General features: G+C 47.0%; 1 protein-coding gene across 1 annotated transcript; it reads left to right on the top strand.

The window, feature by feature from the left end:
- Nucleotides 1-66,005: 66,005 nt before the first annotated feature.
- On the top strand, nucleotides 66,006-120,691 carry CRHBP (corticotropin releasing hormone binding protein). The gene is made up of 7 exons (XM_075342327.1): nucleotides 66,006-66,143; nucleotides 66,288-66,378; nucleotides 66,868-67,025; nucleotides 89,062-89,272; nucleotides 112,005-112,153; nucleotides 114,060-114,180; nucleotides 119,659-120,691. The coding sequence occupies exons 1-7, from the start codon at nucleotides 66,063-66,065 to the stop codon at nucleotides 119,811-119,813; spliced, it is 966 nt and encodes a 321-aa protein (XP_075198442.1). The 5' UTR covers nucleotides 66,006-66,062; the 3' UTR covers nucleotides 119,814-120,691.
- The last annotated feature ends 23,488 nt before the right edge of the window (nucleotides 120,692-144,179 follow it).

Below are 144,179 nucleotides of genomic sequence, written 5' to 3'. Positions count from 1 at the left end.
CTATTTGCAACAAAATGTTTAATAGATCTATGATCACACCCCAAAATTTTAGAAAATTCAAGACTGTTGCATCTCTTTGTAAGACTTTTAACAATTTTTGACATTTCAGTTAAATTTCTTTTTTGGCACATTTTGCTGAGGAAAATAAGCTACCTGATAATTCTGCACACATTGATAAAGGGAGTTGTATCCTTAGGCCGCATCCTCCTCATTACACAAATATAAATCACCTGATCTGCTTCATACAATCAATATTTAGGTTTATACAGCTCGGAGTTGGAAAATTTACATAAAAATGATCATATGGTGAAAATACGTATTTGACTAATAATTGTGCTCACAGTGTAGAGGCTTTTTTCATGTTTGATATTGAATTTTGAGCTGAAGATTAAAAGACGGCTATGCTTTTGGCCTCTGCCACACTCACGTGAAAATCACGCACGTGCCGAGAGACACGTATTTCCCCTGCGTGTTGCGTGCAGGTAAGTACGTGTCTCTGGTACGTGCGAGCCACGTGTGTTCTACGTGTGCTATCCGCGATAGCACACGTAGGACCGGTAATTTACATACTCACGTGGTCCTTCCTGCTGTCCGCGCTGCTGTCCGTGGTGCTGATCTTCACTCTCCAGCCCTCCCATCTCCCCACTGCTGCCAGGCAGTGAAGTGAATATTAAATGAGAATAATGAGCGGCGGTCGGCAGCAAGAGGCAGCAGCGGCAGAGACAGGAGGGCTGGAGAAGGTGAGTAAATGTTTTGGTTTTTTTCACTGACACTGTTTTCTCCGGCACGTGTCACACGGGACCGCATCCACACTACACCCGTATGGTACGGGTGCGGGCCGTGTGACACCCGTGCTGCCGGAGAAAAAACTGACATGTCAGCGCTTTGAAAAACGCACACACGTACAAACGCACACGGACACACATTCCGTGTGGTTTTACGTGTGTGTGCCTGCTACAATAGGGTAGCATTGCTGAACGTGTCTCCGTGCCGCCGGTACGTGCAAAAAATGGCAAACACGTACCGGCGGCACGGATGTGTGTCGCAGGCCTTAAGCTCGTCTTACACTAAAGATTTGACATGGTCAAAGAGGCCAATGTAGACTATTTTCTACTGAGCATCAGAATAATTTCATGACATGAACGAGCATGATAATTGTTGACTTAAAGCAGATGTTTGTAGAAAAATTGATTTGGTGTTTTGGATTTAATTCAGATGTTGAGGGGTGCTATAGTCGAAAAGTAAGTCATATCGAATAACAGATCTGCATCCAATCAATGGAAGCCCAGACCAGTATTAATGGGTTTTTCTCACCCCAACTTTTAATGCCGGAGATGGGAATAACCTGATCATTTGATGTAGAGTTGCAGAAACAGACGGGAGCAGCTGAGCTACACAAATTCTCTATCTCCCTTATCAAAGTATTTCAGCTACAGAAACAGCAAAGCATAGCAAGAGCACACTATACCTTTTCCATTTCTGTAGTATGGAGCTCATAAATTGTTATTATTATTTTTTATTATAGAGCCATTTATTACATGGCTTTTTTCATGTGAAAAGGGTATACATAATAAAACAAGTACAATAATGATGAACAATAGAAAGTACAGACTGGTACCCGCGAGGACTCACAGTCTATAGGTTAGCGCTATCGCCTTGCTTCAATGGACTTCTGAGTTTTAATATCTTTGTGTAGGAAGTGTTCATCTTTTCCAAGTATTTGTCAGTTTCCTTCAGGTACTAGGGTGTTCTCCCATATTCCAAAAATATACTGAATTATAATAGGTTTCCTATAAAATTGGTGGCAATATATGTCAGAGTTGTAAAATGACATTGGGAACCAAAATGAAGACACAGACTAAAGGGGGCTTTACACGCTACGATATCGTTAATGTTTTATCGTCGGGGTCACGTTGTTAGTGACGCACATCCGGTGTCATTAACGATATCGCAGCGTGTGACACTGACCAGCGACCTTAAGCGACCTCAAAAATGGTGAAAATCGTTCACCATGGAGAGGTCGTCCCAAAACCAAAAATCGGTAATGGTTGATTATCGATGTTGTTCGTCGCTCCTGCGGCAGCACACATCGCTGTGTGTAACACCGCAGGAGCGAGGAACGTCTCCTTACCTGCCGCCGGCAGCAAGAAGGAAGGAGGTGGGCGAGATGTTACATCCCGCTCATGTCTGCCCCTCCACTTTGATTGGCCGGCCGCTTAGTGACGTTGCGGTGACGTCGCTGTGATGCCGAACGTCCCTCCCCCTTAAGGGAGGGATTGTTCGGCAGTCACAGCGACGACGACAACCAGGTAAGTGCGTGTGACGCTGCTGTAGCGATAATGTTTGCTGCGGCTGCGATCACACAAAATCGCATGCACGACGGGGGCGGGTGCTTTTGCATACGATATCGTTAGCAATTGCTAGCAATATCGTTGCGTGTAAAGCCTGCTTTATGTCAGTAATGATAATCCTTGTACAATGCATTATATATAAGTAGCAGAAAAATAATAAAGAAATAAGTAATAAGGAAAGAAAGATAGAAAGAAAGATAGAAAGAAAGAAAGAAAGAAAGAAAGAAAGAATTAGAAACAAAGAACAAATGAATGTATAATTGGTGGAGGAAGGTTGAACTAGATGGACCTAGGTCTTTTTTCAACCTATGTACTAGGACAGAATAAGAGAGAGAAAAAAGGAAGAAAGAAAAAGAGTAAGGAGAGAGAGAAAGAAATAGAAAGAGAAAGAACGAAAGAAAAGAAAGGGAGAAACAAAAAAAGACAGAAATAAAGAGAGAGTAGAATGTAAAAGAGAAATAAAGAAAGAAAAAGTTGGAAAAATAAATAAAGAAAAATAAATCATAAGAGTAAACTAATGAGGAGAGTCTTGGTCTGCATCCAAATGTTGTTCCCATTTAATATATACAGTACGTGTATAATCCTGAGTTTAGGACTCAATTATAAAATACCTTCATTGCTGATTTACAAGGACAACTGAGCGCAGTTAGTTCTGACCTTCCTGTTGGAAGACATTGAATGACATTGATATGTGATTCACCATTTCCTATGCTCCCTCACCATAAATCTAATTGCTCAATAATAACCATGCTGCAGGGGACATAACTCAAATTATTGATCTGACTTGAATATTAATCAACGGGCAATCTTCATCTTGTTTATGGCAGATCAAGGTTTTGTTATTTGCGCTCTGTTATGATAATTGCAGGCACAAAGTTTCCGCTTTATAACAATGGGGCGCTCATTATGTGTAGTGTAAATTAAATGTAAATAGATGCTAAGCGTTGCGGGCGAACAATCAGTGTAATTGTAAAAGCTGATTCATACGTCAGGGGATGCCAACATTTTATTACATTTGAATAAAAGTGTGAAATATATAAAAACGTTCTCTATTTATATGTTTTATTACAATTCTTATAGCGTCCGTTATAATTTGTTAGTTTCCTCTAACGCCATCAAACATTCAATTAAATCTTGAGTTAATTATTATATTGCATAGTAAAAGTGGACCCTTACTCCCTCATTATCAGAAAGTGAAGCTTATTTTGTAATCTGTGATTGCTTGTTTGTTTTCACAAATATTTATTTCTATGGTAATTTAATTGGATAAAATCAAGAATTAATTTATTCATTTAGTGAAACATTGTTTTGTAACTTCATAGAACTTTGTTTGGATGGGTATATCGTATCCATGGGTATCTGCCATATTCCAAAACCACCACTTTTCTATTGACCCAGACTTATAGCACCATGGAGTCTAGATTTACATCTGGAATAAGAACAGCTAAATACAATATACATGTCTGAATAAGCTCTTAAACTAGCATTAAAGTGAGATTAAAGTTAACCTGTCACCAGTCACCAGATTTGGCTACCATCAGTGAACTGTGTATTGAAAAAAGAAAGCGTACCTCATGAAGCGGGATCACCACATATCATATAAAAAAAGGGTCCTGGTATCATAAACCATGCAACTGGCCGCAACTGTCAGACTAATAGCCAAAAGAAATAGAAAGCCAGGAAACCAAATAGAAACCTGGAATATTACTTATAGAAAGAGAATCCCAGCCTGAAGGCAAGCCCTACAATCCTCCATGGAAAAGGCAAACCTGTAAAGATCCAGGGCAGGACAGGTGAAGGTAGTGGACCAGGAGTGGGATAAAGCCCCACGCATATCATCACTGTTTGGTGGCTTTCTCAAGGACAAGGCCCTGTGATCCTCTGGCTATAAGTAATCTTCCAGGTTTCTATTTGGTTTCCTGGCTTTCTGTTTCTTTTGGCTATTAGTCTGCCAGTTGCGGCCAGCTGCATGGTTTATGATACCAGGACCCTTAATTAGCTGGGCCCCATGCGTGTGTTATTACTAGACTGGCTAGCTATACATTTTTTTTTTCCCAGAGTCACTGCAGATCCTTATGTTTTTATTTACTTTGGGTTGTACTGTATGGCATAACCACAGGACTATTTAGGACCCATGTACAGGATTACCATGTGTGGACATAACGTTTTTCCATCATCTGTGGGTTATATGATTTTGTATCCAGTGTTCGGTTTTTAAATGGTTTTAGATGTGTCTAATTGTGTCATTTTTGTACGTTTGTATTTCATGTCATGTGTGGTTTTTGCATTATTAAATAAAAATTGCCTTTTTATATATATATATATATATATATATATATATATATATATATATATATATATATATACAGTGCCTACAAGTAGTATTCAACCCCCTGCAGATTTAGCAGGTTTGATAAGATGCAAATAAGTTAGAGCCTGCAAACTTCAAACAAGAGCAGGATTTATTAACAGATGCATAAATCTTACAAACCAACAAGTTATGTTGCTCAGTTAAATTTTAATAAATTTTCAACATAAAAGTGTGGGTCAATTATTATTCAACCCCTAGGTTTAATATTTTGTGGAATAACCCTTGTTTGCATTTACAGCTAATAATCGTCTTTTATAAGACCTGATCAGGCCGGCACAGGTCTCTGGAGTTATCTTGGCCCCCTCCTCCATGCAGATCTTCTCCAAGTTATCTAGGTTCTTTGGGTGTCTCATGTGGACTTTAATCTTGAGCTCCTTCCACAAGTTTTCAATTGGGTTAAGGTCAGGAGACTGACTAGGCCACTGCAACACCTTGATTTTTTCCCTCTTGAACCAGGCCTTGGTTTTCTTGGCTGTGTGCTTTGGGTCGTTGTCTTGTTGGAAGATGAAATGACGACCCATCTTAAGATCCTTGATGGAGGAGCGGAGGTTCTTGGCCAAAATCTCCAGGTAGGCCGTGCTATCCATCTTCCCATGGATGCGGACCAGATGGCCAGGCCCCTTGGCTGAGAAACAGCCCCACAGCATGATGCTGCCACCACCATGCTTGACTGTAGGGATGGTATTCTTGGGGTCGTATGCAGTGCCATCCAGTCTCCAAACGTCACGTGTGTGGTTGGCACCAAAGATCTCGATCTTGGTCTCATCAGACCAGAGAACCTTGAACTAGTCTGTCTCAAAGTCCTCCAAGTGATCATGAGCAAACTGTAGACGAGCCTTGACATGACGCTTTGAAAGTAAAGGTACCTTACGGGCTCATCTGGAACGGAGACCATTGCGGTGGAGTACGTTACTTATGGTATTGACTGAAACTAATGTCCCCACTGCCATGAGATCTTCCCGGAGCTCCTTCCTTGTTGTCCTTGGGTTAGCCTTGACTCTTCGGACAAGCCTGGCCTCGGCACAGGTGGAAACTTTCAAAGGCTGTCCAGGCCGTGGAAGGCTAACAGTAGTTCCATAAGCCTTCCACTTCCGGATGATGCTCCCAACAGTGGAGACAGGTAGGCCCAACTCCTTGGAAAGGGTTTTGTACCCCTTGCCAGCCTTGTGACCCTCCACGATCTTTGTCTCTGATGGCCTTGGAATGCTCCTTTGTCTTTCCCATGTTGCCCAAGTATGAGTGCTGTTCACAAGTTTGGGGAGGGTCTTAATTAGTTAAAAAAGGCTGGAAAAAGGGATAATTAATCCAAACATGTGAAGCTCATTGTTCTTTGTGCCTGAAATACTTCTTAATACTTTAGGGGAACCAAACAAAATTCTTGTGGTTTGAGGGGTTGAATAATAAATGACCCTCTGAATAAACTTCACAATTTAAAAAACAAAAAACAAAAAAGAAATAACATTCTTTTTTGCTGCAGTGCATTTCACACTTCCAGGCTGATCTACAGTCCAAATGTCACAATGCCAAGTTAATTCCGAATGTGTAAACCTGCTAAATTTGCAGGGGGTTGAATACTACTTGTAGGCACTGTATATACTGTATATATATATATATATATATATATATATATATGATATGTGGTGATCCCGCTTCATTAGGTGCACTTTCTATTTTCAATATATTGTGCTTATGGTACCTAGGAGATCCCCCTTCCGGGTGGTGCTGTCCCTTCTTTCTCCATTTATACCATCAGTGAACTCTTATATACAGCGTTCTAGAATACTATAAAAAGTTCCCAGGCCGATCTGTATAACATAAAAAAGGCCTTTTATTATATTCACCTGCAGGGGCAGTCCTGTCCAATGGCCGTCGCTGGACTCAGTCCGGTGCCTCCTTTCTTCCTTCTATCACTGTCCTCTTTCCCAGCTCTGTGTATATGATGCGTCCTACATCATCCACACAGAGGCCTCCATTACACTTCTGCGCATGTGCACTTCTCTCTGCCTTGCTAAGGGCCGATCAAAGTAATTCATTGTGCATACATGGGCGTTCTTTGACCTTTCCCTGTACCATACTTTGAGAAAAGTGCCACACTCTGTGTGGATGATGTAGGATGCATCATCCATATGGATTTGGGAAGGATTATGGCGATGGAAAGAAGAGAGAAGATAGGAGACACTGGACCGAGACTATTGATGCCTATTGGACCAGAGGTGAATATAATAAAACATGTTTTTTATGTTATACAGAGTGGCCTGGGCTTTTATATACAATATTCTAGAATGCTGAATGTCATGAACAGCCGGGGGAGTCACTCAGAAATCCGCAGCTGTTCACTGATTTGTCACAGGACTACTCTCTAGCGCCCCCCTTGTCTTCAGGCCACTTTTGGTACTGCAGGACAATGCATAAAAGGAGGCTGCTGAGCTGATAATGCCAAATATTGGAGGTCTCACAGCAAGGGTAAATGTATACAGTCATATGAAAAAGTTTGGACACCCCTATTGATGTTAACCTTTTTTCTTTATAACAATTTGGGTTTTTGCTACAGCTATTTCAGTTTCATATATCTAATAACTGATGGACTGAGTAATATTTCTGGATTAAAATGAGGTTTATTGTACTAACAGAAAATGTGCAATCCGCATTTAAACAAAATTTGACCGGTGCAAAAGTATGGGCACCCTTATCAATTTCTTGATTTGAACACTCCTAACTACTTTTTACTGACTTACTAAAGCACTAAATTGGTTTTGTAACCTCATTGAGCTTTGAACTTCATAGGCAGGTGTATCCAATCATGAGAAAAGGTATTTAAGGTGGCCACTTGCAAGTTGTTCTCCTATTTGAATCTCCTATAAAGAGTGGCATCATGGGCTCCTCAAAACAACTCTCAAATGATCTGAAAACAAAGATTATTCAACATAGTTGTTCAGGGGAAGGATAGAAAAAGTTATCTCAGAGATTTAAACTGTCAGTTTCCACTGTGAGGAACATAGTAAGGAAATGGAAGAACACAGGTACACCTGCTTCTTTGACTTGGGGGTAGGCCAGGAGGTGATAGCATCAACCTTCCCTGGCTCTGGTTTCAGGGTCCCGCCACCCACTCGGTGTCCAAGGTACTGTACCTCCGTCATGCCAATCTGACACTTCCCTGGCTTTATAGTCAGACCAGCGCTTTAGATCTGCCTGAGCACCTGCTCCAGGTGCCCCAGGTGTTCCTCCCAAGTGGGACTAAAGATGGCAATGTCATCCAGGTAAGCGACTGCAAACCCTCCTAGTCCCTCAAGCAGCTGGTCGACCAATCGCTGGAAAGTGGCAGGAGCATTTCTCATGCCAAAGGGCATGACGAGGGATTCGTACAGCCCGAATGGAGTGATGAAGGCGGACCTTTCTTGTGCTTCCTTGGACATAGGAATCTGACAGTACCCTCAACTCAGCTCCATGATTGTCAGGTACCGGGCCCCAGCTAAGCAATCCAGTAGCTCATTGATGCGTGGCATTGGGTACGCATCAGGTGCTGTGATTGCATTTAGCCTTCTGTAGTCCACACAAAACCAGGTTGTCCGGTCCTTTTTTGGAACCAGAACTACAGGCGAGGCCCATGCACTTTTGGACCTCTGGATCACTCCTAGGACTAGCATTTCATCGATCTCCCTTTTTATGTCCTTTTGTACCTCTAGGGAGACACGGTATGGGGGTTGACGGACTGGGGAATGACTCCCTGTGTCCACCTGGTGGGTGGCTAGGGATGTCTTCCCTGGGACATTCATGAAGGTCCTCAAGTAGGGCTACTGCAGCCGGGACCTTTGGTCCATGGATAGCTGTGGGTTGAATGCCGCCTCCTCGATAGACCCTTCATCCCGGGCCGAGGCGAGCAAGTCCACCAAGACTTCACTTTTGCCTTCCTCGGGAAGACTACACACGGGAAGGGCAAAGGCTTCCCTGTCATGATGAGCTTTCATCATGTTGACATGGAAGACCTTTTGCCTCTTCTTGGCATGGTCGATGGTAACCACGTAGTTTACGTCATTGAGGCGCTGATGCACAAGGTATGGACCCTCCCAGGCCGCCTGAAGCTTGTTCTGAGTCATTGGGACTAGGACCCACACCTTCTGACCCACTTCGTACACCCGCTCTCGAGCGTGTTGGTCGTACCAACGTTTCTGGCTGGCCTGGGCTTGCACCATATTCTCATGCACCATCTGCGTCATTAACCGCATTTTGTCACGGAGCCGAATGACATACTCCACAATGGACACTTCTGGGGAGTTCAGTTCTTCTTCCCAGGATTCCCTTACCAGACCAAGAGGAACCCAGACTCGTCTGCTATACAGGAGCTCGAAGGGGGAAAACCCCGTTGAGGCCTGTGATACCTCCCTGTAAGCAAACAACAGGTGTGAGAGATACCGCTCCCAGTCGCGTCCATGTGACTCAACCAGCATCTTAAGCATGTGCTTAAGGGTACCATTAAATCGCTCACACAAATCATTGGTCTGTGGGTGATAAGCACTTGATATCAGATGTCGCACCTGCATTTTCTTACAGAGAGCCTCCATTAGACGAGACATGAACTGAGTCCCCTGGTCGGTAAGCATCTACCTGGGAAATCCTACTCGGGAGAATATGGCCAGGAGGGCATCTGCCACCTTATCGGCCCTAACTGAGGACAGAGCCACTGCCTCCGGATACCGTGTAGCAAAGTCTACCACAGTAAGGATGAAACGTTTTCCAGAGCTGCTGGGAACGGCCAGAGGCCCGACGATGTCCACAGCGACCCTCTGGAAAGGCTCTGCTATCACTGGCAAAGAGATCAGGGGAGCTTTGGGAGCAGGCCCTGACTTTCCCACTCTTTGGCATGTGATACAGGAGCGGCAGTAATTGGCAACATCTGTCCCCATTTTGGGCCAATAGAAGTGGTGAGACAGCTGGGCCTTGGTTTTGCTGACCCCCAAGTGTCCGGCGAGTGGGATCTCATGGGCAATCCGCAGCAACTCACTCCTAAAGCGGTGAGGCACCACCAGCTGTCTTTCCTTCAGCCACTGTTGTTGGGGGTTACAGGGAACAGTTTCCCGGTACAACCTCCCCTCGTCCCAGAATACCCTCTCCTTATCGGTCTTGGAGGAGGGCTTTTCTGCGAGGTCCCTTAACGTCTCTAGACTGGCATCAGTTCGTAGAGCCACCTGGAACTATTGGCTAGAGGCAGCCAAAAGTGACGTTTAGGTTCCGACCTCACCGGGACCCTCTGGGACCTGCTCTGGGTCCGTAACCTGTTCCGTTATCTCTCTGGGTGAAGAGGTGTCAGAAGGCAAGGTTTCATTTGCGTTCTGGGCACTATGACTGCGGGTGACAGCACCGATGAAGGCTGTCTCCCCGGGGAATAACCACTCTTTCCCATCAGCCTGACAGGTACTACTGTCCGCTGTGACACTGCTCAGCTGCATTTGACCACTGTCCTCGTGGTTCTCATGTCTGCCTCCATCTCTGTCAGCACAGACACTTGCTACCTTGGGGTCGTCCTCAGCCACGTCACCCTGGAGCGTGGCATGGCTGAGTTCCCCTGTACAAACCTCCACTTTATTACCATGCACAACATTTGTAATTACGTTCTGGATATCCGCATTCGGGTCGCATGACTTATCAACAACATTTGCATCACATGATTTAACAACATTTGCATCACATGACTTATCAACAACATTTGTATCACATGACTTATTGGATTCGGGAGGATCATCAGGGAGAAATTGTGCAACTAATCGCCCCAGATCAGTCCCCAATAAAACATTGGTTGGTAGATGTTCGTCCACCCCCACTTCCCTCCACCCTCTCCCAGCACCCCAGTCGAGGGGAGCAAGGGCCATTCGGAAGGATTGGTGAACACCCCCAGCCACAGTGACAGTCAGGAGTTTTCCCGGGATAAAGTTTTCAGGGGGTACCAGTTCGGGGCGGACCAGTGTTCTGTCGGCCCCAGTGTCCTTGAGCCCCACAGTGAGGATTCCGCCCACGGTGACGGGGTGTAGGTTTTCGCAGGCCCTACCACCAGCCTCCCTTGCCAAAAGGACAGTTTCCCCAGGCCCTTGGGCCTTGGATGTGGGGTTCCTCTTCTGCCTCTCTGGACAAGCGGAGCTGAGGTGTCCAGGCTGGTTGCAGGAAAAACACCTGCGAGTGTCAGAGGTGGACTGGGCACTGGTAGATGACACAGGACCTACGGGACGGGAGGTCCGCTGGTAGGGGCAGGGGTGGTCGTAGTTGTCATCTTACCCCCTTTCCAGCTGGCGGTGGACGGCTTCCGCACCCCCGATGGACGGTTGGCCTCATAGGTGTCGGCAATCTGTGCTGCTGTATTCGCATCTTTTGGTTCCCGGTCCATCACGAACTGTCGCATGTCTGCAGAACACGCGTGTAGGAATTGGTCCTTTACCATCAAGTCTGTTATCTGCTCACCAGTGGTGGCAGACAGTCCTTGGGGCCATTGGTTAAAGTTGGTCCGGAGCCCATCCACAAAGTCTCTGTTGCTGTCGTGAGGTCCACGCTGGAGGGTTCGGAACTTTTTGCGGTACATCTCTGGAGTCAGCTGATACTTCCGTATTAGGGCCTGCTTTATGGCCTCATAGTCTCCACTCTGCTGTTGAGGGAGACTGGCAAACACGTCCAGGGCTTTGCCTCGCAGCCCTGGGGTTAAGTATCGTGCCCATTGTGCTGAGGGCAACTGGTACTGCAAGCAAGTCTTTTCAAATCCCCTCAAAAAGGTGTCCAAATCCCCGTCCTTTTCCATCACAGAAAAGTGCTCTGGTCGGGGCTTAAAGCTGCTGGCATTATTGGACTCACCGTTTAGTGAGGAAGATGTCTGCTGCCGGGCTTTGAGGATACTCAATTCATGGTCTCTCTGGGCTTGGCGCTCTCTCAGCCTCTCGCTCGGCTCTCTCAGCCTGGGCCTGGCACTCGGCTCTCTCCTGATATTGCTGAATGAGGTTCAGCCGTCCCTGCCGGTCATCTGCAGTGCATTGTTATAGGGCGATCTGCAGGAAGGAGTCCATGTTGCCATGTTGTCACTGCTCTGGCTTGCAGTTGATGGTGGGGACTCTGCAGCAGCACCATCCTGGGCTTGGCTTGCCTCCTCTTCTTCAGCACTGGGGAAACGGACATGCTCTGCGTCCCATTGTAAAAAATCTTTAATGAGGTCTTGTCTTATTTTGCCATGGCCATCAATCAACTTGGATCTGCAGAGTGCAGCAAGAACCTCCTTCTTCTGCTGATTGTACCAGGCTTCTGTCACAGCATCCATTATTGCCAAATAAAAGGATAGAAAAACAAGAGAGAGGGGAAGGGGTAACTACTACATGTACAGTATTGTTCCAGGTATATTTAAACACTGAGTTCGATCCTCAAAACTTTTGCAAGTTTTTAGTGAAAGGGATGATTGCTCAAACCAGATCACTAATGCTCTATATCCCACCGCTTGCCACCAATTTGTCATGAACAGCCGGGGGAGTCACTCAGAAATCCGCAGCTTTTCACTGATTTGTCACACGACTACTCTCTAGCGCCCCCCTTGTCTGCAGGCCACTTTTGGTACTGCAGGACAATGCATAAAAGGAGGCTGCTGAGCTGATAATGCCAAATATTGGAGGTCTCACAGCAAGGGTAAATATATATATCACCGATTCCCGCTAATGGAATATATAAATATACACCTCGGTACCCTTAATGATAGCACTCCAATAATTCTATGCAATAACAAATTATGCTGCCACCACCCAGACTTTCTACAGGTAGCTGGGGACCCGTTTCAGATAGCATAAGGCCCTTCGGGTTTATTGGATTTGTATATAGAGCATGAGGGAAGAAACTATTAAATTTTTATATATTTAATCCGAAAATAGGCAGTGTTTAAAGAATATACAAGAATTTACAAAAGGGAACAATACAAATACAGTAGACAGTTACATTAAAATAAAAAGTATAAACATGAAACTTACTAAGCTTGTGCCATAGAAGTGGCGTCTACTTAGGGAGTGGAGGGAACTCCAAGATGGTAGAAGAACGGCCAGCATCACCCTTCATGATGCCCTCCAAGTACTGACTCACCCCCCAGAAAGGAGCTAGTTCCTATTATGCCTTAGCTAACCCCCCTTTCTCTGTGACATCATTTTATAATCTCTTGTGGGCTGTGCTCTGATGTTCACAAAGTTCCATAATTCTAGGATTTTTCATATCTTTGCCCCTGGGCCACTCAGGTGCAAGAGTTTAGCCTCATATTTAATATCTCGATTTTTCATTTACATTGATACCAAACATAACGCTTCTAATACAATTTTACTGGCCAATACTAATTTGTCGTGATTCCGGCAATCTCCCAGTGGAACTAGACAGTGCGTTGGGTTCAGCACTCCACAGGGATTCTGGAAATATGTTTTTCATTTTTCTAGCATTAACACAGTACTTAAAACCTGCTTTGTAAGTTTTCCCGCCAATATAACAAAGAATTGTCTTTCTCTCTGCATCTTTTGGCTTTAGTTCTCCCATCACCCATGTTGTAAATACCTTAAGCTTCTAGGCCAATCAGATAATCGTCATGACGATCTGTAGCTGATGGTGGAAACGAGGGGGCTGAAGAACCTTCAAAAGTTTTACATGACACTGAATATAAGGGCTCACTGGTGGTGGCCGCAGCTTCTAGGAGACAAATTTAGTGACAAGTTGCCTTTAAAGGGATTGTCTTGTCTAAAACGACATGACAATTATGTGTCATTCTATGTGACTGCAGACTTGTGAATCCTCACAATGCAAGAACTGTGCAATATGCCTACTTTCAGTCAGAATCTGACTAGACTGTTTCCGACGCACTCAATGCAAGTGTATAATCACAGGAAAATCCTCACAGCACGTGGTTAGGATTCAAAAGTCTGCAGTCACATAGAGTGATTGCAGCCATCTCGTTTTAGACTGACAACTCTTTATTAAAGTACCCAACCCTACACAGCCGGTAGCTGTGAGAGAGCAGCAGAGAATAACTTCAAAAGAGACGACTTTAATGCAGCACTCCAGCTTCGCCAGTCAATGGATTTGTACCACCACTAATCAGAAATTAGTGGTGGTACAAATCCATCCGATGAAGCATACCAAGGCAAAACACGTGTTGGGACGCTGGTCCCCACGTGTTTACCCCGGTGTTTACGGTGATTTGGCTTGGTGAGTAGTGCTGCCTTTATTATGCTACACTGGAAGTGTTTTCACTCCATATGAGCCTTTGATTCACTTTGATGCAGCTCTTCTTACTGCCTTTGGCAAATGCCTATATTCTTTTCTATGATCACTTTGGAGTGAAAAACCTTTTTCTCCATTCTCCGGGACATGTGGGGTTCTTTCCCCTTCAGCACCTTCCCCTCCGGTTCTACCTAATATTGTATGTATTTATTGTTATACCCTGCAGCACCTTATTGTAATAAATATTCAATACTTTTTTTTCAATCCTGCTTGTTTGGGTATTTCATCTATCATTAAGCAAATTTAAAGACTCTATTCGCTCTTGTATATATGATCTATGAGTTGTTGCTTCTATAGTTATGCGATCCTTGTGTGCTTCTAACTAATCAGAAATAGGTAGCTTATTTTAGCAAATGTTTGTTTTGTTTCAATGTTTTGTCAAAAGAAACCGTACTCCAACCTCCGTGCCTGGCAGTTTAGTGTCTCAGTGCCATCTTTACAGTCAAAATACCAACATATTGGTCAGAGAGGAACCCTCAGACCCTAAAACGCACATGGGCTCAACGCCATAGCTACTCCATGTCATCAGCAGTCAAAGGCTAAAGAATAAAATACAAGACTACCGCAGCTGCTACTCACATGTACCCTGGAGTTAGGGAATCTGCCTGTATAAGTGCACAAAACGTCAACTAATCAAATTTTGTCACACATCTATTTCGAATATGCTCTCTAAAGACTACTGTACACTTTGTAAATGTTGCCAATTTGGACATAAGTATGGATGGTCAGCACAGTGGTTCAGTGGTTGGAGTTGGCTCAGTGGCTGGAGTCTTGGGGTCAAATGCCACCAAGGACAACATCTACAGGGAGTTTGTATGTTCTCCCCGAGTTTGTGTGAGTTTCCCCCCGGTTCTCCGATTTCCTCCCACACTCCAAAGACATACTGATAGGGAACTTATATTGTGAGCCCCAATGGGGACAATGATGATCACATCTATAAAGCACTATAGCATTAATAGCGCTATATAAATTATTAAAATAATTTCCTGAAATGTTGATTGTTTGATTTTTTTTTGTTTGTGTTCTTTGTACACATAGAGGTACATACACAAGATGCAGTTAGTGAATCTATGCATGGTGAATATTAGAAACAAAATGTTCATATAACACAAGGTATAACTAGGCCAGAATCTAGAATTTAAATAATCAGTTTCCCCAGTACGTATGTAAGAAAAAAATAATGGTGTACTCCTATAGCATATGAGACTATGAAAACAACGCCAATAGAATAATCATTACCAGTAATACAGTTGAAGTTAAAAGGCTATCAGTTTTTATTAGGACATATTAAAAATAGTATTGAATAATCACATCCAAATAGTGATAAGATAGATAAGTAGGAAATATATGACAGGAGGGTAACCCAATAACACAGGCTGACTTTGAGAAAAAGCTGGAGTCACACTTGCATGTGACTGACGAGAGGATCGCATCACCCTGACTCGTGGTGGCTCTCCTGACAGGAGCACGGAGTTCAGTATAAAGTTCACAGTGGATGGAAAGCGTCTAAACGCATATAGAAATGCAGTGTTAACCACTTATTGATTATTCCTAGGTATAAATTGTACAGGTCAAGAATGCCATGATAAAGTACATAGTACAATGATTACTCATAGCCAGACAAAATAAGGGTGTCCTCCACATGGTCCCAACACATGTTTTGCCTCAATGATTTCTCAAGTGGAAGTGAGACTTGTTGACCTACCAGGGTTTTATGTGCCATGAAATTGGGCCAATTGAGCGGCGAATGACTGCAGTAGTCTGCACCATTCATATTACACCAGCCAACGCCATAGTGGAGACACGGGGGTCAGTGGGTGCTCTCATCCAGTGGCCCGGCCGCCTTTAGAAAGATAGCATGGCCCAGGGCTCATCCCAACTGAACGCCCGACCTCCCTAACCATGGGCGGAACACTACTCAGACAACACAGGGTGAGGGAATCACAATATTAAGACCTTATTGGATCCCCAAACAATTAACGGCATATGGCACATAACCAGCTAAACCACAGAATACAACCGGCAACAGTTTCTCACCCTTCTGCTGGCTCACCAGGGATTTAGAATGTCCATGCCTCAGAGCTTCCAGGGCTACTTACTCCAAACCAGCAGCACCCCGCTTTCAGCGGGCACCCACCAAGAATAGGATAACGCCAAATTTAGGAAGCTGTCTGAGGTCCGCAAAGTCTGTAGTCCGGTAACTGCATTGTCCCAAGCTGGATTCCTTCCTTAGGTAGTCCTTGATATCTCAGCCGAAACCTTACATTCGATGCTGAAGTCCATGTAGTGTTATAATCCAGGTTCAGCTATGGCTTGCCAATCGGATCCGCAGGTCCTAGATTAGTATCATGTAGCAAGAGTCTACCCGGGCAATGGACAGTCCTCCATCTTATACCCCTGAGCTCTCCATTCAGACCATTTGGGTCTTCACGATTGGTGGATAAGACTGGGCTCTTATTGGCTAGATCTCAAGCCACATATAAAATATCTTTATTAGTAATGGTCTCTGACAGTAACAAGGGAGACAGCCCAGCCACATCGCATCCAACAATACAATGGAGGTTCACACAACTGATTTGTCTGGGTATCTGATCCTCTCTGGTCAAGGTAATTACACGAGTCAACAAGAACTTTAACACTAGACTCAATGAAATGAAAAAATGAGGGCTTATCCCCAGTTTATAAGCAAAATATCTTCATGTCGGATTGTCATTTTAAATAAACACTTGTACCTTACCCCTCCCCCCATCTCATTGTAGATTGTAAGCTCTCACGAGCAGGGTTGCCATTTTTCCTTTTAAATATTGTATCCTCTATAATTGTTACTTGTTTGTATATGTTTATGTATATGATATGTATATGTTCCTCCTGAATTGTAAAGCGCTGCGGAATATGTTGGCGCTATAGAAATAAAGATTATTATTATTATGTCCGGCTGAATGTTAAGAAGTTTTAACCCTTGCTAGGCACTGACAATGTCCATGTCTTCACAGCCATCATGGCATCTTGCGCATGTGGGGTGAACTAGGACCCAATGCGCATGACGCTTCATTGATGGACGACAGGAGGGACACAGCGCACAGACTCACTGTGCATGCATGCATTGACAGACATTTTTTCAGAGCACATAGGTGTATGGCCATGATGGAGGATGCAGACAAAAAGGAACAGAGGAGGGCAGGACGATGGAACAGGGCAGGGAGAGGAAGTGAAGAAGATGAAAGAGGAAAGAAAAAGAAGGAATATAAAAAGATGTCTAGAAATAAGATTCTACTGATGTAACATTAAAAGGTTAAGTGTAGAAAGAAAAAAAAATGTGCACAGTGCCAAAAATGTATATAATTGTTATAAGCGAAGTATGTAAAATGTAAAAGATGAATAAAAGAAAAGGAGAAAGCATATAAATGAGACTTTTGTATACTATTATTAATATTTCCTAATAAAAACTGATAGCCTTTTAACTTCTAATCTATTAATGGTTCATGGTTACTCTATTTGTGTTGTTTTTATGGTGAATATTGTACAGTAGATGGATAATATGCCTGGACCATAGCAATTATTGATTTTGAAGTGTGATTTTTGGGTGTCTGTGATCTCCATCAATTTTGAGAATAAGGCCCCTTTCACACTGCATTTTTACTTAGGTTCAGTGGTCCTGTCGGGGCATCTGTCCGAACTGCCCCTCCCCACCCCACAAAATGTGTTTCAGACGCATGCACCGACGGGGCCATTGACTGTAATGGAGCAGATTCCGTTAGCGTGTGCTCTGTCTTGCACCATTTTTGCACATATACGTTTTCTGCAGGCGGACACCCGAACGTAGTCGCCTACGTCTGCTCCATTATAGTCAATAGCCCTGTCGGCACATGCGTCTGAAAAACTTTTTGCGGGATGGGGGAGGGGCGGTTTGGACGGATGCCCCGACAGGACCACTGAACGGAGGAAGTAAAAGCGCAATGTGAAAGTAGCCTAAGGGGCTCCCAAATCTAGTATCTAGTGGAGTTCTGTCCATACAGGATCTCCTCATCCTAGATTACGGTAAATGAGTGGGTGATATACTGTAACAGTACCTAAAATAATATTTTGGCTATGTTTTTCATTTTCAATATGAATCTAATCAGCAAGAAAAAAAATCATGGCGCCTTCAGCCATTACGGTAAATTTACAGAGATGACACAAACCCTCTCCATTCCCCTGACCTGTAATGAACTTTGTGGTTATTTTCTAACATATGGGCATGCAGAGTCAAGGGCGCATGTCATAAAGAATAATATAATAAAAATATAGCCTCCGTCTTCCCAATAAATAGTCTCTCATCTGTAATTATACTGTTCATAGGCATCATTAGTATGTCTCCAACTAAGCAAAGCCTCCCACTAATGCCATTATGCCCCCCACAGTTATTATTGCTCACCACAAGATAGAAGTGCGTCAATTGTACAATGAAAAACATGGCTAATGACATCAGTGGCATCTCCATGGTAGCATAAGTTCAAGAAAAGTAAGAGAGAAAAGATGTGATGGGTTTACAATAATCAGAGAGAGATCTAGAGATTGCAGAACATTTGGGAGCATTGTGTACCATTAGTAGCAATGTGAGGGGGGAGCACTGGGGCCATGATTTCATTTCAACAAGTCTCTAGATCTGTCTAAATATTATATGCGGAAATCTTGATTGATGCAGGTTATTGCCATGCACTTGTCCACAGTTCGTAATTAGGGGATGATCGAATACCTCAAATATTTAGCAACGCCGATATTCGCCGAATAGGTCGCCGCTATTCGACTATTTACAAATATTCGATGTGCAATGTAAGTCTATGGGAAACCCGAATAGTTGCCGAATAGCAACTATTCGGGCTTCTCATAGACTTACATTGCACATCGAATATTCGCATAGTGGCGACCTATTCGTCGGATATTCGCGAAGCCGAATATTGCCGAATATTTGTGATATTCAATCATCCCTATTCGGAAAAGTTGTTCAAATTAGAATACCCTAAAAAGCAGTCTGTCAGCTCCAAAATACATATAAAAGTAAGTACAGGTCCTTGTAGGTGATCTTGTGCTAAGAGGAGCCATATTTTTAGTTTACAAACAATAAATGGAGAAGAATGAAGTGATTCTTACTAGGCACTTTAACTTTCTTTATTGCTTCTCACACGACATGGAAAACCATCCTCGCTTTTGGTGCCGAATGCTGCATCTAGTTTTTTTTCTCTCTTTATGAATGCTTTTAGTTTAAAAATCTGCTGTGTAGTTTAGGGGAAAACATTCTTTAGGTTCATATGCAAATAGGGTGCCAGAAAGACCATTGTGCACCAATATACATTAGTGTGAAATAGTGTTTGCCCCTTCCTGATTTCTTATTATTTTGCATGTTTGTCACACTTTAATTTGTCAGATCACCTATCAAATTTCAATATTAGACAAAGATAACAAAAGTAAACACAAAATGCAGTTTATTAATGAAGGTCTTTATTATTACGAGAAAAAGAAATCCAAACCTATAGGTCCGTGTCTGAAAAAGTGATTGACCCTACTTAAAACATAAATTAACTGTGGTTTATCACATCTTTGTGAAGCTGAGTTCTAATTCTCTAGCCACACCCAGGCCTGATTACTGCCACACCTGTTTTCAATCAAGAAATCACTTAAATAGGACCTGCCTGACAAAGTGAAGCAGACAAAAGGATCCTCAAAAGCTATACATCATGCCGCGATCCAAAGAAATTCAGGAACATATTTGAAACAAAGTCATTGAGATCTATCAGTCTGGAAAAGGTTATAAATTGATTTCTAAAGCTTTGGGACTCCAGTGAACCACAATGAGAGCAATTATCCACAAATGGCAAAAACATGAGCCTTCCCAGGAGTGGCATGCCAATCAAACTTACCCCAAGAGCGCAGCGACGACTCATCAAAGAGGTAAAAAAAGACTCCACAACAACATCAAAAGAACTGCAGGCCTCACTAGTAGAGATGAGCGATGTTCGATTCGAACTGTTCGCCAATTTCAAATTCGAGTGATTTTGGGCAGTGTTCGAGTCATTCGATGAACTCGTACGATTTGCTTCAAGTTCGGCAGTTCGAGTTAACGTTCAATAACGGTTCGATCACCAAAAGCGTGGCTTTTCACAGTAAGGCTATGTGCGCACGTTGCGTATCTGCATGCGTCCTGCGTCCCCAGCACAATCCCTCTCTCTTTCCTACTCACCGGTCACGGGCGCGGCGCTGCATGGCTGTCACAAAGCTACGGCCGTTTTCCTCTTTTCAAAATGGCTGCCGCTCATTATTCAATCTGGTATTCCCTGCTTTCCCCGCCCACCGGCACCCATGATTGGTTGCAGTCAGACACGCCCCTACGCTGAGTGACAGCTGTCTCACTGCAACCAATCACAGCCACTGGCGGGCGGGTCTATATCGTGCAGTAAAATAAATAAATAAATAATAACAAAGAAAAAACTACGTTTCCCCCCAATTTTGATACCAGCCAAGATAAAGCCACATGGCTGGAGGCTGGTATTGCCATGATGAGGAGCGCCACGTTATGTGGAGCCCACCACCCTAACAATATCAGCCAGCAGCTGCCCAGAATTGCCGTATCCATTAGATGTGACAGTCCCGGGACTCTACCCGGCTCATCCCGAATTGCCCTGGTGCAGTGGCAATTGGGGTAATAAGGGGTTAATCATGACAGGCGTCTCCCCGAGATACCTTCCATGATTAATGTGTAAGTGAAAGTAAATAAACACACACAACGAAAAATCCTTTATTTGGAATAAAAGACAAAAAAACCCCTCATTTACCTCTTTATTAATCCCCAAACAACAATCCAGGTCCAAAGTAATCCACACGACGCTTTCAGCTCTGCTACATGAAGCTGACAGGGAGCGCCGTAGCACACGAGCGCTCTGTGTCAGATCCACGTAGCAACTGACGTGAGACGTGCTGTCACCGAAGACTTCACTCAGGTAGTGACTGCGTGTGTGCGAGGATGATGATGGGAGCGGTAGTGCCTGCGTGTGATCTCTCTCTCTCTCTCTCTCTCTCTGCAATACAGAGGTCAAGATTACCAAATTGTTTGCTTTTCATTAAAGGCAGTGGCTCAATGGGCAGAGCTGCCGCCTAAGGAGAATTACTTCACCTGTTCGAGTCCCGGCCGTCCCAGTAAAAAATTTAATATAATTATTATTTATTTATAATTATAATTTAATTTAATTATGCACTGAGGGGAGAAGCCAGACATCAGCTGTGAGCCGCAGGACACACCTCTAAAATCAGAGCAGTTCACGGAATGAGGCTGCATTGCTCTCTCTTCTCTCTTCTCCTCTCTCCTCTCTCTCCTCTCTCTTTTCTCTCTTCGACCTGGCAATGATCAGCTGATGCGGTCACCTGACGGAATCAGCTGACACTATAAGTCGAGCGGTGAGGCCGGCTTTTTACCGCCCGGCCGGATAAACTATCAGCTGCTGCTGTCAAACAAGAGTCTGCACAGAAGTGTGTAGTTTGTTTTTGTTTTTTTTTGCACTGATGCATCAGCTGATTGTATAAAAACCGTTTATACAATCAGCTGCTGTGTCATGTGATTCAGGCCCTTGAACCTGACACATCATCTGATCGCTTTGCCTTCCAGCAAACCGATCAGATGATATTGGATCTGAATTGGACGGCGCGGGACCCTTGACCCATGATCACTGCGGAGGGGGGTTCTTTATTTCAGTAAAGATGGAGTAACTAATTGTGTTGTGTTTTATTTCTAATAGAAATGTTTTTCTGTGTGTTGTGTTTTTTTTATCTGTACTAGAAATTCATGGTGGCCATGTCTAATATTGGCGTGACACCATGAATTTCGGGCTTAGGGCCAGTTGATAATATACAACTAGCCCTAACCCCATTATTACCCAGCGAGCCACCCGTCACCAGGGCAGTTGGAAGAGTTGGATTCAGCGCCAGAAGATGGCGCTTCTATGAAAGCACCATTTTCTGGGGCGGCTACGGACTGTAATTCTCAGCAGGGGTGCCCAGAAAGCTTGGGCACCCTGTGCTGCGGATTCCAATCCCCAGCTGCCTAGTTGTACCTGGCTGGACACAAAAATTGGGCGAAGCCCACGTCATTTTTTTTTTTATATTATTTCATGAAATAATTAAAAAAAAGGGGCTTCCCTATATTTTTGGTTCCCAGCCGGGTACAAATAGGCAGCTGGGGGTTGAGGGCAGCCCGTAGCTGCCTGCTGTACCTGGCTAGGTGAGTGAATCTCTAAGTGCAATCACGGGCCACGGAGAACGGAGCCCGGATTGCACTTAGACAACCCACGTGTGCCGTGATTTTCGGCACACGCAGGGACATGTGCGTGTTTTACACGCCAGTGAAAAACGTCTGTGTTTTTCACTGACATGTGAAACTGGCCTAAAATGTAGTGGTGTTAGTATGATTGTCTGGGGCTGTTTTGGTGCTTCAGGAGTCAGGACCCAGAAGACTTGATGTGGGAATTGGAACCATGAATTATGTTCTCTACCAAAAACTCCGGAAGGAGAATGTCAAACCATCTGTTTGTGACCTCAAGCTGAACTGCACTTGGGTTATGGAGCAGGACAATGACCCAAAACACACCAACAAGTCCATCTCTGAACGGTTTAAGAAAAAACAAAATTAAAGGCCGCTTTACACGCTGCGATATCATTACCGATATCGCTAGCCTGCATACCCGCCCCCATCGGTTGTGCGACATGGGAAAATCGCTGCCCATGGCGCACAACTTCGCTCAGACCCGTCACACTACTTACCTGCATAGCGACGTCGCTGTGACCGGCGAACCACCTCCTTTCTAGGGGGGGCGGTTCATTCGGCGTCACAGCGACGTCACTAAGCGGCCGCCCAATCAAAGCGGAGGGGTGGAGATGAGTGGGACGTAACATCCCACCCACCTCCTTCCTTCTGCATTGCTGGTGGGACGCAGGTAAGGAGATGTTCCTCATTCCTGCGGTGTCACACATAGCGATGTGTGCTGCCACAGGAATGACGAACAACATCGCTGCTGCAGCAGCAACGATAATTGAGATTGGGGGGGATGTCACCGATTAGCGATTTTGAATGTTTCTGCAACAATTCAAAATCGCTAATAGGTGTCACACACAATGACATCGCTATCGCGGCCAGATGTGCGTCACAAAATCTGTGACCCCAACGACATCTCTTTAGCGATGTCATAGCGTGTAAAGCGGCCTTTAGGCTTTGGAGTGGCCTAGTCAATGGTATAACCTAATCCGATTGAAATGCTGTGGTATGACCGTAAAAAGGCGGTTCATGCTCGGAAACCCTCCATGTGGCTGAATTACAATTTGGCAAAGATGAGTGGGTCAAAATCCATCAAGAGTTTTTTAAAAGACTCATTGCCAGTTCTTGCTGCTAAGGGTGGCCCAACCAGTTATTAGGTTTAGGGGGCACTAATAATAAAGAACTAAATTTATAAACTGCATTCTGTGTTTACTTGTGTTATCTTTGTCTAATATTTACATTTTTGTGGTGATCTAAAACATTTAAGTGTGTCAAACACGCAGAAGAATAAAAAATCAGGAAGGGGGCAAACACTTTTTCACACCACTGTATCTCTTCCATAGTATCACCAGATAGCTTAGAACTGAGGAAGAAAAAGTGTTCTGGATGACATGTTACCTCCCTCAGCGCTCCAAGCACTTCATTGGCATATCAACATAAAGAATGTTTGTGCCAAAACGATCTAGCGCTGCAGATTTACGGTATACTACAGTATGGTCGATTTTGGCGCAAGTTCCCCTATGAGAACCTGTGCTTACTTAGGGGATGTGCAAAAAAAGATGCTTTAACAAAATGCCGGCAGTGTTGTCCCTAAAGCTTCTTTTCTGACATCCTTTTGGCCATCTTCTGCAGCGACGTTTATTTTTACCATAATGGCAGGTTCCAATCTGAAGCAACCAGAAGATTGGGCTGTCAACTTCTTTAGCCGCTTCACGGCATAGAAAACTTTGAAAGGGTAAAGAAAAGTTAATTCTTTTTGGCATTATTCATATACCCTTACATGGATATTGTAAATAGAGAAGTTAGTTTTTAACCAGCTCACTCAATCCAGAGGAGAACCACAAGATACAGGACGGTGCACGGACCAATTCGCCAGCCGGCCAGGCTGTAGCCAAATGGATAATTTTTAAAAAGACTAGTTGGGGTGGATGCTGGATTGTTCTCTGCTCTTTACCTTACAGGATTTCGATTTCTATACCACAGTATTAATATCATAGCAATAACATAATGAAATTCTAGTTACCTGTATTGGGAATGATATCTGTTGCTGTGCAGCACTATTATCTTTGGTTCAACTCTGACCATTGCAAAATCTACATGGTATTTGCAAAAACATAGACTTAGAACATTGGATTATAAGCCTTCTAAGGAGAAGAAACTGACGTGAGTTTTACAACACCGAGGAATTTGATGGCACTAAATAACGAATGGATAATAGGAGTGTTGTGTTACAACGTCTTCCCATGTGCCCTATTATAACACATGGATGTAATAGAAAAGGAATGGAGATCACTCTGGGAGACTTAGCCTGCTCATATTATACACATTTTGCATATGGATCTCCGTTCCTATACCTTTAACCCAGATAAACATAACAATGGGTTAATGCTACAATGTCTTTCTGCTATTTCATCCTTCTTCTATGCGCAATTCCTAAAGCATAACATGGACAAAACTGAATTCATTATCTTTCCTACTTCTCTCTCAACTCCTCCAACTAGCCTATCCATCAAAGTTGATGGCTGCTCACTTTCCCCAGTCTGAAAGCTCATTGCCTCTGAGTAACCCTTGACTCTGCTCTATCCTTGAAGCCACACATCCAAGCACTCTTCACCTCTTGTCAACTACAAATCAAAAATATCTCCTGGATTTGTGCATTCATTAACCAAGAATCAGAAAAAACACTAATGCATGCCCTCATCATCTCACGCCTCGACTACTGAAACCTCCTGCTCTGTGGCTTCCCTTCCAACACTCTTGCACCCCACCAAACTATCCTAAACTGTTGCCTGATTAATCCACCTCTACCCTCACTATTCCTCAGACTCTCTACTTTGCCAATCCCTTCATTGGCTTCCCATTGCCCAAAGACTCCAGTTCAAAACACTAACCATGCAATACAAAGCCATCCACAATCTGTCTCCTCCTTACATCTGTGACCTAGTCTCCCGTTACCTACCTGCACACAACCTCAGACCCTCACAAGATCTCCTTCTCTACTCCCCTCTTATCTCCTCTTCCCACAAACGCATACACAATTTCTCCTGTGCCTCCCTCATACTCTGGAATGCTCAGCATATCAGACTCTCACCTACCGTGGAAACCTTCAAAAGGAACCTGAAGACCCACCTCTTCTGACAAGCCTAGTTTTCTTTACTCGTCAGCGGGCCAGTGATGGAGGGTCTTGGGATTGTCACGGCGGCCTGACCTTGCTTCATGGCCCATGAGGTGTCCAGAAAGGAAGGGAAGAAGGAAGGGGGGTTGATGGAGGAGAACATGTTAGGAGTAGTTGTCCTGTGACGCCACCTGTGGTATGCGGCTATCAGGAAAGCCGCCGCTCCGGGATGTCTGTCTCTTCCAGGGCGGATTGTAATGCAGCTCTGGTGTTTCAGCTCTCCACAGGTAGGGCTAGGCCCTAGGGAGGATGATGGGGGTGGTAGTGACTGATGGCACCGAAGCGCGGAATGACGGTGCCGGCAATGACAGGGATGATACAGGGGCTGTGGTTCAAAGTTCTCTTTACTCACTGCAACTGTTGTCACCCTTGGAGTGCTGGTTTCCACTATGATGGGCTCCAGCCGATCCCAAATAGTTCAGATGTCACCACCGGTGTTCCCACTGTGTGTCCTTCCTGGTAAGGGGTCCCTCCACTCCAGTATCTGGTATATGGAATGGGCCGCGGGTGCTTCCTGCACGCTCCACGGACCCTGAGATTCCCCTGCGCTATAGAGAGCCTGGGCTGAGCTTCATGCTCAAAACCTCAGGCCCCGCTGAGCTGCCAGAAGTGTAAAAGGTAGCTTTGGACAAAGTTCCCGACTTGTCTCCCAACCCCGAGCTGTGCCCGGGGTTGACTGACTATGTGAAAAGCTACTCCTTCCTTTCTCCCCAATAGTGCCCGCCCCCTAGGTGGTTGTCCTAGTGACCAGAAAGTCCCATGCCGCGTGATGGCCACCCCCCGTCTACCCTAGGCCAAGCCCAGTAGGAAAGCACATAAATGTATGTTGTGTGTGAATGTAGTAAACACCAGCAGTTAACCCCTTCCTTACCCAGGATGAGTACTGCACCTAAAGTGAGATACAATATCCTGTGGCGACTGAAGCCTCAGGGGTGCCACACCTACAACCTACAATAATCCTCAGTCTAGTACACCACTGCACAACCAGCTCTGTCCTCACTATTCCTTCACCCATCCCCTGTGGACTGTGAGCCCTCGTAGGCAGGGTCCTCTCTCCTCCTGTACCAGTCTGTTTTGTAATGTTCATGATTGTTGTACTTGTATTTATGTATACCGGTTTCACTTGTAATGCGCCATGGAATAAATGACGCTATAATAATAAATAATAATAATAATAATAATAAAGCTACATTTAGAAAGTGAATCGTAAAGCAGATTGTACAATATACGATGGGTTGGAAATATAAGTAGAAGAGCACAGAGCTATATATATAATTCATTAGTGAAAAGGTTACATAAGAAGTTCTACAACAATGTTAGGAAATATCAAATCCATGGAAAGCATCCAGATACCTGACAGCAATATTCAGGAACAGAAGATCATACACAAACATTGAAATCCTTTGAGGCTTTCACAGTAGATTTTCTAGAATGCATTACATCCTTCCACTCTAATAAACACCAGTCAATGCTCGTGATTACAGGGACGGATATTTACTATGCAATTGGTGATGTAATGACATAGTACAATGTAATTTAGTGTAATGGGTAAATCATAATTAGTATAAGTCAGTGATTTACAACTTGCAATTTCCTTGCATTTTCCTGCATCACATAAATATTAACACAATAAATGGTTTTGTTTTCTACCATGCAGAGAACATACAGTACATTGCCACATATGGGGCCACCTAAAAAAGCTAATGTGCCATAAAGACAAAGCAATAATACCAGCATCTGATACATCGAAGCATAATACAAAAATGATCTCAGGGGCCTCGCAATGAGCAAGTCACAAGAAATGTATTTCACTACCCCACCAGTTTATCTTTGTCACTAACAGGTCACAGATAGCTTTTTTAAAGGCTTTTACAAGTGCTTAAGGTTCCTTTCAGGCTTAAGTCTTCCACAACTTGACTCAGCAACCATTCTATTCCCTCGCACTGACAATTCCTCTCAATATGCACAATCTTAAGAGTTGACTTCATAAGGGGCTGGAGCTATAACACAGGCAATGTTGTATTGTATTGGCTACAACCATTACTGAAATGTCCCAGATTCCTCTTATATTTCTCAGAACTGACCTATCCCAGGAGAACCAACCTCAACCAACTACTGCCATGTAACAAAAAGTTGCAGATCTTAAGTTTCTACTGAACTCCAGGTAAATCCAATGATCAGGATTTCATGAAGACCTTGTGACTCATTCAGACCTCCAGCCCAAAACACAAACTCAAACATCACATACATATGCCAAACATAACAGGTTCTCAAGGCCAATGAAAGCCTTAAGGCTGCTTTACACGGTATGACCGATTGTGCAATTTCACAATCGATCGTACCCGCCCCCGTCCTTTTTGTGTCACGGGCAAATCGCTGCCCGTGGCGCACAAAGTCGGTAACCCCCCGTCACACGTACTTACCTCCCGTCTGACCTCGCTGTGGGCGGCGAACGTCCACTTCCTGGAGTGTGAGGGACGTTCGGCGTCAAAGCGACGTCACACGGCCGCCAGCCAATAGAAGCGGAGGGGCGGAGATGAGCGGGATGTAAACATCCCGCCCACCTCCTTCCTTCCACATAGCCGGCGAGAGCCGCGGGTCGCAGGTAAAGGCTGCTTTACACCAGACAATCTATCGTGCGATAGATCGTCGGGGTCACGGTTTTTGTGACGCACATCCGGCATCACTGGCGATGCCGGCCTGTGTGACACCTCCTAGCGACGCAGTATCGCTCACAAATCGTGAGTCATGTACTGCTCGCTAGGTTCCATAATATCGTTTAATTTAGTTGCTCATCGTTTCCGTGGTAGCACACGCCGCTCCGTGTGACACCCCGGGAAAGATGAACAGCAGCTCACCTGCGTCACGCGGCCGCCGCTGGCTATGTGAAGGAAGGAGGTAGGCGGGATGTTTACGTCCCGCTCATCTCCGCCCCTCCGCTTCCATTGGCCGGCGGCCATGTGACATCGCTGTGACGCCGAACGTCCCTCCCACTCTAGGAAGTGGACGTTCGCCGCCCACAGCGAGGTCGCACGAGAGGTAAGTACGTGTGACGGGGGTTACCGACTTTGTGCGACACAGCAGCGATTTGCCCGTGGTGCAAAAAGGACGGGGGCGGGTACGATCGATTGTGAATTGCACAATCGGTCGTACCGTGTAAAGCAGCCTTAAGGGATGTTCATCGTTCCCGGGGTGTCACACGGAGCGGCGTGTGCTACCCCGGGAATGATGAACAATTAAATTAAACGATATTATGAAACCTAGCGAGCAGTACACGACTCACGATTTGTGAGCGATACTGCGTCGCTAGGAGGTGTCACACAGGCGTGAAAATGCACTAATGATGGTCTCTAAAACAGCATCAAATCACTATACCAAGGTATTTTAAGGTGTTATGGAAGTGTCCTGCTTGGCCAATCAACCTAGTGTGGCACTTGACATGAAGATTGTACATTTTAGGGAACCTGTCAACTTGCTGTTCTTAGGAATTCAGTTACATTCCCCAAGTCATGTATTCTCAAGCCATAAAGTGCGCCCCATTGGTATGATGGTCCGCTCAGTATTCAAATGTCAGTTAGGCAGATGGTTACCTTGAAGTTACATTTATCAGAACTCAATTTATTGTGCAAAGCCTTTCTAAGGTGGCATCAATTTCTGGATTATCCAAATATTTTTTTTTATATTTTTTGTTTTGTTTTTTTTTTAAGGGAACTTTTAATGCTTCCTGAATCAGCATAAAGTCCAGACTGGCTCATTCATTACAGAAAGCTATTTTTTAGTCTGTGTCGGGGTGTTGCCCCTACGAACGGATAAGCATGCTGTGACTTTAAGAGACGGTGCTCCTCCATGTTCTGTGTTTCGTGGACTAGCTGGAAGAGTCAGTGCTCCCCACTGAACTATGTAGTTGGACTATCCCTGCCCAAAAAATGCAGAAAAAGGAGAAAGAGCAGGAGAAGAGTTTAAGACAGGAAAAGGCAATGTCGAGTAGCCTGAGAGAGTGAGAAAGGAGACGTCGCCTGATAAGTGTTTGAGAACAGCTGTTGGGAGAGAAACAGTGCCAGGCTGCGGGAGAGAGACTGCGAGGCAGACCGCTGCAGTCCAAACTGTGAAGCTCCTGAGGTTGGTGATCTATGTCAAAGAAGTTCCGACGGGCCATCTGAGCATTGTGGCATCGAGCTCCTGGAAGTGGACTTGTTCCCCCTCAATAATACTGTGAGTCCTACTGTGTGCACACCTAATAAGGTTTAGCGTAGGCCTCAGTAGTCAGAGAATGGTAGGCTCACGGTCTGTATAGCAGAAGCCAGTTGGGTTCATACTGCAGTGTAGTAATAAGGGAAGTCCTCTTGCAAAGTTTATCATTGTATTGACACTTGTAATAGTTTGGACGACATAGTGTTGGTGTGGCCCACCTAGAGTCTACAGTGTTTGTTAACTATACTGTTATCAAACTACAGTATACATCACCATTGACTTATGCATACACTTCCTGTCTACTAATAAAGCAGTTTCCTTGTAATTGAACTCTGCCTAGCGGTGGTACATTTGCCTCTGCTTCATCTGCATTACAGCAGTGTTTCAAAGAAATCTTAGGTTGAAAAACAAACCAGACTCGGGGAGAATCAATTGAGCAGATCTTTCAGGCTTCTTCCAGAAGAACTCACCTGCCTTGGCTAACAGGTTTTTATCATATTTGTGTATAGGAAAAATCCTGACAAGGTGAGTCAGCTGGAGAAAAGCTGACGTGAGCTGTCCACTGGGACTTCTCATACAATGAACGGATCATTCTGCAAGCTATGATTTTTTACAGATTTCTATAATGAGAGAGTAGGTCTCTATCTTCATGCTGCCAATTTAAAAAAATAATCCACCCTTAAAATGTTTTGAAAAACAACCCACAAAAAAACAGTAACATTTTCTTTCCTAATATACTGTATCCTGCTCTGCTCCTTCCCCAAAGATGAGGGGTCCTCCTCTTGTCTCTGAACTTCCTCCATCAGTCGTTCAGGTATATCATTTAGTGTATATTATAAAAGTTTTGTTTTATCTACACAAAGATTTTTCTGCAAGAAAAAAAGAGAATGTTAATACATGTTTACAAATTATCAGCTGTATTAAAAAATCATTGTCGCAGACGGGGAGGGGACGCTGCGCTCACCCACTGCTCAGGTCCGGCTGCTGCTGCTGTTCGCTCGGTCGGTGGCTCGAGCGGTGGGCCAGATCCCGGGGACTCGAGCGGCACTCCTCGCCTGTGAGTGAAAGGGGTGGTTTGGTTTAGGGATATTGTTCGTGACACCACCCACGGTTGTGGTGAGGTTGTGACACCACCGCTGCTCTGGACGGGGATCCCGGGAGCGGTGACAGGGAGCAGCTTGGATGTTGTTTCTCCCCTCTGTGGGTAGGGGGGTTGGTTGTCCCGGGGCCCGGTGAGGGAGGGTTACGGGGCCTGGGGAGGTGCAGGGTCGCGGGGGCAGCGCGGTGCCGCACGGCACGGTGGTACTCACTCAGCCAATGATGAATGCAAAGTCTCCGGTAAAACAAACGGCTGGATGGACGGGTCCCACAGATGGCTGCGGTAGTTCTCCCGGTAGGTTGGCGGTGACTGCCTTTCCCTGCACCTGTGTTATGTTCACGGTTCCAATGGCTTCCCACCGGTAACCCGCTCCCCAGCTTGGATGGATGCTGAGGGAGCCCCTTTTGCCCGCAGGCTCTGGCCCTGGGAACTGTAGCCTTGGCGGTGACTGTATTTTCCTTCACAGTTTGAGCGGTTGCCTCCAATCGGGTCTTGACTGCTTGGAAACCCCGGAGGTTCCCTTCGCTAACGGATTTGACCGGTTTTACAGCGACTCCTAGCCTGGTCGGGGTCTGTAGGCCCTGCCGAATGGTGCTGGCTTCTCTTCGCTCCCTGATCCGGTACTGGCGGGCCACCGCCCGTCCCCGGTCCTTACGGTTTACGTCAATCAGCCTCTCCTGCAGACGGTTACCACCGTCTGCCAACCTTGCTGTATGTGCCCGGGCCACGCACCCGGACACGGTCAGTCTCCTCCACTACCACTTCACTCTTCTCCTCCAACTCAAAACTGATCTCTTCTGACTTCCTTTTCCCGCCTCCAGGACTGTGAACTCCTCGGTGGGTGGGGCCAACCACTTGGCTCCACCCCCTGGTGTGGACATCAGCCCCTGGAGGGAGGCAACAAGGATTTGTGTTTGACTTCGGTGTGCCTAGCCGGGGTGTGGGGTGTGTTGTAGTAGTACCTGTGACGTCCTGGCTTGTCCAGGGCGCCACATCATTATATCCACTTTTCTTGAGGGCAGAAAGATTGCTCAATGTACAATGTAGATATTGAACAATATTTGGGAATTATTATATTGGAAAGTAGGAAAGATTGTTACTGATATCTGAAAGTGTCGAACTGGCCCACTGGAAGACTGGAGGAACCTTTGGTGGGCTCCATCCACTGGCTCTGCTATACCTTCTGACTGGAACACGAGCCTGAGGATTTCCTTGCTTAAACATAGTATCATAGTATCATAGTATCATAGTTTTTAAGGTTGAAGGGAGACTCTAAGTCCATCTAGTTCAACCCGTAGCCTAACATGTTGATCCAGAGGAAGGCAAAAAAAACCCCAATGTGGCAAACAAGTTCCAATGGGGAAAAAATTTCCTTCCTGACTCCACATCCGGCAATCAGACTAGTTCCCTGGATCAATACCCTGTCATAAAATCTAATATACATAACTGGTAATATTACATTTTTCAAGAAAGGCGTCCAGGCTCTGCTTAAATGTTAGTAGTGAATCACTCATTACAACATCATGCGGCAGAGAGTTCCATAGTCTCACTGCTCGTACAGTAAAGAATCCTCGTCTGTGATTATGATTAAACCTTCTTTCCTCAAGACGTAGCGGATGCCCCCGTGTTCCAGTCGCAGGCCTAGGTGTAAAAAGATCTTTGGAAAGGTCTCTGTATTGTCCCCTCATATATTTATACATTGTGATTAGCTCCCCCCTAAGCCTTCGTTTTTCCAAACTAAATAACCCCAAGTTTAATAACCTGTCTTGGTATTGCAGCCCACCCATTCCTCTAATAATCTTGGTCGCTCTTCTCTGCACCCTCTCCAGTTCAGCTATGTCCTTCTTATGTGGCAAACACATATGTGAAAAAATGGTACCGGTGTTATCACTATTTTTAACAATAAATAAAGAAATGACAAAGCTTCTCCTATCCTTTCCAATGTTAAACATGTACAGCACAGGGATGGCACATAGATGTCATCTGTGTGCTCTAGGTAGAAAAACTGTAGGGGAAAAAGTGCAGAAGACCATTGGTTAATACCCTTTTGGGTATAAGGAAGATAAAAGGAGGTGCTCCCCTGAGCATTTGTGAGCAGACACGACTCCTATGAATGCCTCAAGATATCAGCTGCTGCTGCCTCGTGGCCGGGGGGTGATCTCCTCCACGATACTTGATCAGTTTGGATGATGTCATAATTTTATGCTGCACTGCTCTAATTAAGAATCATTACACCTAAATGAGTGACACTTTTTATTTCTAAAGCGCGATTCAACACTCGATGAGAGTCTTTTTGAAGAGAAAAAAAAATTGCATCAAGATTTGTGAAAGACAGCAGCCTAGCTTTGAAATGCGTTGTGGAAGAAAATATTTGACTCATTTTGATCCATAGAATCATAGAATGGTAGAGTTGGAAGGGACCTCCATGGCCATTGGGTCCAGACCCTTGCAAGTGCAAGCTTTTCTAAATCATCCGAGCTATGTTCATCCAGCTTCCGCTCGAAGATTTCCATTGATGGAGAGCTCACTACCTCCCATGGTCGCCTGTCCCACTCTCTGACTGCCCACACTGTCAGAAAGTTTTTCCTAATGTCTAATCTGGATCTCCCTCCTTTGAGTTTCATCCCATTGCATCTTGTACTTCCTTGTACTGATAAGAATAGGGTAGATCCCTCTGCACTGTGACTATCTTTCAGCTATTTGTAGACCGCTATTAAGTCTCTTCTCAGGCTTCTCTTTTGTAAACTAAACATCCCTCGTTCTTATAGCCGCTCTTCACAGGACCTGGTATGCAGACCTTCTACCATCTTGGTTGCTCAAATATATTGATGTCTTTCTTGAATTGGGGCGCCCAGAACAGTACACAGAATTCCAGGTGGGATCTAACCAGTGCAGAGTATAGGGGAATAATTACCTCTCTTGATCTAGATTTGATCATTTTCTTGATACATCCCAGAATTTTGTTGGCCTTTTTAGCTACAACACTGCATTGTTGGCTCATGTTGAAATTGGGTTCTACTATTATGCTCCAGTGCTATCACCTAGTTCTATTCCTCCCATACTATATATGCTTTTTCCATTTTTTTTACCCAAATGTAGCACTTTGTATTTGTCCCTGTTAAGCACCATTCTGTTTGCCTCGGCCCATTGTTCGAGTGTATCTAGATCCTTTTGAATACTACTATTGTTATTTATTGTCCACATAATGACAAGTGTCATACCCACAAAGTGATGATATAAGGTGAGGGTGGTAATGCCGCAATGGTGATGTCGTCGGCTGGCCTCAGAACGCTAGGACCTCCAACAAGCCCAACATATGTTTCGATTGGAACGTTTTCAGATCTTCATCAGGGGAGAGGTGCTGTACAGCTGTAAACTCTGACTATGCATGATCTTATAGCACACTACATGAAAAAGATAGTTTTTGTCTGACTTGGTCTTTGTTTTTAATGTTGTACAAATTTTAAAACAAAATTATGTGTCACTGTATTCAATAAGTTTGTAATGAATTTTTCACTTTAAAAACTCTTTTTTTCTTTTGCTCTTCAAACTATGCTATTGAGTTTGTGTAACATGTGGGGTTTGGACCCACAGTAATATTTTTTGTATGGCGATACGGAGCCTTTTCCTAATATATCTTTTAACCAAGGCAGTCCGTGGCAGGGCAACCGCACCACCCCCAAACCAAGGTGGTGACTCCTAGGGACGGAAGGTGGTAAGACATGCGTTACAAAAGATTACCTTGAGGGAAGATGTTGAGGCATTTTTAACTGTCTTCAAAAAGGTCGTAGAGCTGGAGAAGCTGCCACAGGAGAAGTTGGCAGAGGTGCTGATGCCATATTTAACCAGGGAGCCACAAAAGGCTTATTATGAGTTAGCCTTACAGGATACAAAGGAGTATGCCAAACTAAAAACTGAGATATTGGCATGCTTGGGAGTGACCTTGTCTGTCAGGCACAACATGTGCATCACTGGGCTTATCACTGCGACAAACTTCCTCGCTACCAAAAGTTTAATCTTCTGCATCTGGTTAAGAACAGAGACTTCCACCCAGTCCAGATGGTCGAGCACCTTGTTACAGACAGATTTATTCACTCCCTCCCAAGACCAGACCAGACCTGGGTTTCTCAAGGAGATCCCCTGAATGTGGACAGCCTTTTTGGCCTATTGGAAAGGTACCAGGTGGTCAAGAAGTCCTTAGGAAAACCGCCTGTCATTGCATCCACTTACAGGGGTACTCAAAAGAAGGCTGACTCCCAAAAGAAATGTACTACAACCACAAATGGGAGGTATCTAAGATCCCAAGGGGTGGGTGAGAGTTTGCTGAAGTACCCAGCTAGGGACATAAGTTGATGGTGGTGTCATTACCCAGGTAACAAAGCTGCCCGTTGTTCCCTTATCACTGAGCCAATAGACTGCATGATGAGTTGGCGCTCCTCGTATTACACCTATCCGGCCTGCAGTGTTGACTGTTAACCTGGCGAGGGTCCGCGGGGGTGTTTGGGGATGATAAATGGCATACTAGTGACTCGACTCTTAGACTCAGGGAGTTTGGTGACCCTGGTAAGAGCCTCACTCCCACACCAGTTGATACTTGGGAAAATGGTGGGCGTCCACTTTATGCATGGGGGACTAATCCGTTACCAGCGTGACAATCAAGATGAACTGTGGCATTAAGTAGTAAAGAACCTCTAACCTCCAGTGATATTAGGACAAGACTTTTCATTATCCTAGGACTTGTGGTAAAAAGTAGAGTTATTCAGGTACCTGGGTAAGAGCAGGTGTGCCCTAAAAGAAACCTCTTCGCAGTCGGAGGTGGATACATTTTCCTTGCGTGTGCTGGTTGACAACAAAGATGAGGCAGTAACCAATGAGGTAAACATGCTGGATGTGGTGGATTAGGATGTGGTGCAGCAGGTAAAAGTAAGGCCTCTGGACTCACTTTTTTTTCTGTATATGGAGGTATCAGACCGTCAGTGCTGTGCTCTCTTTGAAAAGAGCTGATCTCTATTCTGTGCATGCAGATCCCGCAGCTATACGGACTGTTTACATACTGCCATGAATGTATCACAGCCTGATGTGATGTTGAGGGGATCTGGAATCAGAACCTCACAGCATAGTGTTGATTGCAGATCCGCTTTAGTACCCGCTTGTAATTTATCTTGAATTAGAAAGTATTCAATTCCATTTGGTACTGAAGGGGTTAAGGTTCATTTCTATCCTACAGTGAGCTAACAGGTAACCTCATTCTGCAGGTATTCCTTTCTGCTCTAAATATCTGCTACTCACTCTTCCCTATGCCAGCTATAGCTCATACCTAAGCTGTCCACATTGAAGGAGCCCAAACACACCACCAAGATGACCACTGTCTTGCTAAAGATAATAACTTAAGAAATCAACTTCAAAGACATTAGGCTGGAGGCACTCAGTGGGTGAATTTTCTTTTGCTTTATTCGGTGGTTAACAAACAGGCATGTGGGGGAGGGAAAAGGGCCTATGGCCGTTTCGCACCACTAGGGCGCTTCTATGGGTCCACCTAGAGTATATAACATAAGAAGTCAGGCACATTAATAGGAGGTGGTAGAATAACACAAAGCCTATAAAAAAACCCTCCAAATTCATCTTTATTAAATACATATACAAAAACAGAATTTAAAAAAAAACTTAAAAGGTTCCTGCAGAGAATGAACACTCCACTCCAATGGTAACGATAAAACTACATATCAGTGTGCCTCAAAATGATAACTCTACTCCATGAGGCAAAAATTGCCAAAATAAATATATTCACTAAAGTATGTCGAATGATGAGATTTAATGAAGTTCACCCAGAGAAAGAAGCAGAAAAGAAGACATTAGCTACATTGCAAGCACTACTGTACATTGTATCAAAGTGTCAGATCTTCACTGCTGTCCCATGAAAAGATATAATAAAATATTTACAAAACAGTGAGGTTTATTCACTTTTTGTGATATTGTAATAGGTGGGAAGTGCCCCATGATGTAACAGTGCTAGGTCTTATGTATTTTCTGTTGAATAATTTAAATTCATGTTTTGATATTTATGTTTTGAGAGAACAATAGGTTCCGGATGTAGTTAGGACTGTCTATCAGGTTACCATATGCTACCATCTAGCAGTTGAGTTAGCCAGCGGTCAAGTGCGCTTTAGAAGAGATGTTAGATAAGATAGGGTTAAAGTAGTGAAAGGGAGGAGTGACAGATGGCAGGCCATATGTTAAGGCAAGGGAGTTCCAGAGGAAGCTAGTTGAAAAGTGGGTTCAAAGTGGGAGGACGTGTTTCGGTGCTAGGGCCAGTCAGGGAGACCCACAGGGAGACCCAAGGTAACCTCTAGATGTCCGGAGCCTTCGGCTCATCTTGGTGGGTTTAGTGAGTCATCTGGTTAGAGAAGCCATCGGTGCCCAGAAGCGGACAAAGTTGTGCAGTACTAGAGGAAGAAGGTGCAGAGGTAGCAGGGGACAGAATTAATAGTAATACCCCACAAAGAAAGGAAATAAGGCTACGTCTGCCATATCGGTGTGAAGAATTATAGTAACCAAAAACTTGTTGGCCAAGTGAACTCTGGTGTTGTGTGTCTCACTACTCAATGGCATCGACAACTGATAGCAGGGGTGAAGAGTACAGGACTGAAGCTATAAGTAAGTGTCATGTACCCCGTCCAAAGCCGTGTCCAAATGCTGAGTCTGCTCTAGTGAAGGTGAGCTGTGCCTGTGTGGCCCGGGGCTGGCCCATTCCTTTAAAGGGAACCAATCACCAGGATTTTCATACATAACCTAAAGCCAATGCTATACTGGCACTATCAGGCTGTTTCTATACATACCTTTAGTGGTTAGAACTAATGTTTAGGTTTTGAGATCCAAGAAAGTAAAGTTTATAAAATTATCAGCTTCTTGAGTGACAGCAGCTGAGGATCAGATAATAGCTCTGGGGGTATTCATAGTTATCCCCTTCCCCTGTTAGAATTAGCATACGTATTATACAAACAACATAACTTTTCGCTTCTAGAACCTGTGGTGAGGTCATACTCATGTGACCAGAAGTGGCGGGGCCTCAGCCAACAAAGCTGATATTATGAAGCAACATTTTCCTATTGGCTGAGGGCCCGCCCCTTCTAGTCACATGGGTTTTCTGGAAGTGTTCCTGGAAAAATGCTCGAGTTCGCCATTGACTTCTATTATATTCGGATACTCCAATCACGCCCATCCAAGCATCCAACTGTTCATTATGAGCACCCGAGCATTGTAGTGCTCGCTCATCACTATAGTTCTAACTTTTTATTATACAAAGAAAGCCATTATTAGGTGAAACTAAGATTTTGCCATCAGCTTCTTGAGTGACAGCAGCTGAGGATCAGATAATAGCTCATGGGGTATTCCTAGTTATCCCCTCCCTCTGTTAGAATCAGCATAAGTATTATACAATCGATTTAAATTTTGACTTGCAGGATACCCATTGTTACGAATCGGCAACTCCATAGCCGCAAGCAGCCTGCTGCGGTTCCAATTATGCCCAGGTGCCGGCCGCCGTTTTTGGCCGTACCTCGGGTCGTCCAGCTGGCTGCTTCCACCTCCACGTCTAAGTGTGGAGAGGCGGCTAGTGTGCCAATTTACCCCAGCCAGCGCTTAAGTCCAGTGTTTCACCTAGTGAGCATGCTCAGCCTGATTGTGCCATTCCTGAGGCTGTCTTCGGTTCAGGCTACTGAGCATGCTCCTACACTTAGTGCGAAAAGCCTCTTTGCACAGGTACTTTAGACGTCGTGCCGTGTCTACTGTAAATCCTGTGTCCTGATTTCTGAGACTATTGTTCAGGCTACTGAGCATGTGTTGCGGGCGGAGGGGACGCGCTCGCCACGCTTGGGTCCGGGGCATCTGCTGCTGCTGCTTGTTGGCTCGAGCGGTGGGTCGGACCTGGGGACTCGGGACTCGAGCAGCGCTCCTCACCCGTGAGTGAAAGGGGATGGTTGGTTTAGGGAGAAAGTTCGTGACGCTACCCACGGGACGTGGTGATGATGGCACCACCGCTGCTGGTGACGGGGATCCCGGGAGAGATGGTATAGGGAGCAGCTAGGATGTTGTCCCCTCCGTGGGTAGGGGGTTGGTGATCCTGGGGCCCGGTGGTGTAACGGGGAGGCTGGATGGCTGGGGTGCAGGGTTGCAGGGACAGCGCAGCGCGGTGCCGGACGGCACTGGTGTACTCACTCAGACAATCAATGACAGAGTCTCTGGTAAACCAAAACGGCTGGATGGACGGGTCCCGCAGCCGGCTGCAGTGTTGTTGTGCTCTCCCCGGATGGCTGATGGTGGCTATCTTTCCCTGCACCTTTTAGAATGTTCTGACTCCTGTGGTTGCCCACCGGTAGTCCGCTCCCCGGCGTATAGGTGCTGTAGGAGCCCATTTTGCCCGCAGGCGCTGGCCCTTGGATCTCTAGCCTATGGCGGTGGCTGTATATCCTCACGGTGTGGACTGTTGCCTTTTGTCGGGTCTTGGTTGTTGGGAAACCCCTGGGGTTCCTGTCACACTCGGATTTGACTATTGTCGGCAGCTCCAAGCCTGGTTGGGGTCCGATGGCCCTGCCTGTGTGCTTAGCTTCACTCCGCTCCCCGGTTCAGTACTGGTGGGCCACCGCCCAGCCCCAGTCCTACGGCTCCGCAGAGTTTCACTAACTCCTGCAGACGGCCACCACCATCTGCCAACCTTGCTGTCAGTGCCTGGGCTCCGACCCAGCCACTTGCAGTTTGTGTCCTTCTACTTTCACCTCCAAACTCATCTACTGCTTTTCCCGCCTCCAGGCCTGTGAACTCCTCCGTGGGTGGGGCCAACTGCCTGGCTCCGCCCCACCTGGTGTGGACATCAGACCCTGGAGGGAGGCAACAAGGGCTTTTAGTTGACTGTTGTAACTGTCTAGGGAGGGGAGTGTGTATGTTGGTATGTATGTGACTACCTGGCTAGTCCAGGGCATCACACATGCTCAGGCACTTAGTGCATCAGAGGCTAGGTCTGTTAAGGACCTCACTGGGCATGTCCGTGAGGTGGCAGGCCCTGATAGGCCGTCATGCATCAGGTGTCCTGATGATGTGGCCACTCCGGACTGGCTCACAGAGGCCTGCCCCTATGACACAGCACCTCACCATTGGTCATCAGATGATGACTGGTGAGGTGGTTGGGGGAGTGGCTGCCATGAGGTCATCAGTGATGTGGCAGTTCCGGATAGGCCGCTGATGATGTCACTGATGACATAAAAGGGTCTGGAGACAACATGGAGGTGTGCAGTCTTCTCATATGCTTGTTGTGTGCACACCTCCATGTATAGAGCCCATTGCAGCTACAGCCTGTTAGATTGGAAGCAGTAAGGTAGGGATAGGCGTCCAATGCCAACCACGTCAAGACACCCGTAGCTGGCATGATAGGGTCAGGTGCCGCCCTTCCCTCCTACTGTCCAGTGCATCCCAGTTGAGTTAACTGGGCTGCAGCTGCTGCACTACCTGTCCTTTTCGAATCGGCTTCCTAGTCAATGCTACCGGTGTGACCACCTGGCCTGACGTGTCCTGTACACACGTGGCCAGTTGAGAGCCTCGGTGTCCAGAAACGCTAATCGGGGGACCGGTCGGCCTGACATCTGCTACACACGCGGCCGACAGGGCGCTTCGCGGCGGTCTTTCCTGTCAACGCTACCTGGTCACCACCCGGCCTGACGTGCTCCCTGCGCACGTGGTCGGTGTAGCGCCACAGGTACACCGAAACGCTAGCTGGCTTGTCTTAATCCTGGCTTGTATTAATCCTGGGTAAGGAAGAGGTCATTGCCGGTAACCACCACAATCCACAACACACAGTTAGATGCCCTCTCACTGGGATTGGGCTGGGGTAAGGACTTGGGGGGTGGCCATCACTAAAGGTGTGGACCTCCTGCACACTTGTTCAGCAACCTGGAAGGGAGGAGCTAGAGACAGGGGAGTAAGGAAACAGACACACACAAACAGTCAAGCACAGACAAAGAACAAGTGAGACATGGAGAGAACACGGTCGCTGAGAGGAGAGCTGCGCCATAGCTTCATCAGGACCGAGTACACAGAAAGCAGGGTGCGGAACCCTAGGCTGGTGGGCACTTCATGTCTCACCAGCAGAATCCGCCGGGCAGAGGATTTCAAGTCTTCTGGCCCACACAAATTGCTCGGGGCACAGCAGCATGCTAGAGCAGGAGTCGTGACAAAAGAGCTGCACCAGTATCGGACTCGCGCTACCTGCCATTGGCTGCACTGGTGTTAATCCAAGGACTTGGGTCCCAGCGTAGCTTCAAGCCACAGGGACTCACACAACACAGTACAAGTAGAAAGGACTCACAGAAAGAAACATCAGCTCTGACCTCCGAGCTATCCGGGATCGGCTGGTGCCCATGACAGTGTGTGGCGCCCTGGACAAGCCAGGACGTCACAGGTACTGTAACAACACACCCCACACCCCGGTTAGGAACACCAAAGTTAGACACAAATCCTTGTTGCCTCCCTCCATGGGCTGATGTCCACACCAGGTGGGGTGGAGCCAGGCGGTTGGCTCCTCCCACTGAGGAGTTCACAGCCCTGGAGGCGGGAAGAGCAAGTTAGTTGAAGTTCCGTGAGGGAAAGTGAAGGGTGGAAATAGTAGTTGAGGAGCTGGAGCAGACTGACCGTGTCCGGGTACGTGGCCCGGGCACCTGAGAGCAAGGTTGTCAGACGGTGGTGACCGTCTGCAGGAGAGGCCGATTGACGCACAACCGTAAGGACCGGGGACGGGCGGTGGCCCGCCGGTACCAGATCGGGGAGCGAAGAGAAGCCAGCACCATCCGGCAGGGCCTACGGACCCCGACCAGGCTTGGAGTTGCCGTTAAACCGGTCAAATCCGTCAGCGACGGGAACCTCCGGGATTTCCCAGCAGTAAAGACCCGACTGAAGGCAACCACTCAACCGTGAAGGGAAATACAGCTACCGCCACAGCTAGGGTTCCCAGGGCCAGCGCCTGCGGGCAAAAGAGGCTCCTCTGGCAAACACACCGCTGGGGAGCGGGCTACCGGTGGGAAGCCATCGGGGCCGAAAACACAACAAAAGTGCAGGGAGAGACAGTCACCGTCAACCTACCGGGAGTGATCACCGCAGCCGCCTGTGGGACCCGTCCATCCAGCCGTCTTTTTTACCAGAGACTCCGTGTACGTTACTGGCTGAGTGAGTACCACCGTGCCGTCTGGCACCGCGCTGCCCCCGTGACCCTGCACCGCGCCAAACCCCGCCATCTACCTGGCAGTCAATATCACCAGGCCCCGGGACCACCAAAATTCCCCCTACCCACGGAGGGGAGAGAACCATCCCAGCTGCTCCCTGTCAACGCTCCGGGGATCCCCGTACAGAGCAGCGGTGGTGTCACAACCTCACCACATACCGTGGGTGGCGTCACAAACCGACATCCCAAACCCCACCAAACCATCCCTTTCACTCACGGGCGAGGAGCGCCGCTTGAGTCCCCGGATCCTGCCCACCGCTCGAGCCACCGAGCAGCAGAAGCAGCGCCGGACCCGAGCGTGGTGATCGCAGCGTCCCCTCCCCGCCCGCGACAAGTGGAGTCTGGCAGTCCAAATGCGGTAACATCTCAGTGAGTAAAGAACTTTGATTGCAACCCGTGTCGCTCCCTTACTTCACCGCCTCCAACCCTGCGCTTCGCTGAGAAATTACTACTACTCCCAACCTCCCTGGATCCTGAGCTCTGCCTGTGGAGAGCTAAACCAACCTAGCTGCGCTACCATCTGCCCCAGAGGACACCTCCTGCAATGGCGGCACCTATTGTAGCTTCAAACCACAAGTGTTGTTACAAATAACTACTATTCACATCATCATCCCTCATTTTCTTTTCATCCCCCATAGATAAATAAATATATATATATATATATATATATACGGTATATACAAATTGCATATATTTCATGATAGTACAATATAATTGCATCATTCCAGTAAATAACATGGAGTGAGGCATTCTGCAGGTTGAAGATGCAAGGTCAGAGATCTTTATAGGAAATGGTTCAGTGAACAGGAACATTCCCATTATTTAATCAATACTATTAAATGTACAGAAATTAATACCTAGTAGTTATATATAGATATTACAGAATCCAACTCAAATGTACATCTACTTCATTGTTTTATATAATTTTACTACTTGCACTTTGATTTTATCAGATCTTAGGTATGTGGAGTTTATGAACATTACATTTTAGATTAAGGCTATGTGCCCAAGTGGCATTTTTATGTGCAGGAAATCTGTATGTTCTGCCTTCGTCCACGTGTGAGCTGTGTGGACTCCGGCATACAGCTAACCTTCATCCACTGTTTCAATAAACAGACTGTGTTGCCTTTAAGTCTATATTTATTAAATGATGATGGATAGGTGGATGATCATAAGAAATGGATGATTGATTGGTAAAAACTATAACAAAAGATACAAATCCAAATCAGTACAGGCATATCACAAATAACAGAATGACATACATAGTAGTACTGGTATTTACAGAATCTGCATAACATAGAGAGCAATGCATATGACTGAATACAACATTTACACTGTTGAAGCTGCCCTACACCTGCTCTGCATGTATCACAGCCTATTTAATCTGAGTAGAGCCACTGTTACTTCACAGTGCCTTCATAACAACTGTACACATATTCTAACATAAATATGTAGTTTAGTACAATGATTCCTACCGGGATCCACTAGTCAGGAGGAACGATTGAAGAAAAGGAACTGGAGCCAGCTATAGCACCTCTGAATCCTATGGAGGCTCTAAGACATCTGCATCTTTAACTCAGGAAGGGAAGGGAAAATGGGCAGTCCAAGGAAGTATCTTTTCCTTAAAGCAACAGGCTCCAACCCACAGAAATACTGTGGAGATGTATGAGGAAAACACTTAAAACATAAGAAAGCCAACAGTGACCTCTTGTGGGCAACAAACGATATTACCCTTATCCTATTTAATGAATAGAAGACAGAACACTTCCCGCTTGGCGTTAACCAATGCCACTATTGGACTCCTGAGGGGATAACAACAACACAAGTTCAGTGACTGGTCTGGTGAACAGTTTGTTCTCTCCGAGCTTGCTCACTCTGACCTCTACCTTGCGTACTCTCCCGTCCTTGCTGGGAAAGGGTTTGGTGACCAGGCCGAGTGGCCACTCATTTCGGTGTGATTGACTGTCCTTTACAAGTAACACATCGCCAAGTCTGATGTTTGGATGGTCTTTCTGCCATTTTGTTCTGGTTTGCAGAGTGGAGAGATATTGTTTCCTCCATCTGTCCCAAAAGGCATTGGACACGTTTTGTACTTGCCTCCATTGTCTTCTGTAGAGGTCTTTCTCGGTGAATTCTCCAGGTGGAGCTCCTGGGACACAGGTTTTCTGTGTAAGTAACATGGCAGGAGTAAGAACTGTTGAGTCTCCAGAATCTCCAGAAAGAGCTGTCAATGGCCTAGCATTCATGATAGCTGTAACTTCGGCCAAGAACGTAGTCAAGCTTTCGTGGGTAAGTCTGGTGTTTGCTTGCAAGAGGATAGAATCTAGAATCTTGCGTGCAATTCCTATCATTCTTTCCCAGGTGCCTCCCATGTGCGAAGAGTGTGGCGGGTTGAAGGTCCAGGTGCATCCTTGCTCACCTAGGTACCTCTCTACATTTGTAATGTCTAGATTGGAAGGGATTTGGAGTTATCTTGCTGTTCCAATAAAGTTCGTGCCTCTATCAGAACGAATGTGCTTCACAGGGCCTCTGATAGCGATGAAGCGTCGAAGTGCATTTATGAAACTTGAAGTGTCCATAGATTCTATTTCTTCGATATGAACAGCTCTGACAGACAAACAGGTGAATAGAACTGCCCAACACTTTGCTTCGGCATGGACCTTCCTAGTGCGTCTTGTAGCTACGGACCAGGGGCCGAACACATCCAGTCCAACGTTGGTGAAGGGGGGTTCAGTACTGAGCCTGTCAGGTGGAAGATTGGCCATCTTCTGGTTTTGAAACACGCCACGAAGTTTGCGACACGTAACGCAGTTGAAGATGAGTTTGCTCGCGCTTCTCTTCGCTCCGACTATCCATAGTCCAGCCGCTCGTAGACTCCCTTCGGTAAACAAACGACCTTGATGTCTCACCAAGATGTGATGATGTTGAATGAGCAAGGTTGTGACGTGATGACGTCCGGGAATTATTACCGGGTGTTTCTCTGAGACTTCTACCTTAGCTTCTTGAATGCGGCCACCTATTTTCAGCAGCCCATCTTTGTCAATGAACGGGTCGAGTTTCCTCAACGCACTGTCTCTAGGAATGGGTAGTCCTTTGTCGAGATTGCCTATTTCCTTGTTGTAGGCTTCATTTTGTACAACATGGAGTATTGTAATCTTGGCTTTCTCTAGGTTGGGAGCAGTAAACGCATGCTTGCAGTGATGCCAACCTTTACTGCATCTCTGATTTGTTGGTAGTTCGGACTTGTAAAACTGAGTCACGTGCAGTAGAAAGGCGATGGCCCTAACAAGTGAGTTCCAGGTTGAGAATCTACTGAACCGATGAGATCCGAGGTGACGTCCTGAAACTACTGTATGAAGAGCTGACACTTGAGGTCGAAGGTCATCGTCGACATCTGGATCCACCAGTTCGAATGTATCGGGCCTGCTGATGTAGGATGTTGTCCGGTACAGGAAGGCAGGGCCTGTGAACCATGTAGTGTCCTTAAGGTGACTTGGTGCAACGGATCTAGTCGCATGGTCGGCGGGATTGTGATGAGTAGATACGTAATGCCACTGATCAGGGCAAGTTGATCTTCTTATTCTCAACACCCGGTTGCTGACGTAGACGTAGAAGCGTCGTGTTTCGTTGCAGATGTATCCTAGTACCACCTTGCTGTCAGTGTAGAACTCTGCATCTTTGATCTCCTGATTCATTCCATCTGAGATAAGTTCAGCCAGCTCAACTGCAAGGATGGCAGCGCAGAGTTCCAGTCTAGGTATCGTGTGTTCACGGAGTGGGGCCAGTTTTGTCCGACTCATGACGAACCCAATATGGATCTGGTCATTCACATCGGTGGTTTTAAGGTATACTACTGCTGCGATTGCTTTGACTGATGCATCACAGAAGATACAAAGTCTTTGAGATTTGACTTCTGTGGATGGCACAGGAGCGTACGGTCGGTTCACATGAAGATCGGTCAAGGCCTCGAGAGACTTCCTCGATTCTGCCCACAGGTCTGCCTTTTCTGCAGGAAGTGTATCATCCCAATCAGATGTCTCTTGGGTGAACTCTCTTAGCATCATTTTACCTTGGACAGTAACTGGAACTACGAATCCCAGAGGATCGTACAAACTATTCACAAAGGAAAGGACACCTCTACGTGTGAAGGATTTTTCTTCTTTGTTGATCTGAAAGGTGAAGGCATCTGTCTTCAAGTCCCAAAGTAGTCCTAGGCTCCGTTGCATGGGAACAGAGTCGATGCTCAGGTCTATGCCCTTCAGATCACTGGAATAGTCTTGAGAGGGAAAGGCTTCCATCAGTTCTCGGCTATTGGATGCAATCTTATGCAACCTCAAGTTGGACTGAGCGAGCATTTCTTGAGCTCTTTTTAGAAGACTGATTGCTGCCTCGTTTGGGGGTGTGGATTTCAAGCAGTCGTCTACGTAGAAATCCTTTTCCACAAAGGATCTGACATCCGACCCGTACTTCTCATCACCTTCTTTGGCGGAATTCCTGAGACCGTAGATAGCCACTGCGGTGGAAGGACTGTTCCCGAAGATGTGTACCCTCATCCGGTACTCTATGATGTCTTTATCTGGGTCGTTGTCATGGTACAAGAAGAACCTCAGGTAGTTTCTGTGTTCCTTTTTGACGAGAAAGCAGTGAAACATCTGTTGGATGTCAGCCATAAATGCCACCGTATCTCTGCGAAAACAGAGTAGAACTTCCAGGAGTCTGTTGTTGAGGTCTGGGCCAGATAGTAGGACATCATTCAACGAGACGTCTTCGCACTTGGCACTTGAGTCGAACACCACTCTTATTTGGCCTGGCTTTTTAGGATGGTACACTCCGAAGATGGGTAAGTACCAGCGTTCCTCAGAGTCTCGTAGTGTAGGTGCGATCTCTGCATGGTTTTTTCGGAATATCTTCTCCATGAAGGTAAAAAAATGTTCTCTCATCTCGGGAGACTTCTTGAGCTTGTGTCTGAGGGAGATAAATCGACTGTAGACCCGTTCCCTGTTGTTGGGTAGGCGTTGTCTCCGTGGTCGGAATGGTAAGGGTGCCACCTAGCTGTTCGACTTGTCTTTGGTTATTTCTTGGTCCATGATGTCCAAGAACATCCTGTCTTCTATGGACATTGCTGTGTTGTTGTCCTCTTTGGTCCTGTGGAAGACTGTACAGCCTATGTGGTCTTGTTCGCCCTCACAAGCGTGGTCTTCGTTGGAAGGAACTGCGAAAAGACATGGCAGCGGAGTACTGCTTGGTAATTCCTTTACCAACAGACTGTTGTGACATGGTCGGAAGAAAGACGGGCGTCCATTTTCTAGTGTGTTGGTGAGCATACTGTTGACTGAGGCTGGCTTGTGTGCTCCTCCTAGACAGACATCTCCTATTACGACCCATCCTAGGTCAAGTCTCTGCGCATATGGAGCGTTCTGGAAGCCGTTAATGGACTCTCTAGCCTTATGCACGCGTAGCATGTCTCTTCCAAGGAGTAAGGCTATTGGAGCCTCTGAGTCCAGTTCTGGAATCAGGTGAGCTATACGCTTCAGATGGGGGTGATGAGCTGCTACCTCTGGTGAAGGTATCTCGGACCTGTTGTCAGGAATCTGGTTGCACTCCAGTATGGTAGGTAATGATAGGCAGGTCTGGCCATCTATGGATTCCACCTTGTATCCGCTTGCCTTCCTCCCCGCCGTCTCAACGGTACCTGAACATGTCTTCAAGGAGTAGGGAGAACCAGGGCCTGCAATGTTGAAACTGCTGAAGAAGATGGACTTGGCAAGAGACCTGTTGCTCTGATCGTCCAAGATCGCATAGATCTTAATTGCTTTGTCGCTGCGGCCTGCTGGGTAGACTCTGACAAGGCAGATTTTCGAACAGGAGTCCTTTACAGATCTCCGTACATTGAGAGGTAACCACCGTGGTGTCTTCATCAGTGTTCTTCTGTTTTCCATCGTGTTCTTCTGCTTGTGGCAACACTCGTGTAGGTGGTCCAGGGTGTAAGGCTGTATTGTGATCCGTGCTGTCACATTCTGCACATTTCACGCTAGCTTCGCAGTTCCTGGCCATGTGCGATGTTGCAGCACAGCATTTGAAGCAGATGTTGTGTTCCTTGAGGAAGCCTTTGCAATCCTCTAGAGACTTCTCCCTGAAGGCTCTGCATTTTAGTAGAGGATGTGGTTTCCGGTGTAGAGGACACTGTTTACTGATATCCTGGGGTTTGTTCTCTTCTGGAGGATGCTTACTCTTTTTGTGAGCAGGACCTGAGGAGACAATGTTAGTTTTGTGGACTGTCACGGGTGTCCTACTGGGTTTGACACCGGGGGCGGTGGTACATGACAGAGTAAAATCAAAACTAGGGTCATTTCTGATTTTAGCTTGCTGAGCTACAAAATCTACAAATACGGCAAAAGGAGGGAATGGCGCGTTATGTGTTTGCTTATACCGTGAACCGTGTGAGACCCACTTTTCTTGTAGATTGTAAGGAAGTTTTTGCACTATCGGATTGACACCCCTAGCGGTATCCAAGAATGCCAATCTGGGCAAATCTCCTTCCTCTTGGGCAACCTGTAACTCTACTAACAGATCGCTTAGCTCTGTTAGCCTTTGAAAGCCTTTGGGTCCTATCTTAGGGAAGTCATCAATTCTTTTAAACAGAGCATTTTCAATAACTTCTATGGACCCATAGCATTCATCAAGTCTCTTCCACACCAAGTGTAGACCTTTGGGTGGGTTTTTAATGTTAATGTCTCTTAGTCTTTTGGCGTGTTCTACCGATTCACTACCAAGCCATTTTACCAGGAGGTCTAACTCCTCACTACAAGAAAGGTCCAAACCTATTATGGTGTTCTGGAACGATGCTCGCCACGACCTATAATTCTTGGCACGATCATTGAACTTTACAAGTCCTTTTGTGACCAGATCTCGACGAGCAAAGAACTTTGCAAAGTCCATTGTGGCTTGGTCAGTGCTGGTGCGAGCCGGTGTATGGTCGTGTCTATTGTGTGGTGTATCACCATACCTGTAGGGTGTTTCCGCCTTCGGAAAGTCAGCATAGTACCTCCCCGGAGAGGAAGGTGTCTCTTTGTGGTAAGATGGTGGTTGTACCTTCCGCTCTGTGGAATAGTAGTTTTGGTGAACCTCCTCGTGCTGTACACTTTCTTGCTTGAAGCAGTGTAATTCGAGGTTGGATGGCTGGCCGTCTGCGTAGTCTGTTCGGTGAAGCACATCTGAGCTGTCGTCTATCCTGGAGTATTGGTAGACGTATTCTGCGACGCGCTGTGCTGGATCCTGCTGGTTTAGGTCCGGCCCAAGAACATCGCTACGTCTTTCTTCGGGTTGCTCTGCCGCTTCCAGGAACTCTGCCTTGGCTATTGCGGCCGCTGTTTCCTTTTCTACGGCAAGTCTTTCTAGAGTCAGTTGCAGACGTGCATTCTCTGCTTCTTGTTCTGATTGCAGACGTGCACTCTCTGTCTGTTTTAGTTTGAGTTGCATTTCCTGTTCAGAGAAGGAGGACCTCACTTTAGCTGCTTCGGCCTCAGCGCGGGCGACGGCAGCAAGCTCCCTAATTGAGGATTTAGTAGAGCTTGCCCGTGACCTTGTCTTCAGGGAAGACGCTCGGCTGACAGACATTGTGCACTTGGCTGCAGACTATTTTAGCGGGAAACAGAGTCTATTTGCGGACGGCCTTCCGCGTGGTGGAGAGTGAAATGGTGGTTTCTGGCGTACTGCGGTCTAGTCACTGCGGCTGTATGGTGGCTGCTGCAACATCCATATGCGGTACAGCGTGGATGTTAGCGGTCCCGTACTACAGCCTGCGACTGGCTATCTTTACTGGAGCTGGACTGCGCTCTTGTTCTATGTAGCTGTACGGCGGCTGCTGTAATACCCGTGTGCCGTGTAGCGTGGGTGTTAGCTGTCCCGTACAGTTCGTACAATCGCTGCCTGCGACCAGCAGCTCGTTTTTACTGTTCTGCCTTCGTCCACGTGTGAGCTGTGTGGACTCCGGCATACAGCTAACCTTCATCCACTGTTTCAATAAACAGACTGTGTTGCCTTTAAGTCTTTATTTATTAAATGATGATGGATAGGTGGATGATCATAAGAAATGGATGATTGATTGGTAAAAACTATAACAAAAGATACAAATCCAAATCAGTACAGGCATATCACAAATAACAGAATGACATACAGTTAGGTCCAGAAATATTTGGACAGTGACACAAGTTTTGTTATTTTAGCTGTTTACAAAAACATGTTCAGAAATACAATTATATATATAATATGGGCTGAAAGTGCACACTCCCAGCTGCAATATGAGAGTTTTCACATCCAAATCGGAGAAAGGGTTTAGGAATCATAGCTCTGTAATGCATAGCCTCCTCTTTTTAAAGGGACCAAAAGTAATTGGACAAGGGACTCTAAGGGCTGCAATTAACTCTGAAGGCGTCTCCCTCGTTAACCTGTAATCAATGAAGTAGTTAAAAGGTCTGGGGTTGATTACAGGTGTGTGGTTTTGCATTTGGAAGCTGTTGCTGTGACCAGACAACATGCGGTCTAAGGAACTCTCAATTGAGGTGAAGCAGAACATCCTGAGGCTGAAAAAAAAGAAAAAATCCATCAGAGAGATAGCAGACATGCTTGGAGTAGCAAAATCAACAGTCGGGTACATTCTGAGAAAAAAGGAATTGACTGGTGAGCTTGGGAACTCAAAAAGGCCTGGGCGTCCATGGATGACAACAGTGGTGGATGATCGCCGCATACTTTCTTTGGTGAAGAAGAACCCGTTCACAACATCAACTGAAGTCCAGAACACTCTCAGTGAAGTAGGTGTATCTGTCTCTAAGTCAACAGTAAAGAGAAGACTCCATGAAAGTAAATACAAAGGGTTCACATCTAGATGCAAACCATTCATCAATTCCAAAAATAGACAGGCCAGAGTTACATTTGCTGAAAAACACCTCATGAAGCCAGCTCAGTTCTGGAAAAGTATTCTATGGACAGATGAGACAAAGATCAACCTGCACCAGAATGATGGGAACAAAAAAGTTTGGAGAAGAAAGGGAACGGCACATGATCCAAGGCACACCACATCCTCTGTAAAACATGGTGGAGGCAACGTGATGGCATGGGCATGCATGGCTTTCAATGGCACTGGGTCACTTGTGTTTATTGATGACATAACAGCAGACAAGAGTAGCCGGATGAATTCTGAAGTGTACCGGGATATACTTTCAGCCCAGATTCAGCCAAATGCCGCAAAGTTGATCGGACGGCGCTTCATAGTACAGATGGACAATGACCCCAAGCATACAGCCAAAGCTACCCAGGAGTTCATGAGTGCAAAAAAGTGGAACATTCTGCAATGGCCAAGTCAATCACCAGATCTTAACCCAATTGAGCATGCATTTCACTTGCTCAAATCCAGACTTAAGACGGAAAGACCCACAAACAAGCAAGACCTGAAGGCTGCGGCTGTAAAGGCCTGGCAAAGCATTAAGAAGGAGGAAACCCAGCGTTTGGTGATGTCCATGGGTTCCAGACTTAAGGCAGTGATTGCCTCCAAAGGATTCGCAACAAAATATTGAAAATAAAAATATTTTGTTTGGGATTGGTTTATTTGTCCAATTACTTTTGACCTCCTAAAATGTGGAGTGTTTGTAAAGAAATGTGTACAATTCCTACAATTTCTATCAGATATTTTTGTTCAAACCTTCAAATTAAACGTTACAATCTGCACTTGAATTCTGTTGTAGAGGTTTCATTTCAAATCCAATGTGGTGGCAAGCAGAGCCCAACTCGCGAAAATTGTGTCACTGTCCAAATATTTCTGGACCTAACTGTACATAGTAGTACTGGTATTTACAGAATCTGCATAACATAGAGAGCAATGCATATGACTGAATAGAACATTTACACTATTGAAGCTGCCCTACACCTGCTCTGCATGTATCACAGCCTATGTAATCTGAGTAGAGCCACTGTTACTTCACAGTGCCTTCATAACAACTGTACACATATTCTAACATAAATATGTAGTTTAGTACAATGATTCCTACCGGGATCCACTAGTCAGGAGGAACGATTGAAGAAAAGGAACTGGAGCCAGCTATAGCACCTCTGAATCCTATGGAGGCTCCAAGACATCTGCATCTCCAACTCAGGAAGGGAAGGGAAAAGGGGCAGTCCAAGGAAGTATCTTTTCCTTAAAGCAACAGGCTCCAACCCATAGAAATACTGTGGAGATGTATGAGGAAAACACTTAAAACATAAGAAAGCCAACAGTGACCTCTTGTGGGCAACAAACGATATTACCCTTATCCTATTTAATGAATAGAAGACAGAACACTGTACATAAAAACGCATGTTTTGGAAGGAAAAAAAACAGCTGTAAAAAACATGCATTTTTTTATTGCGTTTGTGCGTCTTTTCCCAGGCTTTTTTTCACATGCTTTTTTTGTGCAGTTTTTAATCATGGCCATCGCAGGGTTCAGGCTCCTTCTGCTCGGTGCGGTGCCTGCGCCACTCCCAGCAGATTGACTCCTTAAATGCTGCAATCAATACAATTGCAGCATTCAGGAAGCAGTGAGAGGAACCGCTTAGATCTCCCTGGCGATCGTGTCCCTTTAATGCGATCACAGGGATCCGACCACTGCCATGGTAACCCTGGGTCATCACCATGATGACCATGGGTTACTGAGGTATGGATCACCTCACAGACCAGGGCACCTACCTCACCGTAGTTCTTGCAGCAAGGTCCTGCGGTAAAGACCGTGAGATGAGAAAATATCTGCTGACACTGGTTATGTGGACAAGGTGCAGGGAACGCCGGTGATCTCGCAAGGTGAACAGAGTTCTTGTCGGTGGATCTGCAGGAAACCCTGGCGATCCGTCGGAATGAACTCGATTCACCTTGTGACGTCACCAGAGTTCTCTGCAGCAAGGTCCCGTGGTATAGACCGTGAGATGAGGGAATAGCTGCAGAGAAACCCAGTGACGTCAAAAAAGCACATAAAAACACACAAAAAAAGCAACGTGTGCATTACACATGCTTTTTTCCTGGGTTTTCCACTGACTATTGAAGCAGGAAAAAATGCGGAAACAATTGACATGCTGCTTCTTTTTTCTGCAACAAAAACTGCAAGGAAAAAAAGCAGCGTGTGCACAGTAAGTCGCGATTCTCATAGACCAGAGGTCTCAAACACGCGGCCCCTGAGGCTGCTTGTTGCGGACCGAGTCCCCGCATTCCCCGTGATGATCTATGCAGGGGGCTGGTGCCAGCAGGGCTTTACTACAGTTGATGCATTTGCGGCACAGCGCTCGCTAGGAGCTCTCTCCAACAGGGGTGGAACAATCGTGGTCACAGGGGTCGGCACTGCAACCGACCGGGGCTCATGGGGCCCGAAAAACTCAGCACTTGTTTCAGCTTAATGTGCGCCCAAGTGCGCAGATCCAGTTGAAATATATTGCAGCACAGACCGTCTGGTCCCTGCACTGCACATTGCAGCGTTACAGGAGGCAGCAGCCGTTCTGGAGCTCATAAGTGATGCCCTGGCGCCGTCAGGTGGTCACAGAGGTAAATAACACCCTACATAACACCTTCCCACACAAGGGTTCCATCAGCCACAAAATCCTAGCCACCCCCCCCAGGGTAAGAAGGACACACCAGTGGGCAGGACCAGTCGGATTGGGAGCGCCCACCTAGGGGTCTTGAGGATGCAGGGGCGGGAACAAGTCAGATCAGTTTTGAGTTTGAAGTGGAGAGGAGGGACAGTGACAGACTGTCAGGAGGAAAGCTGAGCCTAGTGAGAGTAGACAGGGTAGTGGCCCTGGACTACTGGCTAGGTGGCAAGCAGTGGATCGTGTCCAAAGGCGACGGGAATACGGTCGTGGGAGATCCAGAGTGGACCGGGACAGGGTTGGAGCCCACCGGTACCGACAGCGTAGATCTGGTCCAGAAACCATGCACAGGCGGGGTACTTGGACCTTAGTTAGAAGACGGTTGCAAGCCCCTTCTCTAATTCACCAGACTGGTAGCAGGTTTCAGCCTAGCTCCAGAAGTGCAGCCCAGATAGAGCGAACCGGCAGCCCACCGCGGGGAATAGGGTATCCAAAATCACCCACTGAAATCCCAAGGGTCAGTGTTCGTGGGCAACGGCTCCTCAGGTACACAACACACCGGGTGCGGATTTCTCGCGTTCCACACGGGTTAAATCAACACAAGAAAATTGCAGAGTGGCGGAGGAAGGGACATCGGTACACCATCCCGGGTGTGGAACTTGTGTACACCTGGACGCGGCAGCCGGCCACTGACACCTTGGTTAACCAACGGACTTGTGTGCAATTATTCCACAGTGAGTACACCAACACTCCCTGGTCTGGCCCGGCGCGCCACCTCCGGCCTGCTTTACTCCCAGTATTATGTACACTGAGCCCCGGGGCAACCATCCCTACCCACGGAAGGGTTAACATCCAGCTGCCATCCCATCGCCACCGGGTGCTCCCCAACTGCAGCGGTGGTGCTACTTCTCACCACACACCGTGGGGGGCATCACGAAGCACTTGCAGCAATCCCGTACATATACGTCTCCTTTTTATTTGAGTGTCCGCGCGACCCAAGGGTCCGGAAATCCCTCGAGCCACTGCGGATCCGGATCTGAGGAGCCCGGCTGCTACTGACGTGGGGGCGGCACACATACATGTCCCAACTACTTAAGCAATTGCATATTCACTGATCTCCATACCTATATTCCCGCCCACCTCTTTCTACTGAAGCCAGTGATCACCCGGCCGCTGGCTTTGAGCATCTGCTGGGCAATGGATCCCCCACTGGGTCCCTTACAGTCTTTCCTCCAGCATACAGCACATATGCTGCATGTTCCATCCATCAGAAGAGAGGAGAAATGCTGAGCACAACCATCCCCGGAGCCTCACAGGAGTAAGCCTCGCCTACTGGGAGTAAGCCCCGCCCACCGGCACAGAGCTGCTGGGGAGTCTCAGGTCTGTACAGGGAGTGCTGCAGAAATATAGGTAAACAAACCCCTGACCAATCGCAATAATTCGGACACCAAACTGCACTCACCCAGTACCGAATTCACACCCCGCACGCCACTTGTACCACCAGACATGCCACCCACAATTTCCACTTCCGTAAAGTTAGAAAAAGCAGGTCCCGGAACAGCCGTTACAAGTTCTTGCGTCGCGCTCTAGTCTGTTCCTCATCACCTGAAACGTCTTCGTTGATGTCGTTCTCTGAAAAGGACCCAGGACAAGGGAGCCCACCATTCTGCCAGCTCAACCTGTGACCTGATCCACCCACAACTGTTGGTGACTGTGATGTTTGCGTCGCCCTCTTCTGCGGTCCTTCCTCTGCCTGTTGTGGTTCTAAACAACCACAAGAGGCATGCCGAACAGCATCCCTGCTAGATCCTCCTGCCCTCGATGATGTCCTGTCTCCGTCCGGGCCACTCCTCCGCTCCTTCCGGCATCCAGACCCCCCAGAAGCAGGTCGCTTCCGTGTCACCGCCGCCAAAGCCCTGTGACACCGCACAGGCTGCAAGTCCTGGGATGAGGCCCACTGAGCCACTTCCGGGTCCCTGAAGGATGCCCCGGGGTCCCCTGATGTCACCCCCGGGTCACCAGAGATCTGTTTGGGATTCTGCGATGTCACTTCCGGGTCACCAATGGACGCATTGGGACCCCGCAATGTCACTTTTGGGTCACTGGAGGACGCGCTTAGGCCCCGCGACGTCACTTTCAGGTCGCCGAAAGACATTTTGGGAACCCGTAGCGTCACTTCCGGGCCACCAGGGGACGCCTGGGACTCTGCGACGTCACTTCCGGGCCACCAGGGGATGCCTGCGATTCTGCAACGTCACTTCTGGGCCACCAGAGGATGCCTGGGACTCCGCGACGTTACTTCCGGGTCACCAGAGGACGCCCCGGGAGTCCGCGACATCACTTCCGGGTCAGCTTACACGGGCACTGAGTCACATGACTGCGCCACCGGGTCATGCGGCCACAACGCACGTATCATCGGCTCGTGCCTTAACCTGGAAGGGGAGAGGAGGGCGGCGTCACTCACCGCACTGCCGCCTTGATGCCTGTGGCCCGGCTTCCGGAAAAGGCCTCTGGATGCTGTTGCTCCTGGATCTCCCGCTGCAGCCAATGCCGATGGTCTTCTGCTGCTTTGGTTCCGTCGCCGACTCCTGAGTCTCAACTCCGGGCTGAGACGTTCGGGATGTCTTGACCTTCTCTGCCACTTTGGAGGCAGGGGGGTCGCAGAATCTTCTACACCGCCACCGTCCACGGACCACCACTGTAGCTGCTCCTGCAGCCATCGCTGTCCCTGTTGTTCGGCCTTCCTTTTGATCTCCTCCATGAGGCCCTGCATTCTGGCAGTCTTTGGGATCCAAACGAGTCGGGATGCTGTCCAAGTAAAAAGCAACTCATCTCCTCTCATCTGCTGAATTCTAACTCCGCTTTCTGCTTATAGCAATGAAATGGTGTATATCATTAGTTCTAACTCTGCTTGCTCTTGGATGTTGAAATCTTATCTCACTTGCTCATGAGGTTTATGATCCTGCTAGCATGCAAGCATGTTTGTTGTTATTGCAACTTATTGCCTCTATTTGTCTAAAGTTAGCTGATTGATTGATTAATGCGCTAAATTGACCCAGATCTAGGCACAAACCTTCCTATATAAGTAGACCTAGCTAAGGGGAAGCATTTGTGCAGGGGACATTTGTGTAGATTTTAAACAAGTGCTGATTTTAATAAGTGCACAGCAGTTATACATGACAGTTGTACAGGGCAGGAGACAGGTAAGGCATGCAAATGCAAAACAATCAAACAAAATGTTTCCACCCTATGTATTTGTATCATTTATATGATAGCTGCTTCAATCCCTCATTTCTACCGCTCTTTCACACACCCACTGCACTCCATCCATATCAGTCCCTCTTTCCTCCCATCTCCTCTGTACTGTTCTCACGCTCTTTTCAAAATGATAAACCATTCAGATCCATTTGCTCCCATCATGCAATGTAATAGACACTCTCATAAATCTCTTACCCATAGCTGACTCTCTATTCTCCTTCTCCTTTTAGTAGGAGATATTGCACCTAATCCAGGCCCTTCTTATAATAGTATGTTCAATTCCTTCCCTGGCATACTCAGAAAACCCCTAAATCCCATTAATATTACTTGCATGCCTTCTGTCTCTTTTAACTGTGGCCTTTGAAACTCACGCTCAGCATGTAACAAACTCTCCTTTATCCATGAGTTCTTTCTTTCCAACTCCCTTAACCTCCTGGCTCTTACCGAGACCTGGATTCAGCAGTCAGACACCACTGCTGATGCTGCTCTCTCATATGGTGGCCTACAATTTTCTCACACCCCTAGACTTGACAACAGATCAGGTGGAGGTGTTGGTCTGCTGCTTTCCCCAAACTGCACTTTTCAGGTCATCCTTCCTGTCCCCTCACTTATCTTCCCTTCATTTGAGGTCCACACTGTCAGGCTTTACAGACCCTTCTGCAAGTAGCAGTTGTGTATCGCCCTCCAGGCCCAACCAGTCAGTTCTTGGATCATTTCGTCACCTGGCTTCCACATTTCCTAGCCTGTGACTTACCCACTCTTGTCATGGGGGACTTTAACATCCCTATTGATGATCCCCTCTCCCCAGCTGCCGCTCATCTTTTATCTCTAACCTCCTCTCTTGGCCTTTCACAACTAAGTAACTACTACACATGAAACGCTGGACCTGGTCTTCTCCCGCCTCTGCTCAGTGAATGATTTCACCTCCCCCCTCCCACTCTCTGACCACAACCTTCCTTCATTCTTGGTCAAGAGCTGGCAACCCACTCAGGACACCCCCACTTACCTCCCATATAGGAACATATACGCCATTAACACCCAGAAATTTCTGAAGAAGTTGCAGTCATCATTGGCCCAAATATCCTCCCTCTCATGTCCTGACTCTGCTGTAAAACATTACAATGAAACCTTGCAGAGCGCCCTGGATGAAGCTGCTCCAGCTATATGCAGAACAGCTTGGCGCAGATGGCACCAGCCCTGGCACACGTTGCAGACACGCTTTCTCCAGCGGCGCTACAGGTGCGCTGAACTTCTGTGGAGAAAATCCAATCTAGGTAGATAAATGGGAAAGATTCAGCTCACCCCTCTTCACTCCTGGTCACACCTCCGACGCACGGAAACACCCTGACCCGGGTGGGAAATCACATAAAGAGTTAAGAAACAATATCCAGCGTCTCCAGGAGGATTAGATGTAAAATTAAGTCTTTATTCGATATTAAAAGTATTATCCATCAACACACAGCAAATACAGAGGCAGGTAGAAAAGAGGAGCTTTTTCCTACGCGTTTCGACCTATGCAGGTCTTAGTCATGGAATGGAATGTGTGTTGATGGATAATACTTTAATATCGAATAAAGACTTCATTTTACATCTAATCCTCCTGGAGACGCTGGATATTGTTTCTTAAAATCCAATCTAGCTGAATATTTGATCCAGTATATGTTTATGCTCAAAACATACAATGCTGCCCTTCACCTCTCCAAACAAGTGTACTTTAACACTCTCATCACCTCTCTAGCCAACAATCCTAAACAACTCTTTGATACTTTCCATTCCCTCCTCAGACCAAGAGTCCTGGCCCCAACCACCAACCTCAGGGCAGATGACCTGGCCAATTATTTTAAAGAAAAAATTGACCATCTACGCTAGGAAATTTCCTAACAGCCTCATAACATCACACATTGTCTGCCCTCCTACACTTCATCTAGCACACTTTCACTCTTTGATCCAGTCACAGAAGAAGAAGTTACTAGGCTCCTTGCATCCTCTCGCATACTACTGTAGCAGTGACCATATTCCCTCATATCTCCTTAAATCTGTCACCCCAGCTGTCACCACTCACCTAACTAAAATATTCACTCTCTCTCTCTCCTCTGGTGTCTTTCCCTCCTCCTTCAAACATGCCAGCATACACCCATTACTTAAAAAACCATCCCTGGATCAAAATTGTGCCGCTAACTACAGACCTGTCTCTAATCTCCCCTTCATATTCAAACTATTGGAACGCTTGGTCCACTCCCGTTTAATCCGCTATCTGTCAGATAACTCTTTCATTGACCCTCTACAATCCGGTTTCCGCTCCTTGCACTCTACTGAAACTGCTCTTACTAAAGTCTCTAATGATCTACTAACAGCTAAATCTAATGGTCACTACTCCCTGCTGATCCTCCTGGATCTCTCTGCTGCATTTGATACTGTGGAGCACCAGCAACTCCTCACTATGCTCCGCTGTATCGGGCTCAAGGACATCGTTCTTTCTTGGTTCTCCTCTTACCTCTCTGACCGCTCATTCACTGTATCTTTTGCCGGCTTCTCTTCCTCTCCTCTTCCCCTTATGGTTGGGGTTCCTCAGGGTTCAGTCCTAGGCCCCCTCCTTTTCTCTCTATACACTGCCCCTATTGGACAAATGATCAGCAGATTGAGTTTCCAGTACCATCTCTATGCTGATGACACCCAACTGTACACATCTTCTCCTGACATCACCTTTGCATTATTACAAAATACTACCAATTGTCTGTCCGCCGTCTCAAACATCATGTCATCACTCTATCTAAAACTGAACCTGTCAAAAACTGAACTCCTCATGTTTCCTTCCCTCCTTCAACCTTCCGAAATCCAATATTACCAGTTCTGTGTGTGGTTCTACCATTACGCCCCAGCAGCATGCCCGCTGTCTTGGGGATATATTTGACTCGGATCTCTCCTTCACTCCCCACATTCGTTCAATCGCTCGCTTATGTCAATTCCACCTCAAATACATCTCTAGAATTCGTCCTTTTCTTACCGTTGACTCTGCAAAAACTCTTACTGTCACTCTCATTCATTCTCACCTGGATTATTGTAATCCTTTACTAATTGGTCTCCCTGTTACTAACCTCCCCTCGCTCCAACCCATCCTGAATGCTGCAGCCAGGATCATTTTCCTCTCCAATCACTGATGCCTCTGCTCTGTGCCAGTCATTGCATTGGTTGCCTATCCACTACAGAATCCAACATTAAACTTATCACTCTCACTCACAAAGCTCTTCATGGTTCCGCACCACCTTACATCTCATCTCTGTCTATCACCCTACCCATGTCCTCCACTCTGCTAATGACCTAAGACTGACATCCTCAACAATTCGAAACTCCCACTCCCGCCTTCAAGATTTCTCACGAGCTGCGCCACTGCTCTGGAACACACTACCAAGAACAATCCAATTAATTCCCAACATCCACACCTTTAAGCGGGCCTTAAAAGCACATTTCTTTAGACTAGCCTATCACCTCTTCACCCTGATCTAACCTAGTTCCTCTCTGCCCTTCATAAAATTTACATCCAATTTTTGTCCCCTGTATCTTTTAACTCCATTCCTCTCCATGTACTTTTTTACACTCTGTACCTGTATAACTTCTGGCTGGTGACCGGTCCACGCAGCTGGTTTTGAATACCCTATTAAATCGATGGCTGGACCATTTATGACAAGCTTTTTTCCCCATCCACCTTTTGTGCCTCCCCTATTTCCTCATAGACTGTAAGCTTACGAGCAGGGCCCTCACTCCTCCTGGTATCTTAATTTTGTTACTTTGTATTGTTGTTTGTACATGTCCCCTCTAAATTGTAAAGTAATGTGGAATATGCTGGCGCTATAGAAATAAAAATTATTATTATTATTATATTATTATAAATATAAGAGACTCCTGAGGAGTTTGTAGCCCTCTCTCTTGCACTGCCATTGCTCTGTAGTAGACAGTAGCAGGATGCTCCAGAGAAACACAATGCGACCTGAAATGAGTACTGGAGCTCCCTGAACGATGACTCTAGCCCCACTGGCCTCTTCTATCCTCCTATTTGCCTCTCACAGTTGCACTCTTCTGCCCCCCTCCCCCACAGCTGCACTCTCCTGCCCCCTCCTCCACAGCTGCACTCCCCTGTCCCCCTTCCCCACAGCTGCACTCTCCTGTTCCTCTCCCCCACATGTGCACTCTCCTGCCCCCCTCACCCACAGCTGCACTATCCTGCTCCCTCCCCCACAGCTGCACTCTCTTGTCCCACTCCACCACTACCCTCTTATATCCTCCTATTTGCCTTTCACAGCTGCACTGTCCTGCCCCCCTCCCCCACAGGTACACTCTTGTCCCCTATCCCACAGATGCACTCTCCTGCCCCACTCCACCACTACCTTCTTCTATCCTACTATTTGCCTCTCACTGCTGCACTGTCCTGTCCCCCTCCCCCACAGTTGCAATCTCCTGCCCACTTCCCCACTGCCCTGTAACTGATAATATACCTCACCGCTGTCCTGTGATGGTGGCCGGGTCTCCTCATCTTCATGGTTTGCTGTCAGACATCCAATTTCTTATTTCTTTGTATATACAGTGTGAACAAAATGCTCACATGTACAGTATATGAAGAGAAATCTAGTGTATATGACTGCATTTGTGTGAATGTGTACACATGTGGAATTTTTAAAATTCAGATACTAAAGAAGCAGAATTAATACTAAAAGGGCCAAAAAACCCTCTTAAAATACCAAAACTCATGTACCATTAAAAAAAAAAAAAAAAAAAATACTATTTTTAGATGCAAATGGATAAATCTCTAATGTTATTTATAGCACAATATAATGTACAGAAAAAAAAATGGATAGGGCTATACACTGTGTGCAGAATTATTAGGCAAGTTGTATTTTTGTGGATTTTTTTTTATTATTGATCAACAACTATGTTCTCAATCAACCCAACAGACTCATAAATATCAAAGCTTAATATTTTTGGAAGTTGGAGTGGGTTTTATTTAGACTTGGCTATCTTAGAAGGATATCTGTATGTGCAGGTAACTATTACTGTGCAGAATTATTAGGCAACTTAATAAAAACCAAATATATTCCCATCTCACTTGTTTATTTTCACCAGATAAACCAATATAACTACACACAATTTAGAAATAAACATTTCTGACATAGAGAAACAAAACCGCCAAAAAATTAGTGACCAATATAGCCACCTTTCTTTATGATCACACTCAACAGCCTACAATCCATAGATTCCGTCAGTTGCTTGATCTGTTTACGATCAACATTGCGTGCAGCAGCCACCACAGCCTCCCAGACACTGTTCCGAGAGGTGTACTGTTTTCCCTACCTGTAGATCATACATTTTATGAGGGACCACAGGTTCTCCATGGGGTTCAGATCAGATGAACAAGGGGGCCATGTCATTAATTTTTCATCTTTTAGACCTTTACTGGCCAGCCACGATGTGGAGTAGTTGGATGCATGTGATGGAGCTTTGTCCTGCATGAAAATCATGTTTTTCTTGAAAGATACCGACTTCTTCCTGTACCACTGCTTGAAGAAGTTGTCTTCCAGAAACTGGCAGTAGGTCTGGGAGTTGAGCTTCACTCCATCCTCAACCCGCAAAGTTCCCACAAGTTCATCTTTGATGATACCAACCCATACCAGTACCCCACCTCCACCTTGCTGGCATCTGAGTCGGAGTGCAGCTCTCTACCCTTTACTGATACAGCCTCTGGCCCATGCATCTGGTCCATTAAGAGTCACTCTCATTTCATCAGTCCATAAAACCTCTGAAAAATCAGTCTTAAGATATTTCTTGGCCCAGTCTTGTCATTTTATCTTATGTTTCTTGTTCAAAGGTAGTCGTTTTTCAGCCTTCCTTACCTTGGCCATGTCCCTGAGTATGGCACACCTTGTGCTTTTTGATACTCCAGTAACGTTGCAGCTCTGAAATATGGCCAAACTGGTGGCAAATGGCATCTTGGCAGCTTCACGCTTGATTTTCCTCAATCCATGGGCAGTTATTTTGCGCCTTTTTTGTCCAACACGCTTCTTGCGACCCTGTTGGCTATTTGCCATAAAACGCTTAATTGTTCGGTGATCATGTTTTAAAACTTTGGCAATTTCAAGACTGCTGCATCCCTCTGCAAGACATATCACAATTTTGGACTTTTCAAAGCCCGTCAAATCTCCCTTCTGACCCATTTTGCCAAAGGAGAGGAAGTTGCCTAATAATTAAGCACCCCTTATATAGGATGTTAATGTCATTACACCACCCCCCCCCCCCTCATTACAGAGATGCACATCACCTCATTTACTTAATTGGTAGTTGGCGCTCAAGCCTATACAGCTTGGAGTAGGACAACATGTATTAAAATTATCATGTGATCAAAATACTCATTTGCCTAATAATTCTGCACACAGTGTATACCAGGATGGAGGACAAATATACAACAATGGGATGGGAAAGCTGGGTACTGGGGGAAAGGGCTCTTTCCCTCAGCACCCAGTTTCCCCATGCTCTGCTATACATTTTTCCCTAAGCACCCAGCTTTCCCATGCTCTGATATCCCTCAGAACCCAGATTTCATATATTCTGATATCTTTATTGTCCTCAACACCCAGCTGATGCCGAGTGCTGGGTCATCCCACCCACCCACCCGCTCTGCTATACATCTTTCTCTTAGCACTCAACTTTCTCATGTTTTGCTATACATCTTTCCCTCACCACCCAGCTTTCCCATGCTCTGATATCAAGGGCAAGCTGGGTGCTGAGGGAAAGTTGTATAGCAGAGCATTGGAAACCTGGGTGCTGAGGACAAGATGGATATCAGAACATGGAAAGCTGGGTACTGAGGGAAAAATGGATATCGGAGCATTGGAAAGCTGGTTGCTGAGGGAAAGAGGCAAGTGTCAGTGTAATCATCCTGTACCTTGAGGGGGGTCCCCGGTCCTAATTTTTCACCAGGGCCCATCAAACTCTAGTTACACCACTGCTCTGCACTATACTAATGTCAAGCAACATCGCTGTATGAAGTCACCTGCTTGTCTGTGAATGGTACAGAGCAGAGAGTTCCTAAGTGCGTGCTGTGCCGCAAATGAATCAACTGTAGAAAAGCCCTGCCGGCTTCCTGCATAGTAACACGATCGTCATGGGGTCTACGGGTCTGCAGGCCACAACAAACAGGTAAGAGATAACAGAGGGAACAGGGGAAAGGTGAGAAGAATCTTTTTTTTTTGTGTATGTCAAGCACGGCATAATAGGGAACTAGGATGAGGACTGGAGACATTACTACATGGGCACAATGCTACAAGGATGGGCACAATGCTACCAGGATGGGCACAATACTACAAGGATAAGCACAATGCAACAAGGATGGGCACAATGCTGCAGGATGGGCACAATACTACAAGGATAAGCACAATGCAACAAGGATGGGCACAATGCTGGAGGATGGGCACAATGCTACAAGGATGGGCACAATACCACAAAGATGAGCACAATGCTACAAGGATGGACACAATGCTACAGGGATGGGCACAATGCTACAAGGATAAGAACAATGCTACAAGGATGGGCACAAACATACAATGATGGGCACAATTCTACAAGAATGGGTACAATGCTACAAGGATGGGCACAATGCTACAAGGATGGGCACAATGCTACAGGATGGGCACAATGCTACAATGATGGGCACAATGCTACAGGATGGGCACAATGCTTCAAGGATGGGCACAATCCTGCAGGATGGGCACAATGCTACAAGGATAGACACAATGCTACAAGGATGGACACAATGCTACAGGATGGGCACAATGCTTCAAGGATGGGCACAATCCTGCAGGATGGGCACAATGCTACAAGGATGGACACAATGCTACAAGGATGGGCACAATGCTGCAGGGATGGGCACAAGGCTACAGGGATGGGCACAATGCTACAAGGATAAGAACAATACTACAAGGATGGACACAATGCTACAGGCATGGGCACAATGCTACAGGAATGGGCAAAATGCTACAGGGATGGGCACAATGCTACAAGAATAATAACAATGCTACAAGGATGGGCACAATGCTACAAGGATGGGCACAATGCTACAATGATAAGCACAATGCTACAGGGATGGCCACAATGCTACAAGGATAGGCACAATGCTACAGGGATGGGCTCAATGCTACAGGGATGGGCACAATGCTACAAGGATGGGCACACTGCTACAAGGATGGGCACAATGCTATAAGGATGGGCACAATGCTATAAGGATGGGCACAATGCTACAAGGATGGGCACAATACTACAAGGATGGGCACAATGCTACAAGGATGGACACAATGCTAGTGGGCACAAGGATGGTGGACATAACTACAGGGGACAAGAATGGGCACAATGCTACAAGGATGGGCACAATGCTACAAGGATGAGCCCAATTCTACAAGGATGGGCACAATACTACAAGGGTTGGCACAATACTACAGAATGGGCACAAAAATGGGCACATTACTATTGGGCACAAGGATGGGTACATTACTATTGGGCACAAAATATTTTTTTTTCTATGTGCGGCCCATACACCCAGCCGAGTTTGAGACCCCTGTCATAGACTTTGCTGGTATGCGTTTTCCTTGCCTTAATTGATTAAAATAAGCATGGAAAAATGCATGAAAAAAGCAGCATGGGATAAGTTTTGTTCTATTTCTACTGCAAACATAATAATAAGTAAAGGTAATAAACATAATAACTTGCTATTAGGGGTTTCAGTCGTTTCATTTCTCTTTCTTAGGTTCTGTTCCTTCTTATCAGGATAATGTCTTTGGTTTTCTGATATTTTCACGATCTGATCATTTTACTTTCTATTAATCACACTGTACTTTCCTCGCGCTGTCAGTGATAGGATCCAGCCAAGTGAAGGACAAAGTTTCTTTTTCTAACATGACTTTTCCACCAGATCAGACAAAATTAAATCTCAGACTTTTGTTGGATTTGGTGTTTTTTTGCATCTTGTCAATGATATTTTTTTTCAGTCAGGGTAACCAATGGTTACTGAGTTGCAATCAGTCAGAGAACTATGTTCCTTCCCCTTCAATTTTCTATATAAAGGGGTCTGTCAAAGAAACCCCTCAAGCTCCTCCTAGAATCAACACAGATAGAAAAGCATTGAAGCAAATACACACACAGCCAAATAGCCAGTGTCTCCAGGATGGCTCCACTCTCCAGGCTTCATTGGCAGGTGCTGCTCCTGTTCCTGGCAGCTCTTAGGGGGCACTGCAGGTACATACAGGTGAGGAGACCCCTGCACTGAGGAAACTTAAAGGAGGAATTAGCTGTTAAATTTGTAATCATAACAAATAGAATATGATTTAAGACCATCAAAGAGTCCAAACTAGGGGAAAAACTTAATAATTATGTGATTTTTTTTTCACAGGTGAGAGACGGAGAAGAAGATGCCCTAGTGTTACTGAACACGGATATTAAGAGGGAGTTATCTCAAGATCAGATGTACAGGAGGTCACTCCGTAAGTAATAATGTCACATCGCTGGAATATATTCCTATCATATAACTTTAGTTTAAATGTAATATTATTGTACTGTATGTATATATATAAAACGTATTACATTATTGAATGTTTTGTAGAATATATTTTTTAAAACATAAAAAATATATTTAGTTATATATATATATATTTTTTTTTACAATAACTTTGCAGCTCGAAAGCAAACATTATTTTCTGCAGATTTTAATGCATACATTATATTTCTTATTATACTTATATTTATACTTTATATATATATATATATATATATACATATATATATATATATATATAATTATAGTCAAGATAACTTTAGAAATTAAAACATGCATTGCACTATTAATTTCCATAAAGTATTTAATTATGTATTCAGTAATCTATGCCAATGTTTGTACACCACGGCGGAGTATGTTAGCACTATACAATCAACAGAAAATGCATTATATTATTATATTTCTCCTCTTTCATCAGGGTGCATTGATATGCTCAGTATAGATGGACAATTCACTTTCAAAGCAGAACAACCTCAGTTACATTGTGCCCTGTTCCTCATTGGAGACCCAGAGGAGTTTATTACCATTGAATATAACTTTGTGAATATAGACTGCCAGGGGGGCGACATCCTAAAGGTAGGGCTTACATCTCACCACACCTGATATTATTGAACACATTAAAGTTGTAGCAATTTTTTTTTTCAAAACTGCTTTTATGTAATATATATATATATATATATATACATTTTTTCCAGATTATTTATTTATATTAATATAGAGTATAATGGTATGAGGTTTTTCTATTATAGAAGCTATTATTATTTATATTATTCATATTACAATGCTAATAAATCAAAACGTTAGTTATGTTGAATTAATAGCTTTTTCTCATGGGATGTAATCTTTAACTATTTTGTGCAGCACATTTCCAGTTCGGCCACACCACTGCAGTGTCTATAAGGCGTAAAGTGAACCAGTCAGGTGCAATATGCACCCAGAAGCACGAGCAGTTCTGGGTGCATACTACTAATCCCTGCCTAACCGTCCCTGTATATAGTAGCATAGATAAAGAGATCTTTAGATAAAGTATTTCTAAAGATCTTTTATCATGTGCTAATAAGCAGAGGGACTAGTCACAAGAGCGTTATTTTCCCTGACTAGTCCACTCTCTTAGGCTAGTTTCACACTTGCGTTGTTTTCCTTCAGTCACAATCCGCCGTTTTGGAAAACAGGGGAATCCGTTAATGGATTTCGCTTCTTCCGATAGACTTGTATGGACGACGGATTGCGACTAATGGACCTGCGTTGCTTCCGCTGGCCGACGGGGCGTTGCTTCCGCCAGGCAGAAGGAATGCAGCATGTAACATTTTTTGAGCAGCAGAATCCTTTGGATTTCGCTGCGCATGCTCTCCCTGGCTTCCTGTACACGTAACCAGGGTACACATCGGGTTACTAAGCAAAGCGCTTTGTTTAGTAACCCGATATTTACCCTGGCTACGTGTGCAAGGAGCCAGCACTAAGCGGTGTACGCTGGTAACCAAGGTAAATATCGGGTAACCAAGCAAAGTGCTTTGCTTAGTTACCCGATATTTAACCTGGCTACGTGTGCAGGGAGCCCGACACTTCTCCGCTCAGCACCGCCCCCTCCCGCACTCCACTCCACATGTACACACACAAACACACACACACACGCACTCACCTGTCCCCAGCCATGCAGTCCCCGTGGCACTGACGTCCTCAGCGCCATGGCCCCGCTTGGCTCCACCACCCCCGCACTCCCCCACCCGAACACATTCTCGGCGGCCGAACGATCAGCTGATCACCTGGCGGCCAGCTGCTGTGAGCAATCAGCTGATCACCCGGTGGCCGGCTGCTGTGAGCGATCAGCTGATCACCCGGCGGCCGGCTGATCAGCTGATCGCTCACAATAGTCTGCCGCGGTAAAACTGTAAAAAAATAAAGCAGATTCCGTTGTTTTGTGCGATCCGTTGCATCCGGTGTGCCACTATATGCAACACATCCGTTGCATCCGTCACACAACGCAATGCAACGGATGCCGTTCAATGCAAGTGTGAAACTAGCCTTAGCATGTTAGCACGGCCACAGGGTGAACTAACATGCTATTCAATGTCTATTGCCCAGAGTCATCGCCAGTGATGTTCCTGTGTCCATTGTCACCACCTCAGACACAAGGTTTAGGCTGAGTGTGCATGATCAGAAGTCACCGCACTTCTAGTCATGTGCACTATGAAGTCGGGTGTACGAGTCCTGGCTTCAGAGAGGTCTACTGCAACATGACCGGAAGTTGAAACTGATCATGAGCAGTAACGCTAAACCCGGCATCTGAGGCGGTGACAACAGACACAGGTACGCGCATCACCGGGAATGAGGCTGGGCCATGGCCATTGAATAGCATATGAGCATGTCCCTGTGGGAGTGCTAACATGCTAAGAGGGCGGACTAGTCAGGGGAAATAACGCCTTTGTGACTAGTCCCTGTGCTCATTATCATATCATAAAGTATCTTTAGGAATACTTTTTCTAAAGATCTCTTTATCTAAACTACTACTATAGGCTGGGACAGTTAGGCAGGAATTAGCAATATGACCCAGAACTGCTCGTGGCCCTGGGTGCATATTGCACCTGACAGGTTCCCTTTAATTGAGAATTGTAAATACTGTATACTATGTCTATGTGTTCTGCAGATAGATCTGGCATATTCTACTGCATTTCTAGTATTATATTCTTGAATAAGGAAGCTTTGGATGAGCAATCCAATATAAGTAATTAGAGGAGGGAAATAAATTGTGAATTTATAACATATAATTATGAAATAAAATGAATATTCAGAGTACACTACGCAGATCGCATTGCTGCTGCATCTGGAAACTGCAGTTTTCCTGAATAGCTCTTTAATTTATTAAAAATTGTTCTTCTAAATTAATAGGAAATATAATGGGGTTTTTATGTTACATAATGGTTATTTATCTGTTATGTAATAGTTGTTTCTATGTTAGCGGACACAATTTGAGTGTTCATGGCTAATAGAGGATTGGAAAGAAGCTTTAGACAGAAGATGATTAAATGTTTGATTAAAACCAAAACTAGGAGATAACATTTAAACTTTTCTTAAAAGGTTCATACAAAAAAACTAAACTTAAAGCTCCCCTCTAGCAATTTGTTTGTTTTTCCTCTCTGGATTGGTGCTTTTAACACTAGAAGTCTCAGAGAGGTATCATTTAACATTTCTACCATTGGAACCCTATGGAGCTCGAAATTCCTGGGACTTCTAGTGTTAACCTAAGGTCACTGCCCCTACTCTTATACTTACCCTCCGGCGTGTTTAACCCTTTTCAGTGTTGCTCCGGTCCCTCGGCAGAATCTTTCGGCAGAAATCAGAAGTTACGTCACAAGCTCTTAATGCAAGTCTATGAGAGCCAGCACAAGGCTCTCATAGACTTATATTGTAGAGTGAACCATGAGCTGTCAGAGACCGATGGGAGCAGCGGTGATAGAAGATGAAGATGACAAAGGGTGAGTATAAGACTAGAAGAAAGAAAGTTAAATTTAAAGCACTACTCCAGCTTAGAAATAAGCTGGAGTGGTGCTTTAAAGAAAGAAAGGTGATTGTAGGTGCAGCAGCAATGTCCCTTCTATGCCTTTGTAGTTAGTAGTGAGTAGGAAAGATAGTAAGCTGGGCACAGTTTCATTGAAGTTGGATACTGCAGAGCCATATTCCTGTTGTTCTAGGTTAGCAAATGGATTAATGAAAAATTCTCTATTGCCCTACAGCAGTGAATAGGCCAATTTAAGAATTCTTGTGGTCTGGGGAAATTAAATGGTTATTTTAGGATAACTGATGAAGCGCAGTGGAAGGGTTGATGTTTGTGTTGTGGGCGGGGGCCGCTGCTTATTCTCTCTGGGGCTCACTCGGATCCGGGTTCGCTGCTGCGGTTCGAGTGGTGACCGGACCTGGGCTCGCACGGCCGCCCGTCCTCACAACCGTCGGAAAGGGGGATATTTACAAGGGAGGTTGTCTGTGATGCCACCCGTGGGTTGCGGTGAGGGATGTTGGCACCACCGCTGCCTGTTGATGGGGGCGCCTGGGGCTGATTGAGCGGGGCAGCAAGTTGGGATCCCCTCCAAGGGTAAGGGAGGTGTAGTCCCGGGGCCCAGGGTTGGAACACGGGAGTGATGGCTGCTGGAGGAGGCGCGCCAGATCGGGGGAAGGTGGTGTACTCACAGTTCAATAACTTCACACAAGTCCAGTAGTAAACAAAGTTGTCAGTGGCCAGCCACCTCTGGAGGGTGCATTCGGGTCCTGCACCCAGGTTGATGAGCAGATAACCCTTTCTCCTGCACTTAATGTTTCCTTCTCTTTCGGACAACTTTCGCTTAGAACGGAGAAGTCCACTCCCGGTTCTATTTGTGTTGGGAGCTGTGGCCCGCGAAAGCTGACCCTTGGGATTTTAGTAGGTTCTTGGCGGACACCCTATCCCCTGCGTTGGGCTTCCGTTTCGCTCTATCTGGGCAGCAAATTGGGACAACGTCTGGAACCTTGTTCCCGGCTGGTTAATTGGAGAGGGGGCTTGCAACCTTCCTCACCCTAGGGTCCAGGCACCCTGACTGTGCACGGCCTCCAGATCGGATTCCCGCTCTCGGTACCGGCGGGCTACAACCCTGCCCCGGTCCACTTTAGGTCTCCCGCAACCGAATCTCCATTGCCTGTGGCCCTGCTCAATGTCTGCCACCTAGTCAAGTAGTCCAAGGGCCACTACCCCTGACTACCACTGCACAGTCTGCACTTGACTCCTACTTCCACTCCAACTTCAAACTGCAACTGAACTGAACTGACGTGTTGCCACCTCTGACTCCTCAAGACCCCTAGGTGGGCGTTCTCATCCGCCTGATCCCGCCCACTGGTGTGTCCTGGTTGTCATGAGGGGGTGACCAGGGTTTTGTGGCTGTGTGTTGCCTAGGTGTGGGTTGTGATGGAAGAAGGAGGATATGAGCTATTTGTGACTACCTGGTTTTGCCAGGGCGTTACACTTGTTACTCAGCACCTACTTGTACCACAGCTGCTTGTTAAGGCTATACGCCGGAGTCGTCCTCCTTCTCAGACCAGCGTCAGGATGCCTCCTGTCCCTCTTCTGCCCAAGATCCATTCTGCGGGTGCTGCTCCGCCTTGGCATCATTCGCAGCAGTTGGCCCGATCCTCCTCTGTGTTACTGGTGCCTGTTCATCTGTCAGAATCTATGTGCGGAAAGCTGGCGAGTGCGCATGTGTGGGCCGAGTCTTTTTCTAAGTCAGGCTCTTTGGCCAATGCGCATGCACGTGTAGTGGGTGGGCAGACCCCTACAAAAGAAACATCATCCGGAAATGTTAAAGTTGTTTTAATAAAAGTGTATTGTATTGTATAATATTGTATTGTGTTAGGGCACCCCCTAGTGGCCGGGTGGGACGGCTGTCGCCACAGTGAGAGGAGGAGCCGGCAGAAACCAAAGGGGAGAGTGTGTGTATGTGTGAGAGAGAGCTAGTTGGATCCGGGACGTGAAAGAGCGAAGATCAAGGGGCAGAGTGTGGGGGCTGAATTGAAAGGGGACGCCAGAGAGAACGGGAGTGGACGGAACCTCGGAGAGTGAAGCAACCGGTGTGGGTCCGGTGTGTGTGTAACCGCCAGTGGGAGCCCGGTGAAGTGGAGTAATCAGGGCACAGCCCCACGCGAGGGGTCATCAGGGCAGGTTGTTCCCCAGCCCAGGAAGTGGTTTTTTCTGTCTGTAACAGCCGGATTGAGACTACGTGTGTCAATAAATATGTCTTTAGGTTGCATCACATCTTGCCTGAAGACTGTTTGTACCACTACCGACGACGACACCACACTCTGCCCTACCAAGCTAGTTCCCGACTTTGAAGTAGTGATGGAACCAGGGGAGAGCCTTGAATCTACACAGGCCACGACTACAGAGCCGGAGGACCCCCTGGCCCATCATTACATGTGGCGTAGTCGGCAGGATGCGAATTCCCTGCCAGGAACCCAAGAAGCCGGAGATCAAGTGGTGCCTAGGGCACAGGATCCGGACTATGCGAGAAGATTTCCAGTCCCATGGTGGGAAGAAGAAACAGTGCCTGCAGCGTTGGACCGGGCACAAGATGGCGGCAAGGTGGCCGTCGTCTGTGAGGAAACAGAAAGCGCGCGAAAAAGTGGCGCCAAAGGAAGAGCCTGGGGCTGGCCGGTGCCGAAAAAGAAGTTCGGAGTACTCCGCCCAAAGAGGGGAGGTGCCGGTCCCAGGGCACGAACAAAGACATGTACAGTGGGCGGTATTGTGAGAAGAAAGAAGTGCCGCCGCGGAGGGGTTGATTTGTGGTGTGGGACCAAAGGTGGAGCATCTACAAGAGCGGGAAAAGTGAGCCCGCCTCCACTTCCTGTAGTCTCGCCACTAACCCTGACGCACGTACGGAAGCCTTGTGCTGCTAGAAAAATGGAGAACCTGGATGAGAACCGCCAGAAGCAGTTGATGTCCGCGGAGGGATTCCCCGCCTACTGGCCGGCCGTACCCGGAGGACCGGGACGAGCCACCAAGGTCACCTGGCTCACGACATGGGATGCGGAGACCGGTGCGACCACCACGGAGGTCCGGGCGACTTACGCCGCCCAAATACCGTTAGGGAGCCGGATGCTGGGAGCCCCATATCCCTGCTCAGAGAGACCCCCGCCAGCCGCGGTGAAGCCTGAAGCGCCTGGTCCAATCCGTATTCCGGCGGAGGTATACGCTCAGAAGCTGGAGCAAGATGACTGGGGTTTCTATTGGGATCTGGTGCTGCCGTCTCCCCTACCGACCCGAAGAACCCCATCACCTGAGCCAGACCCAGTGCGAGAACGACTACTGGCTGAAACCGTCGCTCGGGAGATAATGGCCGGTCCTCATGGCGAAGAATTCGAACACCAGTACACCACCGGGATAGTCGTCAAGTTCAGCCAGAGGGAAGGATACGGCTTTATCCGGGACGGAGAGACCGGCGATGATTATTTTTATAATCGCGTTCACCTCGATACAGAGGGCCTTCCCCAGCGGCTGCATACCCTGTACCCTGGGGAAAAGGTCCGATTCCTCAGAGAAGTGGGCTGCCGGGGCTTGTTTGCGGTGGGGGTCCATCGTACGCCCACTGAACAGGAGGCTGCCCAATGGCAACAGGAGGTAGAGTGGGAAGAGCACCAGGCCCGGCGACAAGTACAACAAAGACCGGTGCTGGCTGAAGCCTCCCGACCCCGACATACCGCAGCTGTAGCTCCGGCCGTCCTGTCTGTGCCAAGTACCGACCCGGAGAAGGGAACCTCGCCGGTGCTGGCAATCAACCAAAACCTTACGGCCCATCCCATGATCGTTATGGGTAGCCCGCCTCAGTCCCGCGCGGCGACCCCCTCACCTCCATCAGAGACTGAGGAGTTCAAGCCGGAGTCCGAAGCGGCGGAGCAACTCACCCGTCCTGAGCCTTTCCGGCGGCTGCGCCGATTACCCGGGCAGTCCTTGTCCGAATACATCCAGGCGCAGAGGGCCGAGTGGCAACGGGCCTACCACCCGGAATAGGCCTCTAAACTGGGAGATGACGGGCCTGTTGTGTTTGATGCCGGCGTGTTTGAGCCGGAGAAAGCGTTGTGTTCCAGTTGTTGTTTCCGGAGAGAGCCTGCTTGCTGGACTAAGCCAGGGGCTCCTCCGCGTTAGTAAGGAAGAAGTTGCTGTGTTCCTGCGCTGACCATCGAAGACCGGGAGCGCTGTTGAGCCTCCGGGCATACACCAAAGACCGGGAGCGCTGCTAAGCCTCCGGGCATACACCAAAGACCGGGAGCGCTGCTAAGCCTCCGGGCGAGGAACTGGTTCGTAGTTTTAAATAAGTGTGTTATTTTATGTTTGAGCCGTGCCGGGAGGCTCGGGTTTTAAGAGGGGAGGTGTGTAGTGGGTGGGCAGACCCCTACAAAAGAAACATCATCCGGAAATGTTAAAGTTGTTTTAATAAAAGTGTATTGTATTGTATAACATTGTATTGTGTTAGGGCACCCCCTAGTGGCCGGGTGGGACGGCTGTCGCCACAGTGAGAGGAGGAGCCGGCAGAAACCAAAGGGGAGAGTGTGTGTATGTGTGAGAGAGAGCTAGTTGGATCCGGGACGTGAAAGAGCGAAGATCAAGGGGCAGAGTGTGGGGGCTGAATTGAAAGGGGACGCCGGAGAGAACGGGAGTGGACGGAACCTCGGAGAGTGAAGCAACCGGTGTGGGTCCGGTGTGTGTGTAACCGCCAGTGGGAGCCCGGTGAAGTGGAGTAATCAGGGCACAGCCCCACGCGAGGGGTCGTCAGGGCAGGTTGTTCCCCAGCCCAGGAAGTGTTTTTTTCTGTCTGTAACAGCCGGATTGAGACTACGTGTGTCAATAAATGTCTTTTGGTTGCATCACATCTTGCCTGAAGACTGTTTGTACCACTACCGACGACGACACCACACTCTGCCCTACCAAGCTAGTTCCCGACTTTGAAGTAGTGATGGAACCAGGGGAGAGCCTTGAATCTACACAGGCCACGACTACAGAGCCGGAGGACCCCCTGGCCCATCATTACACACGTGACATGACATCCTCAGATTGACCATTGAAGATCAGCAGTCCCGATGACGTTGCTTCTCTGGATTGGCCGTTGGACGTCAGCTACTCTGATTAGGCATGAGCTGTGTGGGCGGTGCTTAGGTTATATAGGGATGTCGCCGACACCAGATGGCGCTCAGTCTTTGCTTGCCTTGTGGCAGTAGAATCTGTTAGGCAGGTCTCTTCACCTAATAATTATAGCGGTCTCTCTGATTACCCGCTACTGATTAATATTAGTGGGTAACTGCACTAGTTAAGCATGTTGGTTACCACTGTACTCCACATATATACCGGAAGCGATATTGTTGGGGTTACCACTGCTATCTTTAAGTATGCCTCCCTCTAAGCTATGTGCCCACGGGACTATGTACCCATGGATATATCCGCAAGTACCTCCGCAGGTTTCCCGCAGCTGATCTCCGGAATCCGCAGCTATCCATTGCTGCGGGATTCCAGCGAAATAGCTGCGGTAAACCAGCGGACATTTGTGTGACTTACCTGCGGACGTCCCGGCCTCTATCTCCATAGTGGAGAGGCGGGATTTTCCAGGTATTTCCACAGGAATAATTGACATGCAGTTACGTGCGGCTGCGGGACATCCGCAACATGTTCCACAGCCGCACATACCGCAGCATTGACACAGCACTTCCCATATCTCATAGGATAACATGAGGAGTGTCTGTACTTGCTAAAACCTGCGGATTTATCTTGAAAATCTAGATAAAGCTTCAGGTTTTCCGCGCAAAATCCACGGGTACATAGTCCCGTGGGCACATAGCCTTACTGTGTAACAGCGCAGGTTTACCATACTGTTAACAAAGTGCTTTCACCTTATCAAATAGCAGCGCTGGTTAAGCGCACTGCAGCCCTGTACTTTATTATTTGTAGCAGGTGCTACTGTGTAGGTTCGTATATAGTGGCTGCATTTGCATTTCTGTTTGCTGGTGTTAGTGTATAAATAACACTGACCGTTTGTGCCTTATTAATTTGAACCTTATTATACTGAAGTCTTCCTCCTAAGTCATCAACCCCCATAAACGGCTTATCAGAATACCAAGCATATGCTGCTGTAGTCCATGATAATCTCCTGTTGCTAAAGCAATCATTGCAAGGAAACAGCACAGAGCTTGATAATAGACACATCCCTGAAATCTGTGTTTTAACCCCTACAGCATGCGGTGTTCAGATTACAAGCCAAAAACCTGCTGACATATTTCCTTTAACATCAGGTTAACAACACTACTTCATTTCTTTAACATGTATTTTCCTATTTTTGTGTGAACTTCAAAACTTTGGATGGAAATGTTCTTCAGGTCATACTACTATGGGATGGCTGGGAATTATAAAGTAGTTCAGTGGCTACTGGTGGATCATTGCTGGGATCTGGGGAATAACTTTCTGGTTACATTTCAGACTATGAACGCAGGCTTTGAGAGCAAGTAAAGTCTATGCATGTGATGCCCCGGCAGTCAATAAACTGCAGGCATATTACTGTAAGGTAGAAATGCTACCCGCTGTGCCAACATGATCAGATCTTTTATCCTACCGGAGCCTCCCTTCTAGGCTGTGTTATTTACAGAATCAGGTTGGAGTGTAATAAAGTAGCTGCCTTCCTAAAGAGGGGGTGTATTGACTTTCTGGAAAATGTAGTCCTCAGAAGCTTGATGGGCACACATTGCGGTAAATCAAAGATATTCAGAGAAAGCCAGATACCAGTCCTCTGCGCCTAAAGAGATGTAATATAAATAGAATGGCATCAAAGAGGAAGGTTTAATATTTCATGTAAGAAAAAACATTCCTGTATATGAAACAGTAAGGTAATACATGGTGATACATAACACATATTAATACTCTATTGTGGCACTGTGCTACATATTAGGCTGGTATTATTGTATTGGTATTCATGTATTTATAATAAGGCCCATAATCATCTTGTGTTTTTTTTTACTCACTTTCCTTTTTTGTCTTGTGATATTAGATGCTATTTTTACATCAAATTCTTCAAAATGGGGCACGCGATTAATGAGTTTGGAATGAAGTAAAAAATTGTCTTTTTCATGTCTAGCTGTTTTGTGATTTTTCGTAAAATGTCGCAAAAAAATGTGCAAAACAATTACACAAAAATACACCGGGGGTGGACTAGAGTGGAGTTGCACCAAATTTTGCAACTTTTTAAAAAGTCACAGATAATCAGCCGAAAATGTCTGGAATTTCTAACAAAGCTGGGAAAAAATAGGTGAAGAGATAAAAAAATATGCTGCAAAATGGTACAAATAGAATAATTAAGTGCGTGCAAACAAGAAAAATGTACAAAACTAGACAAAAAAACAGGTGCAAAACCAATGATGAATTAGGACCTATAAAATACACCGTGTGAGCATTAGTTTGCCATGATGGTTTATGGCAGATGATCGCAACCTTTCTGACCATGAGAGCAACATTCAGCTCTGAGAGAGGGTCACGAGCCACATTCAGCTCCCGTCCTCCTCACAGTAGTGACATCCAGAGCCCCAATTACCAGTACGACAGCCAAAGCTTTTCACACCAAGGCAGAATACTACGATCCAGGGGTTCCTACGTGACCCTATTTCAGATCTGTTCTTCTGTGTGGGGCTACTCACAAAAGTCAATCTGGAGACCTGCTCTTCATAGCTGTTTGCTGGACCTGGTGCTTATATGAAGCTATGGACTGAAGGCCCACTGCTCTGCAGAGCAAGTCACGGTATCAGACAGACTTAACGGTTAAACCAAGAAAGTTTATTTATCAAGGTAACAAACGTAAGCTGCAGAGAGCAGTGGCAGGATAGGGGCCAAAAGGAACAAATGGTAAAAGAGACAACTCCAGATACAACAGTGTATACTTTAGCTGAGGTGGACGGCCCAGGGCGCCACCACTAGTAAAGTAAGCAATACAAGTTCAAATAGCAATACCACAATATGTACAGATACAACATTAACCAATCCTACTCTATCGACTAACCTGGCTGGTCTCCTCTAAAGGGTCCGTGCGGAAACCGCACTCTCACTATGGAGGCCTATGCTGGTTCCCTCACTGCCTGCTGTACCCGGGCACTACTCACGGCTCCATCCACAGGACCAGTCCACTTGTCAGTATGGTGGTGCGCACTTCACTCCAGGAGGGCGATGCAGGACTTCTTTTCCCTAGTTTGCTGGACAGCTGGGCTCATCAGGCAAGGAACTCTGGTAGGCTGGATGCCGACTTTCCTACATCTGCATCCCTCTGCACGTCCTGAAAGCTCCCAGTAGCAGGGGAGATGCAGGCCATTCCATTATGTTCTGCAAGTGAGCCAGTCTTTTAAAGCCACAGTACATCACAATCTGAAAGTCACAGTGAAGCAACATCCTTAATAGGGGCTGCACCTCCCACATGCCTCCCTCCTTAACGATGGCCGTACGACCCCGTCAAGGAAGTTGGCTTTTTCAGGTTCTTTGTCTCCGGGGACCTACAACGAAAGGTGGCCGGCTCTCTCGTCATCTTCGGCGGTCCCATAGTACAACACAGGAGCGCGTAATGCATAGGTAACACCTGTAGAGGAAAACAACAGCATCGGCAATACTGACAATACAAACTGGTCCGCATATCTAACTGGTGGAACTCCTGCAGTAGACGTCTGGGATCTCCAGATATCCTAGCTCTCGCTTGACTCTTGGCTCTATTCCAGGGTAACGTTCACCACAGGGTCCTCAAGAGGATTCAATGGTTCTTCTTCTAGCTGGGGTGGCAACGATGCAGCTGCACTAGTATTCTCAGATGGAGGGGGCTCAGTTACGTTTGGGATGGACCACCAGTCTTCATCGTCAATCCAGACAGGGGACTCAATTGCAGGAGCATAGGCTGACTCCTCTATGCGTGGCGGATCCGGGAGCGTTTCAAAGCCACATGGACACAGCATATTTCTGTGGCGGACATGGGGCTCTGCCATCCCGCCTTCGATCTGAACTGTATAAACGGGATAATTGGCATACACTCTTTCCAGCACCTTGTAAAAGAGGTGTTACATGCAGCGATATCACTAGCGATACCACTGGTGAAAGCACCTGCTCCCGTCGTTTGTGCATCACGGGCAAATCGCTGCCCGTGGCGCACAAAATCATTTGGAGCCATCACACTTACCTGCCTAGCAACGTTGCTGTTGCCGGTGAACCGCCTCCTTTCTAAGGGGGCGGTTCATGCGGCGTCACAGCGACGTTACTAAGCGGCCGCCGAATAGAAGCGGAGGGGCGGAGATGAGCGGCTGTAAAATGCCTTCCGCATTGCTGGCGGCCGCAGATAAGCTGCAGTTCATCGTTCCCGAGGTGTCACACGTAGCTATGTGTGCTGCCTCGGGAACGACGAACAACCTGTGTGCTCAACAATCAACGATTTTTTAAAAATGAACGATGTGTCAACGATGGACGATAAGGTGAGTATTTTCCATCGTTAACGGACTTTCATTGCTGTCACATGCAACAACGTCGCTAACGATACCAGATGTGCGTCACGGAATCCGTTACCCCGGCGATATATCGTTAGCTCCGTCGTTGTGTGTAATGGGGCCTTAAGGGTGCCCTTCCCATCTTTCACTTATTTTGCCCTTAGGACGCTTCTCTTGCACTAGCACTCAATCTCCAAGCTGAAGTGTGACTTCTTGTACCGACCAGCGATCACTGTGTACCTTCTTCCGCAGTTATTGCCCTGCTAGCCGTCGGTTTGTCTGCAGCCATTGGTGGTGCTCCTTCACCCAAGAGGTGACTGCACATTCAGACAGGTCTTTGGGTTGGTCTAGGTTCAGTTCAAAGACCTCACATCATCCAGTTTTTCCGAATAGCAGCAGATAGGGGCTATACCCCGTTGCAGAATGGACCCAGTTGTTATAGGCTCACATAACTCCGAAAAGTGTTCCGGCCAGTGTAACTTCTTATCTTCCTCTAAGGTTCTCAGCATCTGAAGAAGTATACGATTGAACCACTCACATTCTCTGTTGCCCTGAGGATGGTAGGGGGTGGTCCTAGACCGCTCGATGCCATGCAGGCAATACAGTTCTTCCATTACTTTGCCTTAAAAACAGGTGCCCTGGTCAGAATGAATCAGTTTTGGGCACCCATATACTCAAATTAAATCTTGGCAGATAGCTCGCACAGTTGATTTGGCCATCTGGTCCCTAGTCGGGGTGACTACAGCAAACTTGGAGAAATGATCAGTCATGACCCAACAGTACTGTGGACCCCGAGCCGAGTGTCCCACAAGGAGGTAATCGATCATCAAGACTTCCAATGGCTCCTTAGCTCGGATGGTATAGACAGGTGCCCTTTGCTCATTGCTCTTAATGAAATTGCACACTCGCCACTGCCGGCAGCTCTCTTCTACTGCAGACTCCAGTCTGGGATAATACACATACCGCTGCAGCCACTGGTAAGTCTTGATTGCACTGAAGTGGGCTCCAAACTCATGAGCCTCTTTAATGACTTAGGGCACCAGGTCTCTTTGAAAGGACCACCTGCCACCTCACCTCGGTCTCCTTTGGATGTTGCTTCCAGCAGTAAAGTACAGCATCCCGAAGCCCCAACCTATCCCACTGATGCAGTATGGGCTTCATGTCAGCATCAAGGCCATTCTTCTCCTCTTTATTTGGCATCTGCTGCTGGGCTACCCATTGTTTCCTCTGTCTCAAACCTTCATCCTTGTCTTGAGCAAGCCCCCACTCTTCTTTAGTTCATCCCAATGATTTAGTGGGCACACAGGCCTCTCCGCCTTTCAAGGCCGCCATCACCGGGGGCAGGCACTTCCGGAAGTCAGGAGTCTCTTCCTCTTCCAAATCTTCATCACGATCCCCTAAGAGGACCTCAACGGTTACCCTTCACAGTCTGTCTGCATTAGCATTCTCTACAGTGGCACGATACCGGATGCTAAAGTCGAACTTCGCTAGGCTAGTCACCCACCTACCCACCTCTGTTCTAGAGCTCCCAATATGGCGTTGTCTAGGTGTGCTAGTGGGTTACTATCCGTTCGGACCTGAATTTTAGTCCCTGTCAAGAAGCCCGCAAATTTCTCCGCCATGGTCCACACCGAGGCCAGCAGCTCCAGATGAAAGAACTGTAGTTTCTGATTCCCGTAGGGACCGGCTTGCATACGCAATTACTCTCTCACGACCATCCTGTTCCTCGGTCAGGACAGCCCCCCTACCATCTGTATAAAGTAAAAAAGGCTTGTCGAAATACGCATAGGCCAGAATCGGTGTCATGGTCAGAGCATCTTTCAGGGCCTGGAAGGCCTTCTCCTGTTTCTGTGACTAAAGGGAGCTTTACACGGTAGCGATATCGGTAATGATATCGCTATCATGCGTACCCGCACCCATCGTTTGTGTGACACGGGCATATCGCTGCCCGTCGCGCACAAAATCACGCTCCTCACACGGCTTACGTGCCCTGTGACGTCGCTATGGCCGGCGATTCGCCTCCTTTCTAAGGGGGCGGGTCATGCGGCATCACAGAGACGTCACACGGCAGCCGTCCAATAGAAGCGGAGGGGCGGAGATGAGCGGGACGTAAACATCCCGCCCACCTCCTGCCTTCCTCATTGCCGATGGAGGCAGGTAAGGAGATGTTCCTCGCTCCTGCGGTGTCACACACAGCGATGTGTGCTGCCACAGGAACGAGGAACAACATCGCTAATGAGAGGTGATCGATTTTTAGTTTTAGGACGACCTCTTCACGGCAAACGATTTTAGCCACTTTTGTGATCGTTTTAGGTCGCACAAAACTCACACGCTGCGATATCGTTAATGACGCTGGATGTGCGTCACTAACGACGTGACCCCGACGATAAAATATTAACGATATCGTAGCGTGTAAAGCCCCCTTAAGCGGGCTTTACACGCTACGATTTCGCTACTGCGATCTCGTTGGGGTCACGGATTTTGTGACGCACATCCGGCCGCTGTAGCGATGTCGTAGCGTGTGACTCCTAGGAGCGATTTTGGATCGTTGCAAAAACGTCCAAAATCGCTCCTCGTTGACATGGGGGTCCGCTGCCAGTTATCGCTGCTGTCGCAGGGGCGAAGTTGTTCCTCGTTCCTGCGCCAGTGCACATCGCTACATGTGACGCCGCAGGAACGAGGAACATCTCCTTACCTGCCTCCGGCCACAATGCGGAAGGAAGGAGGTGGGCGGGATGTTACGTCCCGCTCATCTCCGCCCCTCCGCTTTCATTGGGCGGCCGTTTAGTGACGTCGCTGTGACGCCGAACGGACCGCCCCCTTAAAAAGGAGGCGGTACGCCAGTCACAGCGACGTCGCTATGCAGGTAAGTATGTGTGACGGGGGTGCCAGATTTTGTGCGGGACAGGCAGCGATATGCCCGTTTCGGACAAACGATGGGGGTGGGTCACATGCTAGCGATATCGGGCCGGATATCGCAGCATGTAAAGCCACCCTTAAGGTATGGCTCAATTCTTGGCATTCCTGCTGTCCCCCATTGCAACTCATTCAGGGGGCCTGTCAACTTGGTGAAGTCTTTCACAAAGCTCTGGGAGTATCCTGCCAGTCCTAGGAAGGCTTTCAGCTATCGCAAGGGGTGGGGGGTCAGCCACGGCCGAATAGCCGTCACCTTTTCTTGGGACGGTAATACTCCATCTTGCAACACCATATGGCCCAAATACTTGAGCTCTGTCTTGAAAAGTTGACACTTCTTTGGTTTTACTTTTAGGTTGTGGGCCCGCAGACAGCAGAGTACCTGTCCTAGTCGGTCGAGGTGTTCCTAAACCGAGTTGGCGTATATGATGATATCGTCCAAATAGATGAGGGTGGCTTTGAAATTCAGATCCCCCAGACACTTCTCCATCAGCCGTTGAAAAGTACCTGCGGCATTGGAGAGACCAATAGGCATCTGATTGAACTCATACAGCCCCACTGAGAGCACAAAAGCGGTCTTCTCTGATTCCTTAGTTACTACTGATACCTGCCAGTACCCATTCACCATGTTGAGCATTGAGAAGTACTTAGCTCTTCCCAGGGCAGACAAGGACTCTTCAATTCGAGGCAAGGGATAGGAGTCGTGGACAGTGCAGGCACTTAGCTTCCTTAAGACTACACAGAATCTCACAGACTCATCCACTCATCAACCACCGGAGCAACCCAGGGACTCTGCCTCGCTTGCACCACTCCCGACTCCAACATCTGTCCCAGCAAAGCCTTCACCTCTTGGTATAGTCTGGGAGGAATCTGCTAGTATCGTTCACAGATCGGTCGTGTGTCCCCCGTGGGTATTTCGTGTGTAATGGCCTCGGCGCAGCCAAAATCTTCGGCATGGCGGCCGAATGCAGCCTGATGCTTCCAGAACATCTCTTCTAATACTTGTGCATTCTCTGGGCCAAGCGACTTCTTATCCACTCCCATCAGATATAGAATCGCTTGCCCATTCCACTCCGGAGATGACGGCTCCACTGCGTATTCTGAGACTTCCAGAGTCCAACCCACATCTTCTACGGGAGAAAAGAACACCTCTTTCTGGCTCACCACCTCACGTCCATGGAGGTAGACATGAACCAGTTCCGTTCCTGCTCACAGAGGGGTTTCTCGCAGGCCCAGGTTCATAGCCCGTAGGGGGACTCGCCCCTGATGGACTACTGCTAGGGTCCGGGCTATCATCACAACACCCAGGGCTCTTTGGCAGGGCTGCGAATAACTCCGACTTCACGATGTGCTGGCACACTCTTCTGAGTTTCACAGACCTGAATCAGATGTTGGAAGACGGCTTGGGTGGCCTTGTGTGGGGTTGTATGCTTCCAATTTCCAGAGCCTCTTTTCGTGAACAATATTTGGTCAAGTTCTCGCAAAACGTACATGTCCAGAACCACGGGCAAATCTTCTCGAATAGGTTCAGGGACCAACAATATTCCTTTCGTCCTTATTTCTTGCCCGTAGATGCGTACTTTCATCCACATGACCTCTTTTACTGGGATGGGCTGGTGGTTAGCAGCAGTCTCACGGATCAGAGTCTCTCGTTCAGGCCTGTCCATCGCCAAGTATTGATTGAAGAAAGCTTCTGGCATAGTCGTCACTTGTGAATCCGTGTCTAGCAAGCAATCTATGGGGACACCTTCGAATTCAGCATGCAGGATGGGATTTTCTGCTACCAGATGTTAATTCTCATACTTGGCGGGCTCCCTTTCAGCTTCCCCTACAGGATGCCGCTATACTGTGGAAGTTGGTAGTTTAACAGCGGTTCTGTTTTGGCTGTGGTTCCCCTCTGGCAATTTTAGGCCCAATAACCCCGTCCCCCACACTGTTGGCACATGACATCTTTACTCCTCTTTGGCCTGTTCTGATTACATGGTGTGGTCTCCATGGTGGGGTTGGTAGGACCTGTAGGACCACAGGGGTCTAGTTGATATTTCCCCATGGCGGGAGGTGGCGGGTAAGTCTGATAGGGGTACTGTGGAAGCCAGAGGCGAGACTGCTCCTCATGTCCATGGCTGGGGGTAGCGGGTAGGTCTGATAGGGATACTGTGGAAGCAGGTAAGGAATTTCAGGAGTGGGGTGGTTCTTCATGTCACTCATGCGACATTTGGTGATCTCTACGGCAGCGTCACACGCACATACCTTGACAGCAACGTCGCTATGACCGCCGAACAATCCCTCCCTCAAGGGGGAGGAGAGTTCGGCGTCATAGCGACGTCACTGCAGCATCACTAAGTGGCCGGCCAATAGAAGCAGAGGGGCGGAGATGAACGGGACATAACATCCCGCCACCTCCTTCCTTCCGCATAGCTGGTGGACGCAGGATGAAGTGCTCATGGAGTATCTTATCCACTGACTCTAACCCAACTACCTGATCGCCTTCCTTCTTCTGTATTTGTGCCATTACCTCCTGTAGTTCTGTGACATATTGTGCAATGTCCTGTCCCTCCAGCTGCAGTTAGGAGAACAATTTAGCCCAGAGATGACCCGTACTTGCAGTCTCTCCATAGAACGCTACTAGCTCCTTTAACGTGTTCCGTGTGATTTCGGAAATATCTCAAAATAATGTTTGAAACCTTGGTCAAAGTTATCCGAGTACGTAAATCTCCAAGGGTGCCCAAAATTTTGCATCGGCCTATTTTCCTTTTTCTAATTTTTACATTTTAAAAGATGAAAATATTTTTTTTTGTCTAAAATACAAAGGTAATGTGTCATCTTTAACTTTATGACTTTTAGAGATCATTTCATCTTCAAGTTGCGTAACTCTTCACAATTAGCGTACTTTTCACCAGCGGTGCACAAACGTTTGCATGCCACTATATCTTCTCTCTGTTGCTTCATTCTCGAGAGGGCACCATTTTAATTTGTATTCAAATGATGCATTAAGTGCTCTGGGCCTGACAGATCACATGCCAAGCCTCTGCCTATTTAGCTTATTTACTCGCTTACCACTACCACTTTAGTTGGCACCAGGCAAATAAATAAGAGAATGAGCTATCAGTCAAGCTATAAAGGCTAGTGCTGGGCAACTGTAGCGCCCCTGACTGCGTCAGGGTGCTACAGGGAACTGCATCCTGTACCCCAGGGTGCAGGGCCTACCCTGCATGGTTCCAGGTTCCCATCAACTGACATCCGCACTACAAATGCCAACCACACCTCACACCAGGGCTGGACGGACACACCAGTTGGTTGGTCAAGTTGGACCACGGCCGCCCACCTTGGGGTCAGGCAGACTGGTGGGAGGGAGGAAGTCAGTTTGGAGTCAGCTCTCAAAGTGAGAGGGAGTTGAGTGGTAGCCCTCAGAGAGAGAGGAGCAGGGGAGTTGGAGCTACAAGCGAGGCGACAGGTTGGGTCGAAAACGGTGGTCCGGGACCACAGGAGTCAGGGACCGGTATTAGGAACACTGGACAGGAGTGTAACAGACGCAGTCTAGGAGGACTGTTGGCACCAGAAAGCCCAGCCACCTTACCGGTACCGAGCACGGCGGGGTACTGGACCCTAGATGAGGGAAGAGCTTTAAGCGCCTTGGTAATTAACCTGTGGAGGATAGTCTCTTTATGAACTTTCCCCAAGAGCTCAGAGATTGGAGGCATCAGCACAACGCGGGGGATAGGGTTCTCCAAAATACACAACCCACTGAAATCCCAAGTGCCAGCCACCAAGAGTACAGCTGCCATACACACGGGTAGCGGGACCCTGAAAGCTTCAAGCCAAGGGGCCACAACTATCAATCAATTTGTGCATGGAGGCAGGGCTCTGTACTTACCAAGTGACACTGGTGGGAGCGGGACCTGGACAGGCTCCCCTCCGTAGAGACTGCGGCGCCTAGAGACTTTGGTTTATCATCTGTGTGTCTGCTTATTCCACCTGATCCAGCACCACGACTACCGCAGTGAGTAATCTGAACCCTGCACCCTGCTTTCCAAGGCCAAGCCACCCGTTCACCAAATCCGCACTATCCGGGGGCCTTCCCTACCTGCGGAGGGACTGACACCTGGCTGCCCCACACCATCTGCCCCGTTACTCCAATCGTCAGTGGCGGTACTCCCCTTTACCGCAACCCGCAGGTGGTGTCACAAACATTCATCCCCTGTAAATATCGCCTTACATTTGAAGAGGCCGCAAGCCCCCAGGTCCTGAGACCCTCGAGCCACAGCAACCCCGGATCCAAGCAGTTTAACTGCTGCTGGGGCAGCACACAACTACTGGGGGAGACATAGACTTGTTAAGTGCTCTGTCATACACAAAGCACTGAATATGACATTTGCATATGAATTAAAACACTGATTTTTTGGGGAATGCAACAACAGATGTAGGATGTAAAGGTGTTGATAAATTTACATTTCAAGACCTACATGGCCATATGTATTTATTTTACTCACTTATATAGCTCAATTAATTCGATAGCGCTTTACAGATGTGATCGTTACTGTCCTCATTGGTGCTCACAATCTACATTCCTGATCAGTATATCTTTGGTGAAACCCAACACAAACAAGAGGAGAACATACAAACTCCTTGCAGATGTAGTCTGCAACATGTGATAGTGGGAATGGTGGGAATTGAATCCAGGACCCCAGCGCTGCAAGACTGCAGTGCTAACCACTGAGCCGCCCATTTAAGCTGTTTGGAGGGGGAAGTATCTTGAGTTCACTTACAGATGCCCCTTAAACTGTCAGCTGTCCCCTAATGCCTCCTAGATAATGTACGGCCCCCACGTCAGCGGCCGAGCCGCTCGGATCCGGAGCTGCGGTGGCTCGAGGGGTCTCCAGATCCGGGGGGTCCGTGCGGACACTCGAATTAAAAGAAGAGGGGGGATATGTACAAAGGGATTAGAAAGTTTGTGATGCCACCCACGGTGTGTGGTAATGGGAGGGACCACCACTGCTGTTGGGGAGCCCGGTGACAATGGGGTGGCAGCCTGATGTTTAACCCCTCCGTGGGTAGGGGGTTTGTGTCCCGGGACCCGTTGGATGGTTGGTGTTTGGGTGCCGTTGGGGATAGAAACAGGGGCTTTCAGTGTACTTACTCAGTTCGGGAATAACAACACCGACAGCTTGTAAACCAGAATTCTGAGCACCACTCTAGCTTGTAGGGAGCACGCTTGGGTCTGTGCCCTTGCTGTTGCGGTTAGCCTGTGGCCCTGTCCTTGGCACCTTTGTCTCTATTTGGACCCTTGGGTCTAAAACTTTTCGGGTCCCGCTCACCCATATGGCTAATGGAGTGAGCTTGCTCTCAGGGTTCACGTGTAGGATTTCTTTGGTCTGTAGTGTGAAAGTCCTATCCCATCAGTGCGCTAGTACCCCGATTTTGGAGCGGGTTGGGGATGAATCTTGAAGTCTTCACCCCCATCGGATAAATTACCGGAACGTGTGAAGCTACTTTACGGCCTAGGGTGCACATACCCCGTCGTGCCCTGGCCCCTTGCCCGGTGATTGCTCAAGGCCGCCGGCCACCCTCCTCGGCAGTCCGTGCCCCTTGACACAATCCCCTGCGACCGGGGTTCCAGCTCCTACCAGGCCCAGACCAACGTCTGCCACCTAGTAACAACAGGAGCCCTGCTCCAGGCCGGTGACCTCTCCCTCTCAGAGAGTCACCTCAGCCTCCTTCCTCTCCTCAGCTCGACTTCAGCTCAACTCTCTTCCTTCAGCTCAACTGTCACTTTCCTCACTTTCCCCTACTAAACCCCCATATTGGCGGCCCTATTCCCTTCAGGCCCCCAATGGTGTGTTTGGTGGGTGCAGTGTAAAGTGTTTCTAGGATTTTGATTGGCTAAGCTGTTAGCAACACCAAAGGACCGTGACCCGTAACCAAGGAGGAGTGGATACTGTGCAGAAGGGCAGATTTCACAATACCCTTTGACGACCTGATAGGCCAGGGTGTCACAATAACAAGCCCCTTTATGTGACGTATTGATTGTTGAATAACCATAAAGTAACTTTTAAAACTGTGAGAGCAATATGCTAATTAGTGGATTACTAGTCATGGGGGCGTTATTTCCCCTGAATAATCCCATCACTAAGCATGTTATCACCCCCTGTTGGCATGCGTGACATGATTTTCAAGAGCGACATCACTGCGGACTCTTTGCAACCTATTTTTTGTTCTCCTTGGCAGTGTGCAGTGTAGAGTATGCTCGCAGGCTTCAACAGTGCACTGTGCATGCCCTGGTAGGCAGCATTGACGCCAACTTCAGTAAGGTTTAGAGGTTTTACAGCATATGTACTAATGAACCAAACAATCCACAAATATTTTGAGTGTTTCCTTGCACGCTGTAAACCTTACGTTGTTTGTAATCACCCACTAACTAATTAGCTTATCACAAGCGTAGTTTTAATAATTGGGACAAACTTTTATTTTCCTCCCATAGCCCCATATTAAAAAATATCAACCAAGGCAAAGTGGTTTCTTGGACCTTTGACGTCAAGCACTTGGGTTACGTCCCTCACCTTCACCCCCTATCTACACTCCTGGTTTAAACCCAAACTGTAAGAATATAAAAGAGATTGCTGACCCTTTTGATGAAATCCTAATCCTGAAGTTTTCTCTTGTGATAATAATGCCATTTTTTTCTGATTTCAAATCTTAGGTTTTTGATGGCTGGATAATTAAAGGAGAGAAGTTTCCAAGTTCTTTTGATCATCCTCTCTCCACTAGTGAACGGTACACTGACATTTGTGAAGATGGCAATATGCAAAGTATCACACGGTCGTCTCAGAACGTAGCAATGATATTCTTCAGAGTTCACAAACCGGGCCATGGCTTCACACTGACAGTCCACAAGACTCCTAATCTCTTCCGTAAGTTGGATCTTTTTCTAACAGCAATAATTTAACAGAGCCGAGGAAATCATACATCTCTCCAAGGGAACAAAATGAGTCCTAGAGCAATCAGATAAATGTCCTGGCAGAAATTGCGATTGATTTTTCAGACACAGTGGTCAATGCATAGCCTCAAATAGAACGTATTGTAAAATATACTGTGCACTGACGGACAATTTAATGGATTTTTATAATGCAGGATAAACAATTATTATTGGTTGTCATTACTTAGCGTTTGTCAGCTGACAAAGTAATAGTGATGTGAAAGAAGAGAGAGCATTTGCCCCCTCAGGTTTATGACGATGAACTGCAGTCAGGTGGGGGAGACCACAATGAGGATGACGAGCAGCAGATGAGATTCCCTGAGACGGTGTCTGACAGTTTGTACAGATGACGCGCCCACGGGGCCAGGGGTTGTGCTCTTCACCGTACCAGTGATGGTGGTTTGGAATGTCACAGCAGCCTTGCCCGACTTCGTGGCCCTGAGGTGTCAATAAAAGATGGCTGGGGATGGGAATGTTGGGAGTAGTTGTCTTTCGTGACGCCACCTGTGGTATGCGGCCATGAGGGGAGCCGCCGCTGCGTGTTGTCACTCACTTCTGGGGCTGATGGTGTGACGCAGCTCAGGTTTTTAGGGTCTCCACAGGTAGAGCTATGGTCCCAGGGAGGATGATGAGGGTGGTAGTTTATAGTTCCGAAGCACAGGGGCGATGGCGACGGCAATGGAAGGGACGATACAGGGTCTGTGGTTTAAGTTCTTTACTCACTGTCAGATTATTGCCCCTGGAGTGCCGGTTATCACCAAGATGGGCTCCAGCTGATCCCAGATAATTCGGAAGCCAGTGCCGGTGTTGTGGATGGTGAGCCCTTCCTCCTTGCGTGGTTTGTAATGGATCCCCGTGGCTTGTAGCTACACAGGGTCCTCTCTCTGTAGTTTTTAAGTCCAGTTCTGTCTAGCAGGCAGTGCGAGTCCTTTTATGTGGCTGGATCGTGGTCTCAACTCCGGCTCTATGTGCTGCTCTGCCCTGGACACTTGAGGTGGGCCAAGGAAACTTGGAACCTCCTTACCCGGCAGAATAATTAAAAGGACTTGAAGTTCCCCTTAATCTAGGGCTCTGCACCCTGTCTGCGCCGGTCCTGGGGGAACTGACTCTGTATCCCCTCAGCGACCGTGTTCTCTTGTGTCCCACCAGATGCACTGGTGTTGCTGTTCTTCTGTGTGGAACTGTACTCTCTCCAGGCTGCTCCTCTCTCTCCACACTAACTTCTAACTGACTGTTCTTTCCTCTGTTCCCTCAGACATCACCCCTTCCCATCCCGGGTCCCTAGACTAGTGGGTGGGAAGGACCTTACCATTAGGTGGCTATCTATGTGACCCGACCCTAGCCTGGTCCCCAGTTGGAAAAGGGCAATGTTGTGTTTGTGTGAATGAGTGGTGTGGAACTAGCACTGACCTCCTCCAAACCCAGGATGAATTCTGTACCTTAAGTCAGGCGCAGTACCCTGTGGAGACCTGAAGCCTCAGGGGTGCCACACAGATATACTTTGGTTATGCACCGATTGTTGCAGCAGATGTCCAGGTGGATGGTCTCAGACGATCTTGGAAGTGAATATGCTGGATGTTGAGTTCCTGGGCTGGTGCAGTTACACGTGGTCTGTGGTTGTGATGTCGATTCGATGTACTCCTAAATTCTCTGAAACACCTTTGGAGACAGCTTATGGTAGACAAATTAACATTAAATTCACAGGCAACTACTCTGGTGGACATTCCTGCAGTCATCGTGCCAACTTTCAACATTTTTGCATTGTGCTGTGTGATAGAACTGCAAAAGTAGTTGGGTGGTCATGGGTTTCATATCATAGCATTTCTGTATGCAAGGTGTCAATTCGTATTGAATTAATGATGCCCTACAACTTTGTAATTCACTTTTTTTCTCTATCTCGTTCCGTTTTCGAAATAAAAATGCTAACTCCATTGTTTTCCACCAGGTGGCGCTATAGGTAGTTTCACTGCATAGTGCATGGATACTTTACTATACCTAGACACCACTTCTATGCCTATAGCTGCCACCGTTCTCAAGTTAATGGCGGTGGACAGGATATGGGTGGACACCCTGTATGTATATATATATATATATATATATATATATATATATATATATATATATATACTTGATGGTAGCCCAATTCTAACGCATCAGGTATTCTGGAATTTATTGTGTAGCTAATGTATGATTAACCGCTTTTCCACTGTGGCCGGTGGTGAGTTGCAGGCTGTGGCGTTGGGAGGTGTGGGTTGGCCTGGTATGTGGGCTGATGCTGGTATGTGCCCCCATCGTGGTGTAGCCACAAGCCTGATATGTGCCCTCATCGTGGTATAGGTAGGATCCTTGTGTATGCAGCATCCTGGTCTGTGTCCCATCCGGGTATAGTCTCCATCCTTGTATGGCCCCCATCCTGGTATGTGGGTTGATGCTGGTATGTGGCCCCATCCTGGTATGTGGCCCCATCGTGGTATAGGCAGGATCCTTGTGTATGCAGCATCCTGGTCTGTGTCCCATCCTGGTATAGTCTCCATCCTTGTATAGCCCCCATCCTGGTATGTGGGTGTCCGTGTAGGGCGGTGTTTGTGTTGCACGGTGTGTGTGTATTGCGTTCTGTGTGTGTTGTGGTGCATATGTGGTGCGATGTGTGTATGTTGTGAGGGGATGTGTTTTGTGCGGTGTGTGTGTATTTGCCTGTGTGCCACGGTGTGTGTGTGGGGACGTGTGATTGTGGGGCGATGTGTGTGTGCGGGGGTGTTTGTGTGCGGCTTTGTGTGTGCGCCCATGTGTGGGTGGTTGTGTGTGTGTGTGGGGCGCATTTGATTGGAGCGGGGTTGTGCGTGTGTGTGTGCGTGGCGGTGTGTGTGCGTGGAAGTTTGTGTGTGCCGGTGTGTGTGTGTGTGTGTTTGTGTTGGGCTGTGTGGGAGTCGTGCTGTGTTTGTGTGGCTTCATTTCCCGTTGGCCATGAATAGTAATGACTGGCTCATGAGCACTCCGGGATACAGCTCTCCCACTAACCACTGATGAATGCAGGGGAAGCACATGGCCACTTATATATTAACACTGCAGTGAATGTTCAGTAGCCGCTCATGCATAGTAATGAGCGTCTCATAAATAGTAATGAGCGGTTCATTAACATTCACAGCAGTGTTAATATTTAAGTAGCCATGTGCTCCCCTGCATTTATCGTTGGTTAGTGGGAGAGCTGTGTCTCAGAGTGCTGGGTTCCTAGTGCGCCGCAGCTGCTTCTCCTCCTGTTGCATAGGGAAGCCCTGCAATGCCGCATCTGCGTCTCCTCCGGTCCTTGTCACTCTGTGTGTCTCTGTGGCGCGGGGAAGGCCTGGGATGCCGCAGCTGCGTCTCCTCCGGTCCCCATCCCTCTGTGTTTCTGTGGCATAGTTGGGTCACTGACCTGCGCTTTGGGGCCTCCTGTGGGTCGGGGCTTACTGTGCTCCATCGCGTTGGGTGTAGGGAGCTTCTATGGCGATGTCCCTTGTACCTGTCCGCCAGCTGCGTCATGGAGTTGTCAGGGTTTTGGCGAGTGGCGTGTCCTAATTGAGCGGTCATCGCTGCTGATTAGGTGTGGGTAGAATAAGGTGTGGGTTTGTGGGGGATGTGATGCAGGGCCGCTGCTGATTGGGTGAGGTGGAGCGAGGAGTGGGTGTGTGGGGGGGTGTTCGGCCTGCTGGAGCTGTGTGGGCGTGGTTTAGGTGGTTTCAGCGTATGACGTAATTTCTTGGACAGACAGAGAGACAGAATAGGGCAATTTTATATATATATATATATATATATATATATATATATATATATATATATATATATATATATATATAAAAATATATATATATATATATATATATATATATATATATACAAGTAGTATTCAACCCACTGCAGATTTAGCAGGTTTGATAAGATGCAAATAAGTTAGAGCCTGCAAACTTCAAACAAGAGCAGGATTTATTAACAGATGCATAAATCTTACAAACCAACAAGTTATGTTGCTCAGTTAAATTTTAATAAATTTTTAACATAAAAGTGTGGGTCAATTATTATTCAACCCTAGGTTTAATATTTTGTGGAATAACCCTTGTTTGCAATTACAGCTAATAATCGTCTTTTATAAGACCTGATCAGGCCGGCAAAGGTCTCTGGAGTTATCTTGGCCCACTCTTCCATGCAGATCTTCTCCAAGTTATCTAGGTTCTTTGGGTGTCTCATGTAGACTTTAATCTTGAGCTCCTTCCACAAGTTTTCAATTGGGTTAAGGTCAGGAGACTGACTAGGCCACTGCAACACCTTGATTTTTTCCCTATTGAACCAGGCCTTGGTTTTCTTGGCTGTGTGCTTTGGGTCGTTGTCTTGTTGGAAGATGAAATGATGACCCATCTTAAGATCCTTAATGGAGGAGCGGAGGTTCTTGGCCAAAATCTCCAGCTAGGCCGTGCTATCCATCTTCCCATGGATGCGGACCAGATGGCCAGGCCCCTTGGCTGAGAAACAGCCCCACAGCATGATGCTGCCACCACCATGCTTGACTGTAGGGATGGTATTCTTGGGGTCGTATGCAGTGCCATCCAGTCTCCAAATGTCACATGTGTGGTTGGCACCAAAGATCTCGATCTTGGTTTCATCAGACCAGAGAACCTTAAACCAGTCTGTCTCAGAGTCCTCCAAGTGATCATGAGCAAACTGTAGACGAGCCTTGACATGACACTTTGAAAGTAAAGGTACCTTACGGGCTCGTCTGGAACGGAGACCATTGCGGTGGAGTACGTTACTTATGGTATTGACTGAAACCAATATCCCCACTGCCATGAGATCTTCCCGGAGCTCCTTCCTTGTTGTCCTTAGGTTAGCCTTGACTCTTCGGACAAGCCTGGCCTCGGCACGGGTGGAAACTTTCAAAGGCTGTCCAGGCCGTGGAAGGCTAACAGTAGTTCCATTAGCCTTCCACTTCCGGTTGATGCTCCCAACAGTGGAGACAGGTAGGCCCAACTCCTTGGAAAGGGTTTTGTACCCCTTGCCAGCCTTGTGACCCTCCACGATCTTGTCTCTGATGGCCTTGGAATGCTCCTTTGTCTTTCCCATGTTGACCAAGTATGAGTGCTGTTCACAAGTTTGGGGAGGGTCTTAATTAGTCAGAAAAGGCTGGAAAAAGAGATAATTAATCCAAACATGTGAAGCTCATTGTTCTTTGTGCCTGAAATACTTCTTAATACTTTAGGGGAACCAAACTGAATTCTTGTGGTTTGAGGGGTTGAATAATAAATGACCCTCTGAATAAACTTTTCACAATTTAAAAAAAAAATAAAAAAAGAAATAACATTCTTTTTTGCTGCAGTGCATTTCACACTTCCAGGCTGATCTACAGTCCAAATGTCACAATGCCAAGTTAATTCCGAATGTGTAAACCTGCTAAATCTGCAGGGGGTTGAATACTACTTGTAGGCACTAATATATATATATATATATATATATATATATATATATATATATATATACAGTGCTGGCCAAAAGTATTGGCACCCCTGCAATTCTGTCAGAGAATACTCAGTTTCTTCCAGAAAATGATTGCAATGACAAATTCTTTGGTATTATTATCTTCATTTATTTTGCTTGCAATGAAAAAACACAAAAGAGAATGAAACAGAAATCAAATCATTGATCATTTCACACAAAACTCCAAAAATGGGCCAGACAAAAGTATTGGCACCCTTAGCCTAATACTTGGTTGCACAACCTTTAGCCAAAATAACTGCGAACAACCGCTTCCGGTAACCATTAATGAGTTTCTTACAATGCTCTGCTAGAATTTTAGACCATTCTTCTTTGGCAAACTGCTCCAGGTCCCTGAGATTTGAAGGGTGCCTTCTCCAATCTGCCATTTTGAGATCTCTCCACAGGTGTTCTATGCGATTCAGGTCTGGACTCATTGCTAGCCACTTTAGTAGTCTCCATTGCTTTCTCTCAAACCATTTTCTAGTGCTTTTTGAAGTGTGTTTTGGGTCATTGTCCTGCTGGAAGACCCATGACCTCTGAGGGAGACCAAGCTTTCTCACACTGGACCCTACATTATGCTGCAAAATTTGTTGGTAGTCTTCAGACTTCATAATGCCATGCACACGGTCAAGCAGTCCAGTGCAAGAGGCAGCAAAGCAAATCCAAAACATCAGGGAACCTCCGCCATGTTTGACTGTAGGGACCGTGTTCTTTTCTTTGCCTCTTTTTTTTTCCTGTAAACTCTATGTTGATGGCTTTTCCCAAAAAGCTCTACTTTTGTCTCATCTGACCAGAGAACATTCTTACAAAACGTTTTAGACTTTCTCAGATAAGTTTTGGCAAACTCCAGCCTGGCTTTTTTATGTCTCGGGGTAAGAAGTGGGGTCTTCCTGGGTATCCTACCATACAGTCCCTTTTCATTCAGACGCCGACGGATAGTACGGGTTGACACTGTTGTACCCTTGGACTGCAGGGCAGCTTGAACTTGTTTGGATGTTAGTCGAGGTTCTTTATCCACCATCTGCACAATCTTGCGTTGAAATCTCTCGTCAATTTTTCTTTTCCTTCCACATCTAGGGAGGTTAGCCACAGTGCCATGGGCTTTAAACCTCTTGATGACACTGCGCACCGTAGATACAGGAACTTTCAGGTCTTTGGAGATGGACTTGTAGCCTTGAGATTGCTCATGCTTCCTCACAATTTGGATTCTCAAGTCCTCAGACAGTTCTTTGGTCTTCTTTCTTTTCTCCATGCTCAATGTGGTACACACAAGGACACAGGACAGAGGTTGAGTCAACGTTAATCCATGTCAACTGGCTGCAAGTGTGATTTAGTTATTGCCAACACCTGTTAGGTGCCACAGGTAAGTTACAGGTGCTGTTAATTACACAAATTAGAGAAGCATCACATGATTTTTCAAACAGTGCCAATACTTTTGTCTACCCCCTTTTTTATGTTTGGTGTGGAATTATATCCAATTTGGCTTTATGACAATTTGTTTTATTTTTTTCATTGAAGACAAATTAAATGAAGATAATAATACTAAAGAATTTGTGATTGCAATCATTTTCAAGAAGAAACTGAGTATTATCTGACAGAATTGCAGGGGTGCCAATACTTTTGGCCAGCACTGTATATATTGCGGTTTACTTTGGATGTAACAGGACAGAATGTCTTTCTAGAAAATGAATGTCCTTATCTCTGCGATCCTTGAAAATCTGACTTGCAACTCTTTAGCTTATAATTAGTTAGGCCTGCAACACACATCCGTGCCGCCGATACGTGTTTGGTACGTTTTTGCACGTACCGGCGGCACGGAGACACATAGAGCAATGCTACCCTATGGCAGCAGACACACACACGTAAAACCCCACAGAACGCGTGTCCGTGTCGTTTGTACGTGTGTGCGTTTTCCCACATGGTTGACATGTCCGTTTTTCACCGGCATCACGCAGGCACGTACCCGCTAAAGTCAATGGGTCCGTGCCTGCATGGACGGCACATGTAGCATGTCCGTGTGCTACACGTACCGTCCGTGTGCGTTTTTTAGTGAGCGATGTCAGTCAATTTAATTTTTATGTGGTTGTCAGTCAATTTATCTTTTTTTCTGTGGTTGTCAGTCAATATCCCTTTGTCGGTCGGTCTGTATCTCCCCCTGTCTCATACTTACCGATCCCCGATCACCAGCGTGGCGAAGAACAGCTGTGCAAAAGATACGGTGGGTTTAACTATTTTGAAAATGCCGCCGCTCGTTATTCAATCTACTATTCCTTGCTTCCCCTGCCCACCGGCGCCTATGATTGGTTGCAGTCAGACACGCCCCCACGCTGAGTGACAGCTGTCTCACTGCAACCAATCACAGCATCCGGTGGGCGTGTCTATATTGTGCACTAAAATAAATAAATAAATAAATAAAAAAAACCGGCGTGTGGTCCCCCACTTTTTTGATACCAGCCATGATAAAGTCACACGGCTGAAGGCTGGTATTCTTGGTGAGCCCCACGTTATGGGGAGCCCCCCAGCCTAATAATATCAGCCAGCAGCCGCCCGGAAAAGCTGCATCCATTAGAAGCGACATTTCCGGGACTCTACCCGACTCTTCCCGAATTGCCCTGGTGCGGTGGCAATTGGGGTAATAAAGAGTTAATGGCAGCAGCCCATAGCTGCCACTAAGTCCTAGGTTAATCATGGCAGCCGTCTCCCCAAGATAACTTCCATGTTTAACCTGTTATTAAAAGTAAATAAACACACACATTCACAAAATCCTTTATTTAGAATAATTAAAACAAACAACCACCCTCGTTCACCAATTTAATAAAACCAAAAAACGCATCCAGGTTTTTCGTAATCCATGGATGTCCCACGACGCTCTCAGCTCTGCTACATGAAGGTGACAGGAGCGGCCACACATAATGACCGCTCTCTATCACCTCCAGGCAGCAACTGAAATGAGCCGCGCAATCAGCAATGACGTCAGTCAGGTTACTCGCGGCCACCACTGGATCCTCCACCTGTCACAGCGAGTCACCCAAGTGACTGAAGTGAGCTGCGCGATCAGTGAATAAGTCACAGGTGAGTAGCGGTCTCGGGTGGATGACTCCAGCTAGCCGCGGGTTATCTGAGTGACGGCAGCGCTAATGTCGCCGCTCACTTCAGTTACTCAGGGGATTAGCGGAGACCGGTGATTCCATCACGGATGTCCACTAATCAAGACACCACACAGAGACAGAGCCGTGCTATGACAATGAAGTCAGGTGAGGTTAACCCAAGTTCATTCTCATCGCTCGTCTCTGTCTGTGTGTGCTGTCAGCGGGTATGTAGCAATGACATTTTACAACACACACAGATCAACACATACGGACACGACACGGACATTACATGTACGCATACACGGGCATTCCACACGCACACATGGCAAGCATACGCCATCACATGGATGTCACACGTACCGGAGAAACGCCCATAAAAAACGGAACACGGACCCGAAAAACGGAACGTGTGACACAGACGTTTTTTATGCGGAAGTGTGTTTAAGGCCTTACACATATTCTTGTCATGTCACTGCATTATTACTGCTTTGCTCCAAGCAATCAAAACTTAAATTTTGTATTCTTTTGTTAGTATTTTGTAATCCACCTTTGGCTTTCAACACTGGCTGAATCCTTCTGGGCATGCTCTCTATCAGATTCAAACATGTCTTGACCAAACTTTGATCCCAGGTCTCTTTTTCACATTCCCAGTGTTGGGGCATACTGGTTGACTCACTTGGCTATGTATACAGCTTTTGATTCAACTCTACTCACAAGTGTTCAATTTGGTTGAGGTCTGGAGACTGTGGGGGCCAACCCAGCACCTCTACTTCATTGTCATTGAAACATTTCTTCACCAGTTTCGATGTATGCTTCTGATCGTTGTCCTGCTGGAACACTATGTCATCCTTTTCATACTCCTAGTACTTGAGTGTACGAAGTAGATCATCTTGTAGGATATTCACATATAGTTCAGCATTGAGACCACCATCAATCCTGGTCAAGTATCCAACACCTTTGGCTGTGGAAAAAAACCCATATAATCAGACTTCCTCCACCAAACTTGACAGTTGCTTCAATTTCTTGATCCATTAGCCACTTTTCCACATGTTTCTTCCAGACATATTTGAACCCATTGGAGTCTAGTCTATTAACTTTCGTCTCATCTCTCCAAATCACCAGTTTCAAGTCGTTTACTGTCAGCTTTTCGTCCTTCTTTGCAAACTTGAGCCGATCCTTCTTATGACAATGTTGGAGTTGAGGCTTCTTTGCCTTTTTTCAGGCCACGATTCTTGACTTGTGTAATGTGAATATCATGGTGCTTGCATGTATGTCTGTGAGCTCACTATTATGAAGCATATGAGCCTCCTCCACTGCCGTGTTTGTAGCACCAGAACTGATAGACCTTGTGATGAGCCGAGTTGTTGACTCTGACATTTTGCCTGGACGTCCACCTCATGGCATTTGAATGGGTGGGCAAACTTCATTTCGTAGTCTTTCAATTGTCACGGCACTCACATGATGCATTTTGGCAATTTCCTTGAAAGAGAGACTGCTATCAATGAACTGCAAGATACCGTTCCTCTTTTCTTGGGAAATCTTCTTCATGTCCATTCTTCTTCATTTGATACCAGTGACCTTTCACTTGGGAATCAACCAAATTAAAACACTGAGCTATTGTAGAATGTGAGAACAGGTTGTAATTTGTAGTATATTGGAAAAAAAGATTTTTCAAACACCAGGAGCAAAACAGTAACAACGCAGTTGTGGCGCCCCAGGACCTGGTCGCCACAACAGCATTGCCCTCCCAAAGGGTTAATGCTGAGCCTGGAGGTAATTGGGAGATCTATTGGCCAGTAAGTTAACACTCAACACAATTCTCCCTCCGGCCAGCAGAGGGAGCTCTGAACCTGGAACTTCAGGGAGGATTCCTTAAGTCTGGCTGAAGGGAGGAAGTAGTGGTTAGTCTGGAGACAGGAGTGAAAGAGGACAGACGGAGAGTAGTGCTGCCTTGTGAAACTGGGGCCTAGAGCTGGGATAGCTTGGCCCAGTGAAGTAAGGGGAGCAGAGAGGCACAGCAGAGACTCGGACATCGGAGTCTGTAGTTGCCAGGGCATAAAATCCATCCCTGGTAGCTGAATCCGGAGGGCAGGAGAGCTGCAAGCCCCCTGTCCCAGAAGCAATCTGAAGGTACAGCTGCATGCCAAGGGCCTGGTGTGGGCTCCAGCAGAGAAGCACCAGAGAGGGCCTGCGCAGTCTACCACACAGAAAAGGGGACGAACAACAAGTCCCAGCAGCAAGAGGGCAATTGCAAACCTAAAGTGCAGTGTCCTAAAACAGCAGAGAAAGATTAAGGAGTAGGCCTCATACTCAACTGGCCAAAGATCACCCCAGGCACTTCCAGGCCGGCCGGATCATCTTTACCATCTGTGACGGTCTCCCTGGACTAAGTTTCTGCCGAGTAAAAGAGGAGAAGGTAAAGAGACTACTGTTTGTGCCTGTTTCTTTCATTGCTTGTCGGCCCTGCACCGTGTTAGTCACACAGCACCATAGACTTCCACAAGCACCAACTGTGCCCCGGGCATTGCTCCACCTGTGGGGAGCAGTACCACCATTGCTGCTATAACATCATCCCGGTGGCCTCACACAGCAGCGGCGGCTTAATAGCCGCAGACCACAGGTGGCGTCACGAATACAAACTTAAAGTCATCCGCCACATATTCAACTGACACCCACCAGGGCCACGGAGCCGGGCCCAGCCACCACTGACTACCACCGGACTAGTCCGGCCCGGCACCGGGTGTCCCATAGCCCTGGGGTGGGCGAGTCAACTTTTGGCGTCACGAACAGGATTTCGTGCCCGGTCACACCGGGTACTGTGCGCCTGCAGGAATTGTGCTTAAAAGACTGTGTACTGTCTGTAAACCGCCGCCGCCATTAGCCTCGCCGAGCGCAGGAAGAAGGGGGGCGTGCCTGAAAAAGAGCGCGAAGGGAGCGCGCCATCAGAGCAGAGCGCTGTTAACCCCGCGCGACCCAGAAGGAAATTTGAAAAGTGAACGGAGCCTGGTAAGGTTCACTAAGGGGGAGGAAGATGTCCGACTCAGAGGGAGAGCAGGTGGCTGCCATCGCCCAAGGCGCCGCAGCACCGGCCGAAGCAGTCCCAGTCGCCGTCGCCCCGGCCCCCACTGTAGCGCCGGTAATGCCGATCACCATGCCATACATACCGGGAGCAGAATGGCTGCCGCAGTACTCCGGGGAGTCCCATACCTTGAGTGACTTCAGAGAAAGCCTGCACAGCTTATTCCGGGTGTATCCGCTGACTGAGAGCCAGAAGGTGGGCATAGTAATGGGACAGCTAGCCGGCGCAGCCCAGCGTGAAGTGAAGTCCTGGCCTGATACAGATAAAGGGACAGCAGCCCAGATACTGGCCAAGCTAAAGAGTACGTTTGACACCCGCACCGCAGCAGAGATAAAGATGAGATTCTTTGGGTGCAAGCAGCGGGCCACAGACAGCATAAGGGACTATGCCTTAAACTTGCAGGAGGCCCTGAAAGCAGTTAAACAGGTGGATCCAGAGAGTGTACGTGAAGAAGACAAGCTCCTAACTGAGCAGTTCATAGAGGGGCTCCTGTCAGATGCCCACAGGACCCAGCTGCGTATCCTGGTCCTGCAGAACCCTGCTCTGGACTTTGCCAAGTTTAAGGACCAGGCCATCAGGGTACTGAGAGAATCTACACCGAATGACCCAGTACCCCTCCGGCCTCTTGCTATCACGTACCCCGGGGTGGTGCCTGCAACACGAGCTGCTGCAGGGGCTGAGGCGCAGTCCCTGGATAAGGATCCCACTGCAGAGCTCAGACAGCAGGTCCAGGAGCTGACCAAGACTGTGGCTGCCCTTGCCAAGACCGTGCAGTCTCTACAAATGACCCCCTCGCCTGCAAAAATCGAGTTGGCCTCCAGCCCAGAGGACGTCCCATGGATGCAACAGAGGAGGATTCCGCCGACCCGAGGCAGAGACGCAGACCGGTATGATTCAACAGGACAACCGATCTGCCGCCACTGCAACCAGGCGGGCCATATTGCACGACACTGTCCTTTAAATGGGCTGAGCCTGGGGCCAGGAGCCAACCCCCAGGTGTAAGGAAGCCCGGCTCAAACCCCAGCCGCAGCAAGTATGTGGGAGGACGACCGGTCCTTCCCATTGTGCTGGATGGGATCCCTTTGAATGCCCTCCTGGATACGGGGTCCCAGGTAACAACCATCCCTTATAAGCTGTACAAAAGATATTGGGCCGATTCAGACATTGACCATGGCCCAGATGATGATTTAACAATTGTGGCCAGTAATGGTCAGCCCTTACCTCAGATTGGGTACAAAGAAGTAACCATTAAAGTGGGGCGGGTGGAATTGCCATGTCAGGGGATGATAATTGTAGATATTGATCGCAAAGAATCTGAACCACTGCTAACCATTGGTACAAATGTGATAGAAAATTGTATTGCCGAAGTGATAATTTTGTTGCAACAGGCGTCTGAAACTGCCAGCTCCGGGCAGCAGCGTGTCCTACAGAGGGAGATCAGAGCCCTGATGAGGAGGCAGCAGGTAGAGCTGGCCGGAGGAGAAATTGGCAGTGTGAGGGTAAGTGACCCCCTCCCCATTGTAATACCCCCAAGAAGTGAAATGTTGATATGGTGTCGGGCAGCAATAGGCCTCAAGGGTCAGGATTACCATGCCTTGGTAGAACCGGTGTATTCAGACAGTAGGCCTGGAGTCCTGATAGCCAGAGGGGTAGCGGACGTCCGCAAGGGGAGAGTGCCCGTCCGTGTCTTGAATTGTGGGGAGGAGGAGGCCAAATTGCCCCGGTACGCCACTGTAGCAAAACTGTACACTGTCAGTAACAATACCATCAAAGCAGTGGAACCCTTGATCCCGTCCGACCAGGCGGAAGACAATGGCTCCAAGGGGCAGCCGGAAGACTGGTGCCAAAAATTACATGTAGGCACCGACTCCACCCCCTCGCACCAAAAGCATGGGGTTTACCGGGTGGTACAGGAGTACGAGCGGGTCTTCAGCAAACACCCCCTAGATTTTGGGCAGGTGAAAGGGGTTAAACATCAAATCCCCACGGGTGATCATCATCCCATTAAAGAGAGATACCGCCCTGTACCCCCCGCACAGTATCAGTGTGCCAAGGAAATGTTACGGGAAATGAAGGAGGCTGGGGTTATCAGAGATAGTTGTAGCCCCTGGGCAGCTCCACTAGTGCTCGTAAAGAAAAAAGATGGTACGATGAGAATGTGTGTAGATTACAGGCAAATTAACCGCATTACACATAAAGATGCTTATCCACTGCCCAGAATAGAGGAGTCACTAACAGCCTTAAAGTCAGCTAACTATTTCTCCACCTTGGATCTCACCAGTGGGTATTGGCAGGTTCCCGTGGCAGAGGCGGACAAGGAGAAGACTGCATTCACGACACCAATGGGTCTCTGCGAGTTCAATTGTATGCCATTCGGGCTCTGCAACGCCCCAGGGACATTCCAAAGGTTGATGGAGTGCTGCTTGGGCCACCACAACTTTGAAACCGTGCTGTTGTACCTGGATGACGTCATAGTCTACTCCAAGACTTATGAGGACCACCTGAAGCACTTAGCAGAAGTGTTTGAGTCCTTGTCGAAATATGGCCTGAAGATCAAGCCGTCCAAATGTCACCTCTTGAAGCCAAAGGTACAGTACCTGGGTCATGTGGTCAGCGCAGAAGGTGTGGCACCTGATCCGGAGAAAGTCACTGTAATCAAGGACTGGCCAAGACCCACCACAGTGAAGGAGGTGCGGCAGTTCCTTGGACTGGTGGGCTACTACCGAAGGTTCATTGATGGTTTCACCAAGATAGCAGCGCCCCTTCAAGATCTCCTGGTGGGCCAGCCAAAGCAGGCTAAGAAGCAGAGCCCTCCATTTGAATGGAGCAGCCAACTGGAAACATCCTTTGTCCGGCTGAAAGGGGCTCTCACGGGAGAAGAAATTCTGGCCTACCCTGACTACAGCCAACCTTTTGTACTGTATACAGACGCCAGCAACGTGGGACTGGGAGCAGTTCTGTCCCAGGTACAGGGAGGCAGAGAGAGGGTGATAGCGTACGCCAGTAGGAAGCTTCGGCCCACAGAAAGGAATCCAGAAAACTACAGTTCCTTCAAGCTGGAGTTCCTCGCTATTGTTTGGGCAGTGACTGAACGCTTCAAGCACTATCTGGCATCGGCCAAGTTCACCATCTTCACGGACAACAATCCGTTGACACACCTGGCAACAGCCAAGTTAGGTGCGATGGAACAGCGATGGATGGCCCGGCTGTCTAACTTTGACTTTACCATCAAGTATCGGGCTGGCAAGAAGAATAACAATGCTGATGCGCTGTCCAGAATGCCTCACTTACCCGAGGCTGGAGAAGACCTGGATGAACTCGAAGAGATAGAGTTACCGGCTTTCCATCACCAAGGTGTTTCCCAGTGTGAGCATGCTGTGGGAGTGAAGCGCTCAAGCCAGCACGAGGTCTCGGTCAACCCATTACTCCACCATAATTGGGAAGAAACACAGAATGGTGACCCGGCCGTGCGATTGGTCAAAGAGAAGCTAGCGCAAGCTGAGACCCATCTTGGCCCAGACGCTCCAGAGGAAGCCCAGCAGCTGTGGAAGGAGAGGGGACGACTGTTCACCTACCAAGGCAAGCTCTGCAAGAGATATGTCAACTGGCGAACAAATGAACTTGTCTGGCAGATAGTGGTTCCGCAGAGGGATGCTCCAATGGTCCTAGCAGCGTATCATGATAACGCAGGACACTTCGGGTGGAAGAAGTTGGAGGCCCTACTCCGTGATCGGTTCTATTGGGTGCACATGAGAAAGATGATCGAGAAGTGGTGCCGAGACTGTGGCCCGTGTAACCTGAGGCGGAAGGATGATGCCAGCCAAAGGTCTCCCCTACAGCCAATTGTCACGAAGCAGCCCCTGGAGTTGGTGGCCCTGGACCACGTGAAGCTAACACCAAGCCGGTCAGGCTATGTGTACGCCCTCACCATTGTGGACCATTACTCTCGTTTCCTGGTAGTAGTGCCTGTGAAGGACCAGACAGCCAGGACAGCAGCTAGAGCGTTCCAGGCATCCTTTTGTCGACCTCACGGCTATCCGGAAAGGGTACTGACTGATCAGGGTCCTGCATTCGAGGCTGAAGTGTTCCAAGAGTTCTGTAACATGTACGGTTGTAAGAAAATCCGAACCACACCGTACCACCCCCAAACCAATGGACTGTGCGAGAAAATGAACCATGTGGTTATTGATATGCTGAAGACCCTACCGCTGGAGGAAAGGAACCAATGGCCAGAAAAGTTGCCAGATCTGGTAGACCTGTACAACCATATCCCAGTGAATTCGACCAACTGCAGCCCCGCTTACCTGATGCGAGCCAGGCCTGGCAAGTTGCCTGTAGACTTTGAGATGGGGACTGTGTCGCCTGAGGCGGTTCAAGAAATAGAGGATTGGGATACAGAACGGCAGCAGCGGTACCGTAAGGTCCAGGAGTGCGTAGAGAGGAGCCTGTCTCAAGCAAGAACGAGACAAGAGCAGCATTACAATCAAACAGCCCCAGCAACTCCCTTAGCACCTGGAGAACAAGTCCTCAAGAAGAAGCGGAGGACGCATAAATTGGATGATCAGTGGGAAAACGAGCCCTACACCATTATCCCCTCCAACTTTGACAATAGTAAGGTATGCCTCATAAGCAAGGATGAAGGCAAGACCTATCAAGCAATTTCCCGAGACCGCCTGAAAGCGTGCCCTGAACGGTGCAGAATCCAAAGAGAAATGGAAGGAGTACAAGGAAGTCCCCAAAGTCAAGAGAAAGAAGGGGAGATGATTCAAACCATCCTTGGAAAGTTCCCCAAAACTTGGACCCGAATAAACAATGCTATAGTGGTACCAGTTTTGACGTTTCCGCAGTTGGTCGAGCCAGAAACAGAAGAGGTTCCGGATCCACCTAAAGAACCGTCCGCGCCAGCACGAGATGACACGCCAGCAGTGGAACAGGAGGATCAACCCCCTGTCAGTGGTGAACCTGTCATACCCTTGGCGACTCTTAGCCCACAAAGGCAACCATCACGCTTACCTATTGGGGTTAGGCCCACCTGTAGTGCTGAGATAGAAGACGCACCACGTAGTCAGGGGCAAACACCAGAGCTACGTAGGTCCCAGCGCAGCACTCGGGGACAACCCCCTCCAAGGTATAGAGAGTCAACTGTATAAGGGAAAAAGAAGGAGTATTTATTAGAATGTACATAGTTATGCAAAATGTCTGTAAGGTTGTGTACAAAATGTTTTTCTTTTCTTTGATTGCGAAAATGGACAATTGGGCCACTGGACTATGGGTGGCCAACACCTAAATTGTTCATAGTTAGCACCAGTGTGCTCGACACCCCTGAAGAAAAACCCGTCCGGCGTGCATAGAGTGGGGTCATCAATGCTCTGACGCACGCCCAGAGCCTACGTTGGGGGTTTGATCGCGGCGGGTCCCCCATGGAGCAGTGTAATGGACACCCGGCGGGGAGCCACACTGGACTCTTATAGTAATGTTTAAGTTTGTAACGTTAAAGTATTTGCGCCTCCCATAATGGGATGAAATGTTCTAACATGTCATGTTTGTTTCTACAGTCCGGGAGTACTGAATTTAACTAAGGGGGAGTGTGGCGCCCCAGGACCTGGTCGCCACAACAGCATTGCCCTCCCAAAGGGTTAATGCTGAGCCTGGAGGTAATTGGGAGATCTATTGGCCAGTAAGTTAACACTCAACACAATTCTCCCTCCGGCCAGCAGAGGGAGCTCTGAACCTGGAACTTCAGGGAGGATTCCTTAAGTCTGGCTGAAGGGAGGAAGTAGTGGTTAGTCTGGAGACAGGAGTGAAAGAGGACAGACGGAGAGTAGTGCTGCCTTGTGAAACTGGGGCCTAGAGCTGGGATAGCTTGGCCCAGTGAAGTAAGGGGAGCAGAGAGGCACAGCAGAGACTCGGACATCGGAGTCTGTAGTTGCCAGGGCATAAAATCCATCCCTGGTAGCTGAATCCGGAGGGCAGGAGAGCTGCAAGCCCCCTGTCCCAGAAGCAATCTGAAGGTACAGCTGCATGCCAAGGGCCTGGTGTGGGCTCCAGCAGAGAAGCACCAGAGAGGGCCTGCGCAGTCTACCACACAGAAAAGGGGACGAACAACAAGTCCCAGCAGCAAGAGGGCAATTGCAAACCTAAAGTGCAGTGTCCTAAAACAGCAGAGAAAGATTAAGGAGTAGGCCTCATACTCAACTGGCCAAAGATCACCCCAGGCACTTCCAGGCCGGCCGGATCATCTTTACCATCTGTGACGGTCTCCCTGGACTAAGTTTCTGCCGAGTAAAAGAGGAGAAGGTAAAGAGACTACTGTTTGTGCCTGTTTCTTTCATTGCTTGTCGGCCCTGCACCGTGTTAGTCACACAGCACCATAGACTTCCACAAGCACCAACTGTGCCCCGGGCATTGCTCCACCTGTGGGGAGCAGTACCACCATTGCTGCTATAACATCATCCCGGTGGCCTCACACAGCAGCGGCGGCTTAATAGCCGCAGACCACAGGTGGCGTCACGAATACAAACTTAAAGTCATCCGCCACATATTCAACTGACACCCACCAGGGCCACGGAGCCGGGCCCAGCCACCACTGACTACCACCGGACTAGTCCGGCCCGGCACCGGGTGTCCCATAGCCCTGGGGTGGGCGAGTCACAGTAACATGACAAGAATCTGCATAACTAATCATATGCTAAATAATTGCAAGCCAAATTTATGTATGAGATAGCCAAGATGATTGTCTATAAAATAAAGGTTGTCTTACACTGAAAGCTGTTGTGGATGGTGAGATATAGAGCCTGAAAGGCAAAAGTTCAAAACATTCTTACCCTTTTGCTTGTCACTGTATCACCAACTTTTTTTAATAACTAAAACCAGGTAGTGATACAATTTATTTTTTTCTAATCTGTTTTTATCTTTAATGTGTACATATTTTTTTCTGTTTTGTGCTTGATTATGAAGGCAGCCATTTTGAATAATACCACTTACACATGCAATATGCTTTATAAAAGCCACATGGACATTATTTGACTGGATATGTTCATTAACATCTACAGGAGAGCTTTGTAGGCATGCTCCATGATTTCCATAGAGGTCATTGTGCAGGAAGGGAGAGGAAGTGTGCTTTGACCACACATATTGAAAATGGTGGATCTTGTCTTATCTTATATACAGTGCCTACAAGTAGTATTCAACCCCCTGCAGATTTAGCAGGTTTGATAAGATGCAAATAAGTTAGAGCCTGCAAACTTCAAACAAGAGCAGGATTTATTAACAGATGCATAAATCTTACAAACCAACAAGTTATGTTGCTCAGTTGAATTTTAATAAATTTTCAACATAAAAGTGTGGGTCAATTATTATTCAACCCCTAGGTTTAATATTTTGTGGAATAACCCTTGTTTGCAATTACAGCTAATAATCGTCTTTTATAAGACCTGATCAGGCCGGCACAGGTCTCTGGAGTTATCTTGGCCCACTCCTCCATGCAGATCTTCTCCACGTTATCTAGGTTCTTTGGGTGTCTCATGTGGACTTTAATCTTGAGCTCCTTCCACAAGTTTTCAATTGGGTTAAGGTCAGGAGACTGACTAGGCCACTGCAACACCTTGATTTTTTCCCTCTTGAACCAGGCCTTGGTTTTCTTGGCTCTGTGCTTTGGGTCGTTGTCTTGTTGGAAAATGAAATGACAACCCATCTTAAGATCCTTGATGGAGGAGTGAAGATTCTTGGCCAAAATCTCCAGGTAGGCCGTGTTATCCATCTTCCCATGGATGCGGACCAGATGGCCAGGCCCCTTGGCTGAGAAACATCCCCACAGCATGATGCTGCCACCACCATGCTTGACTGTAGGGATGGTATTCTTGGGGTCGTATGCAGTGCCATCCAGTCTCCAAACGTCACGTGTGTGGTTGGCACCAAAGATCTCGATCTTGGTCTCATCAGACCAGAGAACCTTGAACCAGTCTGTCTCAGAGTCCTCCAAGTGATCATGAGCAAACTGTAGACGAGCCTTGACATGACGCTTTGAAAGTAAAGGTACCTTACGGGCTCGTCTGGAACGGAGACCATTGCGGTGGAGTACGTTACTTATGGTATTGACTGAAACCAATGTCCCCACTGCCATGAGATCTTCCCGGAGCTCCTTCCTTGTTGTCCTTGGGTTAGCCATGACTCTTCGGACAAGCCTGGCCTCGGCACGGGTGGAAACTTTCAAAGGCTGTCCAGGCCGTGGAAGGCTAACAGTAGTTCCATAAGCCTTCCACTTCCGGATGATGCGCCCAACAGTGGAGACAGGTAGGCCCAACTCCTTGGAAAGGGTTTTGTACCCCTTGCCAGCCTTGTGACCCTCCACGATCTTGTCTCTGATGGCATTGGAATGCTCCTTTGTCTTTCCCATGTTGACCAAGTATGAGTGCTGTTCACAAGTTTGGGGAGGGTCTTAATTAGTCAAAAAAGGCTGGAAAAAGAGATAATTAATCCAAACATGTGAAGCTCATTGTTCTTTGTGCCTGAAATACTTCTTAATACTTTAGGGGAACCAAACAGAATTCTTGTGGTTTGAGGGGTTGAATAATAAATGACCCTCTGAATAAACTTTTCACAATTTAAAAAAAAAAATAAAAAAAGAAATAACATTCTTTTTTGCTGCAGTGCATTTCACACTTCCAGGCTGATCTACAGTCCAAATGTCACAATGCCAAGTTAATTCCGAATGTGTAAACCTGCTAAATCTGCAGGGGGTTGAATACTACTTGTAGGCACTGTAGGTATTATATTTCATTGGAATCCTGTCTTTAATGATAATGAGATGTATTGAAATGTCTTCTATGCCAAACAGGAACTACAATAGCACCCTGTTTCCTTGAAATTAAGCGCTGGTAGGATTTTTTGGGGCTTTTTTGAGTGTGCTTAAAATATAAGCCCTACTCTGAAAATAAGCCCAAGTTGCAGTTTCATAAACTTATCACAAAGTGCCGGGTTAGTTGAGGTTTCACTATTTTGGACAATATCCTTTTTTAGGAGGGTCACACCAGGATAGTAGAGGTTTTATTATTTTGGACACAATTTTCCTTTTAAGCGGGTCACACCGGGTTAGTGGAGGCTTCACCATGTTGGAAATTATCTTCTTTTTAGGAGGGTCACACCGGGTTAATAGACGTTCCACCATTTTGGACAATATCTTCTTTTTAGGAGATTCAAACCGGGTTAGTAGAGGCTTCACCATTTTGGTCAATATTTTTTTTTAGGAAGGTCACAAAGTAGAGGTTTCATCATTTTGGGAAATATCTTCTTTTTAGGGGGGTCACATTGGTTTAGTAGAGGTTTCACCATTTTGGACAATATCTTCTTTTTAGAAGGATCACTGTTGTGAATATTGTCTGGTGGAGCTCTGCTCTTGGACTCCCTCCTGTGGTCATTGATATTAGTGATTTGGATTCTGTTTCCCAGTTCTACACACCTGGTTGGTAGCTCAAACCTTGATTTTGAATATAGGCGTTTGCTGGCTGTTTGTCTTTGCCAGTTGTCTGAAATTCCTGAAGAGTATAGGAATCTGTCTGTTGTTCTCCTGGCTTCCCCGCCATCTATCTAAGCTAAGTTCTTGGTTTTGCTTCATACTTTTTGTGTGTTATTTGCTTATTGCTTCTGTGAATTTCCTCTGAAGGTTTTTCTATTGACTCCTGATTGTTTGTGCCTTCAGATAATATAATTTTATCTTCCTAGTCAGACTTTGCTATTATTTTAGCAAGGGTTAGTCAGCAGGGTAATTGCTAGTCTTTTCCTACTAGAGTCTTGTACGGATAGTGAACGTGCGAGTATTAGATTACTCTTTTTTTTTTCCACATTCTGTGTAGGACGTTTTGATAGAGTTTTTATGCTGACCGCAAGAGTTCCCTATCCTGTCTTTTGTATTTAGTATAGCGTGGCCTCTCTTTGCTCCATCTTGCTCTTACTGTGTATGTCTTTTCATCTTTGCTCACAGTCCGTATATGTGGGAGACTGCCTATTGTCTCTTTGGGGACATCTGCTCTGAGGCAAGATAGTTTTCTTTCTTTTTCTGCCTTGTAGGTTATGTAGTCCTCTGGCTGGGTTTGAGGCATCTAGGTTGTTAGGCATGCTGCCCGGCTACTTCTAGTGTGGTGTTAAGTTCAGGGCTTGCGGTCGGTACGTTATTATCTACGACTCAGATGGATTGTGCTCATTGTAGTCATTGAACATCGGATCATAACAGATCACATTGGGTTAGTAGAGGGTTCACCATTTTGGACGATATGTTCTTTTTAGGAGGGTCACACTGGGTTAGTAAAGATTTCATCATTTTGGGCAATATCTTGTTTTTAGGAGGGTCACACTGGGTTAGTAGAGGTTTCACCATTTGGACAATATCTTGATTTTAAGAGGGTCACACCGGGTTAGTAGAGGTTTCACTATTTGGACAATGTCTTCTTTTTATGAGTGTCATACTGGGTTAGTAGAGGTTTCACCATTTTGGACAATATCTTCTTTTAGGAAGGTCATCAATGATTAATAGAGCAGGTGTTGGATGGCACTCATGGATGTGTTTCCCTCTCCAGACAAAGTGATATTCTTTGTAGCTAATTAATAGGTGATGATTTTGAACATAACCATGCTGACATTTCAATCCACCTCACCCGTCGCTCATACTCTACCAATCGTTTTATTAGCTACCCACTAGCTAAAATCGTGGCCACCATTAAGGGTGCATTGTGCTTTGAAAACGCATTGGTTGTATGTTTGTACATCATATTTTCATGGACTTTATGGCAATCTGATGACTGAATAAAGAAAATATTGGTCCGGGGCTCTGGATTCCTCCCTCTGGACTCTTAACCCCTTGTGTCATAAATGTTGACGTTCCTTCAGCACAGGTTTATATTGGGGCTCAGATAGAGCTATTTATCACTTGTAATGTAAATGCTGACATGGTATCTAGCAATCCATGAAATATTCAAACTAACATATTTCTTATTTCCCTACAGCCTGTAATGTGATTTCACAGTCACCCAGTGGGAAATTTACTATGATCATTCCCCATCAACATAGAAACTGCAGTTTCTCAATAATATACCCAGTCGTGATGAAAATATCCGACCTAACGCTGGGCCACTTTAATGAGCTACAGTTAAAGGTATGCTGGGAATTGTTATGTCTCTGATGATAGCTGGGACATCTAATATATAAAGCTGAGTGTATGTATGTATGTATGTATGTATGTGTGTATGTGTGTGTGTGTGTATGTCTGCTAAAGGAATCCACACCGTCACATTTACAATCACGAAATTTTGCACAGAAACCCCCTGTGACTCAGGGAATGTCATAAACTATGTTTTGGTGGGAAAATTTACCCTTGCGTTGCTCTCCAAAAAACCTGGCTCCATTAAAATCAATGGAGCTGGGAGCTCACAGATTATTAATAGGAGCTGTGATTGGTTGCTATAGGAATAAAGGACATTCTTAGTATAAGAAGCTTATATGTGAGGTAATATGATTTCTGTGGTGAGCCACATAGAGACAGACAGGGAAAGAGACAGACAGGGAAAGAAACTGAGAGAGACAAACAGGGAAAGAGACAGACAGGGAAAGAGACAGACAGGGAAAGAGACAGACAGGGAAAAAGACAGACAGGGAAAAAGACAGACAAGGGAAGAGACAGACAGGGGAAGAGACAGACAGGGGAAGAGACAGACAGGGGAAGAGACAGACAGGGAAAGAGACAGACAGGGAAAGAGACAGACAGGGAAAGAGACAAACAGGGAAAGAGACAGAAGCAGACAGGGGCAGACAGGGAAAGAGACAGACAGGGAAAGAGACAGACAGACACAGAGACAGATACACAGACAGACACACAAATAGACAGAAAGAGACAGACTGGTAAAGAGATAGACAGCGACACAGACAGACAGATAGAAACAGACAGAGACAGACAAAGAGATACAGAGACAGACAGGCAAAGAAACAGACAGAGAGACAGACAGATAAAGACAGACGGAGAGATAGAGATACAGACAGAGACTGGGAGAGAGGGGGAGAGAGACAGTTACTATCCCAGGCAACGCTGGGTACTACAGCTAATATGAGTAAATTCTTCAGTCGCCCTCAACTCTTTCAAGCCCAAAAACAACAAAAATACCACATTCTTGAGTTTTAAGCCTTTGATCTGTGTGTAAACCTTTAGGGCTCATGCGCACGTAAATGCTGAATATTCTGCAGTGATTTTACAGCACATGTGCGCGTCAAATCGCTGCAGAAACACGGTATAATGGATGCAGTTTTTCTGTACAAAAAAAGCCGATTTCGTGCGCTGTGGCTGCTGCCCCCACCATAGACAGAATAGGAGCTTCATCCAAAGCGCACAAATTAATTGACATGCTCATTTTATGAACGCACGGATTTTGGTCAAAATTTTGGCCCCAAATCGCTGCATTCATAAAAGCATCGTGCGCACGTATCATGCACAATCTTCATAGATTGTGTAGGGGATGCAGGACGCATGCATTTCCGCTGCAGTGCAATACGCAGCATAAATGCATGCAATTACGCAACGTGCGCACACAGCCTTACAGTGTTGCTCACTGAAAGCCAGTGAAGCCAACATATGCATATTGCCCTGTTCAAATGTTCATGTCCCCACAGGCCCCCTTTCATATCCTCCATCTTTAATTCCATTGAGTAATTATTTTATGATCATTTAGTTAACATCTAGGGTGATAACATATTCTGGATGATTTCCCTCTCACATGCAATCAGTTAGCCACTGACCTTGTATAAGTCTATGAAACCCAAACTTCATATTTAATGGGTCACTGAGGAAGAGGATAACAAAAGACTAATTGAGAAATAAATTAATCTAATATTAATATTTTTCCCAATTATTGAAAAGGTTTGTTTGGGTCCCATAAGGGTTAACAGTTTAGGACAGGCCTCGTTTTGGACTAAACTCCAAGTGATGGCAATCCCATTGGTAGATGTTGTGAGGGTGTATGAGACAAGAGATTTACCTTGTTGATCTCTGACTTTTCCCATCTTGTTTACAGAAGCCACCACCAAAAGGATGTGGAGGAGCTGGAGATTTTGTGGAGCTGTTGGGAGGCACTGGATTAGATCCATCCAATATGTTTCCGTTGGCTGACCTCTGTCACTCATTTCATGGCTCTGGTAAAAGATTGTTTGCACAAATCGAATATATAAAGCTGAGTATATGTATGTATGTGTGTAGTGTATGTGTGTAGTGTGTGTGTGTGCGTGTGTATGTCCGCTAAATGAATCTGCACTGTCACATTTACAATCACGAAATTTTGCACAGACGCCTCATGTGACTCAGGAAATGTCATAGACTATGTATTGAGGGGAAAATTTAATCCCGTGCTTTACAGTTATTCGCCAAAAATCCTGCTTACATTAAAGTCAATGGAACTGGAAGCTACAGCTCATTAATAGGAGATCTGATTGGTTGCCATAGGTAACAAAGGACATTCTTAGTATAAGAAGCTTATGTGTGAGATAATATGATATCAGTGGAGAGATGGGGAGAGCCAGACAGAGAGACAGAAAAAGACAGAGAGAGCCAGACAGAGAGAAGCAGAGAGAGAAATAGGGAGACAGAGAGAGGCAGACAAAGAGATGAATAGAGAGACATACAGAGAGAAAAACAGAGAGACAGAGATAGAGAGAGAACGAGACAGACAGAGAGACAAAGAGAGAAACAGAGAAACAAAAAGAGATAGAGAGAGACAGAAAGAGATGGGCAGAGAGAGATGGACACAGAGAGACAAAGACAGAGAGAGAGACAGAAAGAGATGGACAGAGAGAGATGGACACAGAGGGAGACAAAGACAGAAAGAGGGAGACAGAGATGAAGAGAGAAACAGAGAGACAGACAGCGAGATAGAGAGGCAAACAGGGAGAGACAGACAGAGGAACAGACAGACAGAGGCATATAGAGAGAGATCGACAGAGAGAGACAGAGAGACAGATAGAGAGAGACAGACAGAGAAGCAGAGAGACAGAAAGAGAGAGAAAGAAAGGCAGACAGGGAGAGAGGCAGACAGAGTGGGAGCGTGAAAGAGTGAGACAGAGACGAGAGATACTTAGTTACTATCCCGGGCAATGCCGGGTACTACAGTTAGTGCTTTATATTAGTATTTGATAGTGTAGCCTTGTTAAATGTTAATTTTTTAGAATTTTAAAGATCCTTTTAAAAATAATAAATGATAAAATTGATAATCTGTCCAAGTCTATTCCTGAATAGACATATCCATCACATGTATATTAAAGTATACAGTGACCAAGAGCAGCGCTCCTGTTAGGAATGTATGGACTATGAACACCGTATGGGATTAATTAGACACTGCTATAGTTTGGCTGAGTTGAATCCTTGATGTAGTCTCCATGTAGTGGCTTAATGGCATACCTCATCACATTTATATTCGGACACCCTGGCGCCTGCATCATAGGACTCAAGGGCAACTCTCTCTTTTGTATCAATACATTCATCCAGGGGCGTAACTACCGCGGTCGCAGCGGTCGCCATTACGACCGGGCCCGGGAGCTTAGGGGCCCGGCGGCCGCCCGGCAGTTCAGCAACCAGCTCCTGTCAGTGAGGGAGGAGCTGCGCTGATCTGTCACAAAACACGCGGCGGCTATATGACCCGCTGCCGCCGCCGACACCGGGCCCTGCTGCCTGGTGTCAGCGGCGTCAGCGGCGGCAGCGGGGCCCCTTCCCCCGTCACCGCGCACAGTAATGTTGAAGCATAGGGCTGCCGGCGGCACTCTATGCATCATCATTCCCCTCACCCCCCTGCCCGTGCCTGCACGGTGAAGTCACTCCTGTGCGACTGCTGTGCTCAGAGTGCACAGAGCGCAGGACGGGAAGACGCCGACCGGAGCACCGGGAGAAGGGGGGAGGACGAGCAGAGGTGGAAGAGGAGAGCGGTGAGGACAAGCAGTGGCTGGGGAATGAGGAGAGCAGTGAGGACAAGCAGTGGCTGGGGAATGAGGAGAGCAGTGAGGACGAGCAGTGGCTGGGGAATGAGGGGAGCAGTGAGGACGAGCAGTGGCTGGGGAATGAGGAGAGCAGTGAGGACGAGCAGTGGCTGGGGAATGAGGAGAGCAGTGGCTGGGGAATGAGGAGAGCAGTGTGGACGAGCAGTGGCTGGGGAACGAGGGGAGCAGTGTGGACGAGCAGTGGCTGGGGAATGAGGAGAGCAGTGAGGACGAGCAGTGGCTGGGGAATGAGGAGAGCAGTGAGGACGAGCAGTGGCTGGGGAATGAGGGGAGCAGTGAGGACGAGCAGTGGCTGTGGAATGAGGAGAGCAGTGGCTGGGGAAGGAGGAGAGCAGTGGCTGGGGAAGGAGGAGAGCAGTGTGGATGAGCAGTGGCTGGGGAATGAGGGGAGCAGGGAGGACGAGCAGTGGCTGGGGAATGAGGGGAGCAGTGAGGACGAGCAGTGGCTGGGGAATGAGGAGAGCAGTGAGGACGAGCAGTGGCTGGGGAATGAGGAGAGCAGTGAGGACGAGCAGTGGCTGGTGAATGAGGGGAGCAGTGAGGATGAGCAGTGGCTGGGGAATGAGGAGAGCAGTGAGGACGAGCAGTGGCTGGGGAAGGAGGGGAGCAGTGAGGACGAGCAGTGGCTGGGGAATGAGGGGAGCAGTGAGGACAGAGCAGTGGCTGGGGAATGAGGGGAGCAGGGAGGACGAGCAGTGGCTGGGGAATGAGGGGAGCAGGGAGGACGAGCAGTGGCTGGGGAATGAGGAGAGCAGTGAGGACGAGCAGTGGCTGGGGAATGGGGACGAACAGTGGCTGAGGAATGAGGAGAGCAGTGAGGACGAGCAGTGGCTGGGGAATGAGGAGAGCAGTGAGGACGAGCAGTGGCTGGGGAAGGAGGGGAGCAGTGAGGACGAGCAGTGGCTGGGGAATGAGGAGAGCAGTGAGGACGAGCAGTGGCTGGGGAATGAGGAGAGCAGTGAGGACGAGCAGTGGCTGGGGAATGAGGAGAGCAGTGAGGACGAGCAGTGGCTGGGGAAGGAGGGGAGCAGTGAGGACGAGCAGTGGCTGGGGAAGGAGGGGAGCAGTGAGGACGAGCAGTGGCTGGGGAAGGAGGGGAGCAGTGAGGACGAGCAGCGGCTGGGGAAAGAGGAGAGCAGTGAGGACAGAGCAGTGGCTGGGCAATGAGGGGAGCAGTGAGGACGAGCAGCGGCTGGGGAAGGAGGAGAGCAGTGAGGACAGAACAGTGGCTGGGCAATGAGGGGAGCAGTGAGGACGAGCAGCGGCTGGGGAATGAGGGGAGCAGTGAGGACGAGCAGTGGCTGGGAAATGAGGGGAGCAGTGAGGACGAGCAGTGGCTGGGGAATGGGGAGCAGTGAGGACGAGCAGTGGCTGGGGAAGGAGGGGAGCAGTGAGGACGAGCAGCGGCTGGGGAATGAGGAGACGTGAAGACAGAGCAGGAAGAGAGAGGGTGAGTACTTTTTTTTTTTTTATATATATATATTAGTGAATACACGGTGGCCAGAGGCCTGAGGAGGCTCATTATACATGGAGGCCTGGAGAGGCTGGCTGCATTAGTATACATTGAGGCCTGGAAAGGCTGGCTGCATTAGTATACATGGAGGCCTGGAGAGGCTGTCTGCATTAGTATACATGGAGGCCTGGAGAGGCTGTCTGCATTAGTATACATGGAGGCCTGGAGAGGCTGGCTGCATTAGTATACATGGAGGCCTGGAGAGGCTGGCTGCATTAGTATACATGGAGGCCTGGAGAGGCTGGCTGCATTAGTATACATGGAGGCCTGGAGAGGCTGGCTGCATTAGTATACATGGAGGCCTGGAGAGGCTGGCTGCATTAGTATACATGGAGGCCTGGAGAAGCTGGCTGCATTAGTATACATGGTGGCCTGGAGAGGCTGGCTGCATTAGTATACATGGAGGCCTGGAGAGGCTGGCTGCATTAGTATACATGGAGGCCTGGAGAGGCTGGCTGCTATATTATACATGGAGGCCTGGGAGGCTGGCTGCTATATTATACATGGAGGCCTGGAGAGGTTGGCTGCATTATTATATAGGGAGACCTGGTGAGGCTGCATAATAAACATGAAGGACACCTTATACATTGAATATAGAGGTGTAATATACATAGAGGTCTATGAGGCTGCATTATACTGGAGGTCTATAGGGCTGCATTATAAATGGAGGTCTGGGGGGGCTGTATAATACAAAATGAAGGGAAACCTTATACATGGAATATAGGGGTGAATTATACATGGAGGAGTATGGGGCTGCATAATACCATCTGAAGTTTTATGGGGTTGTGTTATAATACATATAGGACTATGGGGGCTGCATTATAATATATGGAGGACTCTGGAGGCTACCTTATACATGGACTATGGAAGTGCATTATAAAACATGGAGGACTATGTGGTGCAGTATAATATATGAAGTACTATGGGGTGAATTTTAATACATGGAGAACTATGGGAAATGCATTATAAATTGAAGGGCTACTTTATACATGGAGGATTATGGGGGTGCATTATAATATATGGAGGGCTATGCATCTGCATTCTAATATATGAAGGGTTATGTGGGACCCTTTATACAATTATTTGGAAGGCTATGTGGGGGCTGTTATAGTATTTTGAGAACTTTATACAAGGGGGACAAAGATACAAGCAGGGGATGGAAACGTTTTGTGCTAAGGGAAAAAGGCTCTTTCCCTCAGCACCCAACTTTTCCATGCTCTGCTATACATCTCTCAGCACCCAGCTTTCCCATGTTCTGATATACATCTCTCAGCACCCAGCTTTCCCATGTTCTGATATACATCTCTCAGCACCCAGCTTTCTCATGCTCTGATATGGGAAAGCTGGGTGCTGAGTACAAGACAAATATCAGAACATAGGAAAGCTGGGTGCTGATAGAGGGATTTCAGGGTGCTGTGGGTGAGAGCCAAGTGTCAGCGTCATTATCCTGTACCCCGAGTGTCAGTGTCATTATCCCCTACCCCAAGTGTCTGTGTATGTGGAAGGGGGGGGGCCCAGGTCTAAACTTTGCACCGGGGCCCATCCAACTCTAGTTACGCCACTGCATTCATCCTACATTTTACATGTGTCTTTAAAGATGTCCCAAAACATAATTAGTACTTTCTAATTTACTGATCACTCTTACAAAATACCACTTTGACCACTACTTCTACCCCTAAAATATTAGGAGTTCTTCCCATTCAATAATTAAAGTGGTTGTCTTGTTATTTATGTTCCAAAGCTTTCCCGCTACTATTTGCCTGGAATGGGGTGGTGTGCTCCTGATGAGTGACAGTTTGGACTAGTGGCATGGCTGCATCACTAACCTCACTTTTCACTCTCTGATTCTGAAAGCAAAAGAGGGTTTGCAGTAATCCAAAGCAACTTAAGAGCAGCGCAAAAAGCTGTAAACTATAAAATGTAAAGTAAAAAAAAGATGTAAACAATAAAATAAAAATCCTTCCATTTGTGAGAATAAAGATGATTTTTAATAAAAGGTATACTGCTAAGTTCTTGCTTTTAAGAACTCTGCAATTTGACCAATTTTAGAAGATGAGAGAAAACCCATTGAATATCAATATGGCTGCATAGCTAACTTCTAATTCTTATCTCTGCAGCACAAATGAAGATCGGCTGTGACAACAGCGTTTTACGAATGGTGTCAAGCGGTAAATTTATTAATAGGGTAACATTTGAGTATAGTCAACTTGACAGGCAACTGGAGAGACAGCAAGGTAATAGTGTGGAAGACGTCTGCTCATCACTTGATTGATCCAATGTGTTTTTTAAGTGCGAGTGTTATTTTCCAATAAAGGAATTAATCAACTGTTCACAATATATTATTTCACTTTCTGCCGTTTCCAAACCAGGATACAAATATGATGCGTATAATTGTATAGGTTATTTTTATAAAATTATCCCCACTTCTATATTTTAAAGAGAACCTGTCAGCTCCCCTGACTGTCCCCAAATGTTACGGGTAGCGGTACTGGTGCAGATATCTTTACACGTCTTTTATATTACTGACTAAGGCTGAGTTCATATGTCCTGTAATCATCGCTTGGACCACCTATTGGAGGCGGACACCCAGACGTAGTAGAGTGTATCTGGGGGTCCGCCTCCAGCAAGCGTATACCCCTGAAAATGGTGCATGACAGAGCACATGGTGACTCCGTGTGCACCATTATAGTCAGTGGACCCGATGGCGCATACATCCGAATCCCGTTTTGCTCAGGGATCAGACGGAAGAACCGATGGGACCACTGAACGGAGAGAGGAACGCAGTGTGAAAGCGGCCTAACACTGAAATGTTTGAAGAATCAACTTTTATTCTGCGGCCTCTAACAAGCTCATGAATAGAGATGAGCAAACCATAGCCTCGAGGTTCGAGGTTCGGGCTCGGAAAATGACGTGGAAATCACACTATACTCACCACGGGGATTTTCACATCATTTTCCGAAAATGAACCCCAAGCCTCAAGCCTAAGGTTCGCTCATCTCTACTCATGAAGCACGGCTAGTCCAGTGGAACGTCTTTTTCCCAGGAAACTAGATAGCAAGATACCACTGTGCGTGGTATAAAGATTCCTGACACCACAAAAGTTGGTATAACACAATAGCAGAAAGGTGTATAAGGCAGAAAAAAGACTTAAAATATAACTTTCAATAGATTTATGTAAAATGACCTAAGTCCATTCTCTAAAAAGACACACTAAACGAGCATGAAGCATTACACAATGGACCACCAAGCTCAAATGAGTCCTAGTGAATGTTGTGGCACAATAAAAGGGGACTGACCCCAAAACAAATGTACGAAACCCGCTATACAGTTGTCCTGTTAAAGGACCAACAGTTGTCCCATTCTAGGACCAAAAGACCTCAATTAATCTCTAACTCACAATAAAGAGACAAAGTTTCTTAGACCTATGGGAACAGCCCATCAGGTGAATGTATAACTAAATACAGGGCCGGTACAAATAACTAACACACTGAGGAGAGCTGCCTTCATGAAAATGATACTTATCCATCACTCATTACATTATATAGTAAAGGAACGCTCTCACCCATGTGTATAGCTGTGATCCCAGCAGGATTTCCAAGTTGTATGGCACACCACAGATGAACTGAGGACTGTTGGAAGTGCCGAAGCAAGTGGTGACCATGTTATATGGCTGATTTTGGCACAAATTAAGCGCATAAGGGTTTTGCTACCCTGATGAATCTGCCCAGAAGAAACGTGTCGGGAGCCTTTACACCATCCGATTCTATGAATATGGGAAATCCTGCTGGGATCACAGCTATACACATGGGTGAGAGCGTTCCTTTACTATATAATGTAGTGAGTGATTGATAAGTATCATTTTCATGAAGGCAGCTCTCCTCAGTATGTTACTTATATGTACTGGCCCTGTATCTAGTTATACATTCACCTGATGGGCTGTTCCCATAGGTCTATGAAACTAGGTCTCTTTATTGTGAGTTGGAGATTAATTGAGCTCTTGTGGTCCTAGATTGGGACAACTGTTGGTCCTTTAACAGGACAACTGTATAGCGTGTCTAGTACATTTGTTTATGGGTCAGTCCCCTTTTATTGTGCCACATCATACACTTGGACCCATTTGGTGGTCCATTGTGTAACGCTTCATGTTCGTTTAGTGTGTCTTTTTAGAGAATGGACCTAGGTCATTTTACATAAATCTATTAAAAGTTTTATTTTATGTATTTTTTCTGCATTATATACTTTTTCCCAGGATCAGTCTTGCCTCCGACCTTTTGCTTCATTAATGCTGCTGCCAGAGCCAGTATTGCATACTGTCAATCTCGCTGAGGGCAAGGACCACCAGACTAGTCCTGCTACATTAGCGTATATGCACCACTGTAAATTAAAACTTGATTTTTCAAACATGGCAGAGTAAAGGCCGCTTTACACGCAACGACATCACTAACGAGATGTCGTTGGGGGTCACGGAATTCGTGACGCACATCCGGCCTTGTTAGCGGCGTCGTTGCGTGTGAAACGCGTGAACGACTGTTAACGATCAAAATTACTTACCTAATCGTTGATCGTTGACGTGTCGTTCCTTCCCGATTATCGTTGCTGTTGCAGGACGAAGGTTGTTAATTGTTCCTGCGGCAGCACACATCGCTACGTGTGACACAGCAGGAACGAGGAACATCACCTTACCTTCGGCCGCTCGCAATGAGGAAGGAAGGAGGTGGCGGGATGTTCCAGCCGCTCATCTCCGCCCTCTCCGCTTCTATTGGGCGGCCGCTTTGTGACGCCGCTGTGACACCGCACGAACCGCTGCGTGTGACGGGGCCTTTAGTCAGTTACATAAAAGACATGATCAGATCAAAGAAATGTGCACTTCTACCACTATAGGGGCATTTGGGGACAGGCAGGTGACCTGACAGGTTCCCTGTAAAGGAACATGGTAATATTAAAATCCTATTAGGTTATTATTGTTTTGTTTATGTGATGAAATTGAATTGTAAGTGAAGGCACTGTCACATTTCATAAGGTTAAATATACTGGGTAGATCACAAGTTTGTTACCACCCTCAAAGGTGGGACAATTTAATTAGATGCTTGAAAGTAGTAGACAGTGTAAAAAATACTATAGAAAGGGTGAGTCTATACGTTCAGGTCAACCATGTCTATGTCCACAATTACCAAGCCAGAAGCAAATTGTCAACATTTATCCCCAAATTAGCTGGCCCTAAAATATAACCCTAATTTTAAATCTGGCAAATCATTTTTATAAAGGGAATCTGTCTTCAGATTATTGCTATCTTAGAGCGGAATAATATAGGAGCAGAGACCCAGATTCCAGCGATGTGTCATTTACGGGGCTGCTTGCTGTCACTATGATAAAATCACTGTTTTCTCTGCTGCTGATCTACCAGTGCTCGGAATGCTGTGCTCTATATAGGCCCGACCACACCACTGATTGGCAGTTTTCTGTGTATGCTGTATATTGACAGAAAGCTGCTAATCAGTAGGGGGTACAGTTTATACACAGAGCAGTACTTAAAGGCATGAGACACCTAGTGCTGTAGTGATAATCTCTTGCTGATAAAACACTGAGTTTATTGAAATAGCAACACATAGTCCAGTAAGTTACACATAATATAAAGGATAATCAATTCTCCACCCTCATCAGCATGGTGTACGTGGAATGAAGATCCAAGACAATACAAAGAAATCCTGGCACTCTTTGCAAATTCATTCCTTTAATCAAGTCTTCACTACCTCAATGTTTCAGCTCCCTCCCGAGCTTTTAACAGCAGTAAGAAAGCTCGAGAGGAGCTGAAATGTTCAGGTAGTGAAGCCTGGAATAAAGGAATGAATTTGCAAAGAAAGTGAGTGCTGGGATTTCTTTGTATTGTCCAGTAAGTTAAACATAGCTGGAATCAGTGTCTCTGCCCCTACATCATGCTGGTCTTAGATTACATAGTAAAAACCTGATGACAAATTCCCTCTAAAACATCCTAAGGCCACGTGCACACGTTGAGTTTTTGGTGATTTTTTTTTAACTCAGTATTTGGAAGCCAAAACCAGGAGTGGGTGATAAATACAGAAGCGGTGCTCGTTTTTCTATTATACTTTTCCTCTGATTGTTCCACTCCTGATTTTTGCCACAAATGCTAAGGTATTAAACTCACCAAATACTGAGCGTGTGCACGTGGCATTGTAGTTGCTTTATTGGCAAAATTTGAATTGGTGAAAAAAAAAAATATTCATCACCTTTGTTCAAAAATGACTTAAAACTATTCTCTTATTTTAGTTGATTTTTTTTTTATAATCCTCCAGCAAGATCATGAATCATTAATGATAAAACTGCTCTGATTGATCTCACTCTTCCTCATCTTGATGTCTACAAAAAATCTAACTATCCAACGGAAAAGTCAGAGACGAAAATTCTATGTATTCTGCTGATAAAATCCTCAGTGTAAAATATGTTACGTTAATGTATAATAGTATAGATAATAAAAGTTATTTATTTGCAATTATGTTTGTAATAAAAATAATTCAAACATGAATAAATATACACAAAAATGTAGCATCTAAGTGGCTTCATTGCTCTGATTTCTGACAATTTTCACATTGTATGAAACAAAAAGTCACAAAAATAAAAATACAATTTCTAGAGGGCTTCCTTGCTTTTGAAAAAGACATTTTATGCAACAACTGGCCTATTTATAATCCAATCACAGGATGTTCAACTGATGGCCTATACAATGGTGTCTCATTACCAAGTTGGCACACAAGAAACATCTCATGATGGGTAAAACCAGTGAGCTCTCTAAAGACCTTTTCAATCTTATTGTTGCAAAACATACTGATGGTATTGGTTACAGAAGAATTTCTAAACTACTAAAGTTTCCAATGAGCACAGTTGGGGCCATAATCCAGAAGTGGAAAAACACAATTTCATCATAAAGCGTCAATGACTAGGTGCTTCCAGCAAGATTTCAGACAGATGGGTGAAAATAATTATCATAAGCGTTATACAAGAGCAAATAACCTCCTGTGGAGAGCTACAGAAAGACCTGGAATCTGCAGATACAATTGTTTCTAAATAAAACAATAAGTAACACACACAACCGCCATGGCCTGTATGCACGCTCACTACACAAGACTCCATTACTGAACAAAAAGCATGTTCAAGCTCGTTTAAAATTTGCTCAACAACATCTAAGCGGGCTTTACACGCTACAATATCGTTAATGTTTTATCGTCGGGGTCACGTCGTTAGTGACGCACATTATTATTATTATTATTATTTATTATTATAGCGCCATTTATTCCATGGCGCTTTACAAGTGAAAGAGGGTATACGTACAACAATCATTAACAGTACAAGACAGACTGGTATAGGAGGAGAGAGGACCCTGCCCGCGAGGGCTCACAGTCTACAGGGAATGGGTGATGGTACAATAGGTGAGGACAGAGCTGGTTGCGCAGTGGTCTACTGGGCTGAGGGCTATTGTAGGTTGTAGGCTTGTTGGAAGAGGTGGGTCTTGAGGCACATCTGGCGTCATTAACGGTATCGCAGCGTGTAACACTTACCAGCGACCTTAAACGTCCTCCAAAGTGGTGAAAATCGTTCACCATGGGGAGGTCGTCCTAAAATTAAAAATTGTTAATGGTTGTTTAAAGATGTTGCTCCTCGTTCCTGCGTCAGCACACATCTCTGTGTGTGACACCGCAGGAGCGAGGAACATTACCTTACCTGCGTCCCGCCCGCAATGAGAAAGGAAAGAGATGGGCGGGATGTTCGTCCCGCTCATCTCCGCCCCTCCGCTCTGATTGGCCGGCCGCTTAGTGACGTTGCGGTGACGTCGCCGTGACGACGCCGACTAGGTAAGTGCGTGTGACGCTGCCGTAGTGATAATGTTCGCTGTGGCAGCGATCACATGACATCGCATGCACAACGTGGGCGGGTGCTTTTGCGTACGATATCGCTAGCAATTGCTAGGAATATCGTAGAGTGTAAAGCCCGCTTTAGACAAGCCTGTGAAATACTGAGAGCATATAGTCTGGTCAGATGAGACCAAAATTTTACACTTTGGATGTCATAATACACACGATGTTTGGAGGTCAAAAGGTCTTACAAGCCACTGACTGACATAAATAAGGAATTCTAACTAAATATAATAATAATTCACTGTCAAATCCAATTGGAGTATTACAATATAACTTATTGCTTCTATTGAAATGTTAAATCAAATTATTAAAAACATCTCACAGTACAAAAATTGTGAGTTTCCGCTCTCTTTTAATAAGTGATATACACCATGATGCAATACTCCCTCATAAATAAATATTTATTTTTTAAGCCCAGTTTGTGAGACTAAATATGAACAATAATTTATTACTGCTACACCGCTGTTAAGCCGTTATATGTCCATTTCTAAAATAATTCTGAAGTCTGAAAGACGCAAATACATTTGAATAGGAAGGAGGAAGCTGCGGTCACCGCCACCGCCACCGCCGTGCTCCTCAGCAGTGTGTGCATGACGGGAACACTATCACACAGCAGAGCCAGCACAGCGCGCTGCCTCCTACTCCTGCTGCAGCTAGTGTGTCGGGCATGCACACACTGCGGAGGAGCGCGGCAGTGGCTGTAGATACAGCAACCCACTACAGGCACTGGCCCACTACTGCTTCTAGGGGGGGTGCAGCTGCCCCTCGCTGGGTACGCCAATGCCAGATTACATACCCCTGTTTACTTGCATACATTTTTACATCCTGCCTATTAATAAAGCTTTTCCTTATTTCTGCAATATCGTCTTGCATACCATAATTGAATCCTCCACAGCCGTGGTGCCTAGGCCTATTACAGCATATCAATCTAAAAACACCATACCAACAGTAACGTTTGGAGGTAGGAACATCAAGGTGTGGGACTGTTTTTTCGTTATGGTACTGGCAAACTTCATATAATTGAAGGCCGAGTAAATGTACAAATGTACTGGGACATTCTTGATAAACATCTGCTACCATCTACCAGGATGATGAAGATGAAATGAGGGTGGACATGACGCATCTATAAGGGATAAGCAGGTTATCCTGTAAAACACACCCCCCGTACCATATCTACCTAAATGAAGACGAGAACCACGACTTTATTGCAGGAATGGCCACAGTTTTATTTTACCGTATATATGTATACCAAACTTGTGGCCCAACATGCCACTCAATTGTTAAACTTAACCTTATACATATATACCCGTATAACCAGAAACACCGATAGATCCGTCCGAGAGGCAAACCATCATTCCTAACCCCCCGGCCGTAACCTCCAAACCGGCCCAGAGGACCACCTCGGCCGTGACCACCCGGCCCGAGGTGAGGGGTAACAACGTTCCATCGTTAATTACCCCTACCCAGAACCTGCGGGACCTCCGCCCACAAGTTCCCATCCACTCCGAAGCCACTCCCCTTGAGCGACTTCGTACCAACAAGCCGACTGTCGGTACTCCCAACCTCTCAGACGGACCTATCACCCCGCCACAGGCCGGCCAAGTGACACCCTTACTTGGCCCGGGCCCCCCACACCCCCAGTGCTTGCTCTAGGCCATCCCTCAAACCCAACATCCATAAATCCAGACCCACATCAGTCAGGTGAACCCCATCTCTCCTTAGATACTGCTCCGTGGACTCCTCCAATTCTCTATGCCGCACCACCAACCCACCATTTCTCGCCACAAACCTGCCAATAGCCCGGTTCAGCTTGCTCCGAGCCCTATTAATACGGTCCACCGACCTCCCAAAACGCCACTGCGTCCGAGCTATAATGTCCGACCAAACGATAACTATGCCCGGGAACGCCCTCTACAAATGTAACAGGTCCAGCTTTATATCCCTTTTCAATTCCCTCGCCGACCTTACTCCCAAATCGTTCCCTCCCACATGCAAAATTAACACATCAGGGACACGATCCATACGGCTATAATAAGCCACCTCAGGGCGCACCCTACCCCAGGTCATGCCCCGAATTCCGAGCCACTTTACTCGAGCTTCCGACACCGACACTCCGAGCTGCCGACCGTCACGCCGCACATCCGCCCGTAACGCTCCCCAATACACATAGGAGTGCCCGAGGATCCACACAAGGCATGGACCTATAAAATACAAAGACCACGAATAAAAACAGCAACAGCACAAGAAATTGCCCACAAACCGGCATCTAACACCAACCTTGAATCCCCCACCCCTGACCATCACCTGACCAAGTGAGGCCTAATGTACAAACGGAACCTGGAAGACTCCCACCTCCCAATCCGCCGGATACAATCCTCACTCAAACCCCACCTGGCGGCCTCCGTTGCCGCCCCAATCCGGAAGGAGTGAGACCCGTACTCACGTGGCTCCTCCCCCACCCTTGCTAGAGCCATCTTCAGCACCGCATTGAATTGATACCGCGACAAAGCCAATCCGTCCGTATGTCTAAGAAAAACACCAGGGTAACCGCCGCACACCTTTAAAAACTCTGACACATGTAACACTGGGCACAACTGGTGCCCCGGTAAAGCGTACAACACTACTAAGCGCCCCCGGCCCCTCTGATCCGTCTTAGAAAAACGAAGCCGACATTTCACTCTATCCTCCCCCAGCATCACATCACCCAACAGCAAACCACCCATCGCTTGCTTAGTCGGGCTGACCAATTCGCCAATACGAAAGGCCCCAAAAAACGCCAGTACAAAAGCTACCGAGAACAACACCCGCTCATAAGGGGACGAACACAACTCCCCTAAACACCCCACCAAACGCACCAACAATGGCAATGACACCGGCCGCCTACAGTCACGCGACTGAGCCCCTTTTCGAAAACCCTTCATCGCCTGTCGCACCAGAAAATCCTTAGTCGCGTCCCGAACCCCTTGCATCTGGAACAAAAAGGCCAACGCCGCCAACTTGCAACCAATCACCGAAACAGACCTGCCTTCCGAAAAATCCCCACTTATTAACATCAGTACCCCCAACACTCGACCCTGGTAACCCGACTCCATGAACTCCCTACTTTCCAACTCTGCCCATTCCTGCCACACCGCCTGATATCGGCACCAAGTAGCCTCAGACACCGATCTCCGAATTCCCTCAAAAGCTACACCGATGTCAGGTCCCACAGCCAGTTCGGGCAAGGTTCCCCCTCCGCGTCCGCTTCCGGCACCAGCTTCCTGAACCTGCAAAACTGAAACCGTGATAGCGCATCAGCCACCTCGTTGCGAATCCCAGGCACATGCCGAGCCACCACGCAAATGTTTAACTCCAAACAACGCAACACTAGATGCCTTAAATACCCCACAACCGGCGGGGATTTTGCCGACAGTGCGTTGAATGCACCACCGCCATGTTGTCACAATGCATGCAAACCCTTCTTCCAGCAAAAACAGGGCCCCACAACTCCACCGCCACAATAATGGGAAACAATTCCAACAGCGCCAAATTCCTCACCAAACCTGCTTCCACCCACCGCCGCGGCCACTTTCCCACACACCAGCGCGTTTGAAAAATTGCTCCAAAACCTGTCGCCCCAGCCGCATCCGTGTACAATTCCAGCTGGCTATTGGACACCGCCTCGCTCATCCAAAGGGTCCGACCGTTGTACCGGTCCAAGAACTCCTCCCACACCAACAAATCCCCTTTCATCATTTTTGTCACTCTGACAAAGTGATTTGGAGCTTTTACCCCTGCAGTTGTGCTCGCCAGTCTCCTATTAAATATCCGCCCCATCGGCATAATGCGACAAGCGAAATTCAATTTTCCGAGCACTGACTGCAACTCCCGCAACCGCACCTTCTTGGCCTGAGACAAGAACCGCACCGACGCCTTCAAATCCAACAGCTTTCCCTCCGGCAACCGGCATTCCATTGCCAGTGTATCAATTTCGATACCTAAGAAACATAATACCGTCACCGGCCCTTCTGTTTTGTCTTTTGCCAACGGAATACCCAGGCTCCGCGTGATCCGCTCTAACGTAAACAACAACAAGGAGCAAACCGAAGAGCCCGCCGGACCCACGCAAAAGAAGTCATCCAAATAGTGAATCACCGAATGGACTCCTGCCACCTCCTTGACTACCCATTCCACAAACGTACTGAATGCCTCAAAATAAGCACACGAAATGGAACAGCCCATCGGCAGGCAACGATCCACATAGTATTCACCATCCCACATACACCCTAAGAGATGAAAACTCTCTGGATGCACCGGGAGTAAACGAAAAGCTGCTTCCACATCCGCCTTTGCCATCAGGGCCCCCCGCCCCGCTACCCTTACCAGCTCCAAGGCCCTATCGAACGATACATAACATACCGCCGACAATTCCGGTGATATCCCATCATTCACCGACAATCCCGCCGGATAAGATAAATGATGAATGAGCCGAAATTTGTTCGGCTCCTTCTTAGGTACCACCCCAAGGGGGGAAATCCGTAAATTAGAGAATGGCGGGTCCTGGAATGGGCCCGCCATCCTCCCCAACTCCACCTCCTTCTGCAGCTTTTCCTTCACCACCGCCGGATGTTCTTTTGCGGACCGCAAGTTTCCCGGGCGAAACACCGGCGCCTCAGATTCAAACGGAATCCGAAAGCCCTCTGTAAAACCACGTTCCAACAACTCCGCCGCCCGCACATCCGGGTATCTACTTAAATAGGGAAGCATCGCCTCTACCCTCACTGGCGTCCTCCCTTTTTCCAGACCCCTCCCCCGCCTTTCCTTTACCTTTCTTGAAGCACCTGGCCAGAGGGTGGGACCCTCCACATCCGGAACACTCGTGTCTGAACCGACAAGAGGCCCCGAACTTACACTGTCCCTCGTTATACTGCCAACAAGCTCCCTTTTTCTGTCCCGCCGAGGACCCGCCACTCGCACCCGGGCTCCCGGCACCCCCTCGAAAGGGCTGAGCCGGCGCCGTCATTAACCGCATCCACAAAGAAATATCCTTGTGGCCCCACTGGACTCCCGGCCGCAGAGCCTTCCGCTGCCGGAACTGCTCATCATATCTCAACCACCCCAAACCGCCGTATACTCTATACGCTTCCCCTATCGCGTCCATATATCCAAATAGGGCGGAACAATGCTCCGGCTCCTTTTCCCCGATCACACTGGCTAAGATAGCAAAGGCCTGTAGCCAGTTAGTAAACGTCCTCGGGATCAACCTATACCGCCGTTTTTCCTCATCCTCCTTCTCCTTTTTTGTATCACTGGGTTTCACCTTATCCAAATTAAACTTTTCCAAGGGAAGCAGGGAAAAAATTTTCACATACTCCCCCTTCCAAATCTTTTCCCTCACCTCCTTTTTTAAATGAACCCCTAACTGCCCTTCAAAGCACACATAAATTTCACTCCGTGCCCTATCATCCAAACGCACTACCTCATCCTCCTTTTCTTTTTCCTTTTCCGCCTCCTTACTCGCCCCCACGGAAGCCGCCCCACCAGCCTCCTGTCCCGTACCTGCCGCCGAGGTCGTGTCCCCCGCCGCAACATCGCGCACCGGCGCTTCTGTCCGCACCACTTCCGTGGGGCCCACCCACGCCCCCACCGGAGCCCCAGGCCCAGTCCGACTACCCCGTTCCGCAGACAACCCCTGCAACACCCCCAAAAGCTGCCCCCAAAACTCTGGACCCGGTAAACCAGACTGCCCGACCGCACTCGCCCCCAGCGCAACGCGTCCCGCGACGGAACCCCCGCCCTCGCCCGCGCTACCCACAGCATGTAACATTTCTGTTGTCTGCTCACCAGGCTGCCGTTGAGTCGACGCCGGAACAGCCGTGCCACGATCTTCCAGCTGCCGCTCCGTCCGACCTGCCGCTGCTCCTTCTTCCTCGCTGGAGTCCGATGCGCTGCCGAAATCCTCAGGGGGGACCAGCGAGGGGACAGCCCGCACCTGGCGGCCGTCGACCCCCACGGTCACCGCACCCCGCTCGTCCGGGCGACTCCTGCTTGACCTCTTCCTTTTCTCCCGCCGTGGCGCCCTGCCGCCGTCTCTTCCCGCTGTAATCGTGATATCCTGCTGCGCCGCCCCTTCTCCTGTCGTCCTCAGTGGGCTCCCTCCCTGCCGACTGCCGGAAGGCCGTGCCGAGCTGGCTACTCGCCGGGACCCACCCCCAGCACGCTCCTCGCCGGGGGGGACCGTGACTACCGATCTCCTCTGTGCCTGCGGGCCACCGTACCCCTCCTCTGATCTCCTGACCTCGCCGCTCACATCCGCTCCCGTCCCCCGTCCTGTTGCTCTCCCCTGCGGCCTGCAGGGAGTCTCCTCCGGCAATCCGGCACGCCGAGCGCCACCCCCAGCCGGCACATCACTGGGGGCTGCCGTCATCCATGCTCCGGTCTGGTGCTGCGCAGGCCGCGGACCGGAAGTGGGCCTCGCAGAGGCTCCGCCCACCCCCGACCCACGGGATCTCCGTCGCGGATTCCTCCCGGTGGCCGGCTGCTCCCCTAGGTTAGTTGGAGGGCTCCGCCGCTGCTCCGGAGGGTCCCCGCAGGGGCTCCTGGATCTGATTCTCCCCCTCCAGCTGGGGGAGTAGCGCTCCGGCGGTCGCGCCCGCCGAGCACGTATCCACGGCCCGGGCGCTGGAACAGCAGGCGGCGCCGCTCCAGCCCCACAGACCGCTGCCAGCTGCTGCCTCAGGGCATCCACTCCCACGACCTCGGATGCCCCCCGCACCATCTCCAGGAGTTCAGCAAGGGCAGCCATGGCAGGAAGCAGCAGCAGCACTACGTCCTGGGACACAAAGATCTATCGACGAAAGGGGAGGTAAACAGCACACCCCCCTCTCTTATACCTCTCCCAACACCCCACCCCTTCCTTGCTCCCCCCCAATCCCCTTACAGCTCCCTACTACCAATCCTGTACTCCCACACATCCCCCATCCCATGCAAACCTATTAACCCTTTCCTAACCTTGCACCCTCCCGATCGTCATGGGGTCCATTCACCCCTATGGGGCTCACTGCCCTTCTTTTCAGCAAGACAATAACCCCAAGCACACAGCCAAGGAAACTCTCAATGGGATTTCCCAAAAAGAGAAATTAAATCTCCTAGAATGGCCAAGCCAATCACATGACCTGAACCCAATATAAAATTTATGGAAGGAACTAAAGCTCAGAGTTCATAGAAGAAGCCCATGGAACCTTCCGCATTTGAAGAATGTTTGTGTAAAAGAATGGACCAAAACCACACCTGAGCAATACATGAGACTAGTTTCTCCATACTGTCTTGAAGCTGTCATCATCACCAACAAAGGCTTTTGTATAAATTATTAATCACTAAATTTATGGACATCTATGGTTTCATTTCTTTGCCTATGTGGATTGGATGGGTTGGTACCGACATCTAGTGAGAATTTCATGTCAATACCACCATTAGAAATATATGTACTTAGAAAATTGGTGATGTGTTCAATACTTATTTCCCCCTCTGTGTGCTTCCTGGGGGTAGTGTAGTGTTTCCATTGTGGTGGTGGATGGTGTCCTGTTTTACAGATAGATGGGTGACCCAGCAGCAATACAAGCATCTAACAGATATTTATGGCATAAATATCTGATATGAAAATACCCCTTAAATTTGTAGTAGCTTTTCATAAGCTATTCCCAAGAGTTTTATAAGAAAAAAAAAATTTCAAAACTGCAGTAAAAATATTTTAACCACTCGGGTCTACTGGTAAATTTTTAAAGACTCAACTTGAAACTTGAGGCATGATGAAGGTCTTAGTTGCCGTACTCGTGTGAAGCCCAGCCATGGGCTGATCTTCATAGGGGACTGTGTTTTTCCCTATATACTGAAGAATTGTATTATATATAACAAGCATGATCAAATCTCTTAGGCCTGAAACACACTTCCGCTAAAAACACGTGCGTGTCTCGCGTTCCGTTTTTCGGGTCAGTGTTCCGTTTTTGATGTCCGTTTCGCCGGTACGTGTGACATCCGTGTGATAGGGCATGCTCGCCGTGCGTGCATCTTGAATGTCCATGTATGCGTGAGATACGTATGTGTCATGTCCGTGTTCAGTTCGTTTGTCTTGATCCGTTTCTGATGGAAATTGACGATGAAAATGGCTATTCATGAGATTCTGTTGTGTCTAATTGGTTTACAGCTGCCATAATCACAACTATTTGGTAACCTTTGTTTAAACTCATTTTAAAGGGTTAAAGGCCCAGTCACACACAACGACTTACCAGCGATCGTGAAAACTATACGACCTGATAGGGATTGCTGGTAAGTCGCTGGGTGGTCGCTAGTGCGATGTCACACAGTCAGATCTTACCAACGACGCAGTAACGATCAGCGACCTGTAGAACGATCTCGTTAGTGATCTCGTTTTGTGTTTGACGGGACCTATAAAATAGTTCAAAACTATTAACTACTGAACACGCACACGTACGGTACGGATAGCACACGTACATGCTACGTGTCACGTACGTGCAGGCACGGACCCATTGACTTTAGCGGGTCCGTGTCTGCGTGATGCCGGAGAAAAGCGGACATGTCATCCGTGTTAAAAAACCGCACACACGTTCCGTGTAGTTTAATGTGTGTGTGCCTGTTACCATAGGGTAACATTGGTGCACGTGTGCTCGTGCCACCGGTACGTGTCAAAAAGTCCCAAACAAGTACTGGCGGCACGAATATGTGTTGCAGGCCATAGGCTGTGTTCCCACAATAAGCTTTTTAGCTGTTTTTAATAATATGGATGGGACTCTCCTGCCCACTGTACTTTTTTACACAGTAAAAATTGATCTGCATTGCGTGTTTCACATCCATAACATGTCAATTTCTCTTCTATTTATGCTGAGTTTTCAGTTTTGATTTTCCCCGAATAATTTCATCAGATGCAAATAATCAGCAAGTAAAAAATGCATATGTTTTGTGCGTTTCCGCTGCAGAAACTTACTAAAATCAACAAATAAGAATATCATTACAGTTTTTTCAAAGCCAAATACCAGGAAACATCAAAAACAAAGCAGTTTTACTTAAAACATGACACAACTAAAAGAGACAAAAACCGCAGTGTCAAATAAGTAATAATAATATATAAAAAAGAAATGCTGCAGAAATTCTGCAACATCAGAAATTCACAACTCATAGAGAGAATGGAGCCTCATGGAAATTAAAAAATGGAGCACAAAATAATAAAAAATGTAAAAAAAAAATAAATTTGAATCAGCATACTATAGACATTCAGAAATAAATATTAACAAAATGGTTTGCTATTGCTATAATCATACCAATCTGGAAAATGTTTCTCCTATGGCAGAATGAATGGCATCATTCAAAATTAAAACTCGTCATGCACAAACAAAAAGAAAAAGAGAAAGCCCTCATATGCCTATGTGGATGGAAAAATAAAAATGTAATGACTTTTGGAAGAAGGGGAGAAAAAAAATAAATTGCAAAAACATTCAGGCCTCCTTCACACATCTGTGTATCCGGTACATGTGACGTCCGTTTTCACACGTACCGGAGACACGGGCACACGTAGAACCATTAAATCCAATAAGTCCGCACACATGTGCGTGTTTTCACATGGACCATGTGTCCATGTGTAGCATACGAGTGTCCGTGTGCTCCACACATAGATATGTCCGTTTTTCTCCAGCAGCGCGGGTGTCACACAGACTGCACGGATGTACTCCATGTGACATCAGTGTGACACGTACCAGAGAAAACCACGTTTCTGTGAAATAAAATGAATTTCTGTACTCACCTTCTCCAGCGCTGCTGTCTCTGCCGCTGCTGTCACTTGCTTCCGACTCCTGCTCATTGTGCTCATCGCATATCCACTGCACTTCGGGCCGGAAGCAGCAACATCTGGGAGTCAGCAGGGCCGGAGACCGCAGAGCGGAAGATATCAGCACCACGGACAGCAGCGGTGTGGACAGGTGAGTATAAAGTTCCTGTTCTCCGTGTATTATCACGGATAGCGCACGGAGAGCCCTCATGTGCCAAAATCACGGCATACGGAGGGCCATACGCACCTTTTACACATTCATGCAAAACGTGCGTGATTTTCGCTGACGTGTGAAAGGGGCCTAAGGGTATGTGCCCACAGTGAGTTTTTAGTGAGTTTTTGATTCTGTACATTTTCACTTCATCAAAAACGTTCCATCTTGCAGTTGCAGCAAAGTGGATGGGATTTATTGAAAACTCGTGCTTTTTTTTACTCAGCATAAACTGATCTGAGATTTCCAAATAGAATTGCATTAGCTGTGGAAAAACTGCAGGTAAAAAAATGCACATTTGGTTTTAGTGTGTTTTTGCTGCGGAAAACCACTAAAAAACGGAAGTATAGAAAGTATCATAAACAAAGAAGCTTTGTTTAAATCATGACATACCAAAAAGAATCAAAAAGTGCAGCATCAAAACGGATTAAGAGCGCATGTAAAAAATGCAAGTAACCTAATTTATATGATAGAAGCAGAAATTATGCAAAAAATCTGCAACATCAAAAACTCAGCAAAGGCTCATTGTGGAAACATAACCTAAAGGCCGCTTTACACGCTACGACATCGCTAGCAATTGCTAGTGATGTCGAGCGCGATAGCACCTGCCCCCGTCGTTGTAACGATACGTGGTGATCGCTGCTGTAGCGAACATTATCGCTACGGCAGTGTCACACGCACATACCTGTGCAGCGACGTCGCTGTGACCGGCAAACCGCCTCCTTTCTAAGGGGGCGGTTCGTTCAGCGTCACAGCGACATCACAGCAGCGTCACTGAACCGTCGCCCATTACAAAAGGAGGGGAGGAGATCAGCGGCCGGAACATGACGCCCACCTCCTTCCCTCCTTTTCCTTTGGATGCAGGTAAGGAGATGTTTGTCGTTCCAGCGGCGTCACACATAGCGATGTGTGCTGCCACAGGAACGACAAACAACATCGTTACTGCAGCAGCAACGATATTTGGGAAGAGGGGGGCATGTCACCGATGAGCGATTTTGAACGTTTTTGCGACGATTCAAAAACAATCATAGGTGTCACATGCAACGGCATCGCTAAAGTGGCCGGATGTGCGTCACAAAATCCGTGACCCCAACAAGATCGCTTTAGCGATCTCATAGCATGTATAGCCACCTTAAGGGACCAGTCTTTGTTTATGCATGGATGGTGGCGTTGCTGCAGAAATTTCTGTTTGAAATTCTGGATAGAGTTGTACCAGAGAATGGACACTGAATTATACAAACCCCAAATACACCGTGTACAGAATTATTAGGCAAGTTGTATTTGAGAGGATTTTTTTTATTATTGATCAACAACTAAGTTCTCAATCAACCCAAAAGACTCATAAATATCAAAGCTTAATATTTTTGGAAGTTGGAGTGGGTTTTTTTTTAGATTTGGCTATCTTAGGAGGATATCTGTTTGTGCAGGTAACTATTACTGTGCAGAATTATTAGGCAACTTAATAAAAAACAAATTTATTTCCGTCTCACTTGTTTATTTTCACCAGGTAAACCAATATAACTGCACAAAATTTAGAAATAAAGATTTCTGACATGCAAAAACAAAACCCCAAAAAATTAGTGACCAATATAGCACCTTTCTTTATGATTACACTCAACAGCCTACCAGCCATAGATTCTGCCAGTTGCTTGCGTGCAGCAGCCACCATAGCTTCCCAGACACTGTGCCGATAAGTGTACTGTTTTCCCTCCCTGTAGATCTCACATTTTATGAGGGACCACAGGTTCTCTATGGGGTTCAGATCAGGTGAATAAGGGGGTCATGTCATTATTTTTTCATCTTTTAGACCTTTACTGGCCAGCCACGCTGTAGAGTAGTTGGTTGCATGTGATGGAGCATTGTCCTGCATGAAAATCATGTTTTTCTTGAACGATACCGACTTCTTCCTGTACCACTGCTTGAAGAAGTTGTCTTCCAGAAACTGGCAGTAGGTCTGGGAGTTGAGCTTCACTCCATCCTCAACCCGAAAAGGTCCCATAAGTTCATCTTTGATGATACCAGCCCATACCAGTACCCCACCTCCACCTTGCTGGCGTCTGAGTCGGAGTGGAGCTCTCTGCCCTTTACTGATCCAGCCTCTGGCCCATCCATCTGGCCCATCAAGAGTCACTCTCATTTCATCAGTCCATAAAACCTTTGAAAAATCAGTCTTAAGATATTTCTTGGCCCAGTCTTGACATTTTATCTTATTTTTCTTGTTCAAAGGTGGTAGTTTTTCAGCCTTCCTTACCTTGGCCATGTCCCTGAGTATGGCACACCTTGTCCTTTTTGATACTCCAGTAATGTTGCAGCTCTGAAATATGGCCAAACTGGTAGCAAATGGCATCTTGGCAGCTTCACGTTTGATTTTCCTCAATTCATGGGCAGTTATTTTGCACCTTTTTTGCCCAACACACTTCTTGCGACCCTGTTGGCTATTTGCCATGAAACGCTTGATTGTTCGGTGATCACGCTTCAAAAGTTTGGCAATTTCAAGACTGCTGCATCCCTCTGCAAGACATCTCACAATTTTGGACTTTTCAGAGCCCGTCAAATCTCTCTTCTGACCCATTTTGCCAAAGGAAAAGAAGTTGCCTAATAATTAAGCACACCTTATATAGGGTGTTGATGTCATTACACCACACCCTCCTCATTACAGAGATGCACATCACCTGATTTACTTAATTGGTAGTTGGCTCTCAGCCTATAAAGCTTGGAGTAAGACAACATGTATACAAATTATCATGTGATCAAAATACTCATTCGCCTAATAATTCTGCACACAGTGTATAATACAAATCAGATCCACAGAACACTTGCAGAAATCTCTGCAATCTATCTGCAGTGTATGATCACAGCCCAATATGGTTTGGATATAATTGTTAATAATATGAACTCTAGACCATACATGTAGATACACGTAGATGCAAATAGCTGCGTATTTTATATTTGGTAAACGAAGGACATACATTTCACAAGTATCTGGAATGCAGTAACAATGTGCTATTATGACTAGTGATGAGCGAGCATGCTCGATATGCATCGTGGTGCTTGTTACTCAATCGAGTATTGTAGGTGCACGAGCGCCATGCTCAAGCCCCCGCACCACATGTTTTGCGGCTTTTTTTCAGCCACTAAACATGAGGGGATTGTTTGCAAATCACGGTAATGCCAGAGCCATGTTGGCTACTGGAATTACTGTGATTGGCCCGGCCGCATTGTGTTATCAGGGGTCTATATAAGTCCCGGTGACACAACGATGGTACACTCTACCTAAACAATATAGGGAGAGCTGCTGGAGAATTGATAGTGTATTAGTTTAGCATTAAATGCATATAGTCAAGAATTATTTCTGAGCAAACCTTGCTGCTGCAACCTAAAACAAAAAGTTATTTTCAGGGCTAGATATATTCTATTCTAATCTGCATTAATACCACTCTTAGCTACATTTAGCATAGGGAGAGTTGCTGGAGAAGGGATAGTGTATTAGTTTGGCATTAAAGACATATAAGCAGGAATTATTGCCTAAAGCCTGCTTTACACCATACGATTAAGCATACGATATCGTATGCAATCGTACCCGCCCCCATTGTATGTGCGGCACGTTCAGTTTGTTGAACGTGTCGCACAAACGAATAACCCCCCCGTCACACGTACTTACCCGTCCATACGACCTCGATGTGGGCGGCGAACATCCACTTCCTGGAGTGGGAGGGACGTTCGGCGTCACAGCGACGTCACACAGCAGCCGGCCAATAGAAGCGGAGGGGCGGAGATGAGCGGGACGTAAACATCCCGCCCACCTCCTTCCTTCCGCATTGCCGGCGGAAGCCGCGGGACGTAGGTAAGATCTGTTCATCGTTCCCGGGGTGTCACACACTGTGATGTGTGCTACCCCGGGTACAATGAACAACCTGAAGTTCAATTTTTAGGAATTGAACGACGTGCATGCGATGAACGTTTTACCGTTCAATCACAATCGCACGTAGCTGTTACACACTACAATGTAACTTACGATGCCAGATGTGCGTCACTTACGACGTGACCCCGCCGACACATCGTAAGATATATTGTAGTGTGTAAAGCGGCCTTTACAGTCCTTGCTGCTGCAACATAAAACCAAAAGTCCTTTTCCGTCCTACATCTATTGTATTCTAGTGCCTATTAATACCACTCTTAGCATTTAGTGTAGGGAGAGTTGCTGGAAAAGGGATAGTGTATTAGTTTAGAAAGGATCATTTGTCAGCGGGTTTTTGCTATGTAAGCTGAAGCTATGCTGCAACGATTAACACAGAAAGTTCAGGCATGCTTGTTTTGTCAGTCAGTCCAAACGATTATTGATTTGCTTTGTTTGTTTAAGCAGCAGAACCCTTATCATTGCAGGACTACAAAGTCACGAGCATACAAGTCTGACACACTCCCTTCTGTGCACCTCACTGTCAATGTACAATCTTGATAGAGTGCCTGGTGTGGGCTGGACAGCCCTCTGGACTCTGCTACATGACAAGCTAAAAGTTCTGATTGTGTCAGAATGGCTGCATCCTGTAATCTAAGTGATACATCATTCGATGCAGAATCTCTTTGCCTACATTATGCTGCTTTCAGAAGATGAGGTAGCAAAAACCTTCCTAAAGATTCCCTTTAAAGGCTTATATGCAGGGATTATTGCCTTAGGGGTACTTTACACGTTGCGACATCGCTTCTGAAATATCGTCGGGGTCACTTCGTTAGTGACGCACATCCAGCTCCGGTAACGTCATCGCAGCGTGTAAATCCTAGGTGCGACGATAAATGATCGCAAATGCGTCGAAAATCATTGATCTGTGTAGCGTCGTTCATTTCCATAATGTCGTGTCAACCGCAGGTACAATGTTGTTTGTCGTTCCTGCAGCTCCACACATCGCTGTGTGTAAACTCGCAGGAGCGACAAACATCTCCTTACTTGCGTCCCAATGGCAATGTGGAAGGGAGCAGGTGGGCAGGATGTTATGTCCCGCTCATCTCCGCCCCTCCACTTCTATTGGCCGGCCGATTAGTGACATTGCGGTGACGTCGCTGTGACGCCAAACACATCTCCCCCTTGAAGGAGGGGATGTTCGGCAGTCACAGCGACGTCGCCGAGCAGGTATGTGCGTGTGAAGCTGCTGTTGAGATAATGTTCGCTACGGCAGCAATCACCACATATCGCATGTGCGACGGAGCGGGTGCTATCACGCTGGACATCGCTAGCAATTGCTAGCGATGTCGCAACGTGTAAAGTACCCCTTACAGTCCTTGCTGCTGCAATGTAAAACTAAAAGTCCTTTTCAGTCCTAAATCATTCTGTTCTAGTCCCTATTAATACCGCTCTAGTAGTGTATTAGTTTGGCATTAAAAGCATATAGGGAGTGATCATTTCTTTACAGTCCTTGCTGCTGCAACATAAAACCAAAACTATTTTATTTTATCTCCTATTAATAACGCTGTTAGCTGCATACCTAATTTAAAATGCACAAGGAGTGCGGTACGGGATGCGGAAGTGAATGTGTTGCTGATGGTGCACGCAGAGGTCGAAGTTGTGGGCCAGATGAAACTGTGCCTGCTGTATGAACACAACAAACATGCTCGTCAACAATACCTACCTTCTTATCCCACTCTCCAAGGAGGTGTGGGACACCATTGCTGAAACCAGAACAGTTCAAACAGGTGGTCAATAACCTGGGAAAAAGACTGGCAGATAATGTTACCAGTCTGTTTCCCAGCACGACACTGTCTCCCACACGGTCCAGTCTCACTAGCCAAGAGTCTGGACCACGTAATCCTCCCCCTGATCCTACTTACTCCCACCCCATGGCGAGTCTCTAGTCTCATATTGTTATAATCTGGGATTGACAATATCATGGGTCCATCCTCTATGTAACTTTTGTAGTGGTATCTGTCCCTTTGTTTTGATTTCCTTTCCCCGCTAGGTAGGAAAATAGGTGTTACCCGGAGTCATACTACCTTGATTTATGGGTCACCTGAGGTACACTGTAATCTACAAGTGCTTTAACCCCTTCAGCCCCAGAGCACTTTCCGTTTTTGCGTTTTTGTATTTTGCTCCCCTTTTTCCGAGAGCCGTAACTTTTTTATTTTTCCGTCAATCTTGCCATATGAGGGCTTGATTTTTGCGGGACGAGTTGTACTTTTACATGAAATCATAAGTTTTACCATATGGTGTACTGGAAAACAGCAAAAAAATTCCAAGTGTGGAAAAACTGCAAAAAAAGTGTGATGGCACAATAGTTTTTGGGATGTTTTATTCACGGTGTTCACTATATGGTAAAACTGATGTGTGGGTATGATGCCTGAGGTCGGTGCGACATGTATAGGTTAACTTGTATCTAAGGGGTTAAAAAAAATTCACAAGCTTGTCCAATAAAAGTAGCGCCATTTTCCGAAACCCGTAGCGTTCTCTTTTTTGGGATCAATGGCTCACTGATGGCTTATTTTTTGCGTCTCAAGCTGACGTTTCTAATGGTACAATTTTTACGCAGATGCTATATTTTGATTGCCTGTTATTGCATTTTACGTAAAACTTGCGGCGACCAAAAAACGTAATTTTGGCGTTTGGAATTTTTTTGCCACTACACCGTTTACCAATCAGATTAATTGATTTTATATTTTGATAGATCGGGCATTTCTGAACCCGGCGATACCAAATATGTGTATAACATGCTATGAAGAAAAAGACATGGATCGCACATCCCACAAAAAAAGCCTTGGGGGCTTTGCCTTGCAGCATGGGTGCTGTGAGGCACCAGGTCGCCGGCCCTGCTGGTGCTTTGTCGCTGCAGCAGTGGTTGGTGCACAGTGCCGCACTATGAAGGTTTAGGTTAGGGACCCACTCAAGAGGTTTGCCGTGAAGTGGCAGTGGGCTTAATACAATCTGATCAGAATGGTAACAAAAGAACCTCATGTTCTATTTAATTAATTTTTTGCCTAGCGGCTTTAGATCATTGCATTTTTATGGGATGTGCGATCCATGTCTTTTTCTTCATAGCATGCCAAATATGTGTATATTTGGGGTTTTTTTTCAACCCTTTAATTTTCAATGGGGTGAAAGGGGGGTGATTTGAACTTTTGGTTTTTGTTTTTTTTAATTTTTTAAAACTTTTTTTTTTTTATTTTACTAGTCCCCCTAGGGGGCTATAGCGATCAGCAATCCGATCGCTCTGATCTATCTGCTGATCACAGCTATACAGCTGTAAACAGCAGATACGGTCACTTCCTGCTTCACTGGCCTACAGGCTGAGTGAAAACGAAAGTGAAACGTCATAGTTGCAGGCGTCATTACATGACCCTGTGCTACCATGGCAACCACCGAAAGTCACGTGATCACTCACGTGACTTCCGGTGGGGGCGGCGGTAAGTGAAAATCTTCACCACGCGTATATACATCTCGCTGCCAGGGGTTAATGCTACGGGTGGAATGTGATTCCACTCGTAACATGCAGGCACACATGTCAGCTGTTGAAAACAGCTGATATGTGCGCCGATCACCGCACCCTGCCAGCGGCAGGGGGCGTGGCTTAACGTAACACGCTCCATGACGGATAGATCCGTCCATGGTCGTGAAGGGGTTAATGCATGGGCACATTCTTTTGTTTGTGTTTTTATCAAATCATATTAAAGGTTAAGTTTTCATACTTCACTGCTATATTCACTTTAACTTTGTGAGGTACTCTCATTACCTTGGTGAATTTTTTCACTCTGGATGCTCTTTATTCGAGTCTCAAGAGAAAAGTAAACCCACACTGGGACACTCCGGGAAGGTCTTTACATTTACATGTATTGATTATGGCCTTTCGCACTGCACATTTCAAGACGGACATGAGGAGGTCATGTGCAGTGATGCTCAAATATATGAGTAGCCACTAGCCACGGTTAAAAGAAGACAAGGTGGGGAACAGCAATATCTCAAGTGGTGGACGATGAGACACAGTTGCCAACAAGTCATGTTGTTAAGTCAACAAGTCAGGACAAGGACCAGAGTGTTGAAGTGGAAGATGAGGTGGTGGAAAATGAAGTCACTGACTCAACTTGTGAAGGTGGCATGAAGTGTGAGGACAGCAGTGCAGAGGGGGAGGGATCTGCAGCACCCCAACAGGCAGAAAAAGGCAGTGGGGTGACCAGAGGGAGTAGGCATTATACTGTTACCCATAAAACACAAGCGGCAAGTTCCCAGGCCAAGGGTTAAGAATTCCCCAGTCTGGTACTTTTTTAAAGAAAGTGCAGATGATAAAAAAAAATGGTCATTTGCAACCTGTGCCATACTAAGGTCAGCAGGGGCCTGACCATAACCAGCCTAACCACGAACAGAATATTCAGGCACATGTCATCAAAGCACCTGATTAGGTGGGCTGGACGCCTGGTCTACCATCAGTGTCTGTCTCTTAGGCCTCTGCCACACTCACGTGAAAATCACGCACATGCCGAGAGACACGTATTTCTTCTGCGTGTTGCGTGCAGGTAAGTACGTGTCTCTGGTACGTGCGGGCCATGTGTGTTCTACATGTGCTATCCGCGATAGCACACGTAGAACTGGTAATTTACATACTCACGTGGTCCTTCCTGCTGTCCGCGCTGCTGTCCGTGGTGCTGATCTTCGGTCTCCAGCCCTTCCGTCTCCCCCTCTGCTGCTGCTGCCAGGCAGTGAAGTGA

The sequence above is a fragment of the Anomaloglossus baeobatrachus genome, chromosome 1 (genome assembly GCF_048569485.1).
Source record: "Anomaloglossus baeobatrachus isolate aAnoBae1 chromosome 1, aAnoBae1.hap1, whole genome shotgun sequence".
In the NCBI taxonomy this organism is placed as follows: Eukaryota; Metazoa; Chordata; class Amphibia; order Anura; family Aromobatidae; genus Anomaloglossus; species Anomaloglossus baeobatrachus.
Note: the sequence above shows the minus strand (reverse complement) of the source record. Positions and strands in the feature narration are given on the sequence as shown.

Excerpts from the sequence above, each read along its gene's own strand:
- CRHBP (XM_075342327.1), top strand. The coding sequence starts at position 66,063 with ATGGCTCCACTCTCCAGGCTTCATTGGCAGGTGCTGCTCCTGTTCCTG. Across the intron at positions 66,144-66,287 it reads GGCACTGCAGGTACATACAG|GTGAGAGACGGAGAAGAAGA; the intron begins GTGAGGAGACCC and ends TTTTTTTCACAG. Across the intron at positions 89,273-112,004 it reads CAAGACTCCTAATCTCTTCC|CCTGTAATGTGATTTCACAG; the intron begins GTAAGTTGGATC and ends ATTTCCCTACAG.